Raw genomic sequence first — 144,179 nt, 5'->3', positions numbered from 1 at the left:
GTAGGAGCTAGAACCCAAAGTTAGACTTCTAGTTCAAAATGGGTGATTGTATATTCCCTATTTGCCTAAATATGCATCTGCTATTTTGTTAGAGGATTTTTATTTATTTTTACTGATTTCATGTGGGCACAATCTCAACCCCTGATATATGCTTTATATTTTTCACCAACTTTCTTCAATGTAATCCTCATATGTGGTGGTGTAACTAAACACACTCTAAAGAACTTAATTTTTACTGGTGTTACTTGCAATTATGATATGCAAATACTTATTAAATGAACAGGGAATTATTGGCAGAGTTAGAGAAGGCCAAAGATAGGGAAAGCAATGTAATATCCATAGAAGCAATTGTTCCCCTTATTTCCTGGCAATGTGTCTCCTTGAATGGAAATTATATATTATACATTTCAGGATGCATACGGTTAAATATATCCATGCTTATATTAGGTGTACTCTAAAATAATCCCTCCTAGTTGTTTCTTTGTTTTCCACATATATTTTCTTAAACCAAGCCAAATCATTTCTAGGATAAATGATTAAGTTAAAATGTTAGATCATGTCACTCCTCTAGAGAAAGCTTTCCAGTGGCTTTCTATCTAGGAATAAAGTTAAAATTCTTTGTCCTTCAAGACCCTACAGTATCTAGCCCCCATCACTTCTCTGAAATCATCACTTCTTTCCCTCACTAGCTCTAAGTCACACTGTTCTGGTTGCAGTTCTTTAAACATACCAGACTCACCTTTGACTTATCATCTTTTCATTGGCTATTCCTTCTGCCAAGAAAACTTCCCCAGATATCCATATTATTAACTTTTTAATCTCATTCAAGTTTTTGTTCCAATGTGTTTCCATGAGTTCTTCATTGACTGCTCCATTTAAAATTACAATCTGCTTCCCCCTACCATGGACTTGGACTCCTGATGCTGCACAACACCCCAAATTATATTACCAGGTATATTTAATTCTGCTTTTCTGAGTCATTACAATATACTTATTTCACTTATGCTGTCTCACCATAGTTCATTTATTGCTAAACCTAAGTCTTTCCATCCAACAAATAGGAGCGATCTTTACTGAATCAGCAGAGTGGGTTAAACCCCAGTGTTCTGACTCTATATAGTACACTCAACTTTCCCTTTTTGCACCCTTCATCAATTTTTCCTTTGATTTCTGAGTAGAAGGTATATACTTTCAAATTTATGACTGCCCACAAAATCCAAAATGAGCATTATTTTATCACCCATAAGTGAATTAAACAGTAATTTTCCTTTAGCACTAGAAATAATCTTGCCAATCAAAGCATATTAGCTTCTTCCAGTTTAAAATGGAGAGTTTTAGGACTAATATGAGTCCCTCCTATTCCTCTTTCTTTAATCTCCAAAGGCCACCTAAATCCAGGATGGGGGTAGGGAGGTGACCTTAAGGAAGGGGCATTTGCTTTTTGGGCTATTCTCTGTTCTCACCGAGTTCAGCCATGATGTGATTTATTTTGTCTATACTATGGCCAGTCGCTGCTCTTGCTACATATTTATTTTTGCTTAATATTTTAGAAAACTTTTAATTTTGAATAGTTTTAGACTGATAGAAAAGTTGCAATGATAGTGCAAGGAGTTTCTACATACCCCACACCCAGTTTCCCTTATTATTAACATCTTACATTAGCATGCTACATTTGTCAGAACTAATGAACCAATACTGATATATTATTATCAACTACTCTCTATGCTTTTTTTCAGATTTCATTAGTTTTCCCCTAATATCCTTTTTCTAATACAGGATCTTATCTAGGATACCACTTTGCATTTAATCATTATGTCTCCTTAGGCTTCTCTGGGCTGTGGTAGTTTTGCAGACTCTCCTTGTTTTTGATGACCTTGACACTTTTGAGGAGTACTGGTCAGGTATTTTCTAGAATTTCCCTCAAATGGAATTTGTCTGATGATTTCCTTATGGTTAGACAAGGCTTAGGGGTTTTGTGGAGGAAGACCATAGCACATCATGTAAAGGGTACAAGCTATCAACATGATTTACCATTGGTTACGTTAATGTTGATCACCCATCTAAGGTGATGTTTGCCAGGTTTCTGTACTGTAAACTACACACACATACAAACACTTTTCATAATTTACTCTTTGGAAGTAAGTCATTTATTGGGTGGGAATTATATTCCACCTCCTTGAGAGGGGAGAATCTACATAAATTATTTGTCTTTATCTTTAGATTTGTCTTTACTCCCGAATTTACTTATTTACCAAATAATTTATATCAATATTGACTCATGGATATTTATTTTATGTTTTAAGTTATAATACAATACTATGATATTTATTTTGTTGTGCACACTGTTCCATCTTTGGCTGTTGGGGGAACTTTCAGGGTCCCTTGACTTAACCCCAACATTTTGGATTTTAAGCCCTTACCTTCTGGCACTACAAGATGCTCCAGGCTCATTTCGTATATTATCTGCCACAGTTCCCGACTCAGCTCTTTTTCAGAGAGCCTTGGTTCCTTTTATTGAAGAATGGTATTAAAAATCAACATCTGGCTTCTAGGTCTGCTCATTGCTATTGAGTCATTGGTTTTAGGCCCTCCTTGTGGACCTAACCAGGACATATATGTATGTATACTAACCGATGTATAAACCTGTATCTATAATTATTTCTATACACACACACACACACACACACACATATATATGGTGGTTTAAAAATTCTTAACCTTTACCACCATGAGAAAAAAACTGTAGAGCTAGAGTAAAGTTTATGTACGTTTTCTTTTGTCTTCAGTCTTATGATCTAGTCATTTCCAAAGTTATTAGGTCAGCACCGCTTTTCTCCCACCTCCTACAGTTAGGTTATATCATACATTTTTAACACAGAGTTGTTTGTCACAAATCCATTGGGCACTCCATTCTAGACCCCCACCCTCTACTTGATCTTTTTTTTTTTTCGATTTGTACACATTACGGTTCACTCTTTCTATCTACCACTAGAGAACTATACAGAATAGAATCATGGCTCTAAAAAAATCCCCTGTACTTCACTTATTTGGCAGGCAGTTAAATTACTTGTGGATTCTTACTGATTCTGTTAGTGTGGTTTTAGACTTTGTCAAGGTAGGTCTACTTGATTTTGTCCTTAATTAGAGGGTGTTACCTTTATTTCAAAAGAATGTCCTTTCTGAGCTCTCAATTGAATACCTGAAATCCTCAGCAATGTGTCTTCTCTCAGAATGAGCCATAATTGCAGTATTTTCCATCCTTGTGTGACCACTGTTTTCTCCATTCAGTCTTGGTCCAGCCCTATCTACTTTCTGCCAAGGCAAGTAGGGTCTTTCTGTCAGCATGTATAGCATAGCCTTCAGCCAGAAACTCAGGGTGAACCCTCACAGAAACTTCTCTGGCCCCTTTGTTCAACTTCTTCCTTTCCAGGAACCTGCCCTGAAAATTCCATCCACTTCAGCACTATAGATTTCTGATCTCTCCTTCCATAGCTCAGCAATGCCACTACTTCACTTGGGCTCCATTTCCCTGATACAAGTAAAGGAAGTAAGTATCTGTACTTAGAGTACTGCTGTGTCCCTTCTCTTAAAAATCACAGTACTGCTTTGCCTATAGTTCAGTACATTAAAAAATCCTCATATATTTTGCCTGATTTTATAGTTATTTATAGTTGGAGATCACATAAGATACCAGTTACATTTTTGATGGTTGGAAATTTAATTGTCACATAAGTAGACTTTTATTATTATTTCAATGCTGGAAATTTTTGAATGGTTGAAAATTAAATTTGTTGTATAACTATTAACTTATCACTCTAAAACTTTTACAGCCAGTAATATTTCCTGGCATATTTATGACCCATTCTTGGAATATAACTGTACTCTTGCTAAAGTTTTGGGAATCTTTGGTTTATGGTGTAAACTTTATGCTATAATTTGTTGAAGATTTGCTTTTGATATTCTAAGCCAAACTTTAGGAATACCAAACAGTTATATTTTTCAAGTACTGATCCTGGAGATAAAAATGGTCACCTATTACTGAACAAAAGTCTAGGAAGGTGAGTATGTTTTCAAGACTGTTTTGGACCTTATGACCAAGAAATTAACACTATTTTTGTTATAGTTTTGGATGAGGGAGCATTACCTCAAAATCTAGTTTAAATTCAAAAAAGGGACACATAGCTAAAGGTATTACTGAGAAAAAAATACACGAGAGAATAAATCAAAATATTATCCACTAAACCAGTCTTTTCTCTAGGCTTAATATACCATGGGCATTTTATGCATACAACATACCTTCTGAGAGTAACATTAATTCTTTTTAGAGTCCTGGAATACACTTTTCTGTGTATTATCTGCTTTTAACAGGAAAAAATGAGCTTGGGAAAGTAAAACTAATTTAATGCCTGTCATGCAAACTTCTATCTATATCTCACTACATATATATCCGTACTTAGGGGAATTTTAGTATAAGAAGGAAGAATCCTAAGGATTCGGTTCACATAGTAACAACGAAAAAGTACCTCAGAAAAAAACAAGCAAAAGTTCTTAAACTATTAAATCATTAGAAGGTTAAAGCTTTATCCTGTAGTAAAGATTGTGCTGGTTACACTGTAAAACAGAGCACCTTAGTGACATGGTGATGTATTTCCCCTCCTAAATTTCAGTTTGTATTGTGTGATTATTTCCAAAGACACACTAGGTTCTGACATGGCTTTTTTTCCTCTGGTAAATACATTTCAAAAAAAAGAACTTTGTGTTGACTTCCTTTTCTAATATGATTTTCTAATGTCAATTTTAAGAAATGAACCAGTATAATATAACACACCAAAAGGAGATAAAATTCCTAATGTTGACACATTGTACATCTAACCTAAATCATCATAGGTTGTGGTGTGAATGTGGTGTAACATTTTCGTGTTTTGATGATGACTTTTTTTTAAACTAGAGGTGAAAAGGAGGCCTGACTTCCCAATATGATAATGACCGTCTCCTTGTTATAATTCAAATTACTATGATTTTGAGAAGGTAGACATACAAATGTTATCAGAATCTTATAACAAACTAGGCTTTGATTTATTGTTGCTTTTATTACAAGCCTACTTCGAGGAATAACTAACACACAATGTGTTAACCAATGTGGACAGTTTTATGAGGTTCTGTAGGTCACTGCAGTTTGTTGCATTTGAAATGACATGAAATTAATCATTATGTAATTATCACATGTGACCTTACATTACTAGTGCATTTATTAATACTTTCATATGCTAACAATCAGCAATAATCAGATAACCAAGCAAATTAGTGTAATAAGATTGCTAGTGTTAGGACTATGAGGAGAAAATCAATTAAATGAAATAAGATATGCAAATGGAATATTCAGTTTAACTATGAAGTAAAATCTGCTAGGGGCTTCTTTATAAATATTGCACCTGACATCATGATTATCACATATTTTATGGAAACCTACTGTATCTGTTAACACTTACATGGATTTGTGCTGGAAGTACTTGTGCTTCTCTTTCATTAAGAAGTCAGGGTGACAGCAATCCCACTACTGGGCATATACCCTGAGAAAACCATAATTCAAAAACAGTCATGTACCACAATGTTCATTGCAGCACTGTTTACAATAGCCAGGACATGGAAGCAACCTAAGTGTCCATCAATAGATGAATGGATAAAGAAGACGTGGCACATATATACAATGGAACATTACTCAGCCATAAAAGGGAACGAAACTGAGTTATTTGTAGTGAGGTGGATGGACATAGAGATTGTCATACAGAGTGAAGTAAGTCAGAAAGAGAAAAACAAATGCCGTATGCTAACACATATATATGGAATCTAAAAAAAAAAAGAAAAAAAGAAAAAATGGTCATGAAGAACCTAGGGGCAGGATGGGAATAAAGACGCAGATGTAGAGAATGGACTTGAGGCTATGGGGAGGGGGAAGGGTAAGCTGGGACGAAGTGAGAGAGTGGCATGGACATATATACACTACCGAATGTAAAACCGATAGCTAGTGGGAAGCAGCCGCATAGCACAGGGAGATCAGCTTGGTGCTTTGTGACCACCTAGAGGGGTGGGATAGGGAGGGTGGGAGGGAGGCGCAAGAGGGAGGAACTATGGGGATATATGTATACGTATAGCTGATTCACTTTGTTATACAGCAGAAACTAACACACCATTGTACAGCAATTCTACTCCAATAAAGATGTTAAAAAAAAAAAAAAGTCAGGGCGAGATAGTTCTGGGATTGTATGGCAGCTCAGCAACGACATCTAGGACTCAGTATCCTCCTGCCATCCTGGCTTGCCATTTTTTGTGTGTGGACTTTCCTCTTTGTAGAATCAGTGTTGATGCTGTCTTCCAGATATTGCTTTTGCTTTTCAAGCAGAAAGACGTGTAAAGAAGGAAAGAGCTGATGGCTAATGTGCCATTTCAACTACCTAACAAGCTTTGCAGGAAGAAGCTCTACCCACGTACTGATTTTTTTACCTCATAGTGAACACTGGGTCATATGGTCACCCCTAACTGCCTGAGATCTGGGAAGGTTAGTATTTACGTTTCCACCTACTTAAGGAAGGCAAGAGAGAAAGCAGCGTGTCTAATGTCCGAGCTGCAAGTTCACACGATCTGCAATCACTAGTATAAGCAAACCACGGGATGAGGATTTATTGGTTTGGGGTCACCTATTGCCAGAAATAAAAAGTTGAAAATATTTGATAAATGCTGCATCTGGTAGAAAATTGCTTTTATGTTGAAACCTATTTCTGGGGAGGGGAATTTTTTTTTCTAGCAGTAGGTGTGTCTGTTTGTGGAATGGATGATAAATTTGCTCCCAGATGACAAGGGGAAAAAAAAACCAAAACTACTCTGTGAGAGGAAGTTTTTAACTCTCTAGACAAGAGGTGAGAGTCAGAGATATATCAGAGTACAAACCCTGAAAAAGGTGACCTCTTTGTATAAATCTTCAAGTCTTGAGTAAAGTTACTAAATTCACAAAATGTTTGTTGCAATTTAATTTTTTAAAAACTGTAGACAGGCTGTATTTTACATTCTGTCTGACACTAGAGAAAAGTAGGAGGAGCATGTGAAATGCAGGCGCTATAGAAAGGGCACGAGAAGATATCAGCCTGCAAGACTTTATATGTATCATAGAAATCTGGACTGTCTCTAAGGCATGGGGAGTTTCCTGTGAGTCAAGTATTTTTTTAAGAACTGTCAGGGCAGGGAAAACCCAGCTGACCTACAGGCTACACATAGAAAACTTGAGCTAGTAAATAACTAGCAAGTCAGAAGCTTTGCAGAAATTCATGCATATGTAACTATGTAGTAGATGAGTAAGAGTGTGTGTGTGTGTGTGTGTGTGTGTATGAGTGAGTGTGAGGTTTAAATACCTTTGATATTGGATTTTCTTTTCAAGTTATCATCTCTGTTGTTGGAAGTTAAAAGGAAAACTTTTCCAGAGGGAACTTTTTTCGTAGCCATTTCTTTATTGCATTGTATCAGATAACAAACTGAAAGCCAGTTTTTTATTAATTCCTTTAAAAAAGTTTTCTTGATTTTGTCTTCTAATGAGATTATGAATTCCATTTAAAATGGTTACATAGTATCTAATGTATCTTTATATTATAATTTATATAATCAATTATTTGTTCATGTGCATTAGGCTTTTTTCCAACTTTTTATGAGAAACTATACTGTATGATGCATATCTTTTTGTACTAATGTAATTATTCTCCTTATGAGTATACTCCTAGGGTGAGTTCACAGGATCAAAAAGTATATGTAGTTTATATTTTTAGATAAGCTGAAAAAACACCTACCAGTAAGGCTATACTAATTTGCCTTTCTACTATCAAATTTTATTTGCTTTTATTTGAATGTTAGCAACAATAAATATCTTTTCATGTTTGTTAGCTAATTCATTTAATTTAGGAGTTGTCTCTCTCTTCCTTTGCCCATTTTTGTCATGTTTCTAAATTAAATTCATAATTTATTCATAAAAACTGTGCATGAGAATTTTAATGTTTTCTTTGATATTTATATGTATTTTGCAATCGTTTTACTATTTTGTTATTAGTATTTTACTTATATTTATTTTATTTATTGTGACAAAGTCTTTCCATTTAGATTGTCAAATATATTGGCTTTCAACTATATCGTTTCTGGTTTTATTTTGGAGTTTTTACTATCCACTGATACAAACATGTTCAACATTTTCTTGTGGTGCTCTCATATCATTATTGTCATTTTTATGAATGTGAAATTTATTTTGAACTGAACAGTGAACTGGGAATCCAGGTTTCATTTTCAAAATAGCTAGCTCATTGTCTTAACACTCAGTTTTGAATAATTAATCAGATCCTTAACGATTTTAAATATACCTCCATTATATACAAAATGTCCTTGAAATCTTTTGTTGATTTCTGAGTTTTCTATTCTGTTTATTTAATATGCATCATGGATGGTCCAAGTAATTTTTCAGTAGTAGCAGAAGAAGTGGTTCCCTGGCTGTGAGGAACAATTAAAATATATTATACAGTGTATACTTAATTTTACATTTAAAGTTTATTATACTGCAAGAGGGTTATAATAGTTCAAAGAGAGGACACTCATACCATCATCATCTGATTTTAGTCCTGGACTTCATACTAGGATTTTTTGTTTAGGAGTTTAACAGTGGAGACCTGGTTGAACTATGTCTCCAACATGGGACTTTATGGGGAAGGTCAGAGAGTAAAACCATGTGTTTTATGCATCTCACCTGCAGCCTTGAAACTGCAGCCTTGAAACAAATCCATTACTTGAACTTAACGTTTCCCATGCCAATTTCAAATAGCAGGGCTCTGTTTTGCCAAAATCCATATTCCCCAAGACAGTTATATCATAACTGGGAATGTTTCTTATTGCACAACATTTTAAAAGTTTCTCGGGCTTCCCTGGTGGCGCAGTGGTTAGGGGTCTGCCTGCCAGTGCAGGGGACGCGGGTTCGTGCCCCGGTCCGGGGGGATCCCACATGCCACGGAGCGGCTGGGCCCGTGAGCCACAACTGCTGAGCCTGAGTGTCTGGAGCCTGTGCTCCGCAACGGGAGAGGCCCGCGCACCGCGATGAGGAGTGGCCCCCGCTCGCCGCAACTGGAGAAAGCCCTCGCACAGAAATGAAGACCCACCACAGCCTAAATAAATAAATAAATAAATAAATTTAAAGCCATGTATTTAAAAAAAAAAAAAATTCTTAAAAAAAAAAAAAGTTTCTCTTGTTACTTCAAAATATAACAAAGTTTAAGACTTGTAGTGTTTGGGTTAACCAATAATCATAATTTCTTCTACTTGTACATACACATATTTGACACTTGCTTTTTATTAGTGCAGGATTCTTCCACAAAGAACTTTTCAAGGTCCTGTTCATATATTCTTACTGTGTATTTCTATTTAGACCCACACAATTTAATTACAGTAGTGTTACTCCTGTTTTTGAGGACTTTTGTATCATTGATTATTTATTCTTTCTACAGAATTTGAAAATACATTCTTCCAAGAAAAAAAAAAAGTCCTGTCAGTACTTTAGATACATTGATTTGATTTTATTGTTAATTTTGGAGGAACTTACATCTTTACAAGATTAAGTCTTCCTCTCCAGGAAAAAGCCATATCTTTCTATTAAAATAAATTTTTATGTCCTTCAGCAAAGTTTTACAGTTTTCACCCTATATAAGCCATATACAAGTCATTAAATTTGTAACTAAGAATTTAATTTTTTAAGCTTTTCTTTTTAATGGGCATTGTCTCATTTATATCTGTTTCTATTAACAGATGATTGTTTTTATGGAAAATTTATTATATTTCTGTATTTTTTAAGGGTGATTGATATTTTAACCAATGTTTTTATTTTTAATATTTTTTCAGTTGATTCTCTGATATTTTAAAGTAAACATATTTCTGAAAATAATGATTATTTCTTCTTCAAATTGTCCATAATAAGCCAAGGAGAGATTGTAGTTATCCAATCATGTCACTGTATCAAATGATTTTGCTCATTGTCAAATGACCAAACTGCTATGCCACAACTGCTCACTGACTACCACTGATATTAAGATGTCATTGATTACAAAATATATACATAGATTTCTGAGTTATTAGAATATTAAATAAATGGGCATCTTAGAATCAATGGTTAGATTAAATGTATATGTGCAAATCTTTTTATACCACAAATCAAACATTCTTTATCTTTGAAGAATCATTTTGTTACATGTAGAATTTTTGGTTTACACTTTTCATATTTCATTTCATTGCTTTCTGATCTCCACTGTTTCTGATGAGAAGTTACCTATTTGTCACTTTTCCTATGTATATGAGGAGTAATTTTTTCTTGCTAGTTTCATGTTTTTCTCTGTCTTTGGGTTTCAACAGTTTCATTATGACTTCATTGCTTTTATCCTACTTAGGGCATTCTGAACTTGGATTTGTAGATTCATGTTTCTTTGAATTTGGGAATTTTCAGCCACTATTTTTATCATAAATTTTAAAGACTTTCTCTCCTCTCTTTCTAAGGCTGACATTGCATGTATGTCGGCAAGCTGGGTATATGTCCCAAAGGTCTCTGATAATATGAAAAACTGGAATTCTCACACATTGCTTGTGGGAAGGTATAATTGAGCTGCTATTTTGTTAAATTCTTTTTTCAGTTTAATTAAAATGCTAAACCATTAGCCAGACTCATCAAGAAAAAGAGGGAGAGGACTCAAACCAGTAAAATTAGAAATGAAAAAGGAGAAGTTACAACAGACACAGCAGAAATACAAAGCATCCTAAGAGACTACTACAAGCAACTCTATGCCAATAAAATGGACAACCTGGAAGAAATGGACAAATTAGGTATAACCTTCCAAGACTGAACCAGGAAGAAATAGAAAATATGAACAGACCAATCACAAGTAATGAAATTGAAACTGTGATTAAAAATCTTCCAACAAACAAAAGTCCAGGACCAAATGGCTTCACAGGTGAATTCTATCAAACATTTAGAGAAGAGCTAACACCCATCCTTCTCAAACTCTTCCAAAAAATTGCAGAGGAAGGAACACTTCCAAGCTCATTCCATGAGGCCACCCTGATACCAAAACCAGACAAAGATACTACAAAAAAAAGAAACTTACAGACCATTATCACTGATGAATATAGATGCAAAAATCCTCAACAAAATACTAGCAAACAGAATCCAACAACACATTAAAAGGATCATACACCACAATCAAGTGGGATTTATCCCAGGGATGCAAGGATTCTTCAACATAGGCAAATCAATCAGTGTGATACACCATATTAACAAACTGAAGAATAAAAACCATATGATCATCTCAATAGATGCAGAAAAAGCTTTTGACAAAATTCAACACCCATTTATGATAAAAACTCTCCAGAAAGTGGGCATAGAGGGAACCTACCTCAACATAATAAAGACCATATATGACAAACGCATAGCAAACTTCCTTCTCAGTGGTGAAGAACTGAAAGCATTTCCTCTAAGATCAGGAACAAGACAAGGATGTCCACTCTCGTCACTATTATTCAACATAGTTTTGGAAGTCCTAGCCACGGCAATAATAAATAGGAATAAATAAATAAATAAAAGGAATCCAAATTGGAAAAGAAGAAGTAAAACTGTGACTGTTTGCAGATGACATGATACTATACATAGAGAATCGTAAAGATGCCACCAGGAAACTACTCGAGCTAATCAATGAATTTGGTAAAGTTGCAGGACCCAAAATTAATGCACAGAAATCTCTTGCATTCCTATACACCAGTGATGAAAAATCTGAAAGAGAAATTAAGGAAACACTCCCATTTACTATAGCAACAAAAAGAATAAAATACCTAGGGATAAACCTACCTAAGGAGACAAAAGACCTGTATGCAGAAAACTATAAGACACTGATGAAAGAAATTACAGATGACACCAACAGATGGAGAGATATACCATGTTCTTGGATTGGAAGAATTAATATTGTGAAAATGACTATGCTACCCAAAGCAATCTACAGATTCAATGCAATCCCTATCAAATTACCAATGGCATTTTTTACAGAACTAGAACAAAAATTCTTAAAGTTTGTATGGAGACAAAAAGACCCTGAATAGCCAAAGCAGTCTTGAGGGAAAAAAACGGAGCTGGAGGAATCAGACTCCCTGACTTCAGACTATACTACAAAGCTACATTAATCAAGATAGTATGGTACTGGCACAAAAACAGAAATATAGATCAATGGAACAGGATAGAAAGGCCAGAGATAAACCCATGCACCTATGGTCAACTAATCTACGTCAAAGGAGGTAAGGATATACAATGGAGAAAAGAGAGTCTCTTCAATAAGTGGTGCTGGGAAAAGTGTAGAGCTACATGTAAAAGAATGAAATTAGAACACTCCCTAACACCGTACATAAAAATAAACTCAAAATGCATTAGAGACCTAAATATAAGACTGGACACTATACAACTCTTAGTGGAAAATATAGGAAGAACACTCTTTGACATAAATCACAGCAAGATCTTTTTTGATCCACATCCTAGAGGAATGGAAATAAAAACAAAAATAAACAAATGGTACCTAATGAAACTTAAAAGCTTTTGCAAAGCAAAGCAAACTACAAACAAGGCAAAAAGACAGCCCTCAGAATGGGAGAAAATATTTGCAAACGAAGCCACAGACAAAGGATTAATCTCCAAAATATATAAACCACTCATGCAGCTCAATATTAAAAAAACAAACAACCCAATCCAAAAATGGGCAGAAGACCTAAATAGACATTTCTCCAAAGAAGACATACAGATGGCCAAGAAGCACATGAAAAGCTGCTCAACATCACTAATTATTAGAGAAATGCAAATCAAAACTACAATGAGGTATCACCTTCACACCAGTTAGAATGGGCATCATCAGAAAATCTACAAACGACAAATGCTGGAGAGGGTGTGGAGAAAAGGGAACCCTCTTGCACTGTTGGCGGGAATGTAAATTGATACAGCCACTATGGAGAACAGTATGGATGTTCCTTAAAAAACTAAAAATAGAATTACCATATGACCCAGCAATCCCACTAATGGGCATATACCCAGAGAAAACCATAATTGAAAAAGACATGTGCGGGCTTCCCTGGTGGCGCAGTGGTTGAGAATCTGCCTGCTAATGCAGGGGACACGGGTTCGAGCCCTGGTCTGGGAAGATCCCACATGCCGCGGAGCGGCTGGACCCGTGAGCCACAACTACTGAGCCTGCGCGTCTGGAGCCTGTGCCCCGCAACGGGAGGGGCCGCGATAGTGAAAAGGCCCGCGCACCGCGATGAAGAGCGGTCCCCGCACCGCGATGAAGAGTGGCCCCCGCTTGCCGCAACTAGAGAAAGCCCTCGCACGAACCGAAGACCCAAACACAAACAAAAATAAATAAATAAATAAATAATAAAGTAGCTATTAAAAAAAAAAAATCATCCCCTCGAAAAATAGTCTTTAAAAAAAAAAAAAAAAAAAAAAAAAAAAGACATGTGCACCCCAATGTTCATTGCAGCACTATTTACAATAGTCAGGACATGGAAGCAACCTAAATGCCCATCGACAGCCGAATGGATAAAGAAGATGTGGCACATATATACAATGTGATATTACTCAGCCATAAAAAGGAATGGAACTGGGTCATTTGTAGAGACGTGGATGGATCTAGAGACTGTCATACAGAGTGAAGTAAGTCAGAAAGAGAAAAAAAAATATCGTATATTAACGTATATATGTGGAACCTAGAAATATGGTACAGATGAACCGGTTTGCAGTGCAGAAATAGAGACATAGATGTAGAGAACAAACATATGGACACCAAGGGGGGGAAAGTGGCAGGGGTAGGTGATGGTGTGATGAATTGAGATATTGGGATTGACATATATACACTAATATGTATAAAATGGATAACTAATAACCTGCTGTATAAAAAAATAAATTAAAAAATGCTAAAAGTAAACTTAACTTATATCTAAGTGATTTAATTTCTAGAGCTCTATTCAAAATAAATGAATATATATTTTCACAAACTTGAGTGTTAATGTCCATAGAAACGTGATTCTCTGATAATAAGAGTTGCAAACAATCCAAATGTTTTTCAACTGGGGAATGGATAAGAAAAAGATATATATTCATACAGTGCAATATTATTTAGAAATAAAAACAACAAAATGCTGTTCTTGTTACAACACAGAAGAATCTCAAAAACAGTATGCCAAGTGAAAGTAGTCACATGCAAAGGACTGTATATAGTATGATTCCAGTTATATAAAATGTTCAGCATTTATTATTTGTAGACTTTTTATGATGGCCATCCTGACCTGTGGGAGATGATACCTCATTGTAGTTTTGATTTGCATTTCTCTAATTAGCGACGTTGAGCATTTTTTCATGTGCCTGTTGGCCGTCTGTATGTCTTCTTTGGAGAAATGCCTGTTTAGATTTTCTACTCATTTTTGTTTAGGCTGTTTGTTTTTTTATATTGAGTTGTATGAGCTGTTTGTATGTTTTGGAAATTAAGCCGTTGTCAGATGCATCGCTGCAAATATTTTCTCCTATTCCATAGGTTAGCTTTTCATTTTGTTTATGCTTTCCTTTGTTGTGCAAAAGCTTGTAAGTTTGATTAGGTCCCATTTGTTTATTTTTGGTTTTGCTTCTTTTGCCTTGGGAGACTGACCTAAGAAAACATTGCTACGATTTGTTTCAGAGAATGTTTTGTCTATATTCTATTCTAGGAGTTTTATGGTGTCATGTCTTACATTTAGATCTTTAATCCATTTTGAGTTTATTTTTGTGTATGGTGTGAGGGAGTGTTCTCACTACATCTCACTACCTGTGGCTGTCCAGCTTTCCCAACACCACTTGCTGAAGAGACTGTCTTTTCTCCATCACGAAGAAGTCTCATCATCAAAAAGTCTACAGATAGTAAATGCTGGAGAGGGTGTGGAAGAAAGGGAACCTTTTACACTGTTGATGGGAATGTAAATTGGTGCAGCCACTATGGAGGACAGTATGGAGGTTCCTTAAAAACTAAAAATAGATGGTATACCATATCTTCTTTATCCATTCATTGACAGATGAATGGATCTATCTATCTATCTATCTATCTATCTATCTATCTATCTATCTCCACACACACACACACACACACACACACACAATGGAATAATACTCAGCCAAAAAAAGAATGAATTATTTGAAGCAACATGTATGGACCTAGAGATTATTATACTAAGTGAAGTAAGTCAGACAGTGAAAGACAAATATCATATGAGATCACTTATTTGTGGAATCTAAAAAAAATGATACAAATGAACTTATTTACAAAACAGAAATAGACTCACAGACATAGAAAGCAATCTTATAGTACCAAAGGGGAAGCAGGGGAAAGGATAGATTAGGAGTTTGGGATTAACAGATATACACTACTATATATAAAATAGAGAAACAAGAACCTACTGTATAGCACAGGGAACTAAACTCAATATTTTGTAATAACCTATAATGGAAAAGAATCTGAAATGTATAATTGAATCACTTTGCTGTACAGCTGAAACTAACACAACATTGTAAATCAACTATACTTCAAGAAAAAATTTTAAATATATATATATTCCTCAAGAAGAATAAACAAGTGAGATAAGATATACATATATATATATTTTAAGGCAATATATATGGTTGAATGAGTAAATCATTTCTAAGTTTTTGTATTTGAACATGTATTTTCAGCATTTGTTTATACTTTGTGAGCCTGAATATTATGTAGTGTCAGGTGTATCTGATTATTTAGAAGATTATCAGTCTTTCTTAATTTACATGTCTTGTGTTCTTCATTATAGGCAATCAAAATGAAAAGTTCCCTGTACCAACAAAAGGAAATCCCCATAAAAGTCTTGTAAATTTGGTATAAGATTTGCAAAATCACTAGAACATCATTTTTATTGATTCTGACTATATATTTCAAATAATGAAACTACTTTATATGCATTATCAATCATAATAAGTTGAGTTGTTCATGTAACAAAAAAATAAATAAAAAAAATAAAGTGTCTGTAAAATGCAGGTTTATAGAGACAGAAAACAGACCAATGTTTGCATGGGGTCGGGGTAGGAGTGGGAATTGACCACAAACAAGCTCAAGGGAATTTTTTGGGGGAATGAAAATGTTAACAAATCGGATTTTCTTGGGGTTGCACAACTCTGTAAATTTGGTAAAAAGCATTAAATTGTATGTTCACTTACAATGGGTAAAATTTATGGTATGTAAGTTGTATCTTAAAAAGTTGTATATAAAAAGGAAGGGAAAAAAGAAGAAAAGATAGGGAAAGAAAACAATGCCATAGCGAATTACTGGAAGCACATTTCATTCTACGTATTTTACAGTATATTTCAAGTATTATTTTGTACAAGTAGAATTATAAGGTAAAAATTATACGTATTTAAAATTTTTATAGATAGTGCCAAATTGCTTTCTGTAGGAAATTCCACTCCCACCAGTAAAATCTAAGGATGACTGATTCCCCAAGCTTTTCCATGTTTTATATTATCAGACTTAGATTTTTTAATTTTGTTTTCATTTGCCATACTATAAGTGAGAATCTTTTCATGTATTTAAAAACTATTTGTAATTCTTCTGTGCACATTCTGTTGACATCTCTTATTTTCATGTTGTATTTTTGTCTCTTATTCATTTCTAAGAACTCTTTAAACAGAAGAAACTTTAGCCCTTTGCCTGCTCTTCAGTTGCAAATATTTTTCCTACTTCAATGCATACCTTTGACTTTGGACTAAATGTCTTTCATTAAAAGTTCCAGCTTTCTTTTCATCTTACTCTTTCAACTGTGTAATCCAGTCTCCTCCAGTTTTTTGCACATGAAAAACAATTATTTTACAAATCTGTCATCTGTTTTGGAGCATACAAAATATTTTAAATCTATTTTCACTGTCCTATTAATTTTTTTCTGTAGAATTTTTGATAACAATTTATGCTATGATTTTGTTTATGAATTTTTTTCTGGGGGCACATATCTGGCAGTGTTTTTGCTTCTACATAGCATAGATAGAGCCCCTTAATCCCCTCCCTCCTAGTGTCTATTTATTAATTTTTTTTAGTCCTTGATTTTTAAAAAAAGGTTAGTTTTGATGGCATGAAATTTTGTCTTTATTATGCTATAATCTGAGTTTCCCTTCTCAATTTCTTTCTGATTTTCTTGAATTTCCATTATTTGTACTTGCTTTGGGGCTTGTTCTCTTCCATAGAAAAATATTCCTTTGCTACTAATTAATCCCAAATTAGGAGGAGAGGGATCCCCCTTTGAGAAGCTGATTTAATGATTTACCAATAGGCTTATTGGATTTAATGGGTCATGTTATATTTCCCACCTTCTTATTGGCTAGAGCTGAGTAGAGCTTATTGGCTCTACTCTAGAAGTAGGGTTGCTTCTAAACCTTACCTTCCTTTAAGGAATCCTGTCTATGGGAGAAAAATGATGCTGCTTGGCCCAAGTCTTATATCATTACTGCTGCCCCTTACCATCTGTGAGAGTATAGTTTTTTACAAACTATAAGGAGTTTCCCTGACTCTTCCCAGTCATCACTTCAAGTTATGCTACTCATAACTGTGACTGTGCTTGAGAGAGAAAATATTTAATGTGGATTCCTGGTGGCCCCTTTTAATTTGATCAATAGTGTGTCACTTTTGGCTGATATTTCTGCACTGTATATATATTTGAGATTCTCTCTCTCTCTCTCTCTCTCATTCTTTCTCTCCTCTCCTCTGGTTTCTGCTCTCACTTTGGTAGAACAACCTACTTATTCCCGTAAGAAACTGCATCACTTTACTAGGAAAGGCCTGACTTCCCGGTAGGCTTCAAGAATGACAAACCCGGGCTTCCCTGGTGGCGCAGTGGTTGAGAATCTGCCTGCCAATGCAGGGGACATGGGTTCGAGCCCTGGTCTGGGAAGATCCCACATGCCACGGAGCAACTGGGCCCGTGAGCCACAATTACTGAGCCTGCGTGTCTGGACCCTGTGCTCCGCAACAAGAGAGGCCGCGATGGTGAGAGGCCCGCGCACCGCGATGAAGAGTGGTCCCCACTTGCCGCAACTAGAGAAAGCCCTCGCACAGAAACGAAGACTCAACACAGCCAAAAATAAATAAATAAATAAATAAATAAATAAATAAATAAAAGAACGTGAATTTCTAAAAAAAAAAAAAAAAAAGAATGACAAACCCTCCAAGAAATTAACTGTCTGAGTACCAGTGTATTTCATTACATTAAAACATTTTTGACTGCAACTACAGAAATGGGACCAAAGGGACATTACAATACAGCAAAGACTGTTAATTATCAATGCATCAAGAGCGCTCTGCAGAAATTGGAAGAAACGCTCTTTGTACTTTTAACCTATTACTTTCCACTAAATGTGTATTATAAGAGCAGCTATAAGATGTTTTGAAAGAGGGAAGAAAATATGAATGGGAGAAACATGATGAATTATAATGAAGAAATATCTAAACTGATAGGAAAGATTTTTTTAAAAAAAGTAGACATAATGTCTAAAAAATTACCTACAACAAATTTCTATGTTATAATTTTATGATCAGTGTATATTTAATATCGATCACAATTCTATGCTATATGGAGACTGAACCTACTACTCACTATAAAGACATGCCTGAATTCAAATTTATGAAAGTGATAGAAAAGAGATATGTTTACATTTTGAATATCACTTATCTTGCTCCATTGATTACATCACCTGGGCAGGACTGCAATTTCAGGTGAAGCTGAAAGGGAAGAAGTTTTGTGAAATTAGAAGGTCACATTGTCCACTGGCTTCTTACCTCAAATACAGTCAATCATTAGGAAATAACATTAAATTGAAGAAAGTTAATTTCTGTTAACCACCTATTACCCAGAGAACATTTCCCTAAAAAGAACCTCTATTAGCAGGTTTCCTATCACTCATATCCTCTGTAATAACACTGTAAAAACTTCCTTTGGAGCACTGATTAGACTCTTCAACTACTGATTTATGCAATGATATGTTGTTGTCATCATTGCAAGTTAGACTTCAAGGTCCTGAGATCACTGAGATTTTGTTTCCTTTTGTATCTGAAGTTGCTCATCTGTCTCACCATAAGCATGCCGTAAACATTTCCTCAAGGAAGGAAGGAACACAGAATTTGCTCTTCCACTCTTATAAATCCAGAAATAAGTACCCGACTTATAGCTGAACAAACATGAGGGTAAATACTGTGCAGTGGATGTTTGTTGTCTGCATGACCTCCCGGCATGCATTGCTCTCCTTCCGGATGATACGCTGATTTCCCTCATGTGGAGTTCTTCCCTATGTGTTTAACCCGGGAGAGGCTCTCAAAAAGATCCTCTGCTCTCACACAAAAGAAGGTAGACACGAGAATGGAGAAAAACAAAGTATGTGCACATAAAAGAGTCAGCTCCAACTACCTGGAACACTGAGGCTGGTTCCCTTTTGTGAACCTAGTTTTTAAGCCACCCCTTTGACTGCATGAGCGAGGCCCCTATCCTTCCCATAAATTTCTTTTTCGCTAAGTTAGATACAGTTGATTTCTATTGCTTGTGACAAAAGTATCTCAATTTATATACATGGAGATGTAGTTAGTCTAAATGAAACACACAAGAAAGTTATGCCATTTATTAACAGCTTGACTAAAAAACTAGAGAGGAATTAAAAAGGGAAGCAAGGAGAATAAAGAATGTGAATAATTTTTCAGTGTCACTTGAGTCAGTTATTCACAATACGAGTTAAATTTTTCCTTGCAGGGCAGTTCCAAATATCAAATCATACTCATATTCAACTGTAAATATTGAGATGTATTTTCTTCTAAGGCTCACTTTTAATTAAATTGAAAACGGTAATATTACCTCCTTTGCAGGTTTATTGTGAGGATTACAGGGGATCGGAAACACATAAGTCAGACAACACATAAATCAGACAAATTTTTAAAAACTGTTAGCCTTAGTATGAACAGTTATTATAAGGGGATGTGATTTTTCTGGCCCTAGCCCTTGTACTACCATTTTGTTTCGTCCATCCTTTACCCTTACTATCGCCTCCCTCTAAGGAGAGGATTGTTCCTCCTTGATTGATCAGACTCTATTGCATTAATTAGGCCTAGTTTCTCTGGTGAGACGGATCACTGCATTGAAACATGATGTGCATCTGAGACTTTCCCTGTCTACTTCCTCTTCCTTTATCTATTGCCAGAAGAGTAAGTGGCCAGGAGGGCGAGCCAACTTTATCATATTAGAGAAAGGGTAAATGCAGGAAGCAAGAAGACTGGATTAAACCTGATAGTCTCAGCCAATGTTCTCAAATTTTAGCATTCATCAGAATCACTTGGAGGGTTTGTTAAAATACAGATGGCTGGCTGCCACTCCAGTTTATCAGATTCAATAGATCTGAGACAGAGGCTAGGAATTTGCATTTCTAATAAGTTACTAAGTGATGGTGATCATTGCTAGTCCAAGGATGCTTTTGAGATCTCTGGACCTTTGAGAACAACTGATGCCATTTTTCAAAAATCTGATCTGCATTGGAACTTATCAGGTACATTTTTTCATTTTTTCTATATTTGCCTCTTCAAATATATATATATATATATATATTTATTTCTTTCTGTGAAGTCATTGAAGGAGTCAGAGTGAATGATTAGACAACCAAATACTAAAAATGACAAACTAAAAATATTGCAATATATATGAAAATATGCTACTGTATTTTATCATACCTAAGATTCCATGGATTGGAAGATACACCGTTATTTTAGATACCATCATAAAGGTAAATATTCTCTGCCAGTTATGCTATGATACAATGTTTTTAAATATGTTATAGTTTTTGTTTTATTGTTATTAAAAGAATGGCCCTATACTTACTATTTAATCTCATATTTTTATCATATATCATTATCATGTAAACATAGAAAGCAAAATAAAAATGAAAAAATTAAGATATTCTTAAAACTTTTCATACTCAGAGTTTGATCTCAGTTCACTTTCCTATTCATGTAAAGTCGAAATTTTTCCCACAAGATGTCTTGCTGTGTGCCCTCAATAGCATTGGGGCTCTACCCCATTTGTGGAGCTGCAGCTGTGTTGCAGCATCTCTTGAAACAGTGATTCACTATTTTATGAAAGATTTTAAGTATTGACACCCATTCTGAAATTTTGATATTGAGGTGTTCTTGCTCTTACTATAAAGCATTAATTGGCTTTCTGGCAACATCCAGGAATCATATTCCTTCAAATGGTACACAATTATTTTGTTGACCAAAACATGAAGGAACTGCAGTGGTCTTTTCATGCAATCATGAAAAACAACCAACTTTTAGCCATTTTGAAAAATCTAATGAAAATTACATTAGAACTGCTGTCTAACTGACAGTGATTGCAAGATGCCATAAATTGTAAGACAAATCCCAATTTTAGAGATGTCAAAATATGCAAAAAAAACCCCATTATATGTCTTACTACTGATGAAATGAGTTTCTCTGATTTTCAGAGCTTCAGTAAATCAGTAAGACACCACCACCCATTTCTCCTCCTTATTGCAGTCATCTACAAAGCAATGGGTCACTTTTTTCAATCCTTTCGGATTTTAGCATAAATTCTACCATAAATTCTGATCATTTCAATATCCATGTAATGTCCCTCTTGTCTCTCTTCACTTTCTCTTCAGTGATGATCTTATACTAAAACCCACCTCTTACACTTACTCCCAAGTGAATGCTAGTAATTACCCCTCTTTCATAATCATAACTTGAAGCATTCCACTCCCAAACTTCATTTGATATCTTTCCAGGTCATTCATGATTTACAGTACCATGTCTCCAGCAATTCTTTGTCAGTGCTTAGAGAAACAACTCCTTGTCTCTACAACATGCTTTATCATTGATTCTACATTATCCCTCACAAACCTCCCATCACCACTCCCTCCTCACCCAATTTAGGTCCCATCGTGTATTCTTATACTAACTCCCTCAACTCATTTTCCCCATTCTCCCTATTTTTTATTCAGTTTGTACGCTGAGTAACTTTGGTGAAAACTAACTCACTGCCTTCGCTGAACCTGTGCCTGAACAGCTGAAAGTTGCTGGAGAAAAATGCACAATTCTGCTGAATGGTCCCATTTTAATTTCATAGCTACTCATCTCAAGTTGGTTCTTGATGCTACTTTACATTTGTTCCCTTTTTATTTCTGCCTTATTTTTTCTTCCCCTGTTTTCTTATGGGTTATTCTCATTGGCATTAAAAAACTGCTACAATATTTCCCTTAAAAAATAACCTCCTTTGTTCCTTAGGGCTACTGTCCCATTTCTGTGCTCTCTTTTATAGCTATATTTCTAAAAGAGTTGTTAATATTTAATATCTGCTTACTCTCATTCAGTTTTCTCCTGAACTTACATCTTTTATGTTTTTATTCCTATAATTCTTAAATAGACATCAGGGTTACCAATGACTTCCTTCTTCTCAAATGCAAATTTGGTAGTGTATATATGTCCATGCCACTCTCTTTGTCCCAGCTTACCCTTCCCACTCCCCGTGTCCTCAAGAAGAAGGACTATTTTTAAGGCTCTTTTATATGTGTCAGGAAACTTGATTCAACTTATCTACTTGGCTCATATCATGATTGATCAATTGATATCCTGAGATGTTAATACCTGGATAAGTTGGTATTGGGGTGGATTTCTTTAATTAATAAATTAATTTAATTTAATTAATAATAAATAAATACATGTAATTAATAAATAGGCAACAATCCAGTTCAGTAAGAACCATTTAGTGTAGTTGATAACAGGTCAGGAAGTGAGAGTTTTTCATATTTGACACTTGCTTTTTTGATGTGAAAACACACATGGCCAGTTGACATTCTACAGACCTACTTTTATCTTGCAGTTTGTTGTGTATCCATTTTAAGCAATAAAATATGCAATTGGTCTTCAGGAAACATGTGGGAATCAAATGAAGGCACCTCCAGTTTGCTTCATTCTCCTTCAAACTTTCAGCCTGTGTTTACTGATAGTGGAATACATTTGTTAATCACTGCAAATGAAACAATTATTTGTCTCAAGTTTATTCTGCAACATCGTTACTCTTTTCTCTTTTATGTTTTTAACAATAGCTATTAATAAAATTATGATTATATTTTGATACATAATGCCTACATTATCTCACATGATTTTTTTTTAATTTTTTATTTTTTAACATCTTTATTGGAGTATAATTGCTCTACAGTGGTGTGTTAGTTTCTGCTTTATAACAAAGTGAATCAGCTATTTTTGTTTTATTCATCTACTGATATGGTTGATCACTTGCTACACATTAAAATATTTTTTTCATTGTTTTCTTCTAAGACTTAATTCTCTCTTTGTTTTTCTCCTGAATCGTTTTCCACTTTTCCTAAAGCTGCTTTGCTGATCTCTTCCATTTTCCTGACCTTTAAACATAGATTCCTTCATGTCTTAGGTATTTAGTCTAGGCTCATTATTACAAATGTTTCTATTCTGGTGATTTGCAAATTTTTATCTCCAGCTTAGACTTCCCTCCTGAACTCCAAAGATATATATTCAACTTTCTACTCAATATTTCCTATTGTGTATATCTAATATGCAACTCAAAATGAACATGCCTAAAACTCTTTTTCTGATGTCCTGCTTCTGCAAACCTGTTTCTCTTACGACTTCATGTCTCAGTTAATGGCAAATGTATGCTTCATCATAATCAGGCCTAAAACCTTGGACTCATTCTTGACTTCACAAACTTTATCACATTCTATATGAAGTCTAAAAGTAAGTATCTGTAAAATCTACATTCAGGATATACACAGATTCTGACCGCTTCCATCCTTTTACTTCTAACATTTGGTCTAAATTCAATGTTATTCCTTACAAAGATTTTTGCAAAATTCTAACTGGTAATTCCACTTTCATCCTTGCTCTTATATAAGTTTATTCTTTACAATGTAGAAGGATTTAAAAATTAAATACTGATATGTTATCCATGCCCCCAAACATTTCAAAGCTTTCCCATATCATCCAAAATTGGAAAAAAAAAAACTTACAACTGCCTGCAAGAACTACATTATTCTGTTGTCCTACTTCTTGACTATTCTAAATTGTCTTCTATTCTCCCTCTTGCTCACTTAGCTCTGGCCATAAGGGTGAAAAAAATATCTCCTAATAATGTGTAACTTCAAAGTGACCAATATTGCTACAGTATTTCCCATTAAAAAAATAACGTCTCTTGACCCACATACGTTAAGGCTAGTGGCAGAATTCACAAAGTAGGTATGTCCCAAGAAACCTCAAACTGAAATTTGTTTTAGAGTGGTCCCAGGTTGGCAGTCTCCTGAGATTCCTGGAAGAAGAAAATGCAAATCTTCTCTGGAGAAAGCCATTTAAAAAATAGGTCTCAATAAATTTCTTCAGATAAAGTTACATTGAACTTTATGTCAAAAATCATTACCAGAAAAAGACCATAAAAAAGAGCTAGCAGAAAAAAATAAACAAGGGACTTCCCTGGTGGTCCAGTGGTTAAGACTCTGTAATTCCAAAGGAGGGGGTGTGGGTCTGATCCCTGGTTGGGGAAGTAAGATCCCGCATGCAGGAAAAAAAAAACCTTACTGCAAAGCATTCAGATACTGAAATCATCAGAAGCAGAATATAAAATATGTATCTAAAAAGAGTAAAATACGTATCTAAAAAGGGGCTATTGAAATTATGAGTTAGAAATAGTTAACTATAAAAAGAAATTACCAGGTAGTTTTGCCTAAGGATGGAAGAGGGCTCTTAGAAAAAACAAAAACAAACTAGGGCAGAAATATCCTTAAAGGATGAAATAAATTATACAAAGCAAAGGGGGGATTCATAAATCGAAAGATAGGTATAAGAAATTACACAAAATGCAAAACAATGAGAAAAAGGGTTAAAAATAAAAAAGAAGGGTTAAATACAGAAAGAACAGAGGAAGAAGTTCTGGCTCTCATCTAACTGGAGATCTAGAAGGAGATAATAGAATGTGGAGAGGAAATATTTAAACATGCCATCTTTATAATTGAAAATAGACAAATCATCAGATAAAGGTAACAATATATTTCTAGAAGGAGAAATAAAAAGAAATCCTTTCAAATACATCTCTAGGTGAAAATGAATATGATTAATATAAAAGAGTTGATCTCTGAAGTAGGCAAAGAAAAAAGATAGATAACATATTAGGTTGAACCATTTCAAATTGCCTTTTTCTGTAGATTGAAAATGGTCAAATAGCTGCAATTTCATATATGGTCAATGTATTACAAAGAAACAATAGTTCAACTGTTGGGAATTTGGGAGACAAAACAATCTTTGCCACACAAGTAAAGAAAATTTTATAATGTGTAACTTCAAAAGCACTTACATGTGGTTCTATAGGCAGAATTTACAAAACAGTTATGTTTGTTGGAACCTCAAGTTCAAAAGCCATGATGAAACATTTGCTATGCAAAATAAAATGTTCAAATTGTATACATTTATTGTATACACTTCTCAAAATTTACTAGCGATAGTAAAAGTGAAAGAAAATAACTGTCAACTTGGAAGTGTAAAACAGATTAAACTAAGGGCTGAATAAAGATATTTTACTGGCAAACACTGGCAAATTTTAGCACCCTCCTTAAAGACTTCAAAAGAATCTACATTTACATGTCCATCAACATGGGTGAGGTTCCTGGCCAAAATCCAGGACACTAACAGCACTAAATGTTGGTAAGGATGTGGAACAACCAGAACTCTAATTTATTGCTGGTGGGAATGCAAAATGGTACAGCCCCTCTGGAAGACTAGCAGTTTCATTCAAAACTAAACATACTGGAAAGAAAAGATCCAGCAATCACATTCCTTGATATTTACCCCAATGAGCTGAATACTTATGTCTACATGAATCCTGAACACAAATGCTCATAGCAACTTTATTCATAATTGCTAAAACTTGGAAACAACCAAGATATCTTTCAGTAGGTGAATTGATAAAAAATTGAGGTATTCCCCTACAATGGAATATTATTCTGTGATGAAAATAAAAGTGCTATCAAGCCATGAGGGGACATGGAGAAACATTAACACATATTTCTAAGAGAGAGAAGCCAGTCTAAAAAGGCTATATACTGTATAATTCCAGCTATATGACATTCTGGAAAAGGCAAAACTATGAAGATAGTAGTTGTCAGGGGTTCAACGGGAGAGAGAGAGGAATGAATAGTAGAAGCATAGGAGATTTTTGAGGCAGTGAAACTGTTCTCTAAAATACTGTGATGGTGAACATATGTCATTATACATTTGTTAAAACCCATACAATTTACAATACAAAGAGTGAGCCCTAATGTAAACTATGGACTAGAGTCAATAATAATGTATCAGTCTTGTCCCATTTATTGTAACAAACATACCACACTAATGCAAGATATTAATAATAGGCGAAACTGGAGGGAGAGGATGAGGTACATGGGAACTCCGTGTGCTTTCTCCTTATTTTTTTTTTCTGTAAACCTAAAACTATTCAAAACTAACTAAAAAAATTGGGAGTAAACAAAAAGCCTGTTGAATAAATAATTACATCATATAATGGAATACTATACAGCTATTAACAAGAATGAAGGAAATCTGATTGCACCGATATGGAAAAAGTATAAGAGAGAAAAAATAAGGTGTAGAACAGTGTTTGTATTATCTTATTTGTATGAATCCAATTTATATGAAATATATATACACACTTTTTTCTTAGAGGATGTGGAAGAGTTGTTTATAGTCTTTACCTTTGGAAAAGTAACTGTGGGTTGGAATTAAATAGATGGTGGAAGGGAGATATAGACATCCTATTGTATCCCTTTTATTGTATGTGTATTTTGTTTAAACAAATTAAAAGTTTAAAGGTAAAAATACTCCATATACATTTATTGTATACATTTTTCAAAATTTACTAGTGATAGTAAAAGTGATACATACTAGATTTTAGTAAAACTAAAAAATTTTCTTTGCTTACCAACTTAAATGAATGATTTTATATCAATAGTTTATTACTTACCTATGGATTTCTTGACTGCTTTGACGCTCTGAAATATGAAATCACTAGGCATGGGGCTGACCTGAGCTGGGGTGGAAAGATGGGTCAAAGAAGAAACTTTGAATTGAATTGGATGTAAAAACAAAGTTTTGTTTACTCTGGATTGGATCTTTTGATAGAGAAAGGGTTGAAATGGGCTTTTTTTTTACACAGACATGATCAAGATGGAAAATAGAAAGAGGGGTGGAAAATAAGAAGAAACACTGTGGGATCTGCCTAACAACTCATCAAGAAATGATGAAAAGAGAGCTTACAGATTGTGCAAAGTATCTTTGAAAGCAGTGGCTGCAGAAACATAGTCATTTCCATTCTTATACCCCTATTGATTTTAAGTGTCAAGTAGGTTAAGAAACAGTAACAGTGTTATAAATTCTAAATTTCTGTAGCAGGAGTCCAATTCAATAAATGGCTGAATACTGTCTATCACATGGCATGATATTCTCTAAAAGCCAGATCAAGAAAGAACAGATTTTTTTTTCTCTTTCGCACTGTTTTCTTATGGAGAACTTTTATGATCTCAGATGTCTGTTAAATTCCATAACTAAAACTACCATGATGCATCACTGCAACCTCAGCTAATGGTTATGAACTGGGAAGAAGAGGCTATTTTTATTCAGAGTAAAGGAAAGATAATGACAGCAAAGAATTTAAGTTTTGGATATTCCCTATTTGCATGGAAATGTTAACAGATCTTTAAAAACTTATATTTGTCTGTAAGACATGTCTGTTATTTTTCTTACTGATACAAAGAAGCTATTTACTAGACTTACTCTATAGCTATGTTTCCAAAGTTGAAGATAAAGCAAAATGGTGGACTTTCTCAGTACATATTTCCAAGCAGTTGGTGATCTACAATCAGGACCATTGCTCCAGCAGGGATGCCTGTACCTAGCTAACTGCCAGTGTTTCTGTTTTGCGTCACTTCCCTGGGGATGGATGGAGGAAGAAATTTGACCTTTCTTCAGGCAATCATGCCAGCATGAGAAGTCCCAGCTTAACATCAAAGTCACCTTGAGAGTAATGTATGCAAGTAATAACACTTTAATTTGTGGCTCTGATGAAGCCTGAAATAACGAACAAGGAAATGATACTGCCTAAGAGAAGAGCGAATCAGGAAACCAGTTTTGACAAGTTGTCCCAAGCACTAGTCTCTGGCCCTGCTTCGGAGGTTTTTATGGATATATAATTGAGCCAGGCCTGTTATAAGCTTTCTGGACACATTTAGCTCTTAAAATGTTTCCGTCAATGTAACAACTTGTATATTACACCCTGTGGACAGTAAATAATTGCTTAAGCTCTCTGCTTTACTGATTCTTCTCAGGCAGACCTGCAGGACTGCTTAACCTTTAATACTGAACAACAAGAACTTGGTATTTATAAAGCGGATCTTGAAGTCCTAGCATCTCAAGTTATAAACAAAGGAAGTGAGATAAGAGTGTTTATGTGACTCGCCTGAAATCAGTGATGTTTGTTAATCTGCACTAGACTCAAAAGAATTGCGTGACCTTTCCCAGCTTTTGTAGATAACTAAATCAGCAGAATGAAAGTCCTTTATTTCTTTCCCATTGTAAATTAATTCCCCCCGTTTAGGCAGAAGTATATGAGAGCAAAATGACACTCTTCACTAACTTAGTAGACCAGTCAGTCAAATATTGCTGTCTGTTGCCATGTGGTGCATTGTGGAGCTGACACACATTTAGCCTTTGAAGAAAGGGCATGTAATTGCATCAGTGTGCCACGAAATCCATTTTAAATCTGGCAAATGTACTGCAGTGCTTTGTTAGCAATTATAAATTCACAGTGGTAGGTGATAGGAAGAGAGACAGAAATGGGACGTCAGGAAAAATGAGGATCACTTGCTGGCAACTGTCTATTCAGTTGCCAAAAAATTAAACAGTTTGAATTTCATTGTGGTAATAGTGCTACTGCTCAGAAGCCAGCCGTTAATTTTTATACATCTCTGTCATCTCCACGTTTGTTCTCATGAAGCAAACAAATTTAGCTTCTAATGCATAAAGTGATGCCATAATGAAAAGGGGTATTTCTCTAAAGTAAGATATGTTAAAAAGGAAATATTTCTTTCTAAGATTACTGCTTTTAAATTGCATTAACAGAAGCATAATCAGGAGAGCAAAAAAGGAAGAATATTTTAAACCTAAATATAACTGTCCAATATACAACATAGTGTGTGAGAGTATTACTCTTGTTTGAAATGATAGAATTCTCATAAAGACTTTGGCAGGGCACATATATGCAAAGCTCCCAAGTTTTTGAAAAGTGAAAATGGTAAGGCTAACACAATGAAAATATTCAATTTTACACTGCATTTAATTTATAAATACTATCCTTGTTTCTTAAAATCAAATATAGGGATGCAATCAAAGTACATGTCTCAAAAATAGGGATCATTTTGCCCCTGCTGACAGGGATGAAGCCCATGATCACCACTCGGGTGTGTAGTAGCAAGTGAGTTTAACAGATGAGGTAACGTAAGGCACTTTGTATAAATCTCCTGTACACATTTTAAAGCTCAAATATTTTATATGTAAATATAATTCATAATGCAAAATTTATGGAGCACTAGAGGAAAGTTCTTCACCCTCGTTTTTTTTCTCTTTCTTTCCTTAACCCTAACTCTTAATCAAGTCTCTTGTTTTCCCAAACACCCTGATGCAGTGTCCAACCATTCCTCCAAATCTTCCCTCAGAAATAAATCATTATTTAAAGTTACCTCTACTTCTGTGCCACTGCAAGTTCCCAATCTTTTTTTCTTTTTAAAATTTCCTATTTCAAAATACCTCCTCCTTTCTAATTCTCTCCCAACATATTTTTCCATGTTTCTTCCTCAAGAATCTACAGATGATGGCAGTTAATTGCTAAATGAATAATATATGGAGTAAAATGTGATTAGCTAAAATACCAGTCTTATGTTTATTGCAAATCAGCAACTTAAATTATATTGAAGGAGACTATTTTCTTATTTCTGGATTTGGAGAAAGTGTGTATTTATTTGCAACTCTAATGAGAAAATGGGAGTTATAAATCTTATTATCTAATTCTGAGAATACATTAAAACTAAATTAGGTATTTTCTCAGTATAGTGACATCATATTTCAAATTATATATCTGCAGGACTAGAGTTGATCATTGAGCTTACATATAAACATTTTTCTGTAGAATTTTTAGTAATCTTAATGGTAATCCATGATGCCGAATTAGAGCTCATGGTGAACTGAAAAGCAGAATGAACTCATTAATCAATTCAATACGGTATCTGTCACAGGTAACTTTAGAATTCTCTATTTCCTTCTCATATCTGAAAAAGTCTAGTTGCCAGATGACTATTGATAAAATGTCATAGTGAAAAAATATCTGAAATTGAAGTATACCTACTCTGATAGGAAGTACTTGAATTATAAAAGTAGAACAATATTTGGTATTACATTAACTCTCATAGGTACCAACGGGTCAATATTTTATATAAAAATATGATATATGAAAATAAATATTTTATATGAAATTAGAATAACGACTTGAAGTAATAGATGTTAATTACATTATTTTAACTGAATAAAAGAACTACAGCATAGGCACTAAATTAATATGCTGATAACTCCTAAATCTAAATATTATGCTTGGATCCTGAATCCCAGGTCTGTATCTTAAGCCCTAAATTCTCATCAGAACCCCAGACTTATAATCGAGCTGTCTATATCATTTCCACTTGGATGTGTACTATCTCAAATTTAGTGTAACCAAAAGGGAACTCTTACCTTTAGTCCTCAAACCTCCTCTGCCTCAGCCCCCCATTTCAGTAAGGATATCACAGTCTTCTCTGTAGCTTAAACAAAAAAAATCATGATTCTAACCTGATTACACTCGTTTACTCACTTCTTATATCTAACCCATGAGCAAGTCATGTAGACCCATGTATATTTCCATGTACTTTTTACCATTCCCACTATTGTTACCCTAATTCAAGTCATCGTGATTTCTTGTTAAGATCATGGTAAAAGCCTGTTTACAAATCTTCCTGCTTTCCTTTTTGCCCTTTCCTTCTGTTGTCCACAGTATAATCTGAATAATGGCCTAAAAGTTAAATCAGATCAAGCCAATCCCTACTTAAAATTTTTTACTATTTTCTTAAAATGATTGTCAAAATCTTTCTAGACTTAAAATCCGTATATATACTGGATCCTGCTAAATGTTCAGACCTCAGCTTGAATCATTCTCTCCTTTACATATTTTGTGCCCAAATTACTGGAATGATTTTGGTTTCTTGATTTTTAGCAAGCTTGTTTCCATCTTCAGGTCTTTGCAAAAAGTATTTTCTCTGCTTAAAATATACTTCTGCTTAACATTCTCAGGCTGGCTCCTTCTTGCCATTCAGATCTCTGTTAAACATCAGTGTAAGTATCAGATTCCTTCCTTGACTTCTCAAACTGTGGTAGCCACCCAGATGATCTCTATCGAATTACTCTATTTTAATTCTCTGAGTAGCACTTACAACTACCTGGTATTTCTTAAGTATTTATGTATTTTATTTCTACTGACTGTCTCTCCCTACTAGAATATAAGCTGCATCAGAACATGAAACTTAACTGTTTTGTTCACTCTTCCATTCTCAAGGTATATAATAGTGATTGGTGCATTCAGGCATTCTATGAGTATTTTCCAAATAAATTTATTGATAAATTACATATTTTCAACTGCATAATTATTATAACTTTGTAAGTGTGAACCAGGCAGGAAGCCATCCAGAAAAAAATAGTAAAAATGTTGAATCTATCTCCCAACATGTTATTTTAGAAATTAGATTCATTTTGTGTTCCATGTTGGATTGGGTTGTAATATTTACAAGTTTACCTTATCCTTTCGGATTGTAAAAGTTTTAACATCACAACAGTTGTTGCAACCATATATGATTGCTTAAAGTTTATTATGTTCCATGCAATGATTTAAGTGCTTTACACATGTTAACTCATAATCTTTATAACATCATAATAATACAAATCTTATTTTATAGATGAGGAAACTAAGGCACAGAAAGATTAAACAACCCAAGATTATATGGCTAGTAAGTAGCAGATTTGGGAATCAAACCTAGCAGCCTGGATTGTCTGGGGTTATAATTATTAAGCTATAGTGCCTCTTAACCTTGAAACGCAACTTAACTCATTCAACCAACATTCAACAATCATTTATTGATAGCTTACGTGTTAATGACAAAGTATTAAATATTTTAGATGGAAAGAAAAATATTGCAATTATAGTCTTCAGGAAACTTTTATTCTTAATGGGCTGGTAGAAAAGTTAAAAATTAGTGAAGTGTCTGTTATAATTAGCGTGGAAATGTTTGATAAATAAAAGTGGGAGGGGCTGAGTGAACTCATAGAAACACCTAGAAAAGACATCTGACATATATTGAAGAAGGGAATTTGTCAGCCAAGGGATCTTAGAGTTTATGTTTACGTTAAATCCAAAAGCATCAGTAGGAGTTACCTGGGAGAAGACTAGACATGTTCATGGCAGAGGAAAACAGCAAATAGCAAAATATAAAATTAAGATCTGACCTTGCACATGTTTTGTGTGACAGGGCTACACTGAGATATTAGACACTCTCAACATGACTGGCTCTCCTGTTGGTTGTCAGTAATATGTGTTCTCATGTAAACCAGTCTCCTAATTCCTACACTCAGTGGCTTTCCTGACCTAAAGATTACAAAGTCAACAGAACTATTGGTTAGCTATTAGGTTACTGCAACAGAACTATTTTTCTCATCCTATACAAAAGAAACAAGGAGGTGAAAATGACCTAAATAAAGAATTTTAAAACTTGTGCAAATAAACAACTTTAAAACATATAAATAATAGAATTAATTTTAAAATGCTACAAAATAGGAACACTATTATTTTTAAAGGAATTGTCTATGAGAAAAATTATAAATTTTAACAGTGACCAATAATATGAGTTAATATCCTTAAGGTAATTTAAATTAAGATGGCTTTTAGTAACTCCCCCCACAAGCAACTATATTGCTTAACAAATATAATAACACTGAAAGAATAAATATCAAGCTAATGACCAAAGACTTGAATTTCTATTTTTTTAAATTTTAGTTAGTAATATCTGTGGATTATTACTTTACAACATCATTCCTAGAAAAAGTAATTCTACTCATCTCGAATTGTGTGTGTGTCTGTGTATGTGTGTTTGTGTGTGTGTGTTCTTTTCCCTTGATGAACACTTTTGGAATCAAAAGAGGTAGATAGATTCAAAATGTTTATTTTTATCTAGTGCCGTATTATCACAGAGGAATTCTTAGTAGTTACATTAATCAAATAAGAGAAAAATAAAGATATTAGAGTACGTTCTACCATCAGATTTCAGGAAATCATTAGAATGTTAAAGACTCTAGTGTAACAAAAACCTTTAGAAGCAGTAATTTCTTTCTTTTGCATTAGCTTATCTTTTATACATTAATATGTGAAGAAGAAAACAGAGCAGTTCATCTCTTTGCTACTTACCGGTTCATTTCCTTTCAAGATATGAGGATCTATCTCATGATTAATTGTACAACTTTTCAGTAGTTATGGTTGTTGCTAAAGAATGTTTCATCAGAAACTTGAGAGAAAATTTAAAGACATTCATCAAAATTTCCATTTGGAGTCTAGAGAAACAATAAAGTAGATATTGACTTCTCTTGAGCAATGGATTGTGATTTATAGATTCAAAGGGAGAGTCAATATTTACCTTCAGTGAAAATGATTCTTGATGGTCAATGAAATATAAAATTTAGTACATTGTTTCTAATCAGAAATATCTTGAAATCTATTAAATGATGACACAAATAACATTTATATTTTTCCATTTATAAAAATGTATGTGCACTATAAGAAATTCTGTAACATATATAACATTAAAAGTAGAAGAATTACCAACAATTTCCCATCAAAAGAAAAGCAACCGTTAATATTCTGGTGTATTTCATGCTAGTCATTTTCTTATAAAAATATTTGGGTGTGTTTATATATATAAATTTTGATTTTAGATATGATAAAAATAAAATATGTAGCTTGCATTATTCGCCCCAAATATGCATTCTTTCTTCTGTTAAAAGGATTATACATCTTCACCTATTGATCTGTGACTTGCTAAACTCTGTGTGCTGTAAGTGTACCTCTCCAACCCACTGACATTGTGTTTGTCCATGAAAATTGCGTTGGCCAATGGCATGGGGCATATACACACTACTATATCCAAGCTTTAAGTGCCATTACAGGTTTCCACCAGCAATCTTGCTGTTTTCTCTCTGTCACAAAACCAACATGTATCATATGAGGGCTTCTCTTTTCAGTATGGATCTAGAATTAGAAGACATATAGAAGAGGAAAGCATCACCTCCTCACAGATGCTGACATGTAGTGTGTGCAAGATGTGTTTATTGTTATAAACCACTGAGATTTTGGGCTATTGCTACTGTGAAAAAGTGGCTAATACATTCAAATGTATTGTTTTATGACATAACACAAATTTTACTAATAATAAAGGAAATATTGATAAATTCTACTACCTCAAAATTAAGAATTTTTATCAAAGTACACCATAAAGAAAGTTAAAATAAAAGCCACATTCTCAGTCATTTGCCACATATGTAGCTGAAAAAGAATAAATTCAAAACACTTCCAGATATTATATATAAATATATAAATGTGTAGTAATTAATATATATTAATGTGTAATAATAATATATAATATACAAATATATTACAATATAATATATATTTATAATATGTAAACAATTAAGTTAATATAAAGTTCAATAGAAAAAGAAAACTAACTTGATAGAAAAATGGGCAAGATGAATGAATGGGCATTTTACAGAGGAGAAAGATCAAATATTAAATAAACATTTAAAAATGCTAAAGTTCCTTAGCGATCAAGAAAATACAAGTTAAGAATACAATAAGATACAGTTTTATTCTCACTATATTGGCAAAAAGTAAAATTGAAGTTACCCAGTGTTGAAAAGATTTCTATCAATTGGGTAGTAGGAGTGGACTCTTTAGGTTGGAGTGTATTAGTACAGTCACTATAGTAAACAAATTGGTTCTATTGTTTAAAACTGAAGGTGTACGTATTGTATTATTCAGAGTTCACTCTATGGACTAGAGAGCTTTTGTACTTCTGTACTAAGAGACTAGGAAAGAGCAGCATCATTTACAGGAGAAAACATCCAGGAAACACCAAAGTATGTTTTGACAGGAAAATGGATAGATGAACTGTTGAGCTGTTCTAGAAAACTCTTATGCAACCATATACAAAAAACATAGGTAAATCTTAGATATAATGATTAATTCAAAAAGAAGAAGGAAGAAAAAAGAAAACAAAGGAAAACAAAGGAAAGGAAAAGAAAGAAAAGAAAAGAAAAGAAAAGAAAGCCATGGATAATTACTTACAGTAGGATGCATATTTATGGAGATCACACACATATGCAAAAACAATATTTTGTTTAGAAATACCTATGTTTTACAAGATGAACTTAATTGATATTTATAAGACATTCCATCCAAAAACAACAGAATACACATTCCTCTCAAGTGCTCATGGAACATTCTCCAGGATAGATCATATCTTGGTTCACAAATCAAGCCTTGGTAAATTTAAGAAAATTGAAATAGTATCAAGTATCTTTTCCGACCACAACGTTATGAGACTAGATATCAATTACAGGAAAAAATCTGTAAGAAATACAAACACATGCAGGCTAAACAACAAACTACTTAATAACCAAGAAATCACTGAAGAAATCAAAGAGGAAATCAAAAAATACCTAGCAACAAATGACAATGAAAACACAACAACCCAATACCTATGGGATGCAGCAAAAGCAGTTCTAAGAGGGAATTTTATAGCAATACAATCCTACCTTAAGAAACAAGAAACATCTCAAATAAACAATCTAACCTTACACCTAAAGCAATTAGAGAAAGAAGAACAAAAAATCCCCAAAGTTAGCGGAAGGAAAGAAATCATAAAGATCAGACCAGAAATAAATGAAAAAGAAATGAAGTAAACAGTAGCAAAGATGAATGAAACTAAAAGCTGGTTCTTTGAGAAGATAAACAAAATTGATAAACCAGTAGCCAGACGCATCAAGAAAAAAAGGGAGAAGACTCAAATCAAGAAAATTAGAAATGAAAAAGGAGAAGTAACAACTGACTCTGCAGAAATACAAAGGAACATGAGAGATTACTACAAGCAACTATATGCCAATAAAATGGACAACCTGGAAGAAATGGACAAATTCTTAGAAAGGCACAACCTTCTGAACCAGGAAGAAATAGAAAATATGAATAGACCAAACACAAGCACTGAAATTGAAACTGTGATTAAAAATCTTCCAACAAACAAAAGTCCAGGACCAGATGGCTTCACAGGCGAATTCTATCAAACATTTAGAGAAGAGGTAACACCTAAAAAAAAAAAGAAAAAAAAAAAAAAAAAGAGGTAACACCTATCCCTCTCAAACTCTTCCAAAATATAACAGGGGGAGGAACACTCCCAAACTCATTCTACGAGGCCACCATCACTGTGATACCAAAACCAGACAAAAATGTCACAAAGAAAGAAAACTACAGGCCAATATCACTGATGAACATAGATGCAAAAATCCTCAACAAAATACTAGCGAACAGAATCCAACAGCACATTAAAAGGATCATACACCATGATCAAGTGGGGTTTATCCCAGGAATGCAAGGATTCTTCAATGTATGCAAATCAATCAACGTGATGCACCATATTAACAAATTGAAGGAGATAAACAATATGATCGTCTCAATAGATGAAGAGAAAGCTTCTGACAAAATTCAACACCCATTTATGATAAAAACCCTCCAGAAAGTAGCCATAGAGGGAACGTACCTCAACATAGTAAAGGCCATATATGACAAACCCACAGCCAACATCGTCCTCAATGGTGAAAAACTGAAACCTTTTCCACTAAGATCACGAACAAGACAAGGTTGCCCACTCTCACCACTATTATTCAACATAGTTTTGGAAGTTTTAGCAACAGGAATCAGAGAAGAAAAAGAAATAAAAAGAATCCAAATTGGAAAAGAAGAAGTAAAGCCGTCACTGTTTGTGGATGACACGATACTATACATAGAGAATCCTAAAGATGCCACCAGGAAACTGCTAGAGCTAACCAATGAATTTGGTAAAGTAGCAGGATACAAAATTAACGCACAGAAATCTCTTGCATTCCTATACACTGATGATGAAAAATCTGAAGGTGAAATTAAGAAAAGACTCCCATTTACCATTGCAACAAAAAGAATAAAATATTTAGGAATAAACCTACCTAAGGAGACAAAAAAACCTGTATGCAGAAAATTATAAGACACTGATGAAAGAAATTAAAGATGATACAAATAGATGGAGAGATATACCATGTTCTTGGATTGGAAGAATCAACATTGTGAAAATGACTCTACTACCCAAAGCAATCTACAGAGTCAATGCAATCCCTATCAAACTACCACTGGCATTTTTCACAGAACTAGAACAAAAAATTTCACAATTTGTATGGAAACACAAAAGACCCTGAAGAGCCAAAGCAAACTGGAGACAGAAAAACGGAGCTGGAGGAATCAGGCTCCCCGACTTCAGACTACACTTCAAAGCTACAGTAATCAAAACAGTATGGTATTGGCACAAAAACAGAAATATGGATCAATGGAACAGGATAGAAAGCCCAGAGATAAACCCATGCACATATGGTCACCTTATCTTTGATAAAGGAGGCAAGAGTATACAATGGAGAAAAGACAGCCTCTTCAATAAGTGGTGCTGGGAAAACTGGACAGTTACATGTAAAAGAATGAAATTAGAACACTCCCTAACACCATACACAAAAATAAACTCCAAATGGATTAAAGACCTAAATGTAAGGCCAGACATAATAAAACTCTAGAGGAAAACATAGGTGCAACACTCTGTGACATAAATCACAGCAAGATCCTTTTTGACCCACCTCCTAGAGAAATGGATATAAAAACAAAAATAAACAAATGGGACCTAATGAAACTTAAAAGCTTTGCACAGCAAAGGAAACCATAAACAAGACGAAAAGACAACCCTCAGAATGGGAGAAAATATTTGCAAATGAAGCAACTGACAAAGGATTAATCTCCAAAACATACAAGCAACACATGCAGCTCAATATCAAATAAACAAACAACCCAATCCTAAAATGGGCAGAAGATCTAAATAGACATTTCTCCAAAGAAGATATACAGATTGCCAACAAACACATGAAAGAATGTTCAACATCATTAATCATTAGAAAAATGTAAATCAAAACTACGAGATATCATCTCACACCAGTCAGAATGGCCATCATCCAAAAATCTACGAACAACAAATGCTGGAGAGGATGTGGAGAAAAGGGAACCCTCTTTCACTGTTGGTGGGAATGTAAATTGATACAGCCACTATGGAGAACAGTATGGAGGTTCCTTAAAACACTAAAAATAGAACTACCATACGACCCAGCAATCCCAGTACTGGGCATATACCCTGAGAAAACCATAATTCAAGAAGAGTCATGTACCAAAATGTTCATTGCAGCTCTATTTACAATAGCCAGGACATGGAAGCAACCTAGGTGTCCATCAACAGATGAATGGATAAAGACGATGTGGCACATATATACAATGGAATATTACTCAGCCATAGAAAGAAACGAAACTGAGTTATTTGTAGTGAGGTGGATGGACCTAGAGACTGTCATACAGAGTGAAGTAAGTCAGAAAGAGAAAAACAAATACCGTATGCTAACACATATATATGGAATCTAAAAAAAAAAAATGGTCAGAAGAATCTAGGGGCAAGATGGGAATAAAGATGCAGACCTACTAGAGAATGGACTTGAGGATACGGGGAGGGGGAAGGGTAAGCTGGAATGAAGTGAGAGAGTGGCATGGACATATATACACTACCAAACGTAAAATAGATAGCTAGTGGGAAGCAGCCACATAGCACAGGGATATCAGCTTGGTGCTTTGTGACCACCTAGAGGGGTGGGATAGGGAGGGTGGGAGGGAGGGAGATGCAAGAGGGAAGAGATATGGGGACATATGTATATGTATAACTGATTCACTTTGTTATAAAGCAGAAACTAACACACCATTGTGAAGCAATTATACTCCAATAAAGATGTTTAAAAAAAAAAAAGAAATACCTATGTTCTATACATGGTAAAGACAAACTTCAGATAGGAATTATCTGTAGGGGAAGAAGGCATAGAATAGAAGTGTGGGGCAAACAGATAGTGAGTTCATTTTATGATTATGCTTTATAACTTAAGTGTTATATTATTGCTTCATTTATAGTGTAACTTGATAAATTTTTATAAAATTTAACTTTTATCTCTATGGAAATTTTAAATATTAATAATACCATGATGAATATTTACTTATAATTTTTGTCACATTTTATATTATTTCCTTAAGATAGAGCACCCAAGAATGGATTTAGCGTATTTGAATATATTATCATTATTTATATACATTGTCAAATATTTACTCAATAGTTGTGCCAATATTTTTTTCAGCCCCAAATATATGCTTCATTAATCAACCCTGTACATTTTCATTTAACAACATATTATGCTAATTTATTTTATGAAAATAGTATTCCAATATTAAATATTTACTTCTTTCCTTATTAGTGAGATTGATCATTTTCCACTTATAGTAAATATTGTTCTCAGTTTCTTTATTATTAATTTATATCACCATTTTACAGTGGAAATAATAAACTCTTAAACTCATAGTGATTGCAAGCCACCTCCATGTTGCTACCTTTTAAGTACAGGAATTTTTTGTGCTCATATTCTTATATCTATCCTTTTCTTCACTTTGGGATTATTTTTCCTTTGAGTGTTAATATTGGAAAATTATCTATTTTCCAACATTTAAAAATCAATAATTACATTAGTTTGTAGTTGTAATGTATATTTTTACATTTAACTTTTATGTGTATGGTAATTATTTGAAGAGTGTAGGTTGAGTTTATTTTTCTTCAGACCTTAATAGGTTCTTCTAACATCATGTACAACCCTCCCTTTCTCATCACAATGATATGTGAGGGTTCCTTTCTCAGTCATTGCATTTTATTTTTGTGACACTTTTCTATTTATTAGTCTCATACTCTCTTATTTCTGGTTGTAATATAGTTTAATATTCATGATGTTAACCCTCATTACTGCTATTTTAATAAATTTACATAGTGTAGTATATTTTTGTCTTCTTTTTGAAGAATACTGTAACTATTTTAGTTTACTTACGTTGAATATTAATTCTTGAAGAATGTTTTTCTTTAACATACTTAATATTTTCTTCTAGATATTTGATGTTTCTTCACATATTTTATGTTTTTACCCTTTCAGAAAAATTTTGCAATTTCCTGCTTATGTGTTACATTTCTTGGCCTTCTATATTCTGTTACTATTGTGAATGGGTTTTGTCTTTAATTAATTTTTTATTAAAAAAAATTTTTAATGGTATGAATTTCCACTTATACCGTAATTTTTTTTTTCTAATAAGCCTCAGAATGGATTTTTTTTTTTTTTTATTGCTCACCTTTGAAGGAAGAGCTCTATGCAGGCCCAATGCTGAGATCTGAAGATTGAACTCAACTGTCTCATGGATATTAAGGATGTTGTCAGATTTCTAACTGCAGATATTTATGTATTAGGAATTCCAACCGAAATGTCCACATTTGGTAAAATTTAAGAATACTTTTATTCAAAGTATGCTCCAAAGGAAGCTCAGCTGAATCAAGAAAGAAGCAAGAGTCAGGAGTGAGGGAAAGTAGTGCTTAGTGAAATAAGTCAGACAGGGAAAGACAAATACTTTGTGTTATCACTTATATGTGAAATCTGAATAATAAACAAATAAATATAACAAAAGATCTGAAAGATAAAAATCAGACAGAAGACATTCTTTCTCTGGTAACAACAATGGATAATTCTTACTGCAATGGATAATGTTTAATGATTATTAAAGTCTTTTGTTGACAAGAATTTTTATAATGGCTAATCAGACTTTGCTTTTTTAGTCACCAACTGCAAGGCTTCCGGTCAGTTATGACTTTGGTGGTAGATTCTTGAATATTTCTGAATTTTGGGTAGCAGAGCACATTCTTGACCTCTCAAACACAATTTCTATGACATGACCTAAACCCTTTGTGGCATCCTCTTTATTTTCACACTTCTAGCCTTTCCAACAAGTTTGTAAATGTCTGACTTCTTCTAATAACCTATTTTGTGCCTGAAATACCAAAAACAATTTCTATTTTCCTAAAATGAACAATGACTGATACAAGTCTTTTCTAACATGAATCCTTATTGGGCACTAACTCTGTGCCAGGCATTGCTCTAAATGCTTTAAATACATTAACATATTTTATTCTAGCGACAAGTCAACGATGTAGACAATGCTATCATTCCCACTTAAAACATAAGGAAATCAAGGCAGAGAAATATCTAATAATTTTTTTCCTTGTCACACAGCAAGTGAGTGGTGGAACCTGGGTTCAAATCCAAGAGGTTTTGTTAAAGAGCCTGTGCTTTTAATTACTCTCTGTCTCTGTCTTATTCGTAGAGTGCACGTGGTATTTATTCCACTTACCTTAGGGGAGTGTTAGACTGTGAGTCATAATATTTGTGGCTATTCCTGTTTTATCTCAGATTATTCAGGCAAAATCCACTGCCTGCAGATTACTCTAAAGTGGTATGCTCACTCCAAACCCAGGTGTTATACTGGTATTCTTTCCTAAGAATTCTATCAAGACTTAGATTAAATTGACCTTACTCTGACCTATTGAAGTGGATTTCCCCTATAACAGATGAGAAGTATTATTTCTCATATATTATCAGGTAGTTGAGAATATTGTAATAATTATTTAAAATTCCATATAAAAATTAAACTTCATAGTTTTGTTACTGGATAAATATTTAATTTGCAATGGATTTCAGTGAGGAAATGTCATACTATTATAAATATTCACTTTATAAAATTATTGCAAATAGTAGGTACTCAGATATTTATTCAATAAATAATTTTGTCAAGAGGATTACCAATAGCAAAAATATAAGCTTTTAATACGTTTAAAACAAAAAAAGTTTTCTTTCAATTTGATTTGAATCTATTGCCTAATAAAAATGACAAGATTTATTTTTATCGGCTGCCCTGAGATTCATTTTATTTTGTTTAAACACCAGTATAATTATTTAATAGTTATCATTTAATTTCTTTGAAAGTACTGATTACAGACTATTTATTTTTAGCATCTCAGTTTTCAAGATTTCTTTGGTCTACGAGAAATACTCAAATTAAAAAAAATTATTTGTTTATATAATTTTTCATGCCAGAGATGATTTTAATTATGGTTGTATCCATTATCATATTTATTTTATATCTTCACCATTATACACTTTTCATTTTATTAAAATCACTAAATAAAACTATTTGCATGTATTGACCCCCTTTGCATACTTAATTTCAATTGATTTTAATTTTTTTTTAATACATCTTTCTCACGTCACCCAAATCAGCTGCCCAAATATAGTTGCTCAAGCCTAAATGCACACTTGCCTTATTTCACTGGTCCTATCAGGTTGCAAGTTAAAGCCACTTAATGCTGACAATACTTTACAACTCAAGTTGCAGATTAAATGCACCGTAAATTCCTTTATTTTACAGAGCTGATCTGTGACTTCACAATTCTTTGTTAGACAGTGTGGATTTCTTCAACATGCCTAGTTGTGATTTATCCCCAGGTAAATGACCAAGAACTAGTTTGTTATTCATAGACGGTCAAGTGACCCCCCTGTGTGATAAAAAGAGAGAAAGTGAAACCCATATCAATAATGTCGACTGTCACTATATCAATAATGTCGACTGTCACTACGCTTTAAACATTGACCAAGCACAGGCAGAATCTGAAAATATAATGCAATTTGCAGTAAATTCTTACAGAAGAAAACATGAAATCAAGACACATTGGGGAAAAAAAGGCATGAATGGAATAGTGCTTGGAATATTTTCCTCAGTTATATCTTATTAAGTGTTTCTTCAAACCCAATGTGAAGGGTTTGGAAGTTAAGAACCACACTGGAGATTAATTCTAACATGTTTGTATATAATTATCCTACGTGAACTCTCTATTCAAATTATGCCTTTATTCCATGGTATGGTTCAATGATTCTCAATTAATCCTTTCATAATAAAGTACTTAAATGACAAAAATCTTCATGCAATTGATGCATAGGCATCTGAATGTGATAATCACAGATCAGTAACTGATTTCTAGAACTTGGTTTTCAGTAAGGACTAGACAGCTAAGACACATTCCAAATGGACTGCTAAAGGTACCAAGCATATTCCTGTTGGTTATGTCATATGTTGCCTATATGAAAGTTAGTGACATGGTTATAAGATTTGTAATATCTCTGATAAACTTCAGAAACATTAATTATATGAAGAGGTTCACAGCATCACAGCATTTACATTTACACTCTAATGGATTCTTATATTAGGTAATTGAGAATAATAAGCTTGTCATCACTGAGGTGCATTAGAGACAGAGAGGCTTCCAGATATGCCAACAGTTTTCAGTCCCATTTACCATTTTTTAAAAACAGAACTATTACTATACATAATCCATTAATAAAGCTGCCAGAAGATGCTTGTTCTTGTAAAGAATACTGCACTCTAAAGATAAGTGGCATTAATGTTACTCAGGAAACCTGAAACTTCAATCTACTCTTAGGGACAATTAGGATTCTGTCACACAAGTGCTAGATTATATCTACTTAAACTGGTTTTCTATATCGTGGAAAGTAAAAAGGTAATTATCAAAATGGATGTAAATGAAACATGCATTTTAGAAAACAGTTGAACCAATTACTCTCAGAGGATATATAAGGGTTGGAAAATCTTTCACCCAATTTACTCATCCATTCAAACTTTATTTCCAAAAGTAAGCAGAGATTATTCCATAAACACTTATTTATTAGATTTATAAAATGGGGACAGCTCAACATGCAGAAAACTGTTTGAAACAAAAATTATTTAACAACTAATGGAAGGCCATTCTTAAGAGATATTTCTGCTACAGAAGTAAACTTTGGAAAAAAATCTCTGGTGCTATCTTATGAGATACTATTATAACAGCAGACAAAGTATATTCACTCTCATTGTAACAGTGCAGGACTTTTACTGAACCGAATCCTCAGACCCTCTAGAGAAAGGCAACAACACGCAAGCCTTTTCTTTTTTTTTTTTTTAAGTGAAAGCAGGTTTAGTCAGGGAGATACGCACTCCATAGACAGAGTGCGGGCCATCTCAGAAGGCAGGATGCCTTGGGAGAAACACCCAAGTCTTTATTTCTTTTAAAATAAGTAAATTGCATGCCTAATTATCTAGGGGCCACAGGAACATGATTATTTTACATCTGACATTTGTATTCTTCACTTATGGCCTCTATTTGTTTCCTTATAGTGAAACACTTATCTCTTATAGGAGTAACAGGAAAAAAAAAAGGAAGATTAGTATCTTTTCTATTTGCCTTCTCTTCTTTCTCTTTACCCTTTTATAATTTTATTACCCTTACCATCATCATCATCACTGTAAGCTAAAAAGCAAAATGTGAATAAATGGATGGTTGAACATTAATATGATGATAAAAGGAAAAGTGAAAATGATAAAGTAATACTACTGTGCATTTGAATCTTTTAGGTACGAGTTATATATCCATTTTCTGTTTATAATATCCTTGCACAGTAAGAAAAGTGAAGATAAGAGAGATTACGTAACTGACTCACAGTAAGAGATAATGTAGCAGTATTTAAACATACGTATGGGATTTAGTATCTAAGAATCGCAGATTCATATCTCAGCTATATTAATTTCTTTCTTGGTGATAGTTGGTGGGTTACTTAATCTCTATTCTCTAGAAAGTTTTACATAACCGTTCAAGTGACTTAAATTCTAAACTTTCCACTGACTCAGAGGTTTTTCCTCAATAAATAATATGTATTTGAAGTTCTTAGAAGTTCTTAGAAGTCTCTTAGAAAAGAGACTTTTGTGTATGTGTGTTGTGCTGGGAGTGTTGTGAACAAAGAAAAAAAATGGCAGCAAAACTGTTCTTTTACACATGGCACTATGTTAAAACATTTTTACATTTCTAAACATTCTTTCCCAAGTGATGGTATTTCCTATGACGTGTATAGCGTCAATGACTCCTCATAAAGCGTGACTGAGCTGTGCTGGATGATAGTATAGAATGGTGATTAAGAGCATGTGTTCTACATTCACACTGCCTGGATTTAGAGCCTGGGTGTACCACTTATTAGCTCTATGACCTGAAGTAAACTACTTAATCTGTTTGCATCTTAGTTTATTCATCTGTAAAATGACTCTAAATAATAATAATGTGTACATCCCAGGGTCAGTGTGAGTTTTAAATTAATAGATATAGGGAAAGTCCTCAAAACTCTCTTGCACATAGTAAATGCTAGTTACATGTTATCTATTTTCATTATTGCCAAATCTCTCTCAGAAGTTCATGGAGGAGTGATGTTGCCATAAGAACAGCATCTAATTGTCAACATCTTTCATCACATAAAGCTGCCTGAGAACATGGCCAGATTTCAAACTCTCTGTAGTAATCTTTCCCACCCCCATTGTCTGTAGTCTGGCACAGCAGGCTTATTAATGAGGTTTCCTCAGAATTGTCTGGTAGTGGATGTGGTGGATTAGTATCCTAAGAACTAGGCAAAAGAGGGTCAATATAATTTCTCCTAGCTCAAATCATTTATATTACTTGCTTTCTGTGTGAAAAGATGTCCAAAGCTCATGTTGTATACCTCCTATTCAAGACTTAAATGTTTCCTGTAATATATAATATACAGTATATATTAAGAGCTACAGATATTTCATGAGTTTTATATTATTAATTCCTGATATTTCTAATTCAAATTTAGTACTAAAGGATATTTACTTAACCTTGTTAATCTTACATCTGTTCCTCTGTACTTCCACATAGAAAATCTTAGTTCTCAACATGATTAGTCATTTGCATTATTCCACAATATTCACAACACTCTCAAAATGATATTAACAACACTAACAAAAGAATACTATAAGCAGATAATTTCTTTTTCAGGTCTTTTTGTCTTTAGAGTATATTCTTGGTGGTGCTTTTGCCGGCATACCTTTGAGATATATTTCTAGAAGTGAGATTACTGGACCAAAGGGTACAAGCCTATGTAATTTTGCTAGATGTTATGACTTTTCTGTCCAAATTTTGTACTCCCACTAGTGATGTATAAGTGCCTATGTTTCCACTGGCGTGTCACCAGAGTACGTTTTCAAATTTTTAACATTTGCCAAACTAATAGGTGAGAAATGGTATCATAGTGTAGTTTTAATTTACATTTCTTTTTATTATGAATGCAAGTGAGAACAAGTAGTTTATCTATGGTTAAGGACCATTTGCTTTTTTTTTTTTTTTTTTTAGTGAAAAGTATGTTCATATATTTAGTCTCCTCAACACAGCAAAACTTCACAACATTGCAAATATACGATACATTTTATAACACAAGCTTCTTTCATGCTATTGGTGTTTTTATCCACATAGCTCCACTAATGCACAGTGTAGCCCTTCTGGCAGCTCTCCACCTTCATACTCTTTTCCCAAAGGGTTAAACCATGACTTAACATACTGTCAAATTAAGAAGGAGATGTTTTTTGATGATGGCCATTCTGACCGGTGTGAGACGATATCTCATTGTAGTTTTGATTTGCATTTCTCTAATGATTAATGATGTTGAGCATTCTTTCATGTGATTGTTGGCAATCTGTATATCTTCTTTGGAGAAATGTCTGTTTAGGTCTTCTGCCCATTTTTGGATTGGGTTGTTTGTTTTTTTGATATTGAGCTGCATGAGCCGCTTGTAAATTTTGGAGATTAATCCTTTGTCAGTTGCTTCATTTGCAAATATTTTCTCCCATTCTGAGGGTTGTCTTTTCGTCTTGTTTATGGTTTCCTTTGCTGTGCAAAAGCTTTTAAGTTTCATGAGGTCCCATTTGTTTATTTTTGTTTTTATTTCCATTTCTCTAGGAGGTGGGTCAAAAAGGATCTTGCTATGACTTATGGGAGGGAGGGAGATGCAAGAGGGAAGAGATATGGCGATATATGTATATGTATAACTGATTCACTTTGTTATAAAGCAGAAACTAACACACCATTGTAAAGCAATTATACTCCAATAGAGATGTTAAAAAAAAAAATTAAGAAGGAGAAATTGGTCATGCACAGCTGGCTTCTGCTTTACCCTCTTCCTCTGAACCTGTTGCAGAGTCAGTGAGCTCTTAATTAATTTTACTTTCCTGTAAATGTAGTGTTAAAGACCTTCTTCTATAGCCTGTTACTAGGCATGGACGTTTGTCCAATTTTGGTATTCAGCAAGTAGGAGCCCAATTGTTGCCTACAAGTATAAGGAGGATATCTTTATTCCTAGGAGACACGTACTACAGTATTTAGGGATAAAAGGACATGGAGTTTGCAACATTTTTTTCCAAATGGTTCCATAAATAAAGAACACACACACAATAATAATATTTACTATTATATTTGTATCACTTTTATCAGAGATAAAAAGCAAAGAAGATAAAGTAATAAAAATGGGTGAAAGATATATGGAAGTTCATTGCATTATTATTGCAACTCTTCTCTAAATGTAAATAGTTCCCAAATTAAAATTTAAAAAATAAATAAATTGGTCATAAAATAAAAGAATAAATATAGAAGAGAAAAATAAAAGTCACTAAGACATAAGAGAAGATAAATGATAAATAGGCCCATATATTTGTGTATATGAGAGTATTGCTAATAGAAGTCACTGAGTAAATCCTATAATGATAAAATATTATATTTTTATTAGAATATTTAACAAATATCATGAATGGTAATCATATATTCCTTTTCTTGTAATTAATAAACTTAGAACTTTTTATTATGTGGCTAGATTAACACTTAGAACCAACAGCCAACAATCAGTCTAAAGTGCTTATTTTGTTAAAATCCCTTTTTTTTCCTACTGAAGATAATATTGATGTTTCTTAGTTTTAAACCTCTGAGATTTCTTTAATTTTGTTTCAAATTCCTTCAAGGTCAGACAGGGGAAACAAATACTTTTATTTCATAGTCAAGCTGCGTGGATGCAACTTTATCACTGCTTTCAAAGAGATGAGATGTTTGGACCCCATGATTTATGACCTAAATGATTTTTATTTGATGATATACAAATGTAATTTCCTAATTTGGGGCATTGAGTGTTGGGCTTTCTCTATTATTTAATAGAAATGTTAGAAAGTAGCAAGTGTGCATAATTTATTTTCTTCTTTTATTGTATTATATCTTATATAAATTATCTTTTGGGATGAAATACAAAAGGCCATGTGGTATCAAGACTTAGGAGCATAGTTGCAGCTTATCAAACACAAAATTATCACAAATAAAGGAACGATGTTTATATAACAAATGTCCATAAATCTTGGGCTATAAACAGGATATGTCTAAGGGTTTTATTTTTTTTGTTTAATAATATGCTATCAAAAGACTTTCTCATTATCTCACTCGTAAATGAATGTGATATTATTAAGAATGAACTGCATTATGCAACATTTAATTCCATGGCAGGCCAAAAAGTGTAAAGTTCATTCTAGCTCCAGTATGTATGTTGCTTTGTTCCCTAACCTTTGTCCCTCCTGGTTGCTTTATTTGGCACAATCCCTTTCGAGCTAGTCCTAGGCGGGCAGCCTTCCCTAGACACTGATTGGGTTCCTGCACCTTTGCCCTCCTTCAGTGGAAATGCGGCACCTCTCAGTGTAACTCCCTTTAAATTGCACTCAAGCCAAGTCAGCTTCAGCCGTAGTCCTGGCCTCAGACTCTCACGTGTGAGTCAGTTACAGGCCCCCATGATCCTCAGCCTTCAGGAGACTCCTGTCATGGATGTCTCTGAAAGGTTGCCTTCACTCCCCTCTCCTTCACCCTGGAGAAGGGAACACCACCGCCCTCCACCCCCCACTCCTGATAGGGAGGCTGCACATCATTCTGGAAGCTTGCTGCAAAAGAATCCTCTCTAGGATTTTTTCTGCCTCCTTTTTGTTACAGCCTAATACAGAGGAGAAAGCTAGGGGCAGAAAAAACTGTTGTACATGTCTTGGCAGGTGATCCAACACCCCAAGCTATGGGTCTTCTTGGCACCTCTTGTGTTGTTCATCTTCTTTGTATGTACTGCTGAAACTCCAACCAGAGTCCAGTTTACCAACCTGTTATTTTTACGTCTACTAAACAAAGTCAGTTTCTATGTTTAGGAACCTTAATTAATATAAGCAACTTCAGAGAGTATAATTTTGCTATGCAGCCAAAGTGTGTATTTGGGGGCGCTCTCTCAGAGATCATGAGATCTAAGGGAGAAGCAACTTTGGATTCTACTGGACGTAAAATAGGAGGTTTACAAAACCAAAACAACATAAAGGAACCCTAGCCTTCTTAAAGGCTAAAGAAAGGAGGTGTTTAAGAACAATCCAGAGAGAAATGTGTTAAATTCTCCTATAATAAGCTAGGTTGTGATATTTTAAACAATGAATACATGTGATTGTGATTTGAGTGATGTGCTTCAGGAAACTGGAGGCTTCCTGAATACCTAGACTAAAAGTTAGACGCTTGTTGATTCTTAGTAAGCAGTTAACCTCACAAGTTCTGATGATTTAGCTGCAAACTGAGCAAGTGGAATAAATGATAACTGCAATCATATTCATTTGAAACATTCTAAACTTTCCAGTATTTTGTGATTTATTTAAAGATGTGCTCATGTTGTCATTTTGAGTCTAACTAAGTAACTGTTTTTAATTAAATTAATTCATTCAAAAAATATTTTTGAACTTTATGTGCTGGGCCCTCTTCTAGGAATTTGAAATACATAAGGTAGACATATCAAATAGATACTCTAGACATATCTGATAGATAATAAACAATAAATACAATAAAAATAAAGTTCTAGTAAGGTAGAATGTGCTAAGGGCTATGGAAGTGGAAGAATACATAGAGTAGGATAAAGGAGCTCAGGAGTGGAAGCAGGTGAGGAGATTATGGTTTAAATAGGATTGTCAGAGTAGCTCCCGTGAGAAAGTGACATTTGAGTAGACTTGAAAGTGAGATAATTAACTACTGTAAGGTGGTAAGAGACAAAGAGCTTTCTGGACAGAAGTCATCATTCAAAGTTCAAAGGCCTGAGGCGAGCAACCCTAGCCTGTCTTTATAGAATGAATAATAAGTGTGCACAGCGGAGCCTGAGGGAGTGAGTGGGGCAGAAATCATAGACAAGGTCAGAGTGATAAGGGTGGGGACAGAAGCCATAGAGGACACAGTATTGAAGCAAAATGTAAACGTCTACAGTCTTGTAGGTAGTAACCCGACCCACAGAAGATACACTGTTCTAAAAATGCCCAAGAGCCTTACTTTTGGCCCTGCTCATGGTCATTTCCTTTCCCAAGGAACAAGTACATTCAGAAAATAACATGATGTGCAGAGGTTATGTGTCTGATAATTGTTTCTGCTCAGCCCAATTTGTCCCACAGAAGTTGAAGTACAGGAGAGAGGTGAAGGATAAAATACCGGCAAAAAAAAGTGCAAATTAAAACCATTCCTTTAGTATCAAGAACATTTGGAAAATTGACTACCTCTCTTCTTTATTGGAGTAATTGTCTCATTTGTCTTACAGTATTTGACTCAAAATTATAATTATTGATAAATTATCAATTATAATTACAAAATAAATGATTTAATGTGCTTCAATGACAATCAATAATACAAGAGATCCTAGACTACCAGTATGACCCCCTCACCCGCTAATCTATCCAGGTGACAGACAATGCTTAAATCTTATTGGATTACTAGTTCTGCTATGCTATTCAGGTAATTTTTTAGAGGATTTCTAAAAACCTCAGGTAGCTTGTTTTCCAGAAGTCAGGCAAGGGGCATTTTACTTACAAGTTGCATCTTGTTCTTTAGGATAATGGTGCTATTGGAAAACATAGAAGAGAACATTGGTATTTCTCATTGCAGGGGGTGTGGGAGTGAGAATGGGGAATGTGTCTCGTTCCATTCATGGGAAAAAGAGCACTTAAAGTAGCATCTTACTCCTCACAATTTCCTTGGATCATTTCAAAAGGATTTTTTTTCTTTTTCTTTGAAGAGAAAATTATTATGCTTTTCAGCTAGACAGTAAATATAGAGCTTTGTTTTAAAACAACGTTTTGTTCCACTTTGGTGGAAACTAATAGAAAAATACAACAAATAAAGTAATGAAGTTAATCATTACATGGAATGTACTGGGGTTTCATAGATATAGAAACTGAAATAGAGTAAGGTTTTAATCTCTATGTATTGGCTGGTATGAAGTGGTTGTGGAATAGGGATATATATTAGCTATCTGAACCAAGGGGAATTTCCTTCCTTCCTTTATCACAGGTAATCTCTGATAATTTACTGCTATTTGAAATATTTTAAGTATTTGCCCACAATGCACCAAAAACTGAGGGTGTTTGTCTCAGAAGAATTTTATGGTAATGCATATTTTTTATGTCAACTTGAAAAGAAAATTTTAAGAAAATATTATATTTCACTTCAATCTGTTTTCATCCTATGTTAAATGGTAAATATCTATAGTAAAAAGTTACCTAAAATATGATATATCTAAATTTGACATAATATTTTGATGTGAAAAGATAAATACAATTTAATGAAAAGCTGAATTAACATTTCAATTATCCTATGTAAATGATATTTTCCTCTGATGCATCTTTTAGTTAGAGAAAAAATATTTTCCATTTAACAATTATCATTAATGTCTACAGCATAGCCATTACTTTTACTGTGCCACTCTGACGTATTTTAAAACTCTGAATTATCCAACCACCTATTTAGGTGAGTCTGAATGAGAAGCTTTCGTTAACTTCACAGCATGGTTCTAATACATGTACAGATACCAGCCAATTAATAAAGAGGGTACCAGAGGCAAAGGCTCTTGAATTCTGGTCAGCGCTGTACTGTGTAAGAACAAGGCATTTATCAAACTGTCTTACAGACATCCCGTTAATCTAAATGTGTCTGGATGGAAGTACCAACAATTTATTTCATCATTTCATCACTTGTGAGGTTTGCAGCATTAGTATTTAATCATTTTAAATGCATAATTATTATCCTTTGCTCCGTGATTTCTCACAGGTCCTCTGAAGGACAGTAAAGTATTGCAATCATATTTTTGGTAACTATTTCTTCTCCCAGTCTTTCACACTGATGAATATACTAGGAATGCAGTATGTTAGAGTACATGAAAGGGGAGGAGATCAATTCTGTCCATAAATAATTAGAATGAATGCTTCTGTTTCAGTAATATATGCAATTAACTTCAAGTTATCTTTCCATTCCTTTGCAAATTTATACCATTTCTGGTTGTGTCTTGAAACAATGCTGAGCACATCCATGCATATATCAATGCAAACTGTGCCCTGTTTCTACCAGTTACAATCGATGTAACACCTTTTAAAATATTGGTAAAGATTAACCTTTTAGAACAGCTCTACAGTTAAGATGGGTACTTGCTGAATCATTAACTAATATTATTAAATATTGCATTAGTTATACAGACAATACTGTAGTCTTGAAATACTAGTTTAATATACTTATGAGAACAAAAACATTGCCCACTTCTATGCTATGTTAAATATTCATGTTTTCTTTACCTGGGAGCCAGTCATCTCTACATGTATTCGCAACTCTAGTAAACAGATTCTAAGATTCTAACCCTTTGTTAAATTGATGCCCTGATATCAATTGGTTTTATTCATACTTTTAAGAAACGTATATGTACAAAATTCCTACTGATATGAGCAAATTAAACAATACTCTGAAAATATTTCAGTAAGGACTACTTATTAGTTTTCTTGCATATCTAACCATATTTACATTTTCTGTTTTTATAGACTAAAGCTTTAGAGTGTATTCCTTAGAACATCCTTTTCACATTATTTTCCCCAGCTCATTTTAAGAGAGAATTTGTTTTAATTGTGGTTTGTGTTCCTTTAGGGAAATGCTATATTCTTATTTGCACAGGGAGGGAGAATTATAAAACTAACCAAATAACTTAGTTTACTGTAAAAGAAAATTTTTAACCAAAAATAAATGAGATGAGCTCTGGTGTGGACTAGAAGGCTTTTGTTCGCCGTTTGCTTCCAAACTGAGAATGTCCCCTGTAAGTCATTCAATTCCCAAAACTTAACTTCCCCAGTGCAATCCCTTTGTTTTCTGAATGACTTGTCTAACATCAAAGGAAAGGGAGAAAATTAAAGATGCATTCCTTATATATCTGCATTATAAAGGTGGGTATTCCTGAGGGTTAAAATGAAAAAACCCAAAGGATTCGTCTTTCACATATCTATTCCAATAAAATCTGTATTTTTGAGAATTTCCTATGGGGATCTGGCTTCATTCATTCCTTCCTTCAACAGCATATGGACTTATTGAGAAGCTATTTGTGCCAGGCATTATTCTAGGTTCTAAGGAGTAAAAATGATAAAATTCCCAATTCCTGGGTTTACTTTTCAGTGGGGGTAGATGTTGTGATACCCCGGGATCCATCCTCTAGGTGGTCCACCTCCACTTCCATCTTGAACGCATGCACCCTCTAGGCTTCCACCTCCGGCCCTGTCCTTCTCTTGCTTCACATTCCTTGCTGAACAATCTCAGCCTTTGCCATGATAGTACAGTAATCATCCACTCTGCCTTAATGTTTTCAAACCTACAATTCACACCTGCACCACTCTGATAGGCCTCCAGACTTAGAGCACAGTCAACTTGAATGTCCCACAGGTATTGTAAGCACAAAGTACAAAATAAGAACTCAGTATCTCTATCCCACACCTCCTCTAATGTCAACCTGTCTTTGTCATGTCCTGTCTTTAATAAATGCCATCCATGTATTAAACCAACTGGCTTCCCAGTCTCCCATCTACTCATTCTTACTGCTCTTGCTCTAATTTTGGCCAAGCTGCCTACCAACAAAACTAGTATAATATATAATAATAATAATAATAATAATAATCTTTTAATGTAATATAAGATATATGATATGCTATAGTATAATAAATTGACTTCTTAACTCTAATTTCACTATAGCTTCTCCCACTAAAACTCAAATGCATCTTGATTACTGAGAGAATTATCATTTAAAAATCTCTACACGTCGTAATCCTTTTCCGCTTAAATCTTTCCAAGGTTTCAGATGAAAACCAGTATTGTTTTAGCATGGCGTAAAGGGCACTGCATATCTGTCATCTACTTATATCATAACCTGCTACCCCCCTTTGTTCCCCAGAACACCATTAGTTGTTTAGCATGATTTTACAATTCTTCCATCTTTACCTCTCATCTTGTTTCTTTTGTCTAGAACTTTAGTTCTGCATTTTCTGAACATATTTTGTGAATATATATATAATTATACATATATATTTACTTGACTAGTTCGACAGCAATATACTTTGTAAAATTACTTAATCATTTTTACTTTTGACATTTTCTGCAGCATTTTCCTGTATTTATTTATTTTCTTATTTCTCCAGGAGTGTTCTCAAAGTGGGTCTTTGAGTGGCTAATTTTGGAGGCTGTCATGGATCTACCACTTAAATTCATGTGGATATATAAATATAGGTTCAAAGTTATTTTCCATCAACCACTTTATAATTCTTACTCAATTTATTTATTCATTTATTTTTTACATCTGGGATTGCTGTTGAGAATTCTGTTGCCAGTCTAAGTCTCACTGCTCTGTAGGTAATATTTCTTTTTTTTCTGGAAGCTTTTATTTTAAGTTTATAAGTGTATGTTAGTTTTTTATATAAAATGCTTTGCACTCGATGAATAATGTAAATCTGAGGTCTTTAATCGTTCTTTATTTGATATTTATCATCATTTTATGATATATCTCTTCCTATTTATATGTATGTAAGCATATATGTGTGTGTGTGTGTGTATATATATATGTATTTATTCATTTATTTTCTTTCTCTTTTGGAACTCACATTAGCTGTATGTTGGTGTCTACTTCTTTCTACTCTAGTCTACATATCTCCTAAGCTTTACTTTGTTTTTTGAATTTTATTTTATTTATTTATTTATACAGCAGGTTCTTATTAGTCATCAATTTTTTACACATCAGTGTATACATGTCAATCCCCAAAGCTTTACTTTTATATCATCTACTTTTTACCCTTTTCTTTTGCCTTCTTAGAGAGTTATTCACACTGATAATCTTGATCATTTTTCTTCCATTTTATCACATCTCTTTGCTCTTTTTTCAATCATTATAATATGCATAACTCATATTTTACTTGGATATCTCTATGACTTCTCATTCCTGTTTTGTTTAAAAATATCTTCTACTGTCATTTTGAAAATGTTTACTATAGTAAATACATTTATCAAAGTGTTCCAATAATCTTGCTTAATGCTCCATGTGTTATTTAGATAGTTTTCTTTCTTTTAATGTGTTTAAACTCTTTAGCTTATAAGCCTACGTCTTGGGATAAAAGCTATTCTGCCCATTAATAGTTAGTGGGGAGAGGCTGCTGGAAATGCAGTGGCAAAAAAACAGGCAATCTCTGCTTGCATGTAGCTTAAATCCTTTTTTTAAAAAAAATTTATTGAGGGATGAGAGACATTACCAAAAGTTAAACGTATTTAATATATAAAACTTGATAAGCTTGGAAATAAATACACACCTGTGAAACCATCGCCACAATCAATGCCACAAACATATAATTTGTCTTCAAAGAATATGGCCTTCAGAGAAAATTCAGAGTTTTAGGCACCAGAAGTTCTGTGAGAAGGCAATATGCAAACCTGGCAATAATCTATGAAAATAGTTTCCTAGTGAAAGTATATACTGGATGAGACAAGTGTTATTTTGTTTTGATAGGTTATTTAAAATGAATTTTAGAGATACCTATTGCAGGTAAAAATAACTAAATTCAATGATAGCTAGTATTAGGTTATGAACATTTAGGATATTTTTGTTAAAATTTTGCAAATCAAATTATTCATTTGGGGATTTTTAGTTCTTAGGCAGTGGGAAGATTTTTTGTATAATTTCCATATATTCATTCCACACAAAAATCTTAAGAAGGGAAATTTAGGTTATTTATTCTTCACACTGTATAAAATTGGGATTTTGCATGAACCTGTTAGCTTGTCATAAGACGTTATTTTGATTCTTTATGGAGATTGCTTCTGAAATGGTTTGATATTTCTAGTTGAAGGTAAAACAAGGTTTAAAATGCAAAACTGAGTTTGGCAATTCATAATAGCTTCTGATGAGGAAGGACCACACCGGTCTGTAGGAAACATGCTCCTCTGCTGCTCCAGTTACAGTTAGAATCTTACTAAGGGAGTTTGTAAATGTCCCATTGGGATAAAGCTGTGAGAGTAACACCATTATTGTACAAAGGCTGCTTGGATTTTACTCCCTTGAGAAGGTTTTTGCAAAAGCATCATACAGGAAAAAAAATCTGTTTTTTTTTAACAGGGAAGGCTAACACAGTGGAATACACAGGTGCTACACACACACACACACACACACACACAACCAGTTGTGGTGGGCATTGCTGGGTGCTGCCCAGATCCCGCAGCTGCTAAGATATAGGTATCCAATGGCTCATAGCTCAGTCCCTTCCTGGAATTGAGAGTAGCCTCACCCAGTTATAATTTTTGTCTTGGGAGTAGCCCACCTACAATGACTGGTCCATGCTGGGATACAAATTTCCTACCCCCTTCCCTCTATTCATTACACTGCTGTTCAGAACCCTTCCTGTTTCAGAGTGCCAATGGGATTGCTTGAGTCACCTGTCTCAATTGCATCAGCAGTTTAATTTTTCTATCTGCTCAATTCTGCTTCTTCTCTCCTTTATAGGTGGTGTTCTTGAGAGCACATCCCCCCAAATTCCTGCATTCAGATCCCCATCTTACCAGAGTTTGTTTTGGAAGAATCTGACCTACAACACACTGAGTGACATTTTCTACTGGAATTCCTTGTGTTTCTGCCCCTGGAAGTCTTGGGCTTTCTCCTGTGGTTATAGTATTCCTTAGCCCTCATATCCTTCTGTATTACTGAACCTTACTGAAATTTATCAAATAGACAATGAGAATTATCATCTGTTACAGCGCAAAGAGTACCCAGATATATGAAATAATTTTTTATGATGATCCTCTCCTGACACTTATACTTACTACATGCTATCACATTTACCTTTCACTTCATAACTCAATATTTTTGTAAGCTAGAGGGGTTTGTTGACTAATAATTTCATTGGTTATATGGAAATTTACAGATCAACACTATGATACTGAAAAAGGTATAAAAGGTTTATGTACATAAAACTAACCACAAAAGTAAAGTGTTGCAGCACTGCATGTTGAGGTTGGTTCTTGCTCTCAGAAAAAAAAAAAAAAAAAAAGGTTTAGATTGTTTTCTAACCTGGATGAGATATTTTCAAGATATCTGGGCCTGGAGTTCATCTACTTGGATTCTACCAACTTCTGTGTCCTGTTATATACTTCTTACTGATTGTAGAAATGCTGTCTAGCTTTGCCCTACTTAGCTGTGTATTTTTGAATTACAGTTGTCATTGGGTCTAGACCATACTTAAACTTGATTACCAAGATTCAAGGATAGCTCCAGGATGATTCTACATCTGTATTTGATTTCTTTGCTCCCCAAACTTTGTCACAGATCTTTCAGCTCCAGCTCCAGTGTCAGTATTCATGATGCATTCCTGCCCGTGGTCCTGACCTTAATAGACTTTTTTATACTCACATATATTCCCAAAAGTATTGCTTCATTCACTCATCCATCCATTCATCCATCTATCCATTCATTTATCTATTCATCTATCTTAGGACAGTTTCTCTAGAACTGGAACCTGACATGAGGAGTTCTTGTTCAAATGATTTTTTGTGGGAGTGCTCTCAGGAAGAGGGAAGGAAAGGAATCAGGTCAAAGCAGGGAAAAATCTAAACATGGTTGTGGCTCTCTTGGAGACTTGCTGCAGTCTGATCCATGAGGGATATTCTGTAGCATGAATTGCGCCACAGAATTAGTCCTATCTTGTGGCAATCATTCCACTTTAGTCAATCATTGGCCAAGGTCTGAGATTTGAAAGGCACAGAAACAAAGGCATTCTCAAGAGAAGGGGAAGGGAGGAAAACAGTATCAACAGGTAGAGGGAGGAAAAGTGGGCAATAACAGTATCTACTAGAACATCCATCTGTCCATCATCCATCATCCATCTAACTATTCATTCATCTATCCAAAGATCTATTGAGTATACATTTTGTCAGCTTCTGGGAATAAAATGATCTGAAAGAACATGCAGTAGAGTGGAGGAGGAAAAAAAGGCAATTAAAACCCAGAAAAAAATATGTTCTTTTGTAAAAGTCTAAACTAGGAGCTCTGTGCAAAGTTAGGGCCCTCCTAATTCTACCACAATGAATGGGGTTATAGAAAGTTTCCTAAAAGAAGCAATCATTAGTAGTAATAATAAAAGGAGGTTATTAGTTGCTAAAAAGGGTGAAAGGTGGTACAATGAATGGCAGAACACAAGTTATTACTGCTCATTCTTGATAGGGAAAAGCCTAGTCAAATTAATATTTCTTTGGGCCTATTTTCCTGTTTGGGCAGAGGTAAAAAAGAATGGGTGTCTGTGAAAGGCTTGATGAAATAGATTAGAGGGTCCTCTTGTGTTCCCTTGACTTGGGTTTACTTTGTTAGACCCAAAGCTCTAGCCCAAGGAAAAGGAGCATCAGTTTGAAGAAGGTTACTATGAAGAGAGATTCTCTCCTTAGTCACTTGACTTAGTAATGTTTAAGAGTTTCATAACAATTTTCCTATTAAATTCCTACAGTCTTAGGTTGAATATAATTATATTGGGGTGGGAAATTAACTGTGATTACTGAAGCAAATCTTCAGGTTGACTAGATAAGTAGAAAAGAGAGGGACAATTCAGGTATGAGAAATAGCAGGGTACAGAACTGCTGGAAAATAAAAGCATTTATTTGAAATCTAAATGCATTTTTGCTAGACAAGCGTTTAGGATAGGGTCTTGTTAAGACTTGGTTATAAGAGAACTTACATGTCATTGGAGTATGCTAAGTATAGGAATGATATGTTCAATCTTTGTTTTATACTATATTTCTGCATGAGGAGAAGATTTCTTAGGTAGAGAAACTTAGAGGGAGATGAGTTAGTTGTCCATTTCATTTCCAAGACCTGACTGCCTCAAAATGATCAGGTTACCTTTTTACTTATAACAAGAGCAGGGGAAAAAGAACAAAGCTGTTATTGCTCTACTATCAGTGGATTGATTTATGCTTATTTGCAGTGAACTCAAGTTGGCTTTGCCTTTCTGGATTCCCTTTTACTGACAAAAGCACTTCAATATTTTTCACTGAGTATCCACTACTCCTTCATGTATTGCAGGTGGAGCTGACAAGTCTGGTCAATGAGATTCACAGTAATTGATTCAAGGATGAATGTGTGACCCAATCCAAGCCAAGAACAATTAGCCTTATGAATTTTGCATGGCACCATCAGGAAAAAAAATACATGCTCGTTTTCTCTGAGGTTAATAAATCACAAAATGAAAGTTTTTATTTGTTGTTAGCCATCTCTGATACTTTGTGGAAGGGAACCTTCTCAGATTAAAACCAATATAGAAGGAAACAGAGAAAAGAGATGGGAAGCCAGTTAGAATGGGCATAATCAGAAAATCTACAAACAACAAATGCTGGAGAGGGTGTGGAGAAAAGGGAACCCTCTTGCACTGTTGGTCGGAATGTAAATTGATACAACCACTATGGAGAACAGTATGGAGGTTCCTTAAAACACTAAAAATAGAACTACCATACGACCCAGCAATCCCACTACTGGGCAAATACCCAGAGAAAACCATACAAAAAGACACATGCACCCCAATGTTCATTGCAGCACTATTTACAATAGCCAGGTCATGGAAGCAACCTAAATGTCCATCGACAGACAAATGGATAAAGAAGATGTGGTACATATATACAGTGGAACATTACTCAGCCATACAAAGGAATGAAATTGGGTCATTTGTAGAGATGTGGATGGATCTAGAGACTGTCATACAGGGTGAAGTAAGTCAGAAAGAGAAAAACAAATATCGTATATTAACGCATATATGTGGAATCTAGAAAACTGGTACAGATGAACTGGTTTGCAAGGCAGAAAGAGAGACACAGATGTAGAGAACAAACGTATGGACACTAAGGGGGGAAAGCAGGGGGTGGAGGGGGGGATGAATTGGGAGATTGGGACTGACATATATACACTAATATATATAAAACAGATAACTAAGAAGAACCTGCTGTATAGCACAGGGAACTCCACTTTGCTGTACAGTAGAAACTAACACAACATTGTAAAACAGCTATACCCCGATTTAAAAAAAAAAAGGTAAATAAGTGGATACAGTAAAAGAAATGTAAAAAAAAAAAAAAGAAATGGGGAGAAATTATTTCTTGAAGATATAATTTTACAGTCTCACTAGAGTCATGTCTGAAGTCCATCTAGTTGTGGTCAGGCTTTCTAACATAGGAAAACTTCTTTTTGTAAATAAGCCAGATTGAGTTGTATTTCAGTTTCTTGGACTCAAAAGAGTTCTGACTCATAAACTTTCCTATCAAAGCTCCAAACTGCCTCCTGTCTGTCCACTCTTGACTCAGAACATGCTTGGTTTCTCATCTCTTCATTATTAATTTTTCTTTCTTGGCATTAGTAACAATATTTTGGGTTTATTACTTCAGCCCAGACCTGCAACTATTGGTGGGAATTGCTGTCCCCACTATACAAAGTTCTCACCACACAAAGTTATTTGGGGAATTGTTCAATTGTCTTGCAAACCCCATTTCCCTACCCAAGCTTCTTTCTTGTCTCAAGTTACAAAATTTGAAGAAATTCACAGAAAGTCAGATCATTAACTGATGAAGTCATAAACAAAGAGGTGATTTAAGAGCTCCTTAAGAGGCCAATGGATACTGGAAATGAGGGATAGGACAGAGTTTGTAAGGACTTTGGCTTTCTTTGGTACTCAGGTGAATAACAGTGCCATTAGGGCAAAGTTTTAGGGAAAGATAATATAATTCTGGATGTATGTCTTTCCATCTCAACTGCCCCAAAACTAGTTTAATTTATTCCTCCATGGATTATAATAATCTTATTACGGTTTCCTCACATCTACTCTTATTCCCTGCTACCTAAAGGCCAGCGAGAATTTTCAAAATCCAAGCCAGAATATGTAAACTCTGCTTAAAACACTTTAAAGATTTTCAACTATTTTCAGCAGTAGAAAAAAAAATCATCATGTTAAGAAATTGAAGTCTGGAGAAATACTGTTTCAAAGGCACTGAAGAGTTGACCATCATCTAAGAAATACTTAGTTACATTATGGAAATTTTATAAATAGCAACTATAAATAGCTACCATCAGTAGAATCTGACTCTCCCTACCCGTCAGCCTCAGTTGGCCAGACTCGTTCCCTTCTAGTAAATCATTGCACCCTGGCAATCCCAGTTCCTCAGCACACCCACCTGCCTCCACTGCTGGGGCTTTTGATCATGATGCCCTTCACTCTGTTGGAGCAATCCAGCCTTCCTTACCTTATTTCTCAAGTCATATTTTTACTTATTTTTCCCCAACATCCCTCACTAGAGCAAATCTCCCTATTCAATCTTTAAATTATTTTGTAATTTTTACCAGATCTGTAGTTTTGTGACCAGTTATGTGATGATTTGATTACTTAAATTCCTTTCTCACTGAACTGTGTGTTCCATGAGGGCAGAGATCATTTAAGCTTTAGTTCACCATTATATTCAATGTCTTGTTAGTGTTTGGCTCGTTACAATTCCCTCATTTATATTTATTTCTTAAACGATAAGTGTTTTTTGAGAGCGTATATATTGTGTTAAAAACTATTTTTCTTTTGCTTGCTGTTGCATGTTTGAGGCCATAAGGAACAACATTTTTCAAAAAATGTTCTTGTCCCTCCTGTGTCTCTGCCTCAGTTTAATTTTTATATATCACTGAGATGAAACCCCTTCTTTTCTCCGTTGGCAATAAATGCTTGCAGCAAATATTAGTTAGGATTTTGAATCCTAAACATATTTTGTAATGTTTGTGTGTAGTGACATGGATGGTATTGCTCTCAATTTAGGCAGGATTACTCATACCATTCCTTTGATAGAGGAAGTTAATTTTTCTTACTGCAATTTATTTACTCTGGAAATATCCGAAAACTTACTATTCAGAGGTTTCTTAATCTCTTGCCTTTTAAAATGACGATTTATGTGGTAGGAATGGCGGCACAAGAGAATGTCATCTATTTCTGCAAGCTTTATGTAATGGACAGAGTGCAGACAGCAGATAAAGCTGAATATTTGTGCCTGGGATAAAGAATATTTTAATTGCAAATTCACCAGTAGAGGAATTCTTGTCACTACCTTAGAGGAGAATAAATAGATGATCTCCCTCTTACTTCTGCATGCATACTTATGAACTTTATCAGAGAACCAGGCTAGACATAACTGCACTCGGTTTAACTATTTCTATGCTTTCTGTCCCTAGAATTGTTATAGCCGACTCATTAGCTACAATATATCTGCTTTGGGGAGGTCTCCGTAGAATTTGTTAAAATGACACCTTTGCTAAATCAGGATGCCCAGTTTGCTCTACTGGAAAGTGATTTGCAGACAGAAAATACAAAGCTCGTGCATGAGATTAAAAACACAAACAGTATTTGTCAGGTTTTTTGCTGCCTGGATTTGGAGATACGGTTTTTAATTTTCCAGATTATAGTGTTTATGATGTTTCAGGCACTATTCTATACACTATTAATTTATTGAATCCCCATAACAAGTTATCAGACACCACAACCCCTCAGAGGAGGAAACTGAGGCACAGAGAGGCTAACTAGCCTGAGGTCACACAGCTACTGGGTGTTGGCACCAGGACCAGAAGACAGCAATCTGCGTCAGAGTGTGTGCCCTTCCCCACTATCGGGCGTTGCCTCTCAAGTTTATTATAGGCTCATTTGGTTTTTTTTGGACTGATCTCTAAAACCAACTTTGGCTTCAACTCAGATTAAAAATAAAGAACTTAAGAAAGTACAATCCATTTAATGTTCACTTTATCGGCATTCATCCACTTTGAAAAACTACCTGAAAGTGCACTGCTTGCTTCCTTGATTTTCCTTGTAGGCAAATAGAGAAGAGTGTACTTCCCAAGGCAGTTACAGCTTGATCTCTCTTCCGACACACAGTTCTCCCCATATGATGTTGACACTCTTTCCATGAGAGGTGAAGCTGACGTTGTCTCCCTTGGAATATGAGTGGACCTGTGCCTATAGTGGCAGTGACCTAAGAAGAGGTCGTTAAAGATGATATAACTTCTGCCTGGTCATCTTGAGGTGTTTGCTCTTGGAACACAGTCACTATGCTGCGATGAAGCCTAGACCACATGGAGAGGGCATGTGGACTTTCTCTGGTCCTCAGCCTCAGCAGAGATCCCAGCCAGCAAACATCAGCCACCAGGCATGTGTGTGAAGACTACTCCAAATGACTCCTGTCCCCAGTTTTTGAGTCTTTCCAGCGAAGACCTCAACCACTGCAGATCAGAGGTAAACTATTCCTTCTGTGCCCTGTCTAAATTCCTGACCCATGAAGTCTGGAATATAATAAAGTTATTTATTTATGCCACTAGTTTTGTGTCAGTTTGTTACTCAGCAATAGATAGCTGGAACAATGAAATGGGGCGAATACCGCTGGCCTTTTATAAGGTATATAATTAATTTTTGAAGCAGTAATGTAATTGGAATTATTCATTATAGTTAAATCCTGGAAGAACTCTAAAATCACTTTAGATCAAATGCATCTAATTTCAAAAAAAATCAGAGTGGGAATTTAAATTGAATTTTAGTGATGGGTTTTTCACTTTTTTTGCTGCTGATTAGTTAGGCAATTTATGTTTTATCTCTTCTCAAATGTTTTGTGCCTCATTTTCTTTCTTTTTCAAATCCTCAATGCTGACATCATGATGCTTTTATTATTGTGATTAACCATAAACTTTTGCAGAAAACAGTTCCTTGTATGGCCACATGACTATATTTGAGTGCTGACATGTTTACCAAATTTTAGATTCAAGGTCACTAGCACCTAAGATTGAAACTAATTTTATTTCAGATATTACCATTGGAAACTGCACCTGAATTAGGTATTTTTCCCAGCAATGGAGGGTATTCAATAGTCAGTATTTTGGGGGTGTGGAAGAGAAGAATCAGAGAAAATTTTCTGAGTGATTTTTCAATTTAAAAAAATCATGACAGTTGTGTGTTTGTGTGTGTGTGTGTGTGTGTGTGTGTGTGTGTGCTTTGAGACCTGATCTTCTGGGACAGAGTATCTAAATCTGAGATTGTTCATGACTTAAAAGATTGGGATAATTTAAGTTTAATAGACCTGAGTTTTAGTATAATTTTTAAGGTTTTCTTTGAATATATTATGTACCTGATTAAAGGCACATGAGTATTTTGTTTTGATATATAAGACATTAATTATTTTTCAAGGACTCTAAATGTTTTCACCGTGTTGACAATTTCATGTGATATAATCATATGCTTTAATCTCCTAAACATATAACTCTCTTGACATTTTAAAAATGTGAAATTTAAAAGAAACAATCATTAATATATTTAAATCGCTATAATATTTTTTTCAGCTCATCATTACAAAATGGCAGATATTATGGATTCTAAAACAAAAGCTAGCAAGAGAAAGAAAAGTGGAGGTGAGAGATCTGTACTGTATAACACACAAGAAAAAACCTCCATTAGTTCATGTGCTCAGCTATGTCCCAAAATAAGTGGACATATTAATTAAAATCTAACATAGATATAAAAAAAAATATATTTTTAAGCGAAGTAGAAAACAGTCTGCTTTAAGCACTTCAGTTACATAAAGGGTATTAAGCACTTACTTTGAACCAGCAATTGTGATAAGTTTTGCGGACACAAAGAGACCCTTACCGTCAAAAAAATTAAGTTCTGGAGAGAGACACATTTGACATAAACACATAATGACAAGGCAATGTGCAAGTACACAGGTATTAAGTACAATGGTAAACAAAAGTGTCCATGGGAACAAAAGTTCTCTGACTGGGTATCTCCCAAACAATTCTGGGGAGAAGATGATCCCTCATGAAAATTTTGAAGGTTGAGTTAGAAAAAGATGAAAGAAAGAACATTCCAGAAAGAAGTGGCAGCCTCATGAAATACATTCCAGATGAAGAATCATTTATGGGAGGAACTAGAAACAATTTAGCACGTTGGAGCATAAAATATGAATCAGGCTGCACAGGGGGATAAAGTTTATGCCATATCAGGCACGATCTTGTATACTATAAGGAGCTATGTCTTCTCATATGGTATGGGGAATAAAGCAACACTGAAGAATTTATGAGAAGGGAAGTGATAAGGTCAGATAGTTGTTTTAGGTAGATCACTGAAGCTTTGTAGAAATTGGTTATACATGGGGAGGAATTATTTCTGTAACTGAAGGCAGAGACTGAGGGTCTAACTAGAGCAAAGGAGGCCAGAGTACAGATTCAAGAGATAGTGATTTTGTAAAGTTATCAGTTTTTGTAAAGTTTTGATTGAAAACCTAGTGGATGGGGAATGAAAACAAAAAGTAAAGAATAGCTTTCTGTTCTAAAACTTAAATTACAAAAATGAAGCAAAGCTGAACTCACTGAGTGATGAGGCTGGAACCATTTCAGACAAGGTCTCATGCACCATGTAAACTACAAAGCTTAAATGGATTTTAAATGATGTTGTCGCTAACTGAGATAGAGAACATAGGAAGAGGCCCAATTGTGGAGAACAGTTTTGTTGTTAGCAATGATAAATTGACAGTTGTAAGGTCAGGTTTTGAACTTCTGACTGAGGTTCTTATGGAACAAAAGTGTGGAGAGTCATATATGCACCAAAGTTTAAGAAAGAAAGCAGGATTGGATATTCCAAACTTTGGAATAGTCAACATGAAAATATTAGTAAAAATTATTAGAGTACAAATAGAAAGTGAAAACAAAGAGAAAAGAAATGGGCATAAATGGGAACTCTAGAGATTCCAATAGTTAAAGTCACTGGTGTACTGGTAAATGTTTAACAACAGACTTTCTAGGAAAAAAAAAAATCATGTCTATAAGTATATACATTTACTATAAATTTTACTAATATAATGTGACAAAACTTTCAAATAATAGCAAAATGTACAGTATTCATTACTGAAAATTATTCATAGTCAATCAATTCCCACAGAATGCTTTTGTTGATTTTTGCTGCACTCTTTGTATCCATAGCTAATCCATGGCAACAACTGATGAACGATTGTAGTTCCTATATGAAAGCTTGTTGATATTCTTCTTAATTAGTAAGTTGAAAGTGAAACAATGAAGATTTATCTTGGAACTTTACTCATGTCAATAATGTGAGACTTCTTTGCTGAATCAAAAAATAGTTTTTGAATACAGTTAAGAATATTTTCTCATTTTTTGTGTTGTTGACAATGTAATGGTTACACACACAGACTTTAAAGTTTAAACTGTATTATTAACATTTCTCCAACACCTTTGTAAGTTTAGAAAATCAACAAAGCAAGTAATCAGGACTTAATTTGTAGTAAGTGCTGATTTCCATGGTGTAAATACTGCTATCACGGCCAATTTTAAGATTTCAACATATTGTCACATAATGCAGCGTTGAAAAGAGATATGAAGTTGCACGTTTATAACATACAGATAAAATAGCATGGCATTGGTTAAAATGCAAACAGATAAGAGAGACCCCTGAAAGAAACAGAAGATATGAAAGAATGCAATTGGAGAATATATTTGCAGGCAAAAAGTTTAGAAGAGGAGATGTGATGTTTAGGGAGAACAAAATGATCAGTAGTTAAGTCCAGTTAATAAGGTCTCAAAACATTCTTGCCTTGACAAATAACAAGTTTTGCTGAACAAAGACAAAGCTTAAGCAAGATCATTAAGGTGGGGAAATGGTAGAAATAAATTGGATATAAAGGTTGTTTGTTTTTTGTTTAGTTTTCATGGGAAAACTTTAGTAAACTGAATAGGAGCTGTCTGGGAAGAAGGAATTCTTGGTTACTTGTAAGGAAATCTAATGTACATTTGACACACAAAACAATGTATTGTAACATGATTTTACAGAATTATCATGATGTACCTTACAAAGACCATACATAACCATCTAGAGATAGTAACATTTAACTCCTTATGCAAAGACATATTAAGAGGTAAACTATAAAATTTAAGGGGCCAAGACAGGTGCCAATGCTCACATCTATGTCCTCCAAGGTGAGAAGTTCTGCCATCAGGTGTTCATTATTCTAGTATGCTTTTCTTTTAAAAATAAATCTTTATTATAGTAATAAACCAACTTTTATGATATTGATCTATGGAAGTAGAAACTATGGAAAATAAAGGTGCTAATGAAAGGAAACAGTGTCCTAGAAGGGAGAGGAAGGAATACTAAATCTAAACTTTTCTGAACTTTCTGATGAAGGATGATGAGTGTCTTCATTTGCATACCAATTTTTATATATGAAATTATTATTTTAATCACATAAAATACATGCGTTATTATACATTAGACATATATTCCTCCGTTAATCCTTTTCAAAAATCAATCAGGTCGCATGTCATATGTTTTTTATTTGTTTTTGTTTTTTTTTAATTTATTTATTTATGGCTGTGTTGGTTCTTCGTTTCTGTGCGAGGGCTTTCTCCAGCCGCGGCAAGTGGGGGCCACTCCTCATCGCCGTGCGCGGGCCTCTCACCATCACGGCCTCTCGCTGCGGAGCACAGGCTCCAGACGCGCAGGCTCAGTAGTTGTGGCTCACGGGCCCAGTTGCTCCGCGGCACGCGGGATCCTCCCAGACCAGGGCTCGAACCCGTGGCCCCCCGCACCGGCAGGCAAACTCCCAACCACTGCGCCACCAGGGAAGCCCGCATGTCATATGTTTTGATCTTTTTCACACTTCAGATTATATTTTTGATCAAAATGAGTTGTTAAATCCTTTGGTGATTAAAAATGCCATTTGCATTATTTACTTACAAAAATAGGACCTATGAAGTCGCACAGAATAGGGTTAACAAGATATTAAGCTTGGATCAGTGAACCACTTAATTTTGCATTATTTGATACTTCACTCTACAATGAAGGTATTAAGATTTGCACTGTATCTCTCAATATAATGATGCACAAGAAAGCATGTCGACATTATTTTGACAGATACATGGCAGGTATGTGAATACATTAACATAAAATATTATCCGGCTTTTCTTTTGCATAATAGTTCATTATAGTTTCCCTGTTAGTGTTTCTCCCTTCTTTGCTGACATGACAACTAAGGCAGAGCTTCCTTCTATATAATTATCAAGGAATGTCTACATGTCTATAGGCATAAACTTAGCTAAAATCACATACGATAGGATCAGTAAAACCCCCTATGATAGAGCATAGCATAGGGTCTTGTACATTTGAATATGTCCAGAGGTCTTCTTGGTAGCAACTTTGCAAGTTATCTCTACTGTGAATTGATATATAAGAAATTTGTTCATTGCAAATAAGGACGCTGCTGTATACCCTATTTATATTCCTAACATTGTCTAACATATATTTAAGTACAGTGTTGTCAATTAACATTTAATTAATAAGATGATATAGTATATCACAATTAGTATTTGGAGTAACAATATGTTTGTGTTTTGTTGCAAAATTGCCTCCTGGGGTGTGGCACAGTCCCCGCTGGGCCATTTAGTAGCCACTGGACCTGATCCACTTACTCAGGCTCTCTGGGCCACTAGTTCCCTCATCTTTAAAACAAGGATAATGCCTATTTCATCCAGCTCTAAAGATTTCATAAGAAGTTGTGCATAAAATGTTTAGCACAGCTCCTGACTTAAAGTTAGCTTTCAATAAATATTAATTCTCTCCTGGCCCATCATTCTCCAGAAGTTGAATTATACGCATGCATTATAGGCAACGTAATTAATAGATGATGCTGCTAACATCTTAAAAGTATTAGTTACAGGAACGTCTTATATTCTATAAATGCCAGAGGATAACAACAACATCTTTAAGGCAAATGTGCTCAAATAACTTGTGACAGCAATCTTACTACTAGGAAATAAATTATAATAGTAGTAATTTTCCTATGAAATTAGAAACATTTTCATAAAAGAACAGTTCTTTTATCTTTAACTTCATAAATCATGGTATATAACGTGCTCTCAATTTGAAAATAAAGACTTTCATTGGTAGATGTTGAAATTTATAATGTTGGTAATTGCAGCACTGGAAAGAATGCCACTTTAAAGAAATCTGCATTTTTCACTGGGATTAACTACTTTTGCCTACATAAAAGAGAATTACAAAAGTTATATTATAAAATCTTCTCTCTGGTATTCGGTTCTTGAGGAACTTTCTGATCTCAGCTGATTTCTGGTGATGTCAATAGTGTTTTACTGTCTATACGTTGCATGTTTCTAAATAAATGAATAGTCCTCACGCTGCTTTTGTTTGTGCCATTCTTTCAAGTAACTAGATCCCATCCGTGACACTGGTCCCAGAAGCTTTGTTCTCCTGAGAATAAATAGATTAAAAGACTCTTTACTCTGGATGGATCTTTGAAAGACTACTTGTAATAATGGTCAGAAAAGGATTTTTAAATGATGGTTTGGGAAAATACATGCAAGTTGATTATTTTTTGAATTTCATATATTTTTATTGTCCATGTTCTGGATAACTTGAAAATACTGCTATTTGCCTGAAAATATATTTATGAGTGTTTATGAGTGGGATTCTTAACCCAGTTCTTACTTTCCTCCCTATTTTTACATCTTTCAGACCTGAATCATGGTCTAAAGGCTCTCCCTGCCTACTTCAGCTCCCATCCCTTTATTCTTCACAAATGTTTCCCCCAATAAATTTCTTGTATCTTCACATGAGTTTTTAGAGGACTCAAACACATGCAAATGGAGTCAGGAGTGGTCCAATAAAATGGGCAGTAAGATGGGGTTTGGGGAATTGCAAAGGGGCCCTATCTTGAGTGGAATATGGGGCGCTAATAGTTCCCAGTACAAGATGTTGCCCAACTGCTAAAGATTTCACCAGTGGTGGACTTGGTAAATAGTCTGGTAGAGGAAAAATCTTTGTTGATATGATGACTCAGGCATTTGGAGAATATGTGGGTGAACTATGCCTCCAAGGACAATGGAACTGGCAGGTTATTACTGAGTTACGTGACCAGTCTAAACAGATGATGAAAAACTAAGCACTGTTTGAAACAGTTAAAGCCAGAGAGACAGAGAACATCTTCAGAAGCTTAAAAAGAAGTCTTTATCACCTGCAGACAAAAAGCTGAGGAGCAGTCGCAGGATTTGACAAAGTTGCAGAACTCCAGCAACACTTAAATGCTCAGGCACGGCAAAATCAGGGGCCTGGTTGGAAAATACTGGGACCCTGAAACATAGGCTGGACTCCCTCGAGGATTTATGCTCTGTTGGCTGCCTTGAGTCCTCAGAGTCAGTAGAGGTAGCTCACCCTTCCTCAATGAAAGGTACCACTTCACTGTTCAGGATGTACTGATGAGGACCCGTCCTCTCCACCCTAAGGCAAGAGGAGTCCCCTCAGGAGATGTCCCTCACCTGGCTGCTAGGCCTGTGGCTAGTGTTAAGTTTCAGCTGGGGACACGCTGCAACTCATAAGGAAACACAGAAATTATACACCAAGGTCTGTCCAAGAATTATTTAGCATGTGCCATCAGGAGCCAGAGGAATATTCCTGGGATTGCATTTTGAGAGTGCTTGATCAGAATATAAGATTGGGTAAGTGTGAATTTGTTGAATTATGGGCACTTTCTTGGAACACAGGACTTAATAAGCCATCAAGGACCCCAGGGATTGGGGCAAGCTCACTGTTAAGATGAAGATCCATGCTGAGTGAAGTGGAAGAGGTACTGAAAAACCAAGTAGACAAAGGCTGGCCTTTCACCAGCCTTCATAATAAGCCGCTCTGGAACTTGCATCACGAGCACATAAACGGAGTGTCCAATAATGGCTGGTATAGAAGCCACGCATCGGCTCAATGTCATGGACTCCCACTCACCGAAGTCAATCAAGCATAAATGACTCATGTCCAAGATGTTAACAACAGAGGCTAATGCTGAGCCCCCAACTGGGTACTTTTCCATGAGGTGAGAAACCAACTCCTTAGTCACAATTCTACCACATTGTATCACTTCTACCCTAGAGTGTCAGTGGTTTGTCCTTTTGGAATAGATAACTATTCTAGTATGAATTTGACTCTCCTGCCTGCAGAGCCTTAGCCAGTAACACAGTCTGGGAGATTATGCAATGCCTTATCTACAGACATGGAATCTCACTGCCTAGTATCTAATCAGGGGACTCACTTTACAGTAAAACAGGTATGAGAGTGTGACCTGTGATAACAGGGTTCACTGATTGTATCACAAACCACCCCATCCAGAAGCAGGCATTCTCACAGAGTGCTGAAATGGCTAACCAAGACACAACCAAAATGCTATCTTAGAAGCAATACTCTGCTATGATGAGGTGCCATCCTTCAGGAGTAAGACATGTACTAAATCAAAGAGCTCTAAATGTGTTTGGTGCCGCCAAAAGGAAGAATATGTGGGTCTTAGAGTCAAGGGATACACTGTGGTCTGAATATTTGTGTTCTTTTAAGATTCATATGTTAAAATCTTAATGCCCAATGTGATGTTATTAGAGGGTGGGTCCTTTGGGAGGTGCTTAGGTCATGAGGGTAGAGCCCTCATGCATGAGATGAGTGCCTTATAAAAGAGGCTCCAGAGAGATCCCTAGCCCCTTCCACATGTGAGGATAAACAGAATTCTATCAGTTCCACCCCCCAACCTCAGAAGAGGGCCCTTACCAAACCGTGCTGGCACCCAGATCTCAGACTTCAAGTCTCCAGAACCGTGAGCAATACATTTCTGCTGTTTATAAGCTACTTAGTCTGTGGTATTTTGTTATAGCAGCCTCAACAGACTAAGGCGGGGTAGAAGCAAGAGTAGACCTACTAATTATCACTCCCTATGACTCATTGGAGGATCTGATGTACCTTATACCCAAAACTCACAGCTCTGAAAGTGGGAATCCTCAAAGGGGGCGCACGGAAAAGAAATACAGTAAAGGAATCATTGTATTTTAAGTTAGAACATCTGCCAGGCCACCATGGACATTTTGTGTCCAGGGAAATGGAGTCACCAAGTCGGTGGGGATAATTGACCCTGATCAACAGGAGGACATAGGACTGTTTTCACACAATGGGGGCATAAGAATATATGTGGAAGCCAGGTGATCCACTAGGTACTGCTTCACCCAACTGAGAACGGACACGTTCAACAATCTGCACTGGGCACCTCTAGCTACTCCCTCACCTAATTAATAGACAATAGACACATTCAACAACCTGCACTGGGAAGCGTGTGACTATCAAAGGTTCAGACCCCCCCCCCTCCCCCCAGGAATGGAGGATTGTGTCACATCACCAAATAATCCATCAGAACATGCTAAAGTGATGACAGAGGCTGAGGAGAGTTTAGAATGGCTAGTGGACAAAAGGGAAGATGAGTATTAGCTTTATTCCCAAGACAAACTGCAGTGACAGAGGTCATAGCTCATCTCCTTAACCTCCCTTTCTACAAATTCTTTCAGGAAGAGAAGCCAACGGGAACAGCAGAAAAACAGATTTCCAAACTTGAAAGGAAAAATGGCCTCTACAGTGGCTCCACTCAGGTCTCTTTCAAGAGAATCTGATGCTATGGCCATGACTGACCTAAAACCCAGCTTCCATTCTTTCATCCGTTATTGTATTTACACTCAGGCCACACTTTCCCTGGGTTGCAACCAGCCCATGGTGAAGCACGACAGTGTACTATTCCCAGCCCCTTCCTGCCAGGTGCAAGATTTCTTTAATGGGAAAAGTTTGCTTTGAGATTCCTCATTAGTCTGGCCAAGACTTTCTTAGAGCTGTGCTACAATAAGGCCCTTTCTACCCAATCGTTACTTTACTCTCTCCTTTTACAGATGAGACCTGCCTACTCCTGATCCCTTTATCTTTATCTTTCATAAGCAGTCTTCCAAATAAATTTCTTACACATCAAATCCCAACTTGGCTTCTGCTTCTTAGAGGATTCCAGCTGACACAGTGGTCTTCGGACCTTTGTATGTACTATTTCTGTTTATTCTATTTTTGCACTTACCACAGGATATTAAAATGCATTTGTTTACATGTCTGTGCCCCTACTGGACTAGGAGATCTTAGACTATCTGGTAAATGAGAATGGGACTTACACAGAATCTAACATACACTGAGTAATACGTGTTTCTTGGCTACTGTTTTATCAAATTTATATGCTCTAACAAGCGTACCTATATCAAATTTAGCATTCATCATATTGTATTATCACATTGCATAATTACTACTGAGGCTTTCTCCTATGACCACCACTATGAGCCATTTAGAGTAAAGCTTCTTCTTATTCATCTGTATTCCCAGAATATAATGCCACATAGTAGCTGCTAAATAAATATTAAAATTAATATTTTCTTATTGTTGAATATAATTGTTTTAAATGAACCACATTTAAACATTTATGTCAACATTGATACTTCTTAATTTAATATGTATTATTTATAGATACTTCTTAATAATTGCCTATTAATATTTATTGAAACATAGTTTTAAATGATGTATTCTAATAGATGTTAAAGATACACCACTTTACATATTAATATTACTCTCATCTCAATTGGCTTCTCTTTTAACATTGAAAAATAAAACAAAGAAGCAACAACATAAAATTTTTGAATCACTATGTTGTACATCTGAAACTAACATAATACTATAAATCAACTATATCTCAATAAAAAAATAACAATTCATTTGTAGATAAATCATACATTTTCTTTAACAACAGCATGAATCACTTATAAAATGACAAAAGTAAAAAATTTGTTCACATATTATGATCATTAAAATTATATAATAATAAACATTAAAATACAATATTTAGTAATTTGCTAGTCTGAAATATTATCTTCACTTCAACTTGCTTCTTTGTATCACAGAAAAACAATAACGTGATTAAAACTCCTAAAAAGAGCAACAACAATAAAACGAAGAAATCAAAAAATAAAAAGATCATATCACTCATATAGAAAGGACAAAATATTTCCTTTGATTCTTTCTAACAAATTACCACATCATTGCTCTTACTGTCACAATTAAATATTTTACCTTACTGGCCTTAACTTCCCATATTTCTTTACTGATAAACTATGGATTGGGCCACCATTATTCTATTGAATCTATTCTTTTAAGGATCAAAAATAGCTGCTAATATTAATTCCCAGAGAGTGTTAAAAATTCACTACCCGGCTTCCCTGATGGCACAGTGGTTAAAAATCCGCCTGCCAATTCAGGGGTCACGAGTTCGAGCCCTGGTCCGGGAAGATCCCACATGCCACAGAGCAACTAAGCCCCTGCGCCACAGCAAATGAGCCTGCGCTCTAGAGCCCGCGAGCCACAACTACTGAGCCCGTGCGCCTAGAGCCCATGCTCCACAAGAGAAGCCACCGCAATGAGAAGCCCACACACTGCAATGAAGAGTAGCCCCCGCTCGCCACAACTAGAGAAAACCCGCCTGCAGCAACGACAACCCAACACAGCCAAAAATAAAATAAATAACATAAATAAATTTAAAAACAGATTCACTATCATGAGACTCTGTGGCATAGGAACATGGGATATATGAAGTGGGAAAGGGGAATAATAATGGAATAGAGAATATCACCATATGAAGTAAACATTTTAAGAATAAAATGTATCAGGTTTAAAAAGCTAGTAAATGATTAAATTAGAGGGGACAATACCAGCTAAGCTCAAACATCGGTATGGTAAACACAATTTAGTTCTTATTAGCCATCAGTTTAAATAATAAATACATGGTAAAAACATTCTTAAAATGAGCCATCTCTGTGAGCAAGGTACATTTAGTAGCACAATGTGGAAACAGCAGAAACACCAGGTATTATACAACTCCTAACTTTTCACTGCTTCAGTTGAAGTGCCTCAGTTTGCCTGTCTTGTCATTTTCAACACTCCAGCTTAAGTTCAATTACCTCTTATTTGTGACACATAATTTACCTTCCTATCCAGCCTTTTTGCTTCTAGATTTTTCCTCATCTTATACATTTTCAACCATGTCATACAAGCTGACTTTCTAAATTTGATTATGTTAGTCCTCCTCTCAAAAATCTTCAGTGTTTTCTCTTTCACCTTGGGGGTAAAAATATCCAAATTCCATAATACAGGATTCAAGGGTTTTATAATTCATTTTCAGCCTGCATTTTCATCTTGACCTCAGGTCATATTTCTCAATACTTTGCATGCTGAGCTTGCAGTTTCTCCCCAAATTCTCATTAATTCCTTCTCACCTTGGCTTAATCTATTCCATCTATCTGAACTCTCCTTTTTCTCTGATTGTTGAGTGATACATCACTTACCCTTCAGCAACAGCTGGAATGTAGGTCCTCAATGAAGTTTATCTAGAACGAATGCTGGCAAGTGTAACTAACTGCATGCTATTAACACAAGCACTGATGAACGTTCTCAGTACGTCCAGGAGATGGTTCAATCCTAAGGTAAATGGTTATATTTGAATCCCTTTTCATAGCTCAGTGCCTAACATAAAATAAGCCATGAGCAAATATGTATTATATTTAATGAATAGGTGAGGTCTTTGTCTCATCATATTGTATGTAGTTTAAATATTGACCATAGGATTAGTAAATGCATAGCTCTGGTTTTGTAAAATTCAAGCTGAGGATTGGGTTAAGAGAATAGTTAGACCCACCAGAGAGGTCTGATCATTCTGTGGGGCAGGCTAACTATAAATGTGGTCTCCAGGGCTGGTTCTGGTGAAGTACAAGTAGGGCAGGGTCACATTAGCTTCTGGAGGGTTTCTGAACAATTATGGTTTTGTACAAAGAAGTTGATCCAAACATGCCACAAAGTGCCTATATAGATAGAAAAGTTGGGAATGATAGAAACTGTGAAAGGAAAATCAAAATGGAGTTGGTATTGCTACGAGAGCTCTCTAAAATGTAGCTGGGAGGCCACTGAGGAAGTGTAACTTATGCATGTCTCAGCCTGGAAGGGATCTGAACTTTTGACCACTTATTATCCTGATGAAGACATCCAGAACATCTGCTAGAAACTCAAGATACTTATCAGAACCTTATGGTAAAATAACTTGTGGCAGTCTGTCTTCTTATTGGACCCCTACCCTAAAACAACTTGTGATTCCTTAAGAAAAAATATTTTCTCACTCAGCTCAGAGTCAATCACAATTCTCACCAGGCAACTTTTAATAACGTTGTGGTTTTTTGTCTTTATAAGCCCCTGACTCTTTCTCTTTCTCTTCCTCAAAACATTCTTTGTGTTTTACCGGACTCTGTGTCTCCAGACTGCAATTTTTTTTTTTGAAGTATAGTTGATATACAATATTGTGTTAGTTTCAGGTGTATAGCAAAGTGAGTTGGTTTTATATATATATATATGTATATATATATATATATATATATATATATATATGTAATTTTTCATATTCTTTTCCATTATAGGTTATTACAAGATATTGAATATAATTTCCTGTGCTATACATTAAGTCCTAGTTGTTTATCTATTTTATACATAGTAGCATGTTCACCTCATACTCCTAATTTATCCCTCCCCACACTTTCCCCTTTGGTTACCATAAGTTTGTATTCTATGAGTCTGTTTATGTTTTGTAAATAAGTTCATTTGTATTATTTTGTAAATAAGTTCATTTGTATTTTTTTTGTGAATAAGATCCCACATACAAGTGATATCATGTAATATTTGTCTTTCTCTGTCTGACTTACTCTACGTACTGCAATTCTTAAGACCCCAAATAAATATTTTTTTATTTGCAGCCTCTTGCATTATTTTTTTGTTGACAAAACACAGATACCATGATTTCCATAATCCCACAAAAGGGGTCATCTTGACAATCTTGGGGTCAATAAATGCATGGAATGGGATCCAGAAAAAATAATTTTAGTCAGGAGTGAGGGTTGAAATAAAAAGAATGGCTTGGTATCAGCAAATAATGGCTGTCCCTTTCCTGAAAATCAGAAAGAATTTAGTGAGAAAAGAAAAAAAGTTTTAACTGAATCTTTCCTGTACTCCTCAGGGCTTCGTGTGCCCTCTCTTCTGTTGGAATTTCTTAAGGGAGCCATGACAAATTCTGATGACTCACACAGAATGAAACTAAGAAAACATTCCATACATTTGGAATAAGAGCTTCTTCCTTTCTCTGTACCAGACAAATTAACCATTTTGAAAATTTTAAAGGATTAGCATCATTTTCTGAATGATTTTTATTTAGTCTCTGTAAAATCACACAATCAAATTTTTCTTAAATATAAGAAAAAAAGATAAATAAGCACAAAGTAACTCATATAATTTTAGAACAGAGAGTAACTTTAGAAAAGATAAGATTAACCCTCTCATTTTACGGATGTGAAAATTCTGCTAGCTAGAAAAAAATGGTGTCTCTACATAGTGTCAGAGGTGGATCTCAAACTCATGACTCTTGTTCCCTTTCTATAATGTAACTACACCAAATATTAATAATAATCTAATACAGGGGTTGGCGAACTGTGGCCCATGGGCCAATCCAGCTTGCTGCCTCTTTTGGTAAAGTTCCTTGGAACACAGCTATGCTCATTTGTTTACATACCACCTATGGGTGTTTCCATGTGACAAGAGCAGAGTCAAATAGTTGCAGCAGAGACCATCTGGTGCTCAGAACCTAAAAGAGTTACTCTCTGGCTCTTTAAGAAAATGTTTGCCAACCTCTGATCTAAACCACCAGTCTTCTTGTGATTACTGTGCACACTTTCCCACTTTAGTTTCCTTTCAGCTACCCACTCTCTGGCAGCTAACACACTCTCCTATAGAACATACATATGGGAAGGAAACAGAGACCTTTATACTCCAGCAGACTGTGCACTTGTATTTGTTATTATTCACTTTTTATTCACAAACTAAACTTTCTTTAAGGAGATTGTTTTCGATGCTTTAGAAGCCATTAAGGAAACGTAATATACATTCTAAGTTGGATACTGGGTAAACATTGCAGACATCACTGTTATTGGCAGTGACTAGAGTAACTGATAGTCTGGGATCTACTTCAGAGACTGGCTTCAAATGTTTCATGAGAGGTCTGCAAAGTAAGGTGTACATCTTTAAGATTAGATAATTTTGTATTGATTTCTTTTCAGATTACTTTTTTTATCACAATTTGCAACCACAATTCTCATCTTTGTGATGAAAATTTTGCCTGAGAATCCTCTCCAGAAGATCCCTTCACCATCTGAGTTGATAATGATGAGCACATTGGCTAAGAAATGAAAATAAATCCTTCATTAGAAAAAAGAAAACACCCGAGAAATAATACTTGAATAGCTGCTCTGAAAGAGCAGAGTTATCTTTCATCTGGAGAAAAGAAGAGAGTAAAATGAATCATGATGACTGGATAGAAAGAAATGTGGCAATGAAGAAGGTAAGTTAGCTTCTCAGTTGTAGATATAAAGATGAGGATGGCAAGGCAAGAAAGAGTAACATGGAAAAGACCAATCAGAATTTTGTGATAGGAGGAACTGAAAGAGACCATGTTCACCTGAACCTCAAACCCTGATGACAGTAGACAGAAAGAAAAACGCAAATTCAACTGGAGACTTGCAAAAGTGGGGAAAGCACCTGTGCTGCTCGGTGAGGTCAGCTGTTATGGAGGATGTTACTGGCAATCTTCTGCTGGACTCCCTTTGAAGCTACTGAGATTAAGGAGTAGAAGAATAGGGGGGGGACCTTCAAGATGGCAGAGGAGTAAGACGTGGACATCACCTTCCTCCCCACAAACACATTAAAAATACATCTACATGTGGAACAACTACTACAGAACACCTACCGAATGCTGGCAGAAGAAAAACAGCCTGGAACTGCCTAAGAGGCAAGAGACCATTATTTTAGGGTGCGTGAGGAGAGGGGATTCCTTCCCTGTCTGCACAAAGAAGGCAGAGCACCACCTAAATGAGCTCCAGTGACAGGCGCAAGCAGCAGCTATCAGCTCAGACCCCAGAGATGGGCATGAACGCTAACTCTGCTGCTACTGCAGCCACCAAGAATCCTGTGTGCGAGCACAGGTCACTATCCACACGCCCCCGGGAGCCTGTGCAGTCTGCCACTGCCAGGGTCCAGTGATCCAGGGACAAGCTCTCCAAGAAAACACATGGCGTGCCTCAGGCTGTTGCAACGTCATTCCAATTATAATTACTGTACCCCTTCCTCCCCCCAGCCTGAATGAGCCAGAGCCCCCTAATCAACCGCTGCTTTAACTCTTTCCTGTACGGGTGGGAACAGATGCCTGAGGGTGACCTACATGCAGAGGTGGGGTCAAAACCAAAGCCAAACCCCAGGAGCTGTGCAAAAAAAGAAGAGAAAAGGAAATTTCTCCATGCAGCCTCAGGAGGAGCAGATTAAATCCCAACAATCAACTTGAGGTACCTGGCATCTGTGGAATACCTGAATAGACAATGAATCATCCCAAAATTGAGGCAGTGGATTTTGGGAGAAACTGTAGACTTGTGGTTTGATGTCTGCAACTGATTTGTTTTTGATTTTTATGTTTATCATAGTATACTTTATAGCGCTTGTAATCATTGGTGGCTTTGTTTATTGGTTTGGTTTCTCTCTTCTTATTTTTACTTTAATAATTATTATTATTACTTTTTTCTTTCTTTTTTTCTCCCTTTTCTTCTGAGCCATGTGGCTGACAGGGTCTTGGTGCTCTGGCCTAGTGTCAGGCCTGAGCCTCTGAGGTGGGAGAGGTGAGTTCAGGACATTGGATCCCCAGAGACCTCCCAGCCCCACGTAATATCAGTTGGCAAGAGCTCCCCCAGAGATCTCCATCTCAACACTAAGACCCAGCTCCACCCAATGGACAGCAGACTCCAGTGCTGGATGCCCCATGGCAACAACTAGCAAGACAGGAACACAATCCCGCCCATTAGCAGAGAGACTGCCTAAAATCATACTAAGTTCACAAAAACCCCCAAAACACACCACCGGAAGTGGCCCTGCCCATCAGAAAGACTAGATCCAGCCCCACCCACTAGAACACAGGCACCAGTCCCTTCACCAGGAAGCCTTCACAAGCCACTGAACCAACCTTAACCACTGGAAGCAGACACAAAAAGCAACAGGAACTATGAACCTGCAGCCTGCGAAACAGAGACCCCAACACAGTAAATTAAACAAAATGAGAAGACAGAGAAATATGCAGCAGATGAAGGAGCAAGGTAAAAATCCACCAGACCAAACAAATGAAGAGGAAATAGGCAGTCTACCTGAAAAAGAATTCACAGTAATGATAGTAAAGATGGTCCAAAATCTTGGAAATAGAATGAAGAAAACACAAGAAACGTTTAACAAGGACTTAGAATAACTAAAGAGCAAACAAACAATGATGAAGAACACATAAATGAAATTTAAAATTCTCTAGAAGGGATCAATAGCAGAATAACTGAGGCAGAAGAACAGATAAGTGAGCTGGAAGATAAAATGGTGGAAATAACTGCCAGGGAGCAGAATAAAGAACAAAGAATGAAAAGAATTGAGGACAGTCTCAGAGACCTCTGGAACAACATTAAACACAAAAACATTTGAATTACAGGGGTCCCAGAAGAAGAAGAGAAAAAGAAAGGGTCTGAGAAAATATTTGAAGAGATTATAATTGAAAAATTCCCTAACATGGGAAAGGAAATAGTTAATCAAGTCCAGGAAGCACAGAGAGTCCCGTACCGGATAAATCCCAAGTAAAACACGCCAAAACACATAGTAATCAAACTATCAAAAAATAATACAAAGAAAAAATATTAAAAGCAGCAAGGGAAAAGCAACAAATAACATACAAGGGAATCGCCATAAGGTTAACAGCTGATCTTTCAGCAGAAACTCTGTAAGCCAGAAGGGAGTGGCAGGACATATTTAAAGTGATGAAAGGAAAAAAACTACAACCAAGATTACTCTACAAAGCAAGGATCTCACTCAGATTCGATGGAGAAATGAAAACCTTTATAGACAAGCAAAAGCTAAGAGAATTCAGTACCACCAATCCAACTTTACAACAAATGCTAAAGGAACTTCTCTAGGAAGGAAACACAAGAGAAGGAAAAGACCTACAAAAATAAATCCAAAAGAATTAAGAAAATGGTAATAGGAACATACATATCGATAATTACCTTAAATGTAAATGGATTAAATGCTCCAACCAAAAGACATAGACTGGCTGCACAGATACAAAAACAAGATTCGTATATATACTGTCTACAAGAGACCCACTTCAGACCTAGGGACACATACAGACTGAAAGTGAGGGGATGGAAAAAGATATTCCATGCGAATGGAAATCAAAAGAAAGCTGGAGTAGCCATTCTCACGTCAGACAAAATAGACTTTAAAATAAAGACTATTACAAGAGACAAAGAAGGACACTACATAATGATCAAGGGATCAATCCAAGAAGAAGACATAGCAATTGTAAATATTTATGCACCCAACATAGGAGCACCTCAATACATAAGGCAAATGCTAACAGACATAAAAGGGAAAATTGACAGTAACACAATCATAGTAGGGGACTTTAACACCCCACTTTCACCAATGGACAGATCATCCAAAATGAAAATAAATAAGGAAACACAAGCTTCAAATGACACATTAAACAAGATGGACTTAACTGATATTTATAGGACATTCCATCCCAAACAACAGAATACATGTTCTTCTCAAGTGTTCATGGAACATTCTCCAGGATAGACTGTATCGTGGGTCACAAATCAAGCCTTGGTAAATTTAAGAAAATTGAAATCATATGAAGTATCTTTTCTGACCAAATGATATAAGAGTAGATATCAATTACAGGAAACAAAACTGGAAAAAATACAAACATATGGAGGCTGAACAATACACTACTAAATAACCATGAGATCACTGAAGAAATCAAAGAGGAAATCAAAAAATACCTAGCAACAAATGACAATGAAAACAAGACGACCCAAGACCTATGGGATGCAGCAAAAGCAGTTCTAAGAGGGAAGTTTACAGTAATACAATCCTACCTCAAGAAACAAGAAACATCTCAAATAAACAACCTAATGTTACATGTAAAGCAATTAGAGAAAGAAGAACAAAAAAAACCCAAAGTTAGCAGAAGGAAAGAAAATATAAAGATCAGATAAGAGATAAATGAGAAGGAAATGAAGGAAACAATAGAAACGATCAATAAAACTAAAAGCTGTTTTTTTGAGAAGATAAAAAAAATTGATAAACCATTAGCCAGAGTCATCAAGAAAAAGAGGGAGAAGACTCAAATCAACAGAATTAGAAATGAAAAAGAAGTAAAAACTGACACTGCAGAAATACAAAGGATCATGAGAGATTACTACAAGCAACTATATACCAATAAAATGGACAACCTGGAAGAAATGGACAAATTCTTAGAAAAGCACAACCTTCTGAGACTGAACCAGGAAGAAATAGAAAATATAAACAGACTAATCACAAGCACTGACATTGAAACTGTGATTAAAAATCTTCCAACAACCAAAAGCGCAGGACCACATGGCTTCACAGGCGAATTCTATCAAACATTTAGAGAAGAGCTAACACCTATTCTTTTCAAACTCTTCCAAAATATAGCAGAGGGAGGAACACTCCCATTCTATGAGGCCACCAGCACCCTGATATAAAGACCAAAGATGTCACAAAGAAAGAAAGCTACAGGCCAATATCTCTGATGAACATAGATGCAAAATTCCTCAACAAAATACTAGCAAACAGAATCCAACAACACATTAAAAGGATCATACACCACAATCAAGTGGGATTTATCCCAGGGATGCAAGGATTCTTCAATATATGCAAATCAATCAATGTGATACACCATATTAACAAATTGAAGAATAAAAACCATACGATCATCTCAATAGATGCAGAAAAAGCTTTTGACAAAATTCAACACTCATTTATGATAAAAACTCTCCAGAAAGTAGGCCTAGAGGGAACCTACCTCAACATAATAAAGGCCATATATGACAAACCCACAGCAAAGATCATTCTCAATGGTGAAAAACTGAAACCGTTTCCTCTAAGATCAGGAACAAGACCAGGTTGCCCACTCTCACCACTATTATTCAGAATAGTTTTGGAAATTTTAGCCACAGCAGTCAGAGAAGAAAAAGAAATAAAAGGAATCCAAATCAGAAAAGAAGAAGTAAAACTGTCACTGTTTGCAGATGACATGATACTATACATACAGAATCCTAAAGATGCTACCAGAAAACTATTAGAGCTAATCAATGAATTTGGTAAAGTAGCAGGATACAAAATTAATGCACAGAAATCTCTTGCAGTCCTATCCACTAATGATGAAAAATCTGAAAGAGAAATTAAGGAAACACTCCCATTTACCATTGCAACAAAAGGAATAATAATACCTAGGAATAAACCTACCTAAGGAGACAAAAGACCTGTATGCAGAAAACTATAAGACACTGATGAAAGAAGTTAAAGATGATACAAACAGATGGAGAGGTATACCATGTTCTTGGATTGGAAGAATCAATATTGTGAAAATGACTATACTACCCAAAGCAATCTACAGATTCAGTGCAATCCCTATCAAACTACCAATAGCATTTTTCACAGAACTAGAACAAAGGATGCTCAACATCACTAATTATTAGAGAAATGCAAATCAAATCAAAACTACAATGAGGTATCACCTCACACCAGTCAGAATGTCTGTCATCAAAAAATCTAAAAACAATAAATGCTGGAGAGGATGTGGAGAAAAGGGAACCCTCGTGCACTGCTGGTGGGAATGTAAATTGATACAGCCACTATGGAGAACAATATGGAGGTTCCTTAAAAAACTAAAAATAGAACTACCATATGACCCAGCAATTGGGCATATACCCTGAGATAACCATAATTCAAAAAGAGTCACGTATCACAATGTTCATTGCAGCACTATTTACAATAGCCAGGACATGGAAGCAACCTAAGTGTCCATCAACAGATGAATGGATAAAGAAGATGTGGCACACTTATACAATGGAATATTACTCCGCCATGAAAAGAAATGAAATTGAGTTATTTGTAGTGAGGTGGATGGACCTAGAGTCTGTCATACAGAGTGAAGTAAGTCAGAAAGAGAAAAACAAATACCGTATGCTAACACATATATATGGATTCTAAAAAAAAAAAAAATGGGTCTCACGAACCTAGGGGCAGTATAGGAATGAAGATGCAGAGGTAGAGAATGGACTTGAGGACACGGGGAGGGGGAAGGGTAAGCTGGGACAAAGTAAGAGGGTAGTATTGAAATATATACACTACCAAATGTAAAACAGATAGCTAGTGGGAAGCAGCTGCATTGCACAAGGAGTTCAGCCTGGTGCTTTGTGACCACCTAGAGGGGTGGGATAGGGAGGGTGGGACGGAGATGCAAGAGGGAGGGGATATGGTGATATATGTATACATATAGCTGATTCACTTTGTTATACAGCAGAAACTAACACAACATTTTTAAGCAATTATACTCCAATAAAGATGTTAAAAAAAATAAAAGTATACTTAAAAAAGAAAATTGGAGTAGAAGAATAACATCAAGGTTATGCACAGCTGAAAGAAAATTATTCCTGAGAACCTCAACTTTGACCCTGTTTGTGGCGGACTCACAGGTGCTTCCTCTTCATATTTTCTAACAAATGCTTCAGCAGAGCAGGAGTAGGAATACGATTCACAGGAATATGGTCAAGAAGTGCCATGAAATTCTTTCAGCTCACCAAAGACCAGTGATGACAATAAATTTTATACATATATCCAAATCCCTGGAGCTGGGAATCAAGGCAGATTCCACGAACGTGTGATACCTATCTGAGCTACCACTCGGTGCCAGGTCATAGGAAGCCTTCCTGATCAGAAAAGCGTCATGTAAAAGAAGCCCAGTGATTCTGATTGTTCAGCCTGGTCTGAGAATCACTGAACATAAGAGTTTAGATCAATGAAAGATTCTGTGTTTTAGAGCCATCAAATAATCTATAACTTACCTATTATGTCCACGAAACTGCTTTTTTATATTTCATTAGATGTTAAAATTAAAACTTGTTTGAATTCATTTGGAAGAAAACTCTTACTAGACCCATGTCCAGTGTTCATGAAGCCTGGTTGGGGGGGTCCAAGCATAAATCTGCATTAAGCTTCCCCTTTCCTTTTCACATGCTGGAGACTAGCACATCTCAATTGCTTCATCCTTTCTGAGAGCATTTTTTTTTTTTAAATAAAAGCTACAGATGTCTTCCTAATTCCTACTCATTCATTCCCTTATATGATTTAGTAGAAGTTCCAACCCCTGTATTCATGCTCCTTACACAAGCTCACAAAGAGGTCTTTGCAAGGTCAGTATCCCCTGGCTTCGTCTTTCTGCTTAGTCTCAATATTTGCAGAATTACAATGATTTAAAAATTAGATATGTTTATTCTACTTCTAACCACATTTGAGTAACTTAGTAGTCTACATATAACTTGGAGCAAAGAAATTAAGGGTAAAATAAAATGATAGGACAGAAATAAGAAACAGAATAACAAAGGAATTAAGCTTTTCTGAATGTCTGAAATATGACTACACATTTGCTTTTAAAAAAACAATTCTTACATTGCCAATGGAAAATGAATCTTATATCTGATATGCAATGTAAAGTATAAGAGCTTTAAGCTTTTAAAAAAAGTATTATAATAGAATTTAGTATTTAATCCCCTGCCTTTTATTTATACATTGAAATGCTTTCCTACTGAATAATTTTCAGTTATAAGCCCTCCCATGGAACTCGGGTTTTGCGGCTATTTCAACATGTGATGTAGTGAACCTTGAGTTCCATAAGGTGGTATCAAATCTACCAGTGTGAGCAGGGACACCATTGATAATACTTCAGGCGCCCGTGGACCTTCAGCTTTCATTTTTCCTAAAGTTGTTTTATGCAAAGAAGAAATTCAAAGACATCTTAACAGGTTCCTTCAGATCTATTATCTATTGACTTAAACAAAGAAAATCTCAAATGAATCCAAATTTGTGTTCTCCTAAAGAGCCTAAAGTTCAAGTGTGCAGCTGAAGCTTATCTGGGTCTCTGGTCTTCCCTGGCCTGAAGACTTGGGCTTGAAATTCCACAGGGAACTCTGTGCTTCTGGAGTTTCTGACATTTCAATTTTTGGGTTATAGTCAAAGTATGGTCAAACGTACCATGCAAACAGTAATTTTGTTAGGTTTCTTATGCAGCAAGGAAAGATGGGAAATCAAGAAACATGTAAGATATTTAATATTTGAATTTTTCGTCTTTTTATAGATTGAATTAAATCTTATTTGAAAAAATAATAATAAAAATGATGGTGCTCCTTGAATTACTTCTGTAGGAATATAAAAAGTCTCAAAAATACATGATTAAAATAATCAAATAAAAATGAGATTGACCTGCATCATCCTCATGTGATAAAGAGGACAGATTAAAGTAGTTTGTTTTTGTTTTTGTGTTTTTGGCTGCACCCTGCAGCTTGCAGGATCTTAGTTCCTCCACCAGGGATAGAACCCTGGGCTGGCATCAGTGAAAGCACCGAGTCCTAACTTCTGGACAACCAGGGAAGTCCTTAAAGTAGTTTATCCATAAAAAATGAAAGGGAGAAAGTAAAAATGCTTTCACTTATTAGTGAATATTAAAATTTTCATTTATTAATGGATATTAACTAGCTTATATAACTAGAAAAACAAAAGTGATTTCATTCCATAATCATTAAAATACCATGCACTATGTTCTGCCAATATAAATACATTTATATTCTCAATTATTCTTTCAAAAGGCCATTTTAGAGAACACTGTTACAATTAAATATGAAAAAACCTGTTTAGCTCTCAACTCCTAGTTCCAGTTATCTCAGCAGAGATTCTTGCAATATGAGAAATAATGACCCAATATTGTAATGAAGGCAACTGCCTTAAGCAGTTTTCTTAACTCTGCTTTTTTACTGGCTTGGTGACATAATATAAGACATTTAATCTCCCTACATGTAGATTGGGAATTTATTCCCCATTCTTACTTTATAGCAATGTTAGGAGGATTAATTGGATAATGAATCTAAAGGCTCTAGGCTCAGTAAAGAAAGACACAAATGCAGTGTATTATTTGCCAGTGAAAGAAGACAATGAAAAAGCACTTTCCCTCCTAATCAAAATTATTCCTACCAAGAGAGTGAATGCTAGCAAGTAAATTAAGAATATTTTTGATAGAGTTTCTAGTCTCACATATCCTAGGGCAGCAAGCAAGGAGAGAAAACTTGGCTCTCAGATAATTTAAATAAATTTCTTCCATTAAGAAAACAGGACCACTTCAAAGGCATAATGGAAAAGATTTCATAAAGTCATTAAAGCACAAACCTTGAGAAAGTTGGACCAGACCTAAATGAAAGGCACATGTTCAATAAATTAAAAAATAATAATAATTCAAATGATGGTGTCTTGCATTCTTTTTCCACTGCTTTCTTAGAAGAAAGAACATACCACGGCAAATGAGTTGTAAAATAACATAATGAAAAACTATCCTATATGGTAGTAGGTACAAAATATAATTCCTAGAATTCATAATAAATGTGAATACCTGTGAGTGTCCATAAGAACATAGACATCAAGGAGTTGTTGATATAGAATTGGACTGGAAAAAAGATTACCTGAGGCTGCCCTTTTTGATGCTGTCTCCTTAGGAATTTTTGCCCTTAAATTAAATTTTTGCAGTGAGAGGTCTGCATTATATCTAAGTTGTTTCCTCGCTGAAAGATAAAACAATTATAATTTCTGCTGAGTTTGAATCTCAACAAGGGTTACTTCCTGAACAATAAGAAATGAAAGTTACTCTGTCCAGGTTTCCCTAACTGAGGATGATGAGGATTGAGTTCCCCACTACATGAGAGTAGTGCCCCACTCAGACTTGGGTTGAATTTAGCCACCTTCAGGTTTGAAGACAGATTTGAGGCAGGATTTATGAATTTGTCCTATGCAACCAACAACTCTCACGTTGGCAATCTTGGCAGTCTGTGAAAATGGTTAATGCGTTAAAAAAAAAAAGCAGAGTTCTTAAGACCCAATACTATCTAACTTTACCTTCAAATAGTTCACATGGTTTGTGAATTTGAAGCTTTAACAATCATTAGTTAACCTCCTTCCATCAGTATGATTGATGGCATTGTGGTTAACCCATGTTCCCTTTTCACTCTTTATTATTAGACTGTAGCAATTATCTTGCTCTTTTAATGATAAGTCCCAATCGAATGATCTCATTTCTTCTGAGAAAATTCACAGCCTTTGCTTAGACAAGTAATAAACTTAGTTTTGGAACATATTAGATGTATTCCCAGAGAGCAGATGACCCATGGTCATCAAGACAAGAAAAAAATATGAACATACACATTGCAAATACTCTAATAAATCATGTTATTTATCCACTAGTCATTTCTATTTGAATAGTTATCAAATTAGCTAATAAACTAACCATATACTATATAGTTCATTATAACTGCATACTTTAAAAAATTGATGGTAAGGTGTAAGTTGTCTTATAATACATGCAATTTCTTATTACATTAATATTTGTTCAGCAGCCAAATCTAATTTTAAAGTTTTCAGAAAGTAACCAGTGAAAAAGAGAAAGTTTTAAATTAATGTCACGATATCACATATATTTTGTAGGGATTGAGGTAATATTTTTCCTATTTTTTTCCCAAGTTTATTGTGTCATACTACTTGTAGAAATAATATGAAAAAAGACAGATTTATCATAAATGCTATTTTAAAACAAGAGATGCTATTTTTAGATCTTTATTAACCTCATCACAAAATTCTGTCATTCATATGTAAATTACCAGCCTCAACAAGGTTGGAAACCTGTATTTCTTTCTTCAAGATTGAATTTTGTTACTTTGAAAAATCAGCACAAGGTGGCAGCCAAGAGAAGTTTTTAAAAAGTAATCTTGGAATTTAATTTATGGGATTAGAGCTACAATTCAGGTTCATTTGAAGAGTTACTACACGTCTGACATGTCAGCGGCCAAACCAGTACATAAACGTTGATATACACTTCAATTAAAAATCATAATTATCCATACAAAGAAGGCAGCAGGGTATGAAACCAAATGCTCTGGAACTGAGCCAGATACCTTAGATAGACGTTTTGTTCTAATAGTGTAAGTCCTGGTAATCACATTAACTCTTTGTGTCAAGACATTTTCATTTCTTCATGCCAACCTCACAGTGACTTAATATACAGTAATGAAAACTAGCTGTCTGAAGCATTTCAGCTCTAGCAAACTCCAGGAATCTACAGGAATAAGCAGTGCTGAAAGGAGCTTTCGGTTTAAAGCAATTCAATTTAATTTACCTCATTTAAACTCCACTCTCACAGATCAATCAGATAAGCGCATTGTGCAGGACACACTGGGGTAGACACAGATAAAACACAAATCTTCGGCCTCAAGGAAACAAACAAGCAAAAACATAGGACACAAGGGAGGCAACTTTTTGGGAATTTCTTCACTAATAAAAGTGAAAATATACACATATGATAAATACATAGAAATATCCAGATTTGTTAGACTAGCTCAAAGTCACCTTTATCATTTATAAATTTTATATTTAAGACTGAAACAGTATCTAATTAGTCTCGTAATAATGTATTAAGAGGTCCGTAAAATTGACATGTTTGTCAGGGGTCTATCATTCACTGAAAACATAGAAGTGTATGTTTCTTATTTTTACAGAGAATTAAGTTTCTTCAATAGTAAAACTAATATTATTTATATTACTTATATAAAGAAAATTAATTACTGTAACATTTATCAGTCCTAGCAAAATTTCTGCACATGGTAGTTTTTCAATATATATTAGTTTCTTTACTGATAACTAACATAGTTGAGTTGCTATGTTCCCAGTACGTGGTCTCATTAAACGTCTATGATCTCTATTATACTATTAGAAAACTGGGACTGAAAGTCTATTTGATTTTTCTAATTCCATGCAATTTACAAGGGACAGGCACAGGATTCCAACCCAAGCTCACTTGCTTCCAGTGTTTGCAGTCCTAGCTATCACATGAAGATGTTTCATGCATGATTTGGTCAGACTGTCTTCACAGAGATGTCATGACTCACCTTTTCTTACCTCTGAACTAAACTATTCTTGAGTCTAACCAAGACCTTTTAACCTTACTATAAGGGAGCTCATGAGACTAAGGAGTTTTTTGCCTCACTGTTTTTGCTTAGAAAGTAAATTGATCCAGAACTAAACTTTAAACTCTGTTCCTGAAAATACCAGTGGACAATTGTTTCTTTGAAAACAAAGATCATGCCCTCATTTCACTTTACAGGACTTCCTTGTAGCTCCAAGTGCCCTACAAATAAGGGTGCCTGCTCAAGGTTGGTTTGCATATTTATGTATTCTAGAGGGACTTAGTAATGTGGATCAATAACTGGGTAACTAGTAAACAGCTTTGTGAGTTGTGTTTCTGGTTTTATAGGTAATTTTTGTTACTAATTTAATAAGTCTTATTGCATTTTCTCAAGGAATAATTTAAAAATATACACTTGAAATTCATTTGTAAATTAAATAAAAGCCTGGAAACAACAAATGTCAAATTCTTATACCAGATTAGCAACTAAAAACTTCTCTGAATAATTACCTGTTTTACGTGTCTTAGAAAAACCACAATAAATGTATGCTCGACATTTACCCAGTGTCTACTGTTTGATCAATTCCTTTTTATGCATAATCATTTTAACCTTTTGTCATCTCTTTCTCTCCTTTCTCAGTTACACTTTGTCAAAATGGACCCCCAATTAGCATTATTTTGTAATCAGTTTTCATATTAATGCAGACTTTCCTAGTTGTGGTCTGGAGAAATTATCTTTTGAAATTCTCAAGCAGGGGCAATTTTGCCACACAGGAGACATTTGGCAACGTCTGGAGACATTTTTGTTGTCATTATAGGGGAGGGAAATGCTCCTGGAATCTAGTAAATAGAGGCTGAGAATGCTGCTAAACATTCTTCAATGCACCAGACAGCCCCTCGCAACAAAAATTGTCAAAAGTGCTGACATTGAGAGATCCTGCTACTTTTAACCAGTATATTCAAAGTTGGATGTATATACACATGTATTAGCATGTTTTTTTTTCTAAAGAGAGTTTATGGCTTTCATCATCTTCTTAGAATGGTCCCTGATATAAAAAACTATAGTGAAAATAAGCTATACATGATTCTACTACCCAGTTTACATTCTGTCTAGTTTTTAAAGTGACATTTATTGAATACCTTTGCTTAGCACTGAATTAGTTATAATTTTTGCACTGAAGAGTTAATGAACAATTAGGGAAGTATAATAAAAATGGCAAATAAAGCGAGATATTAATGATAGGAGAAACTGTGTACAGGAGGAGGGGGGTGTACCAGAACTCAATATTTTCTGCTCAATTTTTCTGTAAACGGAAAATTGCTCTAAAAACTAGTCTATTAATTAAAAAAATTTTTAATTGAAGTATAGTTGATTTACAATGTTTCAGGTGTACAGCAGTGATTCAGATCCATATATATATATATATATATATACACTCTGAAAAAGAGTATATATGGATACTCTTTTTTCAGATTCTTTTTCACTATAGCTTATTACAAGATACTGAATATAGTTCCAAGTAGTCTATTAATTTTTAAAAAATGTAGTGTGGTGTATGCAATAATGGTGATGAGGCAAGCAAAGACCAAACAGGAGGTGATACCTTCGCACTGAACAAGCATAATATGAAGGAGAGATATTTCCAGGCAGAGAAAAAAGCCATATTGTTTAACAATATGAATAATTCATTTGAAACTGAACATTTTCTGGGGATTTTTCACTGGTATAATTAATAGATACTTCAAATCAGGGGCTTCCTGGCACTTGCATACCTTGCTTTCCTTTCCAATTTCTGCAGCTACGTGGATCCCATATTCCTTTTCCTATGCCCGTTTGTGCTTCCTATACTGCCTGACTTCCATATATCTCTTTTTCTTTGATAACTATCTCATTTTGTTCTATTTTTATTATTCTAGCAAGACTTACATTCTTCCTTCTCTCCATTCTTCCACCTCCCAACTCCATTTATAAAGTTGGTTTGGAATAATCTAATTCCAGAGGTGGATGGAGGAAAACTTCAAAGGACCTTAAAAATACAATTACCTTCTTCTCTCACTTCAACAAACCAAGAAAATCTCGGAATCATTCTCTGAATGGTCCTCTTACTCTATATGACCTAAGACAGGCTAAGGGCAAGAAATTCAAATCTGCTGACTTTAGCATCTAACAAATGCTCTTTTGGAACTTGCATATTTTCTTTTTATTGTTGCTGACATATTTAGGATTGGCTTTTTCCATCACTAGAGAGCAAAAATTTTATGATTTTAGGTTTGGGTTTTCAGATGAAAGGCAAGGAAAGTAGGTGTTTGGTCTGTGTTTGTTCTGCTCAATTCAGCTTTTTTATTGTAGAGAAAAGTAGCCCTCCTTATATTCCAGCCTCACCCCATGGAGTTTAACACTGGAGTTAAACTGGGGAGAAGTCCCAGACAGTGACACTAGACAGCCTACCTTGCATTGCCTCCTTCAAGTATTACTGGGGAGATATGGTTAAAAATAAAAACTCCTTTGAATCCAGAAAACCTATCCATAAAAGTAGAATATATAAAAAAATTATTATTGAATAAACATTAAAGCAGGATACAATACACTTCACAGGCAATTCTCTAAAGAGATTGCAAAGGCAGAAAAAAATCTCACCTCTTATATGGTCAAGCAAATATACCCCATTACGTACATATTCTCAAAATAAACAATCACTAGTCTTCAAGTAAGGGACTTGACATCACCGTTTGCCATACATAGTTCATCCTAAGATCACTTGTCAATTGGAGCAGCCACCTGTGTTTGCTAACTGCTTTTGTTAAAAAAAAAAAAAAAAAAGAAAAAGAAAAAAAAACATCTTTATGATCAGAGGTAGGTTTGCCACTTGGAGTCAGTACCAGCTGAAATTGGGATCCCATTGCACCAGGAAAGTGTGAGATGGGAGTGCTCTCTTCCTTGACTGATTACACTTCAAAGTGATGGTTTCCAGATCCTCAGGAAATATTCCAGGGTTGTAAAACTGGCAAGAGGCTTATTTCACCTTAAAACACATTTATATTCATTTCAAAGGGCGTAGAGAAAGGATTCACAATTACAAGTTTTCTAAAGTAAATGCTCTAAAAAAAAGGTGTACATGTTTGGGGGTTCTCTTTCCCTTTTGCAGGGATTATTAGCTTTTTTTCTGTTTAATTTGTATTTACCTTTACAGCCTACAGCTCACCAGTGATTTAAAAATGTGTGGTATATTCATCCACCAGCGGGCAGACAGCAGAAGCAAGAAGAACTACAATCCTGCAGCCTGCAGCCACATTCACAGAAAGATAGACGAAATGAAAAGGCAGAGGACTATGTACCAGATGAAGGAACAAGATAAAACCCCAGAAAAACAATTAAATGAAGTGGAGATAGGCAACCTTCCAGAAAAAGAATTCAAAATAATGATAGTGAAGATGATACAGGACCTCGGAATAAGAATGGAGGCAAAGATTGAGAAGGTGCAATAAATGTTTAACAAAGACCTAGAAGAAATAAAGAACAGAGATGAACAATACAATAACTGAAATGAAAAATACACTAGAAGGAATCAATAGCAGAATAACTGAGGCAGAAGAAGAGATAAGTGACCTGGAAGACAGAATGGTGGAATTCACTGCCATGGAACAGAATAAAGAAAAAAGAATGAAAAGAAATGAAGACAGCCTAAGAGACCTCTGGGACAACATTAAATGCACCAACATTTGCATTACAGGGGTCCCAGAAGGAGATGAGAGAGAGAAAGGACCCTAGAAAATATTTGAAGAGATTATAGTCGAAAACTTCCCAAATATGGGAAAGGAAATAGTCACCCAAGTCCAGGAAGTGCAGAGAGTCCCAGTCAGGATAAACTCAAGGAGAAACATGCTGAGAAACACAGCAATCAAACTGACAAAAATTAAAGACAAAGAAAAATTATTAAAAGCAACAAGGGCAAAATGACAAATAATATACAAGGGAACTCCCATAAGGTTAACAGATGATTTCTCAGCAGAAACTCTACAAGCCAGAAAGGAGTGGCATGATATATTTAAAGTGATGAAAGGGAAGAACCTACAACCAAGATTACTCTAGCCAGCAAGGATCTCATTCAGATTCGACGGAGAAATCAAAAGCTTTACAGACAAGCAAAAGCTAAGAGAATTCAGCACCACTAAACCAGCTCTACAACAAATGCTAAAGGAACTTCTCTAAGTGGGAAACACAAGAGAAGAAAAGGACCTACAAAAACAAACCCAAAACAATTAAGAAAATGGTATAGGGACATACATATCAATAATTACCTTAAATGTGAGTGGATTAAATGCTCCAGCAAAAAGATACAGGTTTGCTGAATGGATACAAAAACAATACCCATATATATGCTGTCTACAAGAGACCCACTTCAGACTTAGGGACACATACAGACTGAAAGTGAGGGGATGGAAAAAGACATTCCATGCAAATGGAAATCAAAAGAAAGCTGGAGTAGCAATACTCTTATCAGTTAAAATAGACTTTAAAATAAAGAATGTTACAAGAGACAAAGAAGGACACTACGTAACGATGAAGGGATCAATCCAAGAAGAAGATACAACAATTATAAATATATATGCACCCAACATAGGAGCACTTCAATACATAAGGCAAATGCTAACAGCTATAAAAGAAGAAAATGACAGTAACACAATAATAGTGGGGGACTTTAACACCTCACTTACACCAATGCACAGATCATCCAGACAGAAAATTAATAAGGAAACATAAGTTTAAATAACAGAATAGACCAGATAGATTTAATTGATATTTAAGGACATTCCATCCAAAAACAGCAGATTACACTTTCTTCTCAAGTGCACACAGAACATTTTCCAGGATAGATAACATCTTGGCTCACAAATCAAGCCTCAGTAAATTTAAGAAAATTGAAATCATATCAAGCATATTTTCCTACCACAATGCTATGACATTAGAAATAAATTACAGGGAAAAAAACGTAATAAACACAAACACATGGAGGTTAAACAATACACTACTAAATAACCAACAGATCACTGAAGAAATCAAAGAGGAAATAAAAAAATACTTAGATACAAATGACAACAAAACACGACGATCCAAAACCTATGGGAGGCAACCAAAGCAGTTCTAAAAGGGACATTTATAGCAATACAATCCTGCTTCAAGAAACAAGAACAACCTCAAATAAACAATCTAACCTTATACATAAAGGAACTAGAGAAAGAAGAACAAAGAAAACCCAAAGTTGGCAGAAGGAAAGAAATCATAAAGATCAGAGCAGAAATAAATGAAATAGAAACAAAGAAAACAATAGCAAAGGTCAATAAAACTAAAAGCTGGTTCTTTGAGAAGATAAACAAAATTGATAAACCACTAGCCAGACGCATCAAGAAAAAGAGGGAGAGGACTCAAATCAATAAAATTAGAAATGAAAAAGGAGAAGTTACAATGGAAACCGCAGAAATACAAAGCATCATAAGAGACTACTATAAGCAACTATATGCCAATAAAATGGACAACCTGGAAGAAATGGACAAATTATTAGAAAGGTATAACCTTCCAAGACTGAACCAGGAAGAAATAGAAAATAAGAACAGACCAATCACAAGTAATGAAATTGAAACTGTTGATTAAAAATCTTCCAACAGGGCTTCCCTGGTGGCGCAGTGGTTGAGAATCTGCCTGCCAATGCAGGGAACATGGGTTCAAGCCCTGGCCTGGGAGGATCCTGCATGCCGCGGAGCAACTGGGCCCGTGAACCACAATTACTGAGCCTGCACGTCTGGAGCCTGTGCTCCGCAGCAAGAGAGGCCGCGATAGTGAGAGGCCCGCGCACCGCGATGAAGAGTGGCCCCCACTTGCCGCAACTGAAGAAGGCCCTCACACAGAAATGAAGACCCAACACAGCCATAAAAATAAATAAAAAAATAAATAAATTAAAAAACAAAACAAAACAAAAAACAAACAAAAAAATCTTCCAACAAACTATAGTCCAGGACCAGATGGCTTCACAGGTGAATTCTATGAAACATTTAGAGAAGAGCTAACACACATCCTTCTCAAACTCTTCCAAAATATAGCAGAGGAAGGAACACTCCCAAACTCATTCTACGAGGCCACCATCACCCTGATACCAAAACCAAAGATACTACAAAAAAAGAAACTTACAGACCAATATCACTGATGAATATAGATGCAAAAATCCTCAACAAAATACTAGCAAACAGAATCCAACAACACATTAAAAGGATCATACACCATGATCAAGTGGCATTTTTCCCAGGGATGCAAGGATTCTTCCGTATACGAAAATCAATCAATGTGATACACCATATTAACAAATTGAAGAATAAAAACCGTATGATCATCTCAATAGATGCAGAAAATGCTTTTGACAAAATTCAACACCAATTTATGAAAACACTCTCCAGAAAGTAGGCATAGAAGGAACCTACCTCAACATAATAAAGGCCATATATGACAAACCCACAGCCAACATCATTCTCAATGGTGAAAAACTGAAACCGTTTCCTCTAAGATCAGGAACAAGACAAGGTTGTCCACTCTCACCACTATTATTCAAAATAGTTTTGGAAGTTTTAGCCTCAGCAATCAGAGAAGAAAAAGAAATAAAAGGAATACAAACAGGAAAAGAAGTAAAGCTGTCACTGTTTGCAGATGACATGATACTACACATAGAGAATCCTAAAGATGCTACTAGAAAACTACTAGAGCTAATCAATGAATTTGGCAGAGTAGCAGGATACAAAATTCATGCACAGAAATCTCTTGCATTCCTATACATTAACGACGAAAAATCTGAAAGAGAAGTTATGGAAACACTCCCACTTACCATTGCAACCTTAAAGAATAAAATACCTAGGAATATATCTACCTAGGGAGACAAAAGACCTGTACCTCAGAAAACTATAGGACACTGATGAAAGAAATTAAAGATGATACAAACAGATGGAGAGATATACCATGTTCTTGGATTGGAAGAATCAATATTGTGAAAATGACTATACTACCCAAAGCCATCTACAGATTCAATGCAATCCCTATCAAATTACCAATGGCATTTTTTATGGAACTAGAACAAAAAATCTTAAAATTTGTATGGAGGCACAAAAGACCCCGAATAGCCAAAGCAGTCTTGAGGGAAAAAAACGGAGCTGGAGGAATCAGACTCCCTGACTTCAGACTATACTACAAAGCTACAGTAATCAAGACAATATGGTACTGGCACAAAAACAGAGATATAGATAAGTGGAACAGGATAGAAAGCCCAGAGATAAACCCAGTCACCTATGGTCAACTGATCTATGACAAAGGAGGCAAGGCTATACAATGGAGAAAAGACACTCTCTTCAATAAGTGGTGCTGGGAAAACTGGACAGCTACATGTAAAAGAATGAAATTAGAACACTCCCTAACACCATACACAAAAATGAACTCAAAATGGATTAGAGACCTAAATGTAAGACCAGACACTATAAAACTCTTAGAGGAAAACATAGGAAGAACACTCTTTGACATAAATCACAGCAAGATATTTTTTGATCCACCTCCTAGAGAAATGGAAATAAAAACAAAAATAAACAAATGGGGCCTAATGAACTTAAAAGCTTTTGCACAGCAAAGGAAACCTTAAACAAGACAAAAAGACAACCCTCAGAATGGGAGAAAATATTCGCAAATGAATCATCGGACAAAGGATTAATCTCCAAACAGCTCATAAACAGCTCATGCAGCTCAATATTAAAAAACAAACAACCCAATCCAAAAATGGGCAGAAGACCTAAGTAGACATCTCTCCATAGAAGACATACAGATTGCCAAGAGGCACAAAGCTGCTCAACCACTAATTATTAGAGAAATACAAATCAAAATTACAATGAGGTATCACCTCACGCCAGTTAGAATGGGCATCATCAGAAAATCTACAAACAACAAACACTGGAGAGAGTGTGGAGAAAAGGGGACCCTCTTGCACTGTTGGTGGGAATGCAAATTGATACAGCAACTATGGAGAACAGTATGGAGCTTCCTTAAAAAACTTAAAAATAGAATTACCATATGACTCAGCAATCCCACTACCGGGCATATACCCAGAGAAAACCATAATTCAAAAACACACATGCACCCCAATGTTCATTGCAGCACAATTTACAATAGCCAAGTCATGGAAGTAACCTAAATTCCCATCAACAGACGAATGGATAAAGAAGATGTGGTACATCTATACAATGAAATATTACTCAGCCATACAAGGGAACAAAATTGGGTCATTTGTAGAGACGTGGATGGACCTAGAGACTGTCATACAGAGTGAAGTAAGTCAGAAAGAGAAAAACAAATATCACATATTAACGCCTATATGTGGAATCTAGAAAAATGGTACAGATGAACCAGTTTGTAAGGCAAAAATAGAGACAGAGATGTAGAGAACAAATGTATGGACACCAAGGGAGGTAAGCACGGGGGTGGTGGTGGGATGAACTGGGAGATTGTGATTGACATATATACACTAATATGTATAAAAGATTAATAAGAAGCTGCTGTATAAAAAATAAAATAAAATTCAAACAAAATAAATAAATAAATAAAAATGTGCAGTATCATTTTGAGGGGTTATTATAAACTGATTCAAATGTTATTCTAATACACACACATTTATATGTATTTGTAATTATCAACAAATTTGACAAATCTTATGCCTGTTTATAAAGATTTTTATCAGTTTTTCTATTTTTCTTAACTTCATATACTCTAAGGGATCATTACAAAACTATATGGGAAAAAACTTATATTGAACTCTGTATAGAAAAAAAAACATTGAATTGTATTTCTGAAATTGAAAAATTAAAGAAGGGAGGGGTCAAAATGGATTTTTTTAAAAGTTTTCCCTACACATAAATTGTTTTAAGATGTATTTTTTTGTTGCTTTTTTATTAAATACTCTTCTAAGAAAGTAGCTTTTAAAGGCTTGCTGCTCAAAGTGTTGTCCATGGACCAAGAGCCTTGGTATTGTCTGTGGTACTGATGTTAGAAATGAGGATCTCAGGATCTACATCTAGTCTACTGAATCCGCATGTAAGTTTTAATAGGCCTTCTACTCATACTTAAAAGTACAAACCAAAGAAGAAATACAAAATCATGTCTGTTCCCCACATAATACATCTAATGCTATGTACAAGTGAAAATCTGTTCACTGTCCTCCAATACTGAAAATCTCTAAGTATTATTACTCTTTCAATATCTAGGTGCTGTTTATTTCTTTTCAAGTTTAATCATCATCTCACTTTGATATTCTGTAAACTATGTTACACTTTAACATTAACTACCAACCCCTTATACAAAATTGAAATGGGGAGAAAGGAAGGGTAATTGGTTAATATTAAGTACACACACACACACACACACAAACACATGAACACACACAGGAGTGAGAGAGAACAAGAAAGAAAATAAGGATAAAATATCTCCTTTTTTCAATGCATAAGAATGCTATGGGTCTTATTTACAGCTTCCTTCCTACAGTACCCCTTCCATGTTCCATTTGTCCTCAGCATCTCAGCTGGATGCTGTTCTTTTCTTGGTAAAATGATTCAGACTTTCTCTTCTGGAGATTCTAACCCCTTGGTGATCCTGATCACAGGTGATAAGAGGCACTTCAGCTAAATTTTTTCATCTCAGATTCAGATACAATAGTCAAGAAACCACTATAAATTACATGATTCTGGTGTTAGAAATAAAGGCCCAGAGAATATGATAAATGGGTATTCTGAGTGCCTTATGTGTACATTTCTAGTGAGCTACTTGCATGGTCTATTTAAAATAATACAAATAGAAGAGCAAATGTTTCTCCTTTGTTACTTTAAAAAAAGTTTTCAAAATGCCTAAATAAATAAGTTTCAATAGGTTGTAAAATTTCAGTCTCAAATAGCATGACGTGAGGCCATAATACTAGGGTTTTGTGTGATGAGTGTTCAGGTGTCATCATTGTATAATTTCAAGAAGTGGGTGATTTTGTTTGAATCATATTGAAGGAACCTATATTTCTGTACATTCTGCAAGTAAATGTAGATAAATATATTCAATATTTCATATTAAAGCAGTTTGGATATTTGGATGATACGAAGGAGACCAAATGAATATATTTTTATAGAAATTTATAAACATAAATTTAGCCATATGTTTAAGCATATTACCACTGTTTACTTGCCTAACTCTTAGGATCTCTGCACCTTTGATAGCTTCTCTTTAGATTGATAAAAATAAATGTGTCTATTCCCACAGAACTTCAGCATATAGATTTATTGTCAAGCTTCTTTTCATAAAATACAGCCTGAATAACCAGTATATCAGGCCTATTGTAACTTTGGGCAGCAATTTAAATTTTAAAATTCAGTCAAGCACAATAATTCTGAAATTCCATTTCTGTGGTAATGTATAAGAATCCCCATTATACAATGTTTCTCTGTATGTGATAGTTTGAATAACTGGTCCTAACTTTTCACTCTTCTTTCTCATATCCTTTGCCATGTGACTTTGTATTTCCTTCCAGGAAATGGGGCAGAGTATATTTTTCTACTGCTTGACTTTAGGTTCAAACATGTGTTTTGCATTGGCCAATACAAGAGAAGTGACAAGTGCTAATTACCTTAAGAGACCATGTGTATTTCCACTTGTTCCTTTGCATCTCTGCCCCTACCAAAAGAAGAGCTTCCCCTGGTAGCTACTGTTTCCTCAAGCTTGAACTTAGAATAAACACATAGAGGAGACATGACACTAAATCTCAGTGAGGAGAATAGCCGTGCTCAGAGAGATCCATGGCTTAAAGCAAAGCCTTCCTCTCAGCTGAATGTAACCAAGATCAGCTTATGCCCAACAGTGAAATAATTAAATACTTATCATTATATGCCACTGAAAATTTGTGATGATTTTGATGCAGTACTACTCCTCCACATAAAGGTGAATATGTTTCATGATCTAAACTTATATACATCCATCTATTTCAGACTGGAGCTATACCATTTGATGTTTATCCCATCAATTGAATCAGAAAATAGGATGTGTTGAAGCCCATAAAACTGATAATGTCTCCTTTCTTTAAGCAGCATTGATGTAAGATAATATGGATTTTAATAGAAAGAAAGTCTCTTGCTTAATTACCATCAAAAGAGCATTGTAGACAATTCCCAGATGAGGAATGACTTTGTAGTTAAAGGCTTGGAGTAATTGTAAATGATAAGTCACCTAGTACTTGAAAGAGAAATTATGTCACTCCCAGAAGATAAATGTTTATATTTTAATTCAGCAAAATATTCTCTGTACAATATAAAAATGGAGTTCAGTATAACTCAAAAATTCAAGTGATTTGTATGTGTATGTGTGCATATTGTTGAAGGATAGGAAGGAAAATGAAAAAGTAGGATATAGCCTCTTTGAATCTCTGAGCTTAATCCTAAAATTCTGTTCATCTAGTACCACTCTGAGTGCCAAAATCCATATTAGTCAGGGTTCTCTCGAGAAATAAAACTAACAGAATACATAAATAGATATATAGAAAGAGATTTATTACCAGGGATTGACTCACATGATTATGAAGGCTAAGAAGTACCACTATCTGCCTTCTGCCACCTGGAAACTCAGGAAAGCTGGTGATGTAATTCTAGCTCAAACCTGAAGGCCTGACATTTAGGCCCAATGTCTGAAGGCAGGAGAGATGGATGTCCCAGCTCAAGGCGAGGGAGCAAATTTGTCCTTCCTCCACCTTTTTGTTCTTCCCCGTCTCCCAGTTTTATTGAGAAATAACATTGTGTAAGTTTAAGGTGTGCAATGTGAGAACATTTAAGATCTACTCTCTTAGCAACTTTTAAGTATATAATATAGTATGGTTAACTGTAGTCACCAGGCTGTATGATAAATCTGTAGTGCATAGATCTCCATTTTTTTAGGGTCAGTCATTGTAGATTTCTTGGTTTCCTTTGGTGGTATCCATTACTCATGATCCTCATGGTCTTGCATTGGTGCCTGTTCATTTGAGGTACCTCTTCTAGTCTTTACAGACTGGTTTTGGCAAGGAAAGCCCTTTACCAGTTTCTGAGTGGACTGTCTGGGGTTGCCATTGGGTGGGCTGGGCTTCCTGCCAGAGTCCTCTAGCAGTCAGTTCTGGTGACTGGACCAGCAGGTGGGAAAGCTTGGTGTTTGGGTTCACAGTGGTGGACATGGAGCCTGAGATCACTGAGGTGGTCCTGGCACTTGAGTCTGCAGTGATGGATCCTGGACATGTGTCTGTGTGGGCTGGTTTGGATCCTGGGTCTATCGGGGCTGACCACGTGTTGGTGACCACTGGGGTCTGCCTGGAGACTAAGTTCATGGGGGCCAGCCTGGTGTTGGGCCAGTCCAGAAGCCTGGGTTTGCAAGAGTTGGCCTGGCACCTGGAGCCTCAGGAGCCAGCTCGGAGGTTGGCTCTACAAAGGCTGGGAGCCTTTTTGTTCCACTCAGGCCCTCAAAGGATTGGATAATGCCTACCCACATTGGTAAGGGTGATCTTCTTTACTTAGTCCACTGATTCAGTGTTTCTCTCTTTTGGAAACAGCCTCATAGACATATCCAGAAATAACATTTCACCAGACCTCTGGCCATCCCTTAGCCCAGTCAAGTCAACACATAAAATTATCCACACAGTACTTCTAAAATCAAAGATGCAGTCTCTGGTAGTTGTGGGCAGGAACTAGATGTATAATAAGTGGTAGAATTAATGGTGGCATGAAAATTTTCAGTGTTGTCTTATTCTTCCTGGCCATACCTTGATATTTTTATTCATCCATAATAAGTATTTAATAAGAGTTTATGTGCATGGATGCTACAGCAGAATCTATGGGAAATAAGAAACAGGAAATATAATTTCTGACCTATGGGGCTCTGAAATCTATGGATGTCAAAGCACTTACATAGAAAATAGCCAGTAAATATCCTAGTAGCTAGACTATGCTGAGTTGGAGTCCACATTTTGCACAACTAAACTTGAGTGATCTTGAGTCTAAAAGTATCAGATAGCCAAATTTATGGTCAATATTGTTTGGATTATAAAATTGATTAGTCTGGTTATGAATAAAAGCCATTTTAAAAACTAGGAAACGTTAAAAAATTAACATTTTTTTTCTTCATTTATGAGACTGACAGAAACTCCTTCTTGCTCTTCATGAATAGAAAATAGATCATCCAATATTTCTACCAACTGAACAAAACTGAAGTTTTAAAAGTTTATATACTAATTAAGCCAATGCTAATGGGCTATCCTATTGCTTGTACTGGAGCAGGTGAGGTAAATGTTTTGGAACTCTTCTTCACACATTGACCATGATGAAAATGAGCTAGATCAGTATAATCTGAATATGCCCTTAGCTGACTCAACCACAGTATCTTTATGATTTTGGAAAGATTTCAAAATCTCTGACATGACTCCTCATCTGTAAAATAGGGATGGTAATAGTCCTTACTTCATAAAATTGTGGTGAAGAGCAAACCATGTAGGTGGAATGACCCAGGTAGATAGGGGTCTACCAGCTGCTTTGCTCCTGGCACAGTTTGGGGCAGTAAGTGGTGTGGGAAATGGACCTAAAAGGCAGAAGAGCTAGAGAGTGATAGGCATCTCTGAATATCCTGGGGCGTGGGGAGATGAGAATGGGAGAAGCTACTTGCTTGTATGTAAAAAAATTACAATAATTGGAAGGTTCTAACAATAAGTTGGGCAGGAAGGGTCTGATTACATATGGCTGACAATTGTTAGGCACACAAATGTTTGCTGTCTGTTGGCTGAACTAGGTAAGGAATGGCCACTCCAATTGTAGTTCTCTGAGTGTGCTGAAGTTAATTTAATTTTTTTAATTAAATCATTGTTGATTTACAATATTATACGTTTCAGATGTACTGAGGATATTTTTAATTCTTTTTTTTTATTATTGAAGTTTATTTGACTTATTATATTAGTTTAGGTGTATAGCATAGTAATTGGATATTTTTATAGATTGCACTCCATACAAAGTTATCATAAAATATTAACTACATTCCCTGTGCTATACATTACATCCTTGTAACTTATTTTATTTATTTATTTGCTTATTTTTTATTTTTATTGGCATTTAGTTGATTTACAATGTTGTGTTAGTTTAGGTGTACAGCAAAGTGAATCTGTTATATATATATATATATACGTATATCCACTCTTTTTTAGATTCTTTTCCCATATAGGCTATTACAGAGTATTGAGTAGAGTTTCCTGCACTATACAGTAGGTTCTTATTAGTTATATATTTTATGTATATGTCATAATTTTTTTATTTCATACCTAATAATTTGTACTCCTTAATTGCCTTCACCCATTTTGACCCTCCCTCAACCCCTCTCTCCCGTGGCAACCATTAGTTTGTTCTCTGTATACGGAAGCAACCTAAGGGTCTATTGACAGATGAATAGATAAAGAAGAAGTGGTTTATATATACAATGGAATATTACTCAGCCATTAAAAAGAATGAAATTTTGCCATTTATGGCAACATGAATGGACCTGGAGAATATTATACTTAGTAAAATAAGTCAGACAGATAAATCAAATACTATATGCTTTCACTTATATGTGGCATCTAAAAAATACAACAAACAAACATGTATAACAAAGCAGAAACAGACTCACAGATACTGAGTGTGCTGAGGATTTTTCAAAGAAGAAATAAGAGACCTACTAAGATGTAAACAAATGGGCTTCTTACTGCAGTGAACAGTTTGTGAGAAAATACTGTAGGCTTTTCATCTGCCAGCAGAAAGGACTTACATTGGAAGCTGCCAATGAGAACCACTCATCAATCAGAATGGGAATACAGACATAAAACAACAAAACTAAAATGCATATTTAGAACTTATTTAAGATTTTCAGTGGCAATTAAATTGAGAAAGTCACATTTGCACACAGAAAATGAGGATGATGGTATTAAGTTGGCAAACGACTTAAAAGATAAGAAGAATGCTATTACCAGGATATTCATGGGATTTTCATGTTTACTTCTTTTCCCTTTCTAAGAGAGAATTAAGTTTCTCAAGTGGGGAATTTTGTCTCTATAAGTGAATGCTGCTCTGAAATAGTCATGTTGATGTCAGAAAAATAGTCTTGAGACTTTAAAAACTATGTACTAACTTAAAAATATATACATCCTTCAGTAAATAATTTCAATTATTTTATTGGGGAAATAGGTTTTACTTAGGTGAGCTAAAGGCATGGAAATGTGAGACACATAGTAAACATTCAATAAATATTAATTGAATAAAAGTATTATTATTAATTATGCCAATCGTGAAGGATATTAGTGTGTGCAATATTGTGCATGTGTTCCCAAACTGATATTAGACTTATTATATAATGTGTTTTATGCTCTAAAATAGAATTTTTCAAGAATTAGGAATTACATACATGAATTCAACAGTTTTGACTACAGGAGTGAAGTGGCTGTGCCTTTCAAAGAGACTTTATTAGCAATAAAGGAAAAAGCCTATGAGATTATATGAACAGCAAATTCTAGTATTAAAAGTATTTCAACCTAATGGATTAAATTCTATATTTTTGTATTTTGTATTTAATGTACTGCTCCGTTTCATTTTTGTCTTAAAAGAAGACTCTAGAGACCATCTCCTTCCTGTCCACTCACACACAATTTCTGGAGAAGGGACCAGTAATAAATCTTTTAGCCACAAGATGGAAGTTGAGCTTGATACCCAGCGGGCTGGTGAAATAGAGAAAATTAGTTAGCTTCAAACTGTTTTCTGATGTATTTTTACATGGGATAGAACACTGGGAATTGAGATACCATTTAGATTAGAGAAGATATGTCTACTGAGTTGAAAATATTTTTTGTAAATTTATAAATAGGCTTCTTATCCAGATTTGGTCAAAGTTTAACCTTAAGGGTACAAAATTATGAGCTGAAGAGGTGTATTAAAGTTAGAGTAAAATAGCTATTAGATGTACTTGTGCTCTTAGAAATTATGGGTTAGGATATACATACTTTTTGATACATTTTAAATAGCATGACAGACTTATTTAAGTTAGGAACTTTAATTGATAAAATTGAGATCTAAAATTGAGTCTAATCAGATATACTCCTCAGAGTGAAAGGAATTCTTTAATGGTGATGCTAATTTGAATGAAGAAAATGCTTTTTATCACTAAAATCATTTTTGAAATTTATATTTTGCAAATAATAATATTTGCACTCAAATAGAAATGAGAAAGTTTAAGGTGATTAAAATTAAAAGATTTATTCTTGTGTAATTATCTATGTATTCTATGAAAATGTTTGCGATTTTGCTAATGGCAACTGGATATTTCTTGGAATGCTATGGGTGGCGTCTGATATGCTGAAATGTACCTTGGCTGTGCTTGCCTCATTCAATCAGTAAAGAGAGAAACATAATATCTACATTTCTGACATTCTTAAATAATGGATTTTTTAGCTGGACTTTTAACTATCATTTGAGACCTGACTCTCAGGTTCCAAATAATAGTCTGAAGTATGCATGCACTTAAGGAAACTATTAAGCCTTAACTATTTGAGTAAGTAAGGCCCAACTGTAATTATTTTAATTGTTTCTTTTGAAATTATCTATTTTGAAAATTAAGTTTAGAAATAGGACATTAATTAAATGTAAATTTTATCAGAAATGTGGCAGGGACGTTTTAGATCTCTGTTATTGACTTTATCTAGGCTACTTAATCTTCTCACAAATCCAAGAACTCTGATCTGAGGCTGTCATGACTGAGGGCATACTTTTTTGCACTAAGAACTACTAGAAAAAGACTCTTTTGGATACAGGGAAAGGATCATACCCTGAAATAGCCACAGTTAAATCCAGATTTAGAAAGGGGATTTTGAATGAGCCATGTTTAGAATATACTAGGATAAATGGAAATGAGAAGGAGGATAAATAGTGAGATTGAAACAGAGCAGTGGAACATTTTGGCTCATGTGGAAAGAGAAGTGCTGGTGCAGGATTTTTAGTGTCCTAAAGCCATTGTCTCTGCTTTCTTTTTTTTTTTAAAAAAACTGATGGATTCTAAATATATGGGGTTCAAGATATAATTCTCAGTGCTTTGCACAACATTCCTCGAGAGAAGAATGAGTTTTCACTTTCTTTGTTAATTTTATTTTTCATTTTCTGGTTTTCTGTGCTTTTACATCTGCATAATGCTATAAGTGGGATCACCAATCCTGAATTCTATGCAGCCAGTTTTTAAATATCTGTGCCAGGGTTAAAAGAAAAAAAAAATGTAAAATCACCATTCTGTTCCAATGCTTTTGAAATACTGTGTACTTTACTTTTAGGTAATTATGAATCATTTTAGTCTTCTCTGAAGCCCACACTAGGCTGGTGAGAAACATACAAGTTGGGAATTTTGTAGGTTTCAATACAAAGAGTATCAGACTTAGGAGAGAAAAATATATTTTTACATATGAAACCAAAATACTTAATCTGTTTCATATGGCCGGCACGTAATTAATAGAAGTGACTAGCTAAATGAATGAATAAAGAATGAGGAGGTATAATGGGTTGTGAAGAATTAGGAGTCAAGAAATATTAGGAATTCTTATGAATATTTTTGAAATGTATTTTGTGGTTACATTATGTTGTGAGAAAAGAGGGACAAAGATGTACACAGAAGAAAACATATATGTACTAATGGCTTGAGAGAATTTGATGGACTTTTCTTAAGAGATACATTGAGAAATCAGTGAAATAAAAGGAAGCTGGCTTAGAGTTTTAAAAATTTGTATTGGCAAAGGAGAGAGGCTGGGGAAATTGAAAGTGAATGAATCAACCATAAGACAACTCAATGGATGCAACCATAAACTCCTAAAAGAAAACGTATGCAGTCAACCCCTTGTCGTTGGTCTTGGTGATGATTTTTTGAATTTGGCACCAAAAGCAAAGGCAACAAAAACAAAAGTAAACAAGTGGGACTACATCAAACTAAAAAGCTTCTGCACTTCAAAAGAAACCATTAACAAAGTGAAAAGGCAACCTACTGAATGGGAGAAAATATTTGCCAATCATATATCTGATAAGGGGTTAGTAGTCAAAAATATTTTAAAAATTCATACAACTCAACATCAAAAAAACCAAAAACTCGATTAAAAAATGGGCAAAGGACCTGAATGGATATTTTTCCAAACAAGACATGCAGATGGCCAACAGGCACATGAAAAGATGGTCAACATCACTAATCATCAGGGAAATGCAAATCAAATCCACAATCAGGTATCATCCACCAATGGCTATCACCTGTCACAATGGCTATCATCAAAAAGACAAGAAATAATAAGTGTTGGCAAGGATGTGGAGAAAAGGGAATGCTTGTGCATTGTTGGTGGAAATGTAAACTGGTACAACCACTATGGAAAATAATATGAAGTTTCCTCAAAAAATTAAAAATAGAACTACCAAATGATCCAGCAATTTCACTTCTGGGTATTTATCAGAAGAAAACAAAAACACTAACTCAGAAAGATATGCACACCCCTATATTAATTGCAGCATTATTTATAATAACTGAGATATCAAAACCATCTAAGTGTCCATTGACAGATGAAGGAATAGAAAAAATGTTGTATGCATACAAAGGAGTATTATTCAGTCATGAAAAGAATGAAATCTTGCCATTTGCAGTGACATGGATGGATCTTGAGGGCATTAAGCTAAGTGAAATAAGTCAGACAGAGAAAGACAAATACTGTATAATCTCACTTATATGTGGAATCTAAAAACCAAGTTCATTATTACAGAGAACAGATTGGTGGTTGCCAGAACTGGGGGCTGGGGGTGGGCAAAATGGGTAAAGGGAGTCAGAAGGTACAAACTTCCAGTTTTAAAACAAAAGTCATGAGTATGTAATGTGTAGCATGGCAGCTATAGTTAATAACACTGCATACATATTTGAAAGTTGCTAAGCGAATAAATCTTAAAAGTTCTAATAGCAAGAAAAAAAATTCTGTAACTACGTATGGTGACAATGTTAACTAGACTTACTGTAGTGATCATTTCACAATATACACAAATATCAAATTATGTTGTAAATCTGAAACTAATATAATGTTATATGTCAATTATACTGCAATAAAAAAGGACAACAATAAAAAACCCACAATGTATTTTTTCTGCCAATTTACGGAGGAAGCGACTCCAATTTTCACCTAAGGGCAAAATGCTAAGTAATGAAATTAGGTTATAAGTCTACTAAAATAATTCTAATTACATGGTTTGGCTTTAACTTTTATGTATGGTATGAGATGTTGAATAATGATATTATTAAGTTATAAGTTTACCCTCCAAAAATCTAACTAGATGGTTTGGGTGTTTGACTTTCTTTTGGTATTTTCTATAATGACTAAAATATCAGTCCAAATATGGTTTGAACATATTTATATTGCTGTCTTCATTTTACATTTGAGAGTGAACCAAGGACCTTGTCTAAGATAGCATCTCAGGTAAGTTGCAGGTCAAAAATCAAGGATTATATGATTCCAAAACCAGTGCTCTTTTTACTCACAAAATCTCCTGGAGTGCAGTCAGGGAGGACAGTTTCACTTGGAAAATGCACACCGCATTCATCTTATTAATAAATGTGAGAGGTTCAGGGCAAGATGGCGGAAGAGTAAGACACAGAGATCACCTTCCTCCCCACAGATACTTCAGAAATACATCTACACTAGGAACTGCTCCTATAGAACACCCACTGAATGCTGGCAGAAGACGTCAGACCTCCCAAAAGGCAAGAAACTCCCCACGTACTTGGGTAGGGCAAAAGAAAAATGAAATAACAGAGACAAAAGAATAGGGACTGACCGGCACCAGTGGGAGGGAGCCATGAAGGAGGAAAGGTTTCCACACACTAGGAGCCCCTTCGCGGGCGGAGACTGCGGGTGGTGGAGGGGGGAAGCTTCGGAGCCACAGAGGAGAGCGCAGCCACAGGGGTGCGGAGGGCAAAGCGGAGAGATGCCCGCACAGAGGCTCGGCGCCAAACAGCACTCAGCAGCCCGAGAGGCTTGTCTGCTCAGCCGCCGGGGCGGGCGGGGCTGGGAGCTGAGGCTTGGGCTTCGGAGGTCGGATCGCAGGGAGAGGACTGGGGTTGGCTGCATGAACAGAGCCTGAAGGGGTTAGTGCGACACAGCTGGCCGGGAGGGAGTCCGGGAAAAAGTCTGCAGCTGCCGAAGAGGCAAGAGACGTTTTCTTGCCTCTTTGTTTCGCGGTGCGCAAGGAGAGGGGATTCAGAGCGCCGCCTAAACGAACTCCAGAGATGGGGGCGAGCCGCGGCGATCAGCGTGGACCCCAGAGACGGGCATGAGATGCTAAGGCTGCTGCTGCCGTCACCAAGAAGCCTGTGTGCGAGCACAGGTCACTCTCCACACCGCCCCTCCCGGGAGCCTGTGCAGCCCGCCACTGCCAGGGTCCCATGATCCAGCGACAACTTCCCCGGGAGAACGCACGGCGCGCCTCAGGCTGCTGCAACGTCACGCAGGCTTCTGCCACCGCAGGCTCGCCCCGCCTCCTCCGTACCGCTCCCTCCCCCCGGCCTGAGTGAGCCAGAGCCCCCGAATCAGCTGCTCCTTTAACCCCGTCCTGTCTGGGCGAAGAACAGACGCCCTCAGGCGACCTACACGCAGAGGCAGGTCCAAATCCAAAGCTGATCCTGGGAGCTGTATGAACAAAGAAGAGAAAGGGAAATCTCTCCCAGCAGCCTCAGGAGCAGCGGATTAAAGCTCCACAAACAACCTGATGTACCAGCATCTGTGGAATACCTGAATAGACAACGAATCATCCCAAATTCAGGAGGTGGACTTTGGGAGCAGGATATATTAATTTTTCCCCTTTTCCTCTCTTTGTGAGTGTATATGTGTATGCTTCTGGGTGAGATTTTGTCTGTATAGCTTTGCTTTCACCATTTGTCCTAGGGTTTGGTACGTCCGTTTTTTTTGTTTTGTTTTTTTTTACTTAAAAAATTTGTTTTTCTTAATAAATTTTTTCTTAATAATGTTTTCCTTATTTTTTATTCTTAAAAATTAAAAAAAATTTTTTCTTAATAATTTTTTTATTTTTTATTTTAAAAAATTAAATATTTTTTCTAATAAATTTTTTCTTAATAATTTTTTCTTTTTTATTTTAAAAAATTAAAAAATTTTTATCTTAATAAATTTTTTCTTAATAATTTTATATTTTATATTAAAAAATTTTTTCTTAATAAATTTTTTCTTAATAATGTTTTTATTTTTATTTTAAAAAATTAAAAAAATTTTTTCTTAATAAATTTTTTTCTTAATAATTTTTTTCTTATTTTTTATTTTAAAAATTTTTAAAAATTATTTTAAAAAATTAAAAAAAATTTTTTTTCTTAATAAATTAAAATTTTTTTTTTCTTATTTTTATTATAATAGCTTTATTTTATTTTATCCTCTTTCTTTCTATTTTTTCCCCCTTTTATTCTGAGCTGTGTGGATGAAAGGCTCTTGGTGCTCCAGCCAGGCATCAGGGCTGTGACTCTGAGGTGGGAGAGCCAACTTCAGGACACTGGTCCACAAGAGACGTCCCAGCTCCACGTAATACCAAATGGTGAAAATCTCTCAGAGATCTCCATCTCAACATCAAGACCCAGCTTCACTCAATGACCAGCAAGCTACAGTGCTGGACACCCTATGCCAAACAACTAGCAACACAGGAACACAGCCCCATCCATTAGCAGAGAAGCTGCCTAAAATCATAATAAGGCCACAGACACCCCAAAACACACCACCAGATGTGGAAATGCCCACCAGAAAGACAAGATCCAGCCTCATCCACCAGAAAACAGGCACTAGTCCCCTCCACCAGGAAGCCTACACAACCCACTGAACCAACCTTAGCCACTGGGGACAGATACCAAAAACAACGGGAAGTACGAACTTGCAGCCTGTGAAAAGGAGACCCCAAACACAGTAACATAAGCAAAATGAGAAGACAACAAAACACACAGCAGGTGAAGGAGCAGGGTCAAAACACACCAGACCTAACAAATGAAGAGGAAATAGGCAGTCTACCTGAAAAAGAATTCAGAATAATGATAGTAAAGATGATCCAAAATCTTGGAAATAGAATAGACAAAATGCAAGAAACATTTAACAAGGATGTAGAAGAGCTAAAGAGGAACCAAGCAACGATGAAAAACACAATAAATGAAATTAAAAATACTCTAGAAGGGATCAATAGCAGAATAACTGAGGCAGAAGAACGGGTAAGTGACCTGGAAGATAAAATAGTGGAAATAACTACTGCAGAGCAGAATAAAGAAAAAAGAATGAAAAGAACTGAGGACAGTCTCAGAGACCTCTGGGACAACATTAAACACACCAACATTCGAATTATAGGGGTCCCAGAAGAAGAGAAAAAGAAAGGGACTGAGAAAATATTTGAATAGATTATAGTTGAAAACTTCCCTAATATGGGAAAGGAAATAGTTAATCAAGTCCTGGAAGCACAGAGAGTCCCATACAGGATAAATCCAAGGAGAAACACGCCAAGACACATATTAATCAAACTATCAAAAATTAAATATAAAGAAAACATATTAAAAGTAACAAGGGAAAAACAACAAATAACACACAAGGGGATCCCCATAAGGTTAACAGCTGATCTTTCATCAGAAACTCTGCAAGCCAGAAGGGAGTGGCAGGATATACTTAAAGTGATGAAGGAGAAAAACCTACAACCAAGGTTACTCTACCCAGCAAGGATCTCATTCAGATTTGATGGAGAAATTAAAACCTTTACAGACAAGCAAAAGCTGAGAAAGTTCAGCACCACCAAACCAGCTTTACAACAAATGCTAAAGGAACTTCTCTAGGCAAGAAACACAAGAGAAGGAAAACACCTACAATAATAAACCCAAAACATTTAAGCAAATGATAATAGGAACATACATATCAATAATTACCTTAAATGTAAATGGATTAAATGCTCCTACCAAAAGACACAGATTGGCTGAATGGATACAAAAACAAGACCCATATATATGCTGTCTACAAGAGACCCACTTCAGACCTAGAGACACATACAGACTGAAAGTGAGAGGATGGAAAAAGATATTCCATGCAAATGGAAATCAAAAGAAAGCTGGAGTAGCCATTCTCATATCACACAAAATAGACTTTAAATACAGACTCTTACAAGAGACAAAGAAGGACACTATATAATGATCAAGGGATCGATCCAAGAAGAAGGTATAACAATTGTAAAATTTATGCACCCAACATAGGAGCACCTCAATACATAAGGCAAATACTAACAGCCATAAAAGGGGAAATCGACAGTAACACAGTCATAGTAGGGGACTTTAACACCCCACTTTCACCAATGGACAGATCATCCAAAATGAAAATAAATAAGGAAGAACAAGCTTTAAATGATAAATTAAACAAGATGGACTTAATTGATATTTATAGGACATTCCACCCAAAAACAACAGAATACACATTTTTCTCAAGTGCTCATGGAACATTCTCCAGGATGGATCATATCTTGAGACACAAATCAAGCCTTGGTAAATTTAAGAAAATTGAAATCGTATCAATTATCTTTTCCGACAGCAATGCTATGAGACAAGATATCAATTACAGGAAAAGATCTGTAAAAAATACAAACACATGTAGGCTACACAATACACTACTTAATAACGAAGTGATCACTGAAGAAATCAAAGGGGAAATCAAAAAATACCTAGAAACAAATGATAATGGAGACACGACTACCCAAAACCTATGGGATGCAGCAAAAGCAGTTCTAAGAGGGAAGTTTATAGCAATACAAGCCTACCTCAAGAAACAGGAAACATCTCGAATAAACAACCTGACCTTGCACCTAAAGCAATTAGAGAAAGAAGAACAAAAAAAACCCCAAAGATAGCAGAAGGAAAGAAATCATAAAGATCAGATCAGAAATAAATGAAAAACAAATGAAAGAACAATAGCAAAGATCAATAAAACTAAAAGCTGGTTCTTTGAGAAGATAAACAAAATTGATAAACCATTAGCCAGACTCATCAAGAAAAAAAGGGAGAAGACTCAAATCAATAGAATTAGAAATGAAAAAGGAGAAGTAACCACTGACACTGCAGAAATACAAACAATCATGAGAGATTACTACACGCAACTCTATGCCAATAAAATGGACAACCTGGAAGAAATGGACAAATTCTTAGAAATGCACAACTGGCTGAGACTGAACCAGGAAGAAATAGAAAATATGAACAGACCAATCACAAGCACTGAAATTGAAACTGTGATTAAAAATCTTCCAACAAACAAAAGCCCAGGACCAGATGGCTTCACAGGCGAATTCTATCAAACATTGAGAGAAGAGCTAACACCTATCCTTCTCAAACTCTTCCAAAATATTGCAGAGGGAGGAACACTCCCCAACTCTTTCTATGAGGCCATCATCACCCTGATACCAAAACCAGACAAAGATGTCACAAAGAAAGAAAACTACAGGCCAATATCACTGATGAACATAGATTCAAAATTCCTCAACAAAATACTAGCAACCAGAATCCAACAGCACATTAAAAGGATTATACACCATGATCAAGTGGGGTTTATCCCAGGAATGCAAGGATTCTTCAATATATGCAAATCAATCAATGTGATACACCATATTAACAAATTGAAGGATAAAAACCATATGATCATCTCAATAGATGCAGAGAAAGCTTTCGACAAAATTCAACACCCATTTATGATAAAAGCCCTGCAGAAAGTAGGCATAGAGGGAACTTTCCTCAACATAATAAAGGCCATATATGACAAACCCACAGCCAACATTGTCCTCAATGGTGAAAATCTGAAACCATTTCCACTAAGATCAGGAACAAGATAAGGTTGCCCACTCTCACCACTATTATTCAACATAGTTTTGGCAGTGTTAGCCACAGCAATCAGGGAAGAAAAAGAAATAAAAGGAATCCAAATCGGAAAAGAAGAAGTAAAGCTGTCACTGTTTGCAGATGACATGATACTATGCATAGAGAATCCTAAAGATGCTACCAGAAAACTACTAGAGCTATTCAGTGAATTTGCTAGAGTAGCAGGATACAAAATTAATGCACAGAAATCTCTTGCATTCCTATACACTAATGATGAAAAATCTGAAAGTGAAATTAATAAAACACTCCCATTTACCACTGCAACAAAAAGAATAAAATATCTAGGAATAAACCTACCTAAGGAGACCAAAGACCTGTATGCAGAAAACTCTAAGACAGTGATGAAATAAATTTAAGATAATACAAACAGATGGAGAGTTATAACATATTCTTGGATTGGAAGAATCAACATTGTGAAAATGACTATACTAGCCAAAGCCATCTACAGATTCAATGCAATCCCTATCAAACTACCAATGGCATTTTTCACAGAACTAGAACAAAAAACTTCACAATTTGTATGGAAACACAAAAGACCCCAAATAGCCAAAGCAATCTTGAGAAAGAAAAACGGAGCTGGAGGAATCAGGCTCCCTGACTTCAGACTATATTACAAAGCTACAGTAATCAAGACAGTTTGGTAGTGGCACAAAAACAGAGACATAGATCAATGGAACAGGATAGAAAGCCCAGAGATAAACCCACGCACATATGGTCATCTTATCTTTGATAAAGGAGGCAAGCATATACAGTGGAGAAAAGACAGCCTCTTCAATAAGTGGTGCTGGGAAAACTGGACAGGTACATGTAAAAGTATGAAATTAGAACACTCCCTAACACCATACACAAAAATAATCTCAAAATGGATTAAAGACCTAAATGTAAGGCCAGACACTATCAAACTCTTAGAGGAAAACATAGGCAGAACACTCTATCACATAAATCACAGCAAGATCCTTTTTGACCCAGCTCCTAGAGAAATGGAAATAAAAACAAAAATAGACAAATGGGACCTAATGAAACTTCAAAGCTTTTGCACAGCAAAGGAAACCATAAACAAGAAGAAAAGACAACCCTCAGAATGGGAGAAAATATTTGCAAATGAAGCAACTGACAAAGGATTAATCTCCAAAACATACAAGCAACTCATGCAGCTCAATATCAAAAAAACAAACAACCCAATCCAAAAATGGGCAGAAGACCTAAATAGACATTTCTCCAAAGAAGATATACAGATTGCCAACAAACACCTGAAAGAGTGCTCAACATTATTAATCATTAGAGAAATGCAAATCAAAACTACAATGAGATATCATCTCACACCGGTCAGAATGGCCATCATCAAAAAATCTAGAAACAATAAATGCTGGAGAGGGTGTGGAGAAAAGGGAACACTCTTGCACTTTTGGTGGGAATGTAAATTGATACAGCCACTATGGAGAACAGTATGGAGGTTCCTTAAAAAACTAAAAATAGAACTACCATACGACCCAGCAATCCCACTACTGGGCATATACCCTGAGAAAACCATAGGTCAAAAAGAGTCATGTACCAAAATGTTCATTGCAGCTCTATTTACAATAGCCAGGACATGGAAGCAACCTAAGTGTCCATCATCGGATGAATGGATAAAGAAGATGTGGCACATATATACAATGGAATATTACTGAGCCATAAAAAGAAACGAAATGGAGTTATTTGTAGTGAGGTGGATGGAGTTAGAGTCTGTCATACAGAGTGAAGTAAGTCAGAAAGAGAAAAACAAATACAGTATGCTAACACATATATATGGAATCTAAGGAAAAAAAAAAAAAGGTCATGAAGAACCTAGTGGTAAGACGGGAATAAAGACACAGACCTACTAGAGAATGGACTTGAGGATTTGGGGAGGGGGAAGGGTAAGATGTGACAAAGAGAGAGAGTGACATGGACATATATACACTACCAAACATAAAATAGATAGCTAGTGGGAAGCAACCGCATAGCACAGGGAGATCATGTCTGTGCTTTGTGACCACCTAGATGTGTGGGGTGGGGAGGGCGGGAGGGAGGGAGATGCAAGAGGGAAGAGATATGGGAACATATGTGTATGTAAAACTGATTCACTTTGTTATAAAGCAGAAACTAACACACCATTGTAAAGCAATTATACCCCAATAAAGATGTTAAAAAAAAATGATCATGAACATAAAAAGAAAAAAAAAAAAGTGAGGATGGGACGAATAGAAGTGAAGAGGTTGGGTGTTGTATTTTAGGGTGATTAGGGAGAGCTCTCTTAAATGAAGTGAAATTGTAAAAAGATCTAAGCAAAGTAAGCAAATCTTCCCAGGATATAGAGGGTAAAGAGGAGAGCATTCCAGGCAGAGAGAATAAATACAGATGGCCTGAGGTGGAAGGTTGCATGATATGCCCAGATACTTGTAAGGAGGTCAGTGTGGCTGGAGCTCAGCTACCGAGTATGAATGTTTATTCACAAACCAAGTGGCAGTAGCAGTTCAGGGGAAGGTTGGGTCTGGGAAAATATTGCTAGATATCAACTTATCAATGACATCCAAAGGCATGGAACAGGATTAGGTCACTAATAGAAGTATGGCAATTACAAATGAGGAGGTCCAAAGACTGAACTTTGGAGCACTCCAAACTTCAAAAGTAAAAAATATAAATAGGATCTGGAAAAAGACCCCAAAAAGGGGAGAAAATTAAGAAAAAAGGCAGGGAAGTGTGTTGTCCCGGAGGCCAAGTGGAGGAAGTATTTCAAAAAGGAGTGGTCAATTCTGTCAAATGCTGGTCCCATAACATAACGAATAATTATTGACCATTGGAGAGCTCATTGGTGGTAGAATGAAATTTGGATAGAGTAGTGGAGAGGAAAATCTATCCAGAGTAGACTGAGAACAAAAATGAAGCAGTGCTAATATAGAGCAAAGGCAAATCATTTTAGGTGCTTTGTAGAAAAGGAGAGTAGAGGAAAAGGTTGTAGTTGAAGAAATGTAGCAAAAGAAAATTTATTGCTATGAGAGGAGATATTACAGTATGTCCATATGATAATTTTTAAAGGATCAATGAGAAAAAATTCTGATGATCTAAAAGGGGAGGAGTGGGGAATAGTCTGAGTGAAATCCTTAGGTAAGAGGGCAGCTATTCAATGCATAAGTGTATAGGCCTTTTAATTTAATTTCTCCTAAAAGCACAGTATGAGAGAAAAACTTGGCTGTATATAGTTTATTTAGAAGATGTTTCCTGTAAGCAGAAATAAGTCAGTAGTGAGAAGGATATGGGAAAAAGAAAAAGCCAATATAGGTTGCATTATTGAGGATATGCTCTCCAGAGGGATCTCAGAGAAGAATATAGAATCCATCCAGAATTTTCTAGTCACTGACCTTACTTACTTACTTACTTTAATCCACTGATTCTCATATCCCATTATTTGAGGGTTATCCCCAGGGACATTCATCATGATGATATTTTTAGGCCTAGGGACTCATAACTGATGAATTCATTCAACCACTGATATATAATAAAATGAAATTTCCTTCCAAAAGTCCTAAATAATTACCATGAAATTGGCAACTCCATTCAGTCATTGAGAACACTAAACAGGGTAGAAGAAGAGGCATTTTTGTATGGATGGAGGTACCCTTGGGGGCTCTATATATTTGCCAACTATGAGAAATTTTACGGCTGTGCAACTCTGTTGAAAATGACTTGGAAATAGGCCAGCTTGTGTCTGGATACACTTTACAAGAAAGATAAAACCTGTATATTTTTACATCTAATAGGAGCCATTTCACATTGTTAGTATATGAAGTATATTTATGGCCCTGTGTGGGGACTTTTCTATAATGTCTATTATCTTTGGTAGATGCAAATGGATATTGACTCATTCTGAATTAATTAGCACCATTCGTCATAGAATCTCACAATATGTCTGTGGATTTGCTTTTGTCTTCACTTTTACTGAAGTACAAGGAGGTCAAGTGACTTGCCAATGAACATCAAACATGTTGGTAAAGAAGCCAAGAATAGATCCTAAGATTTTGACTCTAAGTTATTTATGTCACTGTATTTATTGACTTTACCTTCTGCTTAGTCATTTTTGGGCACATTTATGACAAATATAATGAAAAACGACACTCCGATGCTTTAAATAGAGGCTATACTTTACACCAAAGCAGGATGAAAACAGAATATAAATCTGTGAGGCATATGGATTTTTGACTGAAGTTTCAGAATAACCAATTGAACAATTCATTTAATTTCTTAAGGTCTCAGTTTCCATATCCATGAAATTGATGCAATAGTTCCTTAGGTCCCTTTTAAGACCCGCATTCTGTTTTTCTAGGAGATGATAATTGAGGATTTGGTCATTTTAACTTCATCTGTGTGATGAGTGACTTTACCATGTAGGGTTCCTTAGTCTCCCTGATTTTTATCAGGGATCCTTAAAGTACAGATTCTCATGGATTCTGTCATCACAGGCTCTACTGGGAAGTCCATAGTTAGCTATGTCTTTCTCCTAGAATATTAGCCAATTTGGCTTTCTGAACATAGAATCAAGATAGTAGCTTTCCAAATTACTTCTGAAAAAATGTATGCCTGCTAGTGACATATGCCTACAGAAATATCATAACCTCACTAAGAAATCTCATGAAGAGAGCCGATCTGTTTTGCTTCTTATTTTAAATATATACATGTATGTGTATGTGACTGGAATAGTGTCTGGGACATAGTAACTCAATAAAGACTTTTATGAATGAATTATTAGAAAAAGAGAGCTAGAAATCTGCCCCATACCATCTTAGTAATACCTTTGGCACAAGGTCTATGATAAAAGTACAAGACAAATAATAAAGTTATCAGATGACTTTAAATGTTTCTCATTACCCCTCCCCCACTTCAATTCCTTAGCCTCAGAAGTTATCTCCTTTAATTTTTTGTTTGTTTCTAGTTTCTATGACTGTTACAACAATTCTAATTAAAATGCATTCACCCATATTTTTTCTGTCATCAGTCTCTACGCTTTGAAAGATTTGGAAAGTGGTTTCCCTGAAGTAATTTGTACACCTGTATACTTTCCAAAGTTTTGTTTCCGGTGATACTAAATTTAAAATTTGTTCTGATCTTTATCTCTATTTATTCTTTTTAAAAATTATATGTTACAGGTGTACAATATAGTGATTCACAATTTTTAAAGATTATACTCTGTTTATAGTTATTATAAAATATTGGTTATATTCCCTGTGTTGTATGATATGTCCTTGTAGCTTATTTTATACTTTATAGTTTGTACCTCTTAATCCCTACCCCTATATTGCTCCTCCCCCCTCTCCTCTCCACACTGCTAACTGCTAACTTGTTCTCTATATCTGTGAGTCGGCTTCTTTCTTGCTATAGTCACTAGTTTGTTGTATTTTTTAGATTCCACATATAAGTGATATCATACAGTATTTGTCTTTCTCTGTCTGACCTTTTTCATTTAGCATAATGCCCTCCAAGTCCAAGTCTCTATTTATTCTTTTTTTTTTACACTTTAAAAAAAAATTATTTATTTATTTATTTATTTATGGCTGTGTTGGGTCTTCGTTTCTATGCGAGGGCTTTCTCTAGTTGCGGCAAGTGGGGGCCACTCTTCATCGCGGTGCATGGGCCTCTCACTATCGTGGCCTCTCTTGCTGTGGAGCACAGGCTCCAGACGCGCAGGCTCAGTCATTGTGGCTCACGGGCCTAGTCGCTCCGTGGCATGTGGGATCTTCCCAGACCAGGGCTCAAACCCATGTCCCCTGCATTGGCAGGCAGATTCTCAACCACTGCGCCACCAGGGAAGCCCTCTATTTATTCTTAAATCTCTATTTCTTTTTATTCCAAATCTTTTTATATCTTTTTATTCCGAATTTAAATAGATCTTTTTCTCATCTTTGCTTCATCAGATGAGGAAATTAGCAATCTGCTAATGCCCTTTGCCGCTTCTAATTCTCTACACTCAAACTTTTCTTTGCTATGTCATTCATTTTACAATACGAGGGAATGCTGGTTCTTTGTTGTGACTCAGCTTTATTTCCACCCTTATGAACACATCTCTATTACAATGAGATTCTGCTTAGATTCTACAAATGGAGGCAGTTAATGGGCGGAGGAAGGGATAAGATGTATTTTTCTATTCCTGGTGGTCAGCATGGTATACCTTTTCCCAACCTTTTACTTTTAACCTACCTGTGTTTTTATATTTAAAGCACATTTAAAGTTGATAGCATATGTTTGGATCTTATTTTTTGTGGAGTCTGACACTTTTTGTCCTCTAATTATAGTAGTCTATATTTAACATAATTATTGATATGATGGAGATTTAATCTACCACCTTCCTATCTACTTAGTTTTTGTTTCATATGTATGTCTTTGTTCCTTTTACTCGGATTAATTAACAATATTTTTGAATTTCATCTAGAATGTGTTACTTAATTTCTAGATATTTGGGACCTCCAGATATCTTTTAGGTGTTGTTTTCTAGTTTAAGCTTGTAGTTAAAGAACGTGCTTTGAACAATTTGAGGTTTTTTTAATTGAACATTTGAAAACCGCTGTGTTCAGCTGTTACTGGGGCACACATTCTGAAAATACCAGTTTGGTCGATGATCAATCTAATGTCCTTTAAGTATTCTATAGTTTTACTGATTTTCTGTCTGCTTGTTCAATGTAAAACCAAGAGAAGAGGTTTGAAGACTCAAAACATGACTGCCCCAAGCTGTCCTTGGAGGCAGGAAACAGTTCTTACGACCTTGGCCTTCCTGTGATGTGCGTACTCTCCCTGGCTGCAGGACCCAGCCTGCGTGGGCAGGAAGAGCTGCTGGGATGAAGCCCTTCTTGGATGTTTGCTCCTGTATCAGCCTAACCCCCAGCCTCGTTCACGGCCGGGACACCGACCTCCTGCATGGAACTCATCCTGGGGGAGGAGACAGCCCTTCCAGTCACAGGTCTCCTAGGAAGGCCTGGCTTCTCTAAGAGGATGGGCCTCGTGTTTAGACTTGTTCACATCCGAGACCTAGGAGAAGAGGCACCTTGAACGTGACCTACTCAGGCCACAGCTGGGGTCATTTTCAAAAAACATGGTTCAAGAGCCACAGACAAACTCATAGGCCCGGTGCAAATGTGGCCTTGGAGATGGAAAATGTTTCCCAATCCCTGAGAGCTTTGAGACTTTCAGGCCAAATTCTCCCTGTGTGTTACAGCTATGGAAATAGGTTCCCATGGTCCAAAGAATTTAGCTGTTTAAATAAAATGTATACCAAGTCCTACCAGGCCCTGTGTTAAATCCTGGAATTCCAAGAAGAGTAAGACACTGCCCTGTCCTCGAGGGATTTGGAGACACACAGGAAAAAAATGATTCCACCAGAGGTGCTAAGAGTTGTGACAGAGTTGGTGAAAATGCTGTGGGAGCCAGAGGAGGTGGTGCTAATTCTGCAGGAGATCACAGGGATCCGAGAAATTCTGTGCCACTTCCCAAACTAGGACTCAAAAGTAGGTTGGCCACCTCTAGGGTGGAGATCATGGGTGCTGGTCATCAGGACCAAGATGGCAGATTTAAGCCCAATGGTCATTAGAAAGCCCACTACAGGGTTGGGAACAACATGCTGCCTGAGGATGAATAAGCAGGGGACTTTTTTTCCCCCTCTATGGATAGGTAGGTAAGTAGCTGGCTTTGAATAGCAAAACCACACTTCTGGGTAATGCTTCTGGTATTCCAATGCAATGCAGTTGGACACAGAATCCAATTCACATCACCCCCACCCAGACGACGCTGCAGTTCCCTCTGTGCTGCTGGAAAGGAGCCTAAAAGGATTCGGCTGCAGGAATGGCTTTTACCTTAGTTCACCAGTCTCCTCTTTAATGATATATTGCTTCCTCACCACGGTGGCTCATTTTTCCAAATGGCACATGAGATTGTCTACATCCTGTCCCAAGAGAGACAGCATTGTTCTTGATAGTGTGGGATTTTGCTTTCCCAAGACTAGGTTTTGTAATATTTCAAATGTAATGTACAAATGTAATATTTGTAACTCTCCCAGGTGCAAGGGGCTCTCTAATATATGAGATTACGACTTTTAAAAAAACATCAAATTTGATTTTGTGACCCAGGCTCTTCCATTTGACTTTCTGAGTTACTACAAACACACATTTCTGGTTTTAAAAAAAATGACTGCCCCTCTTCTTTTCTTCTAATATTCTAATATCCTAATATTTCCTTCTAATACACATACTGTTACAGCGGTCATTGAGGCCCTGTTCATCTTTATCCAGTCTTTTTTCCACTCTGCTTCACTGCAGATATTTTATATTTTTATGTCTTAATGTGTAGCAAGCTTCCATTCTGCATTTTCTAGTCTGCCGTCAAGCTCATTCAGTGAATTTTCACTTCAGATATTGTCATTTCCGTATCTAGAAAGTCCACTTAGTACTTTTTATAGCTTCAATTTTTCTCTTCAGTAGTATGTTCATGTTTTCTTTTAAATACTTTTACATAGTGATAGATATTTTAATGCTCTTATCTGTCAATTCTATTATCCCTCTTCTTTCTAGGTCTGTTTTTATTGACATTTTTTCCTGGTCACATAATTTTCTTGCTTCTTGCTATGGTTAGCATTCTTTGAAATTGTATGCTTAACATTATGACTCTGTTTCAGGGCTTTGAATTTTAACATGTAGGCAGTTAAATTACTGGTGGTTCTATTTGCTACTTTTGAGATTTGCTTTTAATATTAATTTGGTGGATCTTGGGTAGCCCTTATTACGAAAACAATTTAGTCCCACTACTTAGGTGGTCTTTCTGTGGTCTCACCTAAATGTGCCTAGTGGTCAATAGGGACACCTGTCTCTGTCTCTGGTTGATTGGCATTTTAGTGCTTTTTTGTGTGGGCTCTAGATCAGCTCACAGCCCTTCTGGTTGCTCCACCTTGTAGAGTTTCACCCCATGCATGTGTATTTTAGTAGCTGTGATGGTTAATTTTACATGTCAACTTGGTTAAGCTGTAGTACCTAGCTATTTAATGAAACACTGATTTAAGTTTTGCTGTGAAGGTATTTTATAGAAGTAGTTAATATCTACAATTAGTTGACTTTAGGTAAAAGAGATTGATAATGTGGGTGGTCCTCATCCAATTAATTGGAAGCCTTAAGAGCAAAATCAGATTTTCTGGAGAAAAATAAATTCTGCCTCAAAGCCGTAGTGTCAACTCCTGCTTTAGTTTCCAGCCTGCCAGACTGCCTACAGTTTCAGACTTCCCTGCCCCCAGAATCACATGAGCCAATTTCTTAATTCCTTAAAATGTCTGTCTGTCTATCTATCTATCAGCCCTCCATCTATCATCTATCTCCTATTGGTTCTGATTCTCTGGACACACCTGACTGATAGAGTAATCTATAAATATTCAAGGGGCTGGAACATGGGAATTTCTGAAACTTTTTTTCTTTGCAACTCCCTCCTCTCTGGAATTCTGTGCTGCAACTTCCAGCTGCCTCAGCATCCCTGAAATCCAGTCTCTGGCTCCTCAGTTAAACAAGATTGCATGCTCTGCTTAGTGTCTCCTTGCTCATTGGTTTCTCCAGGCAGAATTCTCGGGCAATTGCAGGGTTCACTTCATTTATTTCTCTTCTTTCAGTGATCATGGTTCTGCACTGCCAGTTGTCCATAACTGAAAGATGTTTTATACATTTTGCCATTTTTTTCCAATTGTTTACAATATGAAGTTAAATTCAGTCCTTCCTTTCTTTTAAATTTATTTATTTATCTATTTATTTATTTAAAAAATTTTTAAATTTTATATTGGAGTATAGTTGATTGACAATGTGTTAGTTTCAGGTGTACAGCAAAGTGATTCAGTTATACATATACATCTATCTATTCTTTTTCAAATTCTTTTCCCATTTAGGTTGTACACACTGCTATATTTAAAATAGATAACCAACAAGGACCTACTGTATAGCACAGGGAATACTGCTCAATACTCTGAAATTCAGTTCTTCTTACTCCATGGTGACCGGAAGCTTGTCTCTCCATCTTCAACACTAGCAAGGCAAAAACTCAGTCAATTAAGAATCTCCATTTAAAAATCATATTGGAAAAGCTTCTATTTCATAAGGAAATAGACATTCATTGCTCTGATTTCAGTAAACTAGAAATAGAAAAATTTCATATATAGGCACTCTTCTTGTATGTTTGCATCGCAATTTATTTTTACACAGAGGTTGTCTTCCGTTTTGATCTCAGCTAGTGTATAATCAATCTTTTCTCTGTTAGTGTACTGTCTTGGTAGGGAGTCTTAGTAAATCATGGGTGCATTGAAAGGTCACAACCAGTTTTTTTTAAATACGTTATTTTATATTTGCTCAGAACCATGATTTTTGGGCATTCTTGACAAAAGTAATAGATCTCTCATCTCTGCACAAGGATAGGACTGGTCAGCTACTTGTTTTATAGATTTCTTTTATTGTTTTGGGACATCAACTTGCCATAAGGTTGAAAAAAAATTCCTTTCTGAGTCTAATAGTATAATTCCCATTCACTCCCCTTCTGGGCTAATGAGTTTATTCAGAACATTGCCTCCTGTGTTCACATACTGCTGCTTCTTTCCTTCTTTTATTGATTCATTTCAGGTCTAGTATAACTGGAAAATTACTCCCTTCACAGCATTAAATTTTCGTATTGTTTTTTCCATTTCAGTAACTATATGATGGATATAAGACTTAGTTTCCTTTCTATGTAATAATGATTGAGTTGCATATAATGGGCAAATAGAAAATGTTTTATACAAAATGGCCTAATGGAAGTACTTTTCCTTGTTTAAAAAACACAGTATCTTCCATTTTTACGTCTACTTGATGCTGTTTCTCAACTCTCAATTTAGCTCTCCCTGGTGGGAGTCATCATTATTTGCTCTTGGCAAGCAGAAAGACTGCAACAAAGTCATTTAGTTTCTCCCATTTTCTTTATCCCATATTTTTGAAGTCGCCTCTTGTAATGAGATGGTTGTAAAGGCTATTTCGTTTGCATTCCCCAATGCTATTTTTGTTGTTGTTCTGCAGTATTTTCCTATGTACCTTGTACTCTATTTGAATCCTAGGTTAAAACTTTGTGTTTGTGTGTGTCTGTGTGTGTGTGTATATGTGTTATCTAGATGTATTCTCTCTCTATCATGACTAGAGCAGTTGTATTTTGACAAACATTTATGAATCTTGAAGAATATGGTTACTGTACGACCATGATTGGTATGACATTAATAACTTTGATAATTATATTACTATTATTAAAACATAGTAAGTTAATATGAGATTGGATGTCATTGTTATCTAGTGCATTGCTTACTTTTAATTTTGTGGTTATCTTATTAGAAAAAATAAATTAGTTGAGGACTTTCAAAGAATGTTACTCAAAAAATGTTTGCTTCATTTTGTTCCCTCAGCACCAATGAGAGTGCAAGATAGTGACTGTTCAATAAGTAGTATTTACAATCAATGAGATCATTTAAAACATTTTTAACAGTATGCTGGAAATAGTTTGTTGTGATTTTAACATATCATCACATTAAGTAATAAATATTTGGGGAACTTCTCTGGTGGACCAGTGGTTAGGACTCTGTGCTTCCACTGCAGGGGGCACGGGTTTGATCCCTGGTCGGGGAACTAAGATCCCACATGCGGCGCGGCCAAAAATAAATAAATAATAATAATACCTGGTAAATAAATATACATTATTAAAAAAAAGTAATAAATATTTTATAGTTAAAATAGTGCCAGTCCAATATATATATATATATTTTCTTTGTCACACAGCATTTCACTTGGCTGGCATTCCTTTTAATACAAAACCTGAAACTATTTCTCTCTGAAACCCTGTCAACATTAAATTCAGGACTTGTATGTATATTGCTTAAAACAAATAACTCACTCTTGTAGATGAGTTCATTTTGATTAGTTACTCTCTAACCATAGAGGAGACAAACAGCATTTTCCATTTTTCAAAATCATCTAAATTATTGTGGTTAAGTAAGAAGCTGTGAATTCATGAGGATCAATGTTACCATTTTTTAAGTATAGAATATCCATTTTAGCTAATTTAAGATAAAATTGCCCATTTTATAAAATGCAGTCATCTCTACTACTTCCTACTTCCAATTCTACAACAATGATTTGGATGTTTTTGTTTTAAATCTTGCAGTCATTGTATAATTTTTAAAATATTTCAAAGTACATGGCAAATAAATAATTGATTTTTATATTATTTTCATGGTATTATCTGAAAATATTTATTGTTAAATAGTCAAAATTCAGTTTTTGTTCTTAATGCTGACTTTATAAGCAATTTTTCCTATATTCCTTTTCTGTTTCCCAAAGATGATGATAGCAATGGTAGATAAGTAAATATAATCTGAAAAGATAAACTATCTAAGGAACTGTTTTATTAGTCTAAGTTTCAAGAGAAATTTGCATATCATATTCCTTAACTTTAAATACACAGAAATATGGAGCCTCCATCAGCCCTTGAAATGCTATGGTTATTTCACATCTGTTTTCTCATCTCTGACTCCCATAATATACTATAAATCATACTTACTAAATATCAATAGCAAATGCAGACATCTCTAGACCTTTGAGTGGTATAATTTTTATATGACTATTTTTATAGTCAGATATCTAAGGTCATTATCTCTTTTTTGCACACTCTTTTTTTGCACACTTAATTTCTGACTTATCTTTCTCTGATGTTATTTCCATAGGTACAAATTTTGGTCTTATTTTTAAGAGCTTGAAAATAAAGCACCACAGTTTATCGCATGTCAAAATTTTCTAAAGATGGGGAAATTGTACCTTTTTACAGATATTGCATTACTTTATTTAGAGGCAGGATTTTTTTTCCATTAAATAATTTTTTTCACTTGTTAAATCATTTGGGATAGAAGCCTGACAGGCACAATAAAAGAACTGGCTTACCCTGACTGCTACTATTCTTGTGAATTTAAATAAGCATTTAAACATTCCTGGTCTCTTTCTTTGATACAATGAATTATTAGACTGGACTGTCTCAAAGATTTTCAGCTTTAAATTTCTAAGAATCTAGCTTTCTGTTTTGCATATCTAATTAGATAGAAATTGTATAAAAGCAATTTTGGTCAGATGAGAAAGGATTCAGTTAGGTTAGACAGGTGATCACTGGGAAAGGGTTAAAATGGAGCTCAGTGGTGTTAACTAGCAATAAGTACACTGAGCTTCCACACTGGGTCATTGTTATTATACAAACCACCTGTGATTTCACTTCATCTCTACCCAAATTCTGTCCATAATTTATGCCCTGTGAAAGACATTGCTCAAAAAGCTGGCCTTTTAGTTTACTGGGAAACTTCATTCTGATAGATTTATGCTCCATTTCATCAAATTTTCCTATTGCCGTAGTCACACCCTAAAACACCAGTCTTTGATATTGCTTCACTCTGAAAACATAACAAACATCCCAACATTATCTCCAATCTTTTCATTTCCCTTCTCAGTTATTACTCCAGCAACTGCTCTCCTTATATTTTGTTTCCTACCATATTATCTCATTGGGACTTTCCCCCTCCCATTTATATGCCTAAATTCTTCAGTGAAACCCAAAACCTGGAAAAACGTAATGTTGGTTTTCTTCACGCCTACCATCAGGTTGCTGAGCCTTGGATCAGTATCACAGTATCAGACAGTGATACAACTAATCATTTATAATCATGTGCATCAGTGACCCTTTTGACCACCTGGGCAATCAATTACTTATAACAATTTTTTCAGCTTTGTGAAATTTCCCATTTCTCCCATTACATGCTGTCCTCAGCAGAAACTTAAACTTTCTCTTCAGCGAGAAAAGAGAAAAATATCAGTGAAGAATTACCTCAAATTCCAACTACCAATCTACAAACCAGTATAAATTCTCACCCCTTCTCTATTCTTTCCTTTCTGTCACAATGCTGCAGTTGTCATTCTTCCCTTCTAAGATCAATATTAAAGTTGGCCTTTAATTTATTTCATTCTACTTCCCTTTATATTCAGTATCTTCAACTTTTTCAACTATATTATGTCTGTCCATATGCATTTATGCATATTAAAAACACTCCAGTTTGAACAGAAAATGTCCTTTCTTAAAGATACATTCAATTTCAGCTATAATTCTATTTCTTGCACTTCATAGTCTAACTCTGTAAATAAGTTTCTAAAATCTTTGTTTCTATTTCATCATCTCTCATTTGTACACCTACAGTTCAAGGGAAACAACCTTGGCAAATGGCACCAATGACTTCCAAGTCACTCCAATCAGGGGTCACTTCTCAGTCTTCTTGCTTAAACTCTCACTACCCTTCTGAATAAGTGACGCTTTCTTTAAAACACTATCTTCTCTTCAGATTTGATTCCACTTTCACCAAGTATTTTTCCTACATTCTCAATTCTTTCCAATGGTCTATAGCATCTTTAAATGTTGGATTTCCTCATGCCTTCTTCCTCAACTCTATTTCCAATTTACTCTTCCTCTCATGTATTACCATGGCTTACCAAAGCCTGCAAATATGTATTTCTAATACTCTTTTTTGAACTTTAAATGTCTGTATATTTATCAAATATCCATCTACCTGTCTGTCTGTCTATCTATCATTGTTATCTATCATCTACTGCCTCTCGACCCCACAATTTAAACTCAAAAGCAAATCATCTATCAATCTGGACCAATTGTCCATTTCCCACAAGCTGCCAGATGTGTGAATTTCTTCTAGAATAGCACTCTTGTTCTCTCTCTAACCTCTCAATCACTCCCTGATTAAAGAAGAAGTTATCTGATTGATTTTTGGAAAAAAGAGCAGAGCATGATTGGCTCAGTTCTTTTTTCCTATATCATGACTATTCCTTCAGTATGCAGCCTTTTATTTAGTCTTATGGTATACTCAATTGCTTCAGTCAGGAAGATAGAAGATAGAAGTTGATTTTGTCTTCTTTTTCCTCATGCCCTTCATCCCTACATATCCAACTAACCTTGTACTTCTCCAGACTCTCACTGTTACCCTTCTATTTCTGCCTTCCTCTCTCTCTCTTCTGAGTACTGCAATAGCATTCTAAGTGGTATTCCCCCATCACTTCTTACATCCCATACAACTCCAATTTATCTTTTAAAATGCATAGTTATGTCGCCACATCACTTTAAAAAAATCTCTCAGTATTTGTAGTTACCTGTAGGAAAAAAATCCAAACTTCTTAATCTGGCTTAAAATTGGTGTACAATTGGGTTCTTGAACTTGCCTCTCTTACTGGCTACCCACCAGCTTGTTCTTTAAGAATTAGCAGTAGCCTCCTTCTCAGAATTCTTCAATATGTTATGTATGTTTACCAATTCAGAATTTTTATGCATCCTATTCCTTCTGTCTGGAACAATCTCTACCTTCTCCATTTGAATCTATTCTCTTAGATAATATCTATTATTCTTTTCAGTTTTCAGATTTCAGTTCTCAGGTTAACAGCCAGTTCCCATGGAAGTTCTTTATTGATTACTGAAATATATAAGATAAACAATTTGTATGCTATATTGCATTCTGTATTTTTCATAGCATATAATGGAAATCGTAACTCTAAATTACTTGTTTATAATAATTTGTGTAATGTTTTTCTTTCTTACTAGACTCTAAGCCCATAAGGGCAGAGCCTATCTTTTCTCAGGGCCACAATGGACTCTCCAACATATTGAGAAGTTCAGTAGGTATTTGCTTAATAAATGAATAGCCAGTAAAGAAGTAGGAATTTCACAGAAAATTATGGCATGAGGAAGATGAGGAAAGAGACTTTGGAAATAAGGATGGTTATATTGCAACTGATAGAATATAAGTAAGAGAGCAATTATGAATTGTGCACTTACATCGTAGGGCATTTTTACAGAAACTTTAGCAGGTAGATCTTGGGATACTATTACTTCCTCCTTTTTACATATGAGGGAAGTGAAACACAGCGGAGATTATGTGGCTTGACAAAGACCTCACAGCCAGTAGAAGCGGCACTGGTTTACAAATGCAGTAATGTGGCTGCAGAGCCCATGCTCTTTAGCACTATTTTATAATTCTCAGACCAGTAGAATCCTAGCTATCCTATCATTTGTTTCAGTCCCACTTCCAGAGTCAGTCCTGATGGAGCTACAGCAAGAGCTGTGCTGTGTGCAGTAGGAAGAGCACATGACTTGGAATCCAACAGACCTAAGTGCAAAGTGTAAATCCATTGTACCCTCTGTGTCTTCAGGGGACCAGTGGGCTTCTTTGAGGCTTAGTCTTTCCATCCGACAAGAGAAAGTAGTAACATCAACTCTATGTAACCCAGAGCTTTATCTTAAAGAAAGAATGAGGTAATTAATAAAAGTTTTGTAAATTCCTATAAAAATTTAAGCAATATTGATGAATAACTCATTTGCACTAGCATTTTGCTGTTATAGTGAAGAATAAGAGCCGACTAAATACCTGCTTTGAGACATAACTTATAACCTTGTGACCATTAACTATCCTGTCGATTTCAGTTTCATTATTTGTAAAATGGAAATAAAAATGACTATTTCATAGGTTAAGGTATTTTAGGTATTCGTAAGATGGTATATGTATGAGGTGAGACATATATTAATTCCTCAACAAATGTGAGTTCCCTAATGTCTTCCCTCACTGCCCTAGGATTCAGTGACCCAAGACATGATTTTTTGGTATCCTTTTTATGTTTGCTTAGTTTCCCAATTTCTTTTTATCCGTTAGGCCCTGGAGCCTGAATTCTTTTGACCAAATTATAGTTCTCTCTTTTCCAACTTTGGCATAATCAAACTGGACTGATCTTTTTACCTGACTCTTACTACTTTGTTCTTCCTGATTAAACAAACCTCCTTTATCAATTATCTTTTGGATTATGATTCAACCCACTTGTGTGGGCTCTGCATTGCTCTTTTGTTTGCATGTGAGTATGTGTGCCAATTTCAAACATATGTTTGTTTTTTAGAACATGTATTTTATCTTAGTTTTAACTTTTGTAGTACCAACAGAGTGCAATGATGTCATTACTCTACATAATTTATTTAGACTGTCCCAAAATACCATTTTCTAAAACTGCCATCAACTTTGCTTGTCTACCAATTTAGGTCTTTCAAATGTGGTGAAAAACTGGATGCTTCCTTTCCAGTTCTTCAATTATTGCAATGGTAGTTCAAGAGGAGGCAACTTGAAGTTTCCCATATTCCTTTGTACACTTTGCTGTGAAGGCACAGAGTTTTAGGAAAAGGCAATTTATGATTCTTTGTGTCTGCCTGCTTGTCTCTATAGTTTGGGGGACAATTAGCACTTTGCTCCATGACCTGAATTCTTTAATGGAACTAAGAAGAGTTGTTGATTTTCACCTTGTTCAGTTTTTTTTTTTTCTTGTTGTGAGAATGTGGGTGATGACTTCCAGACTGCACTGGTATTAAAGTACAACAGTTTATTTAAGCTTTCTTCTATCAAAGGACATCTGGGTTGTTTCTAGTTTTGGGCTATTACAAATAAACCTGCTATAAACATTTATGCATAAGTTTTTGTGTGAATATAAGTCTTCACTTTTCTGAGATAAATGCCCAGGAGTGCAATTATTGGGTCTTATTATTAAAAACAACAGCAATTGCAAACTATTTTCAAGAATAGTTGTGCCATTTTACATCCTCACTAGCAATGTGCAAGTGACCAGTTTCCCTATGTTCTCAGCAGGATTTGATGTTTGCACTATTTTTTTAAGAAACCGTTCTGTTAGGTATTTAGTGATATCATAGTGTGGTTTTGATTTGCATTTCCCTAGTGGCTAATGATGTTAACATCTTTTTATGTGTTTATTTGCTATCTGTATATCCTCTTCAATGAAATGCTTCTTTATGTCTTTAGCTCATTTAGTAATTGTACTGTTTGGTTTTTTACTGTTGACTTTGAGAATTCTTTATATATTCTAGAAATTAGTTCCTTGTTGGATATGTGTTTGCAAGTCTCAAAGTCTATAGCTTGTCTTCTCACCCTCCTGACAGGGTTTTTGCAAAGCAAAAGGTTTTAATTTTGAGAAAGTCCAATTTATCATTTTTCCTCCAATGGAATGTGTTCTTGGTGTCAGGTCTAAGAACTCTTTGCCTAGCGCAAGACCCCAGAAATTTTGTATTTCTGGGTTCTCTATTCTGATCCATTGACATGTACCTATCCTCTGCCACACTGCACTGTCTTGACTGTTTTAGCTATATAGTAAGCCTTAGTATCAGTTAGAGTGATTCCTTCTACTTTATTCTTCTTTGTCAAGATGGTTTACCTTTTTATAAGTTACAAAAGTAATATATGAAGGCACACTTGTAAAGTATTTCAAATGATAGTAGATTCATGTGTTTTGGGGGAGTGTATTTTAGTAACTTCTAAAGAAAAATCCCCCTTTTCAATCACAGAGGAGGATACATATTTGTTTCCCAAAAGTGCATCCTTTCTGATGGGCTTAAAACTAATGCTTCTAGCTCTACATAATGGCTGAAATGTCTAACGCTTTACAGTTTGTAACTGAAAAGCCTTGAAGCAAAAAGTGGCCCTAGGTGGAATTCTTCTCATTTTGTAGTGGTAGATATTGACAAGATCATGTTACTTTGTTTCCATCACAGCAACTCAAGATGGCCAGAGGCCTAATCTTTTGTGTGGTATGACTAGGAAGAAGCTTGGAACAATTTTGAAAAAGCAGCCTTTTGAGCAATGTTATTCCCAGATAGTTAGAGAGGGGATTAACCTTAGCCCCACATGTGTGGTTTCCTTGGTGTCAGAAAGGCTCATGTTAAGCTGACGTTGGTCCACACAAATTTGGAGATAAAGTGATTAAGCAGAAACGTCCATGAACTGTTACTTCGAGGACCATATCAAATTATTCTACACAGGATATTACTGGTGCTAGGAAATAAGGCATCTCTCTTCAGCTGATTTCAAACTGGAAGTGTGTCTCACTGCCTAACAGGGATTAAAATAACCCTCTTACTTATCCATGTTCAGAACTCTTTGGCAGGAGGATTGCTTCATATTAAGGGGTGCTGCATCCTAGAGTAGGCAGCATTTTGTATAGTGAATATTGGAGGCAAACAGTAGCTTCTATGGCAGTAATTTGGGGAGGTTTTATGGGAAAATAATAGTTTCAATAAAAGTCCAAATACATTCCCTCTGCTACATCATTTGGCTTCAGAAACAGTATATGAAAAGACAGGGAACTATACCTTAGAGCCGAAAATGATGTAAAGGTGATATCAAGAAACTTAAATTGTAATTATTTCTGCGAAGTAATTGTAGACAGAAAGAAACTTGAGGAGGTATCAGCTTGATCCACATTACCCGAAGTGAGATAGTAGTAGGAAAGATACCAATAGAATAGAATGTCACTGACTTTTATCACCCAGAATTTTCTTTCTACCATTTCATTTAGGGAGATACTTCTCCCCTCATTCAAATCACGGGGTTCTGGTGGAGACTGTTGATCACAATTCTCTTTCTCCTTGAGAGTATAACTCAGTTAGGCCAACCATAGAATTTCAGGCCCCACCCATAGGAATGTTTCCATTATGGGCTCATGTCCCAAGCCAGATTGATCAGACTCATTTTCTAGGAGTTTCAGCTGGGACTGACAGATAAGTATCTGACAGGGAAGTCTGAATACTTGGAATCAGTATGCTAGACTCTTAGGGAAAGTAAGCCTGAAAAAATGATAGAGACAAGATTCTTTGGATCCATTTTCCCTTGAGATTAGTCATACCCTATTTTATTTTTTGTTTGGTTAGTCTAGCTAATAAATGTTTTTAAAGTTGTTTGTTTCTGGTTTTGTTTATTTTTTCATTAATTTTTTGAAAGACTTCTTTTGCAGTAGTTGTAGGTTTGTAACAAAATTGAGAGGAAGGTTACAGAGACTTCCCATATATTCCCTGTCCCCACATATGCATAGCTTCCCCCATTATTAACATCATTCACCAGAATGATACATTTTTCATCAAAGATGAACCTACATTGACACGTCATAGTCACCCAAAGTCTACAGTTTTCCTTAGCATTCAATCTTGCTGTTCTATGTTCTATGGGTTTGGACAAATGTATAATAATGTATATACATCATTATAATATCATACAGAATATTTTCACTGCCCTAAAACTCCTCTGTGCTCTGCCTTTTCATCTCTCCCTGCATACTACGCCCCCCATAACCACTGATCTTTTTACTGTCTCCATAGTTTTGCCTTTTCCAGAATGTCATATAATTGTAATCATATAGTATGTAGTCTTTTCAGATTGGCTTGTTTCACTTAGTAATACACAATTAAAATTCGTCCATGACTTTTCATGGCTTGATAGCTAATTTCTTCTTAGTGCTGGAAAATATTCCACTGTCTTTATGTACCACAGTTTACGTAATCATTCACCTATGGAGAACATTTTCGTTGCTTCCAAGTTTTGGCAATTATAAATAAATCTACTACAAACTTCTGTATGCAGTTTTTTTGGTGTGTGGACATAAGTATTTAACTCCTTGTGTAAATAACAAGGAACATAATTGTTGTATTGTATTGTAAGGGTATGTTTAGTTTTGTAAGAAATTGCCAAACTCTCTTCCAAAGTGGTTGTACCACTTTGCATTTCACCAGCAATCTATGAGAGTTCTTGTTGCTCCACATCTTCACCAGGGTTTGATGTTGTCAGTGGTCCAGATTTTGGCCATTCTAGTAGATGTGTAGTAATATCTCATTGTTGCTTTGATTTGCATTTTCCTGATGAAATATGGTGTAGAGCATCTTTTCTTATGCTTTTTTTTGCCATCTGTATATCTTCTTTGGTGAGATGTCTCTTTAAATGTTTCACCCAATTTTTAATGGGATTATTTGTTTTCTTATTGTTGAGTTTGAAGGGATCTTTGTATATTTTGGCTAACAGTTCTTTATCAGATATGTCTTTTGCAAATAGTTTCTCCCAGTCTGTGGCTTGTCTTCTAATTCTCTTGATGTTATCTTTTGCAGAGTAGAAGTATTTAATTTTAATAAACTCCAGTTTATCAATGTTTTTTTCATGGATCATGTCTTTGATGTTGTTTATAAAAAGGCATTACCATATCCTAGGTCATCTAGGTTTTCTCCTGTATCATCTTCTAGGAGTTTTATAGTTTTGCATTTTACATTTAGGTCTATAAACTATTTTGAGTTAATTTTTGTGGAGTATAAGGGCTGTGTCTAGATTTACTTTTTGGATGTGAGTGTCCAATTGTTCCAGCACCATCTATTGAAGAGATTAGTTTTACTCCATTGTGTTACCTTTACTCTTTTGTCAAAGATCAGTTGATTATACTTAATCATGGTCTATTTCTTGGCTTTTTATTTTGTTTCTTTAATTTATTTATCTATTCTTTCACCAGTACCACACTGTGGCTTTATAGTAAGTCTTGAAGTCAGATAACATCAGTCCTCCAATTTTGTTCTTCTCCTTCAGTATTGCATTGGCTATTCTGGGTCTTTTGCACCTTGTATAAATTTTAGAATCTGTTTATTGATATTTATAAAATAACTTGCTGGGATTATGATTGGGATTATATTTAATCTATAAATTAAGTTGGGAAGAACTGACATGTTGACACTATTGAGACTTTCTATCCACAGACATAGACTCTCTCTCCATTATTTAGTTCCTCTTTTAAATTTTGTTATCAGAGTTTTATAGTTTTCCTTACATAGATCTTGTACATATTTTGTTAGATTTATACTTAGATATTTCATTTTGGGGGGTGCTAATGTAAATGTTATTGTGTTTCTAATTTCAAACTTGATTTGTTCATTGTGATATATAAGAAAGTAATTGACTTTTGTATATTAAACTTGTATCCTGCAATCTTGCTCTTGTCACTTATTAGTTCCAGAAGGTTTTTTGTTGGTTCTTCTGGATTTTCTATGTAGATGATCGTATCATCTGTGAACCAAGAGAGTTTTATGTCTTCCTTCCCCATCTGTATAATTTTTATTTCCATTTCTTGCTTTATTGCATTAGCAAGGGCTCCCAGTATGATTTTGAAAAAGAGTGGTGAGAGAGGACACCCTTGCTATGTACCTGGTCTTAGTGGAAAAGCTTTGAGTTTGTCTTCACTTAAGTACGATATTTTCTGTAAGTTTTTAAAAATAAATACAGTCATTCCTCAGTATCATGGGGGATTGGTTCCAGGAGCCCTGTAGACACCAAAATTTGTGGATGCTCAAGCCCCTTATATAAAATGGCACAGTGTAGTGAATGCAGCCAGCCCTCTGTATTTGTGGATTTTGCATCAGCAGATTCAACCAACCATGGTTCAATTCAATTCAATTGGATCAATTCACTTCAATCTCTGCTTGGTTGAATTTGTGGATGCAAAATTTGCAGATACAGAGGGTTGACTGTAGTCTCTTTTAAGTTGAGAAATTTCCTCTCTATTACTAATTTACTAATAGTTTTTATCATGAATGGATGTTGGACGGTGTCAAATGCTTTTTCTGCATCTATTGATGGATCATGGGTACTTTTTGTTTTTAGTCTTTTGTTGTGATAATTACATTAATTGGTTTTCAAATTGAACCAACCCTGCATACCTGGGCTAAATCCCACTTGGTCATGGTGTTTCCTTTTATACATTTTTGGATTTGATTTGCTTTTGTTCAAGATTTTAGCATCTGTGTTCATGAGAAATATTGGTCTGTAGTTTTCTTATAATGTCTTTGTCTGGTTTTGGTAGTAGAGTAATGCTGGCCTCATAGAATGAGATAGAAAGCATTCCCTCTGCTTCTATCCTCTGAAAGAGATTGTAGAGAATTGGTACAATTTCTTCCTTAAACGTTTGGTAAAATTCACCAGTGAACCCATCTGGGCCTGGTGCTTTCTGTTTTAGAAAGTTATTAATTATTGATTCAATTTCTTTAATATATATAAACCTATTCAGATTGCCTATATATTCTTGTGTGAATTCTGGCAGGTTGTATATTTCAAGGAACTGGTCCATTCCATCTAGGCTTTCAAATTTGTAGGCAAATTCACACTATTTTTATTATACTTTTAATTTTCATGATATCTGTAGTAATATCCTTTCTTTCATTTCTGAAAGGCTTTATTCTGTTTGTACCTGTCATATCATTTTATGACAGTTTGTCTCTAGATCTTGTGGAGGAAATATGGAATGGACTGCTGGGTAGTGGGTTTCAGTGTTAAGTGTTCTGGGCATGGGGCTTCCCATTTGTTCCCATGGCCTTTATATGCAAAGCACTGCTCGGCATCTTATTCAACAATCCCAATAATAAACATGTTAATTCTCTTATTTTGAAGCAGACACCTTCATGGACAATATTTGTTTAAAACAGCACAGATGCGGCCTGGAGATGAGAGTAGTTGAGGTTGGGATGAAGTTAATCTACCTGGCAGATACTAGCAAGGTAATTTTATTGTTAGGTTTGTTCCTTCTTCTCCTGATGCACAGCACATCAATGTTCATAATCTTCCTGAACTTTCCCAACTTCGCATCAGCCTTTTCATGAACAGGTTTTAAAACACATTTTCTTTCTCCAGATTTAAGATTTACCTCTGTCTCCACATCAAGAATTGCTCAGAATTTTGGTCCCCCTAGGATAACATTTTTGTTTGCCATGTTTTTTTCCTGCTTTAGGATTTTATATTCCTTATTATCTTTACCTTGAATACTTCCTTTTCTACTTATCTTTTCCACGTAGTTACAGCTCTGTAATTTTTCATATCTTCCAAGGAAAGCTTTTCTTGATTTGCCACTCTGTTAGCTTCTCCTCTTATATTATGATATAAAACTTGAACTTGGCCTTCAGAGAGTTTCTGATAATTCTTTTTTATCCTCTACAGGATCTGTAGAGGAATCTGCAATTGAATGTATTTTGCCAGTTTTGAAAAATTCTCAAATATTACCTCAAATTTGGCTTCTGTCTCTCCTTTTCTTTGGAGAGATTACAGTTACACATATCTTTTCACATTTTTTTCCATTTGCCTCTTGCATTCTTTTTCTCTGTTTTCCATCCCTCTTCCAATCTGCACTTTAATCTTAATATTTTATATTCACCTAAATTCCTGATTATCAATCTTTCTTTAATACTGTGTCTAATATGACTTTGAACTCACTTATTGGATTCTTATTTTCAGCTACTTTGTTATTTTAATAAACATTTTATTTTAGAACAGTTTCAGATTTACAGAGAAATTAGAAACACAGTTTTGAGAGTTTCCATATATCCCAGACTTAGTTTACCCTGTTATTAACATCTAATTTAGTATGGTACTTTTGTTATAATTAATGAATCAGTACTGATAAATTATTATTAACTAAAGTCAAGAGTTTATTATGATTTCTTTGTTTTTTTCCTAATGACCTTTTTCTATTCCGAGATCTCAACCATGATAGCATATTACATTCAGCCATGTGTCTCCTTAAGCTTTCTTGAATGTGACAGTTTCTCAGACTTTTTTGTTTTGATGATCTTTACAGTTTTGAGGTGTACTCGTCAGATATTTTCTAAAATATTCCTTAATTGAGATGCATCTGATGTTTTTCTTACAAAATAAGACTAAGGTTATGTGTTTTTCAGAGTAAGATCACAGATTTTAAGTGCCATTCTCATCACATTATAACAAGAATACATACTACCAATATGATTTAGCGCTGTTTATGTTAAATTTGACATCTGGCTAGGTAGAGTTTATCAGATTCCTCCATTGTAAACTTAATCTTTTTCCTCCATTTCCATGCAAACAAGTATAGTCAATTTATCTTGACAAAGGAGCAAAGGCAATTCAATGGAGAACTCACAGTCTTTGCAACAAATGGTAAGAATTTATGTTTATTTGGTTAGGAGTTGGTCTCTGTTTAATGTTTTCATAGTTGTATGTGCCAGAGGTGCCAAATTAATTTAAGTGTCCTTGTTTCTGTACCCCTTTGACTTTGGGTTTCCTTAAGAACTGCCCCTAGGAGGGATTCTGAATCTTGTAAGTCTTTCAGCTGTAATCCACTGTTATTATAATGGAGCCCTGTTGGTGTGGTAGAAAGGTACAGGAAAGGGGTGTATTCTATAATCTTTTGATTAAATCTCTGTATTTTTGTGAGCTTGTGTCTCTGGGTTGTTACCTTCATAAATGTTTCTGTAGTAGTATAGTTTTTTTTTAAATCTCCCTTAGATGAGATAGGAAATTAGAGGAGGTTGCAATCTGAGTAAATCACTTCCACCAGCTGAGATAAAGATCTGGTAATTATTTTTCCGCCTTGGATAATAGGCAGTACTTATAGAGGAAATTCTGGGAGTATCTGACAATAATTACCCTTCCCCCTTCCCTGTCAGAGCCACAGGGTATCTTTCTAACATATTACCTTAAAAACATAGTGGGCTTGCAAAGTGTGGGGCTCTTTCCTAGATTATGGACCCAGGTTTTTCTTATTGTCATGCTTGTCTACACTCAGCTTCTAGCAATTCATCAAAATGTCTATGTGAGCACTTCTGCATGTTTATGGTTTCTGTGGCTCCTGCTCTAAGCAAGTGGTTCTTGACTGTGACTCTCTTGATTTGCCTGCTCTGTGAATTTCATGGTGGCAAATGGCCTTGTAATCTTTGTTACCTGATGGATTCAATAAAAGCCATTGATTTTCTTTTTGTTCTGCTCTTTCTTGTTTTAAGTTTGGGAGTGACAACTTCAAAGCTCTTCTTTAAATGAACATAGCTGACACCAGAAGTAGCAAACCATTGGATTTTTAACTTCTAGAATGTTAAGTTGACTCCTTTTAAGGATTTGAGGTTTATACTGATATTCTCCATCTGTTTTCTATACTTGCCAACATATTAATCATATTTATTTTAAAGTTATGGTCTGATAACTAGGATATCTAAATGATCAATTTTTTCCCTTGGTTTTAGTCATTTTTTTGCTAAAGCATACCTCGTAATATTTTATTTAATGCTAGATATTGTATATGAAAAATTAGAGAAGCTCTGGATGATATTTTCTTCCTGAAAAAGGGTTAAATATTTTTCTGGAGGGCAAATAGAGTAGAGGCTGATTCCCTTGATCCCATAGAGGATTCATTTTAAGCTTTTTTTTTCTTTCAGGCAGAACACATTCAACTTTGGCTTTACTTCTAGATCACAGCCCTTACCCCTAGGCTGTGCTCCTCTGAGGCCTTAACTATAAGCCAGAGTTGTTTGACTGTGTTCTTTATCTTGGCAGGTCTTGAACTCCAACCTCTGTCTTCCTAGTATTGCACTGCTGATCAAATTTTTGAACAGTTCTCTAGCTTCCCAGCTGCTACTTTCTGTACAAATTGTTGTAGTATCTTTCTGAGCATGTTCATCTTAGGAGCTGACAAATACCTCAGAGGAAACTGCACTCAGATAGTTGGGCTCCCTTTTTGTGGCTCTTGCCTCTCTGAGATTTTGTCCTAAAAGTCTAATCACTTTGAAATTTGCAAACTCCAGTCTCTGAATTAGCATAAATGTCAGTTACATTAAATGGAGAATTATATGTTCCTATTATTTTTATTGTCTTGAACTATATCAATACACATCTATATTTGAAAATATATTCAACTAAATTTTGAATGGTATTTCAGGGTCTTAAAAAACATCATATGCAAAATATGGAAAGTATGCTCAGTCTACACAACAGTAAGCAAGAGAAATGCTTGCTAATTCCAGGTCTTTTTTATTTTTTTTTCATTTTTGAAACATTTAAAATAAATAATGGTTTGTTAACATTTTAAAATAAATTTAGTTGCCTCTGCTTTATATTAATTAGGATCTGCTTAAATCCTGTGATATTTTGGGGATTCCACTTTTTAAAAAGTGCAGTGCTAGTAAACTGAGAAATAGTTACCCTGAAAAGATCATAGATAACAGCTATGAAGCATGGATTATAAATAAATTTTAAAATTTTGAAAAAACTATTCTTGCTATACTAATTCCATGTGAGATTATATAGTTTACTGTAATGGAATGACATGAAAGTATCAATAGTTAAGTGGGGAACAATGGCAGTTCAACACTACTTACTTATTAAATTCATTTTCTTTCTTTTAATTCCCTCAATTAAAAAAAAAAACAGGACACATGAATCTATTCTGTATTAGGTTAATGTTAACATGTTAAGCTTCATTTAGAACCCAATTTAGACTGTATACATCTCTAGTAAAAATATAAATTTATTTGAGAAAGAATACACTTCCTGTAATGATTAACTAATTTATTATAAATATATATGTAGAGAAGGACAGGAGAGAGAGAAAGAGAGAGAGAAAATTTAGAGAATGTCATTTAGCCATAATAACATGGTTAAAAGAAATCCATTTTATGTATTTTTTTTTAACATCTTTATTGGAGTATAATTGCTTTACAATGGTGTGTTAGTTTCTGCTTTATAACAAAGTGAATCAGCTATACATATACATATATCCCCATATCTCCGCGCTCTTGTGTCTCCCTCCCACCCTCCCTATCCGACTTCTCTAGGTGGTCACAAAGCACAGAGCTGATCTCCCTTGTGCTATGCGGCTTCTTCCCACTAGCTATCTAATTTACATTTGGTAGTGTATATATATCCATGCCACTCTCTCACTTCGTCCCAGCTTACCCTTCCCATTCCGCGTGTCCTCAAGTCCATTCTCTACGTCTGTGTCTTTATTCCTGTCCTGCCCTTAGGTTCTTCAGAACCACTTTTTTTTTTTTTTTTTTTAGATTCCATATATATGCGTTAGCATGTGGTATTTGTTTCTGTCTTTCTGACTTACTTCACTCTGTATGACAGACTCTAGGTCGATCCACCTCACTACAAAGAACTTAATTTCGTTTCTTTTTATGGCTGAGTAATATTCCATTGTATGTATGTGCCACATCTTCTTTATCGATTCATCTGTCGATGGAGACTTACGTTGTTTCCATGTCCTGGCTATTGTAAATAGAGCTGCAATGAACATTGTGGTACATGAATATTTTTGAATTATGGTTTTCTCAGGGTATATGCCCAGTAGTGAGATTGCTGGGTCATATGATAGTTCTAGTTTTAATTTTTTAAGGAACCTCCATACTGTTCTCCATAGTGTTTGTACCAGTTTGCTCTCCCACCAACAGTGTAGGAGGGTTCACATTTCTCCAGACGCTCTCCAGCATTTACTG

Source organism: Balaenoptera ricei, chromosome 10 (assembly GCF_028023285.1).
Source record: "Balaenoptera ricei isolate mBalRic1 chromosome 10, mBalRic1.hap2, whole genome shotgun sequence".
In the NCBI taxonomy this organism is placed as follows: domain Eukaryota; kingdom Metazoa; phylum Chordata; class Mammalia; order Artiodactyla; family Balaenopteridae; genus Balaenoptera; species Balaenoptera ricei.
Note: the sequence above shows the minus strand (reverse complement) of the source record.